The sequence below is a fragment of the Microcaecilia unicolor genome, chromosome 1 (genome assembly GCF_901765095.1).
Source record: "Microcaecilia unicolor chromosome 1, aMicUni1.1, whole genome shotgun sequence".
Lineage (NCBI taxonomy): Eukaryota > Metazoa > Chordata > Amphibia > Gymnophiona > Siphonopidae > Microcaecilia > Microcaecilia unicolor.
The window spans coordinates 41,080,234-41,202,129 of record NC_044031.1 but is presented as its reverse complement, the minus strand read 5'-3'; the positions used below and the strand labels follow the sequence as shown (position 1 = coordinate 41,202,129).

The 121,896-nt window shown below is 44.6% G+C and overlaps 2 protein-coding genes across 3 annotated transcripts; one reads left to right on the top strand and one right to left on the bottom strand.

The window, feature by feature from the left end:
* Positions 1-3,883: 3,883 nt before the first annotated feature.
* On the bottom strand, positions 3,884-26,517 carry LOC115465554 (retinoic acid receptor responder protein 2-like). The gene is made up of 4 exons (XM_030196107.1): positions 26,296-26,517; positions 18,517-18,621; positions 11,221-11,319; positions 3,884-4,088 (listed from the first exon to the last, which is right to left on the bottom strand). Exons 1-4 carry the CDS (start codon positions 26,479-26,481, stop codon positions 3,987-3,989), a joined length of 492 nt encoding a protein of 163 aa, XP_030051967.1. The 5' UTR covers positions 26,482-26,517; the 3' UTR covers positions 3,884-3,986.
* A 15,599-nt stretch (positions 26,518-42,116) lies between these two features.
* LOC115465546 lies at positions 42,117-113,856 on the top strand. Of its 2 annotated transcripts, XM_030196086.1 has the most exons (7): positions 42,118-42,355; positions 60,402-60,533; positions 64,328-64,495; positions 72,780-72,944; positions 82,279-82,428; positions 106,354-106,494; positions 113,730-113,856. In XM_030196086.1, the coding sequence occupies exons 1-7, from the start codon at positions 42,242-42,244 to the stop codon at positions 113,751-113,753; spliced, it is 894 nt and encodes a 297-aa protein (XP_030051946.1). In that variant the 5' UTR covers positions 42,118-42,241; the 3' UTR covers positions 113,754-113,856. The 2 variants fall into 2 exon arrangements, with proteins under 2 accessions (XP_030051955.1, XP_030051946.1); XM_030196095.1 differs by lacking the exon at positions 82,279-82,428 and having other exon boundaries at positions 42,117-42,355.
* Positions 113,857-121,896: the final 8,040 nt, after the last annotated feature.

Here is a 121,896-nt window from a genome sequence, read left to right as displayed (position 1 = left end):
CCACAAATCTTCTGTTTTTTTTCATAAGCTGAACTTTTCTGATAAATGCACTTAAACAGTCCCAAACATTGCTTTTCTTAGCTACAAGTTCACTTGAATGCAGATCAGTGCTGCTTGGTAATTAATTGACAAATGGTACTGCTGGGGGCGTGTCAAGGGTAGACATGTTCTGTGCTAATTGGTTAGTGCAACTACATGTTGCGAACCAACCAATTACCATGTGGTTAGCACGGGCGCCCTTACCACCTAGAAAATATGCGTCGGTAAGGGCTCATGCACTAATGGTGAAATTAGATGTGGCCATTAATAGGCAAAATGGAAAATGTGGCCATTTTACTACCACACTAAAAGTGGACTCAACAGGTGGGAAATATCTGCGCCGAGGATAGTGCTAGCCATTTTTTAGCGTGTTTTAGTAAGAGGGCCTCAATGAGTTGTATTAAAGGGAAGACTAGACACAAACTATTTGTTGAGCATGTTACAGAAAGGACACAGCTTTTATGATCATAAGGGTTTTTTTTCTTTGTGTTTTGCATAGATTTTTTAGTGCATGGGAAGCACACGCTGATCCCAAAACTACTGTGGATTGCCTGAGCACTCTCCATGGTAGTGCTTTGTAACCTGCTTGGCTCATAATCATCTTTAGCCATTTTAGAGGTCGGTACGCTCATCTGATGATCATACAAATATTATGGGCATCTACATAGTTAGAACATGCTAATTTTTTAGCACACGCTATAAACACTTGTGCACCTTTGTAAGCAGGGCCCTTAACAAGGAGGGAGACAAAGCCGAGACCCGGGACACCCCACATCCAGGATCCCAGCACCAGACACTCCTATATTATGGGCGCATTTTTTTTTTTACATTATAAAAAATCTTTATAAAAACACTCCATAATCTATTTCCTGGTTTAAGGTGCCACAGTATTCAGTTCCAGACTAAAATGCTGTTCTTTCCTCAATAACTGCATCCCGTGGTACTCTTGGGATTGGCGCGTGCCTCCTATGTGCAAAAAATAGATTTTTTAGTGCATGGGAAGCACATGCTGATCCCAAAACTATTGTGAATTGCCTGAGCACTCTCCGTGGTAGTGCTTTGTAACCTGCGGTAAGCATGTGTTAGTGCTTACCGCAGATTTGTAAAAGGGTTCCTTTCAGTTTGTTGACTGTAACTCTTTAATTTCCTAATATAAATTAGACTACAAGGACAGCCAACTGCATAAATCACATTTTTAGTGTTACAGTTTGAAAAATGTGTGAACTGTACTCAGGACCATACCAAGCGAGAGTGGAGAGGAAGTCTATACCATCTATTTGCAAACAAAACACAGCGAAGGTGACAAAAAAAAAAATGAACACTAGATGATGTCCAATGTAAGGAAGCTTTATTCAAAACATCTAGGACTCAACACGAGTCGTGTTTCAGTCTAAAACGGCCTGCCTCAGCATTCTTCCTATTGGTTGTATGAACTTATTTATTTGCTGCTTAGAGGTTAGATGTATAAAACCTTTTGTATTTGGGGGGGGGGGGGGGGGGGGAGCTTGCTTGCCGAGCAAGATGGCCGCATAGATTGAGACCTCTGCCCACCTCCAGCCCTTCTGATCATTTTTATAGCAGGATGCACACTTCTATCAATTAACATGGCTTAGAAGGGAAGAGAAATGGGACTTGATATACCGCCTTTCTGTGGTTTTTGCAACTACATTCAACGTAGTTTACATACATACAGGTACTTATTTGTATCTGGGGCAATGGAGGGTTAAGTGACTTTCCCAGAGTCACAAGGAGCTGCAGTGGGAATTGAACCCAGTTCCCCAGGATCAAAGTCTGTTGCACTAACCACTAGGCTACTCCTCCACTCAACAACCTGCCAGACTTATTAGAGACATCGTTCTCTTCTCCCCCACACCAATTTTGCGGGATGCTAACCTCCTCACTGTCTCTCACATACACTCTCTCTGACACACTCCCTGTCTATCACACTCTATCTCTCTGTCACACACACACAGTCTCACACACACAGACACTCTGTCTCTCACACACTCTCTCTCTCTCACAAACACACACACACACACTGTCTCTGTCTCATTCTCTCTATGACACTCACACTCCATCTCTCACACAAACTCTCTCTCAAACATACACACTCCGAGGAAAACCTTGCTAGCGCCCGTTTCATTTGTGTCAGAAACTGGCCTTTTTTACTAGTATTTTTCTATTTTCAACCATGGGGGGCGTTCCCAGTGGTAATTGGCAGTGTGGGCACATTGGTGCATGCTGCATGGTTACCACACGGGTAGCGCGTGAGCCCTTACTGCTAGGTCAATGGCTGCCGGTAAGGGCTCTGCCTGTAAATAGGCACATGCTAGTTTTAATTTTTGCGCATGCCCATTTCCCAGCCCATTAAAAATTGCCTTTTCCCAGCCGCAGTAAAAAGTTGCCCAGTGTGCGCCTGGAAGATGCGCCTACACTACCACAGGCCACTTTTTACTGCTTCTTTATAAAAGGATCCCTCAGTGTTTTAGAAAATTAAATGTCTGTCAGCCATGCAGCTTGGCTTTTTAAAAACTTTTATTTCTGGGGACTAACATGTTATATTTTTATATTGATTGAATATATCCATAATCAGCTTTATTAAATTATGGTCCTGGTGTACGCATTTTCCCATAAACATTTACTTGCCCACATATGCGTCCTTTCTAAAATGGGCAATTCTATATAGGGCACCCAAAGTTAAGCGCTGGGATGAAGCACGCTAAGCATGAATTCTATAAATGGAGTTCTGTTCAGAACTGTTTTTATAGAATACTAGCTTAAGCCATACCTAATTTTAGACACATGCACTTAGGGACAGAAATGGAAGTATCTTATAACTTCGTGCCTAAATCCTGAAATGCACCTGATCCACCCATGCCCCTCCCTTGGCCATGCCCCCTTGAGAGTTGCGCACAAGTTGAATTAGGAGCACAAAGCAGATGCATGTGTAACCAGTAATTAGTGCCAATAAGCACTTGTTAAGGCCAATTATTGATATTTTTCACTCAATGTGTAATTAAACTCTGGAATTTGTTGTCAGAGAATGTGGTAAAAGAAGTTAGCTTAGCGGGGTTTAAAAAGGTTTGGATAATTTTCTAAAAGCCCATAAGCCATTATTAAGATGGACTTGGGAAAATCCACTGCATATTCTAGATAGGATAAGCAGCTTAAAATCTGTTTTACTGTTCTGGGATCTTGCCAGGTACTTCTGACCTAGATTGGCCACTGTTGGAAACAGGATACTGGACTTGATAGACCTTCAGTCTGTCCTAGTATGGCAACGCTTATGTTCTTATGTACTTATGTAATTTAGCCAATTACTTTACACGCATATCTGTGATTCACACCCAAAACTGGGCACCTAACTTTGGGTGACCTATACAGAATTTGAGGGATACACCACATGTATAACACATAAATGAACACCAGCCTAGAGTAGAAAGAAATAATACAAGCTAGTACATGCTGCAATTATGAACTAGAATACAAATTAAAGGTGTCATTACTAGGAATGTGTATTTGTTTTGAAACCAATTTAAAACCACAATGAAACAGCTTTGGTTTCATTTCACAAGAAACAAAAAATTACAGTGAAATCCAGATTCTTTTTATTATTATTATTTCATTAATAAGAATAGTTCTGGCTATTTCAAAAATGTGTATTAAAAACAAAGCAAAAACAAAAAAAGAAGCCAAATGAAACAAAAATTAACTTCTCCAATTATTACCTAATAATTATTTAAAATGCCAAGAAGATGTGAATTAAAGTTTTATATTGCTTACAACATGAGATCCCTGAAATATATGTAATAGTCACTCAAAGTTGCTACATTTTGATTCAGAATATATTTAAAAGCATTTTAGTTTATTTAAAATATCCAAATTCAATTGCTTAAACCAATGTAATTTTATAAAGACTCATGCAGGGCTGCCATCCAGTAGAGGTATCAATAGTCTGACCGCTTAAGGAAAGAGTATTGACTAATATAGTGGACTGGAATTTTCTCTTTGACTTCTTCACATTTCTTCTGTCTCTGGATAAGTCGCTCCTGAAATAAAGCACAAACAGCAACAAGAAAATTCTGAATCTGGGGGATGCACTTTGATTGCAACACTAATCCAAGGAATGCAGATCTAAGCCCAAAAGCACAAAAGTAGGAAAGGAGAGAGAAAAAGAAAAGGGAAGACACTGACATCAAGGAAAAGAAAAGAGGATGAGAAACATATGTAACATAAAGGCAAGGCTGGCCCAACCTTTGCACCAGAAGAGGCACTGGCTCAGGGTGCCAGTGGTGAAGAGTACCAAAATCCCAGTAAAGCATCTCTCCCGGTCTCTATTCTCTTCCCTCTGCAGGTGGGGGGGGGGGGGGGGGGGGGGGGGGGGGGGGAGGGGAGGGAGGGAGGGATGCTGGACCAGAATTCAGGATTTTGGCACCCCTTATCACTTTGAGGTAGGGAGGACTTGACTTGACTTTGGGCCCTGTTTACTAAGCCGCATTGTTGGCGCGTTAGCGTCTTTAACGTGCATTAACCGTGTATGCGCGTTAACTGCGTGTGCGCCTACAATATCCCTACAGGCACCAACACAGCGCGCATGCTAATGCGCCTTAGTAAATCGGGCCCTTTATTTCTTATTAGTCGCCAATTTTCCCATAACGAGTTCAATGCGACTTACACCAAGAAAAGGAAATATATTCATCTAGAATACCAATAGTATTTAGCACAGCGAATGGTCATTGGAAGTCGTCTGAAGGAATAAGTTCCAACTGACTTTGATTGTTGTTCATTCTGTAACACAAATCTTTTGAATAAGTAGGCTTTTAAAAGTTTATAGTACTAATATATAAAAAAGATGGGTGAGACTATCTGGCCTGCATCAGGAGTCTTGTCACCGTGGGATAGCTCACTTCCTAAATTTAATCATCTAATCCAGAGGGCTTTATCATCCTCTTTCTAGAATGGTACATATGATAGTACTGGAACGTCTGTGCGATCAACTTCTCAAAGTTCTCTCGGGGAACTTATAGTAGCAATTGTAGACTCAGAATGAAGAAAATGCTAAAGCTGGTATAAGCGTCTCTCATCTTTTTTATATATTAGTACTTTATTATTTTAAGTTTAATAAATTTGATTTTATTGACTTTATATTGGAAGCGTCGTCTTCTGATTTTTGTTGAGTCATATTCGCTGTTTTTTGATTGGTGTCTTTCTGCGAAGACTGGTTTCTTCTGTTTTTATTTTTTTTGCATCGGCTTTTAAAAGTTTACAGAACACAACATAGGTGCCCTTTCACAAAGGCCCGTTAGGCTCTATGCCAAAATGAGACTACTGCCAGTCTACCGTGCTCCCCTGGCAGTAATTTCAGATTTGCCACACGCCCATAACACCTGGATGAATTATTTATATATTTGCTCCCACGCACGGCCTTTCCAGCGGTAATTGGCAGTTGGCGTGTGCTGACTGGTCACCGTGTGTGTAGCGCGTGATTCCTTATCGCTAGATCAATGGGTGGCATTAAGGGTTCAGGCTGGTTTTAGGCGCACGCTGGTTTCCGTTTTACTGCATGCCCTTTTTTGCAGACGCGGTAGAAACTGGCCTAGCGCGCACCCAAAACACGCGCCTACACTGCCGCAGGCCACTTTTTGCCGCAGCTTAGTAAAAGGGCCCCACAGTAATTCACTGTTCTTATCTGAATTGGTAGCTCGTTCCAATGCTTTGCTGATAAATAAGGTAAAGTCTGTACATATAGGGACTTGAGTCTGTTGTTTTTGGAGGGGAAGGAAATGACAGATCCAAGAAATGCCCTGCAAGTCTCCTAATTCAAAGTTGAGGCAACAATATCCATTGATTTAGGTATTCAGGAGCAAAAAACAAGACGTAATGACAGGCAGGGGCGTATCTGGAATCCGGCGGTAGGGGGGCCAGAGCCAGAGAGGGGAGGCACATTTTTGCCTCCCTTCCCCCCCCAGCCGCCTCCGCCTCTCTCCACCCCCCTCCCCGCCGTCAACCCTCCCCCGCTGCTTACTTTTGCTGGCGGGGGCCCCCAACCCCCGCCAGCCGAGGTCCGACCCGAAGTCTTCATATTTCGTCTTCCTCCGTGGCCATGCTGCAAGGAAGTAACACTGCAGTGCTAATTAGCTGAATCCAGTTCGGAGTCTGACGTCGCAGCACGTTGTACTGGGAGGGGGAGGGTTGACGGCGGGGAGGGGGGGGCCAGGGCGAAATCTGCGGGGGCCCAGGCCCCTGTGGCCCCACGCAGATACGCCCCTGGTGACAGGTAAGTCATTGTGCAGAGTTTGAAAATCCCTCTTGCCTCAACTGGGAACCAATGCAATGTTATATACTCTTTCAACTTTGAATTTGGAAAAGATTTAGTTTAGCTGCCACATTCTGCCCCGATTGCATCCTACATATAACACATTACAGTAGTCCATTTGTGCTGGGATGAGGCTTTGCAGTAGTCTGAAGTTATCCACATCGAAGCAGTGTCGTATTTGCCTTAGTTTTCCAAGAGCATGGAACACCTTTTCTACTATCATTTGACAATGTTTCTCCATGTGTAGGTTTTTTATCTACCAGAATCCCAAGTATTCTCAATTCAGTTTCAATTTTCAGAGGGTCCCTTTCAAAACTCAGTTGTATATCTGAGGTATCAATATTTGGTGCTGAGACAATTGACAATTTGGTCTTTTCACGGTATAATTTCAGATGTAAGCATTTAGCCCATTTATCTACTAAGGTGAGGCCCAAGGAGAGCAGGATACTGACATCATCTTTCTTAAAAAAGGAAATGTATAGTGTTACGTCATCTGCATAAGAAAAGCTGTTCACTTTCTCCCTTTCTATAAAATAAACTTCAAAGATAGGGGGAGCAGTTATCGGATCTCAAGCGGGGGGGGGGGGGGGGGGGTGCCCATGTAAAAATTGGCTCAGAGCACCACAGTCGCTTGAGCCGGCCCTGCATAAAGGGCAATTTTTTTAAATCCCTTTATGTTTAACAACTACTGATATCCTTGAAGCATTGTTATCATCCTGGTCTTTTTGGTTTGAGGAATCAACTTAGTCACGCTGAAAAGAGGTAGTGGAAGCTAAAAAGTAGGTCCTAATTATACTATTTATAAAATCTAACTTCTTACTCTGAAAAGGAACTCCAGCACACTATCCAGCTTATTTTCGAAAGAGAAAGACGCCCATATTTTGACCCAAATCAGGAGATGGGCACCTTTCTCTCATGGGCGCCCAAATCGGTATAATCGAAAGCCGATTTTGGGCGCCTCCAACTGCACTCTGTCACGGGAATGAACAAAGTTGACGGGGGCATGTCGGAGGCATGGTGAAGGTGGGACTAGGGCGTGTTTATCGGCCGAGGAGAGATGGGCGCGCTCGGCCGATAATGGAAAAAAAGGGCGCCAGAAGCGAGAATTTGGGTCACTTTTTATGACCCTTTTTCGTCACGAACAAGTCCCCAAAAAGTGATGACCACCGGAGGGAATCGGGGATGACCTCCCCTGACTCCCCCAGTGGTCACTAACCCCCTCCCACAAAAAAAAGAACTTTAAAACCTTTTTTTCCCAGCCTGTATGCCAGCCTCAAATGTCATACCCAGCTCCATCACAGCAGTATGCAGGTCCCTGGAGCAGTTGTTAGTGGGTGCAGTGGACTTCAGCCAGGTGGACCCAGGCCCATCCCCCCCTACCTGTTTCACTTGTGCTGGTAAATGGGAGCGCTCCAAACCGCCCCCAAAACCCACTACCCACATCTAGGTGCCCCCCTTCAGCCATAAGTGCTATGGTAATGGTGTAGAGTTGTGGGCAGTGGGTTTTGGGGGGATTTGGGGGACTCAGCACCCAAGGGAAGGGAGCTATGGACTTGGGAGATATTTTACTTTTTTTAAAAATTGTTATAAGTGCCCCCTAGGGTGCCCGGTTGGTGTCCTGGCATGTGAGGGGGACCAGTGCACTACGAATCCTGGCCCCTTCCACAACCAAATGACTTGGATTTGTTCGTTTTTGAGCTGAATGCCTTCGGTTTCCATTATCGCTGAAAACCGACACCGCCCAGCTCAAATCCGCCCAAATGCGATGAATCATCGAACAACGGAGGGCAGGCGCGCGCGGCACCTCCCCCCCCCCCGGCGGCGTGCACCCAGGGCGGACCGCCCCCCCCCCTAGGAACGCCACTGCTGAGGGGGTATATGATTGAATTCTACAAAATCCTGAGTGGTGTAGAATGGGTAAAAGTGAATCGATATTTTACTCTTTGAAAAAAATAAAGACTAGAGGACACTCAATGAAATTACATGGAAATACTTTTAAAACAAATAGGAGGAAATATTTTTTTCACTCAACAAATAGTTAAGCTCGGGAACCTGTTGTCAGAGGATGTGGCTACAGTGGTTAGCATATCTAGATTTTTAAAAAAGGTTTAGAAAAGTCCTTACTCTGCTATTGAGATAGACATGGGGAAGCCACTGCTTGCCCTGGGATTGTTAGCATGGAGTGTTGCTACTATTTGGGATTCTGTCAGGCACTTGTGACCTGGACCTGCCACTCAGGGCCGTGCCTAGGGTCTCCGGCGCACCCCTGCAGTTGCCCCCCCCCAAAAACGATCGCTACACTACCCACCCTGCCCCCCCCGAAAACGATCGCTACACTACTCACCCTCTTCTCCCCAGATCCTTTTCCTTTCTTTTGTTTAAATTTACCTCTGTCTTGCGGCAGCGTAGCGTTAGTGAGAAGGAGGCGGCGCTCCCCCGCCCCAATGTGTCAGTCTTCCCTTTGCTCAGTTCCGCCTTCTTCTGACATCAGAAATGAGGTCAGAAGAAGGCGGGACACTGAGCGAAGGGAAGACTGACACGTCGGGGCAGGGGAGCGCCGCCTCCTTCTCACTAACGCTACGCTGCCTCCGGACAGAGGTAAATTTAAACAAAAAAAAAAAAAAAAAGGAAAAGGATCTGGGGAGAAGAGGGCGAGGTAAGCATGGTGCGGCGGCCTCCTGCCATGCTTACCTCGCTTACCATGTTGGCACGGCCCTGCTGCCACTGTTGGAAACAAGATAGTAAGCTAGATGGACCATTGGTCTGACCTAGTATGGCTATTCTTATGGTCACATTCTGTTTAACTTTTGGAGAGTTATGTTGTTCCCAGACAGATGGACATTCTCAACCACATATATATAATTCTTTCCAACACATTGGGTTGGAAATAATGCAAAAGGAGATCCAAGATGGCATCCTGATCAGACACCCGGTTTCATAGCTCTTATCTTCTGATTTATTGAGAACAACATAGAAACAGCAACAGGAGTTCTTGGGCTTGCATTCTAGAGCTCAATTGTTTGGACTTGTTTTATGTTTTCCTTGTACTTGGGTGGTAAATTTTGAGGATAAGAATTTTTTTATGTTTTTGTGACCCCAAACAGCTACTGGATTTTAATATTTCTAAGGAAGAATTGAGGGTCTTGACATACTTTAGATCTTTCTGCTATGGCTGGCTAGAAACACTGAGTTGTGTTTGATGTTTGAAGTATTTCCTTCTTTCTTTTTCTTCTTTCCTAAGTTTTGGTTCCCAGTTTTTCCTGACATTAGTCCTGAATCTGCCCCCCTTCAACCTCAATTCATGTCCTCTAGTTCTACCGCCTTCCCGTCTCCGAAAAAGGTTCATTTGCAGACAGGAATGGGATCCTGTCCAACCCTACTAAACCCTAAAAGAAAGGAGCAGAAGGTTAATTTGTGTTTCTGCTACAACCAGGGTGCCCATTTTCATCTATACAGGGATGAGGAGTATAACAATCTACTATTTGTTACCATCTTGACTACTAGAGCCACCTGCCAACAACTGGAGGTTAGGAAAACATTAAGTAAATAATAACTAAGCACTGATAAATGTTTAACATCTGTCAATATGAATGCAGATATCCTAAACTGTGTGCTTGAAAGACCCTCACCAACCTGGTGAGTAGGTTTTACCATCTAAGGGAATTAAAGTAACCATTAATTGTATTTTCATCTATGGTGAGAGGAGGAAAGAACTGTAAATAGTTTGTATTAATCAATAATTAAGTATGATTTTGTTTTATTATTATTTACTGTTTGTTGGTTCAGATTTTATTATGTATAATTTTTTTTTCCATGCTTAGATTGTATTAGATATAGCGGGTTAAAAATAAAGTTTTATTATTATTATTACTTGATCAGTGAAGATAAAGTGTACTGTGCCTAAATCACTTAAAGGACAGTAAACTTTGGTTCACACAGAAAGACTGTGTGTGGAGTGAATTACCGAGTAACAGTCTGGTGCAGTTTGCTGTGGCTTCCCCAGATACTACTACTTATCATTTCTATAGCGCTACTAGATGTATGCAGCCCTGTACACTGAACATAAAGAGACAGTCCCTGCTTGACAGAGCTTACAATCTAATTAGGCCAGACAAACAGGACAAATAAGAGATAAGGGAATTACTAAGGTGGGAATGAGAAAACATGGGTACTGAACAAGTGAGTAAGGGTTAGGAGTTAAAAGCAGCATCAAAAAGATGGGTTTTTAGCCTAGATTTGAAGATGGCCAGAAATGGAGCTTGACTTACCAGCCCAGGAAGACTATTCCAGGCATATGGTGCAGCAAGATAAAAGCAACGGAGTCTGGAGTTAGCAGTGGAGGAGAAGGGTGCAGATAAGCGAGATTTACCCAGTGAACAGAGTTCCCGGGAGAAGTGTAGGGAGAGATAAGAGTGGAGAGGTACTGAGGAGCTGCAGAGTGAATGCACTTGTAAATCAATAAGAGGAGTTTGAACTGTATGCAGAAATGGATAGGGAGCCAGTGAAGTGACTTGAGGAGAGGGCTAATATGAGCATAGTGGCACTGGTGGAATCAGTCAGGCAACAGAATTTTGAACATATTGAAGAGGAGAGAGATGGCTAAGTGGGAGATAAATCCTGATCCTGCCCCTGATCCCAAACCAACAAATATGATATGTGCCCTTTCCACCCAGTTTCCCGGGCGTACACCAGGCAGCCGCCTAGGTGAACAAACAAGGGGGTTACATATCAAATATACCAGTCAGCACAATGGCAAGATCATATGTAAATCAAGCATATGAGTGACCTCTTTGCTGCTCACAATGCAATGGTAGTAAACCTATATGGGTGAAACTTCCAGGATAAATAGATCATTTTGAAATTACCTTAGCAGGTTGCCGACTTGGGACACAGTCCATAAAATAAGCTAGAGGTTCCAATATCTGCTCTTCAAATGCAAAACACGCAAGGCAGTGGAGAACCAACTGAGGTAAAGAAACACAAAGATAGTGAATCAGAGTCAGATGTACCCACATATGCTGTGGCACACCGTGAAAAATCACAAATTTCTCTCTGTTTGCCACAAAGATCCTGGGCCAATAGGTTGGCTTGCAATCATATTTAAATCCTGCAAAACCTTACAATGTAGTCATTTGATGTCACGGTTAGTGCTGCTTGTAAATTCTCTTATGCAAACCAGTGTCCAGAATAAGCCTTCCAAATAAATCAAACAAGCCCAATTCCGTCAGTAAAGAAAAATAAAAATAAAAAAATCTCAGTATTGTCCAACGCAAACTATATAGGGAATAAAACACGTGAAGGCCCATGTTAGGTTATTGGGATGGGAATTGAGATGTCCAGGTTGGGTCATGCTTTATTCTTCCTGTACTTTACAAAAGTCTCAGCTGAACATGGAGAATCTTGTAAAATACCTAGAGGACACCAGCAAATACATGGTTATGTGCCAATACATCCAGCGGGAGCAGCAATTTAGAAAAACAGCAAAAAGAAAAACAACATTTTGTACTCTTCAAGTAGTAACAAAGATAGCAGGCCTCAAATCAGGATTGCTATCTGTTAAAGGGGCTGGAGGCGAGATCCATGCACTCTCCCGAATCCTCCCAAAACAAATCTAACCCCCCCAACTCTCCTCCCCCAAATTTGGATATAAACTACCCCACCCACCCACCCACTCAACATCAGGATATGCACACCACCCCCTTGAAACTTCTGATATCAGAGCACACACTCCCACCTCTGTACCAGTGGCGTAGCCAGACAGCCAGTTTTGGGTGGGCCTGAGCCCAAAGTGGGTGGGCACAAAATTTTCTCTGCTCCGCCCTACCTCCACCTCAAAATATAAATACTTTAGCTAATGAGGATCCTCAAGCTCAGCTGAAGACTTTCTCTGAAGGTGGCCAGAACTCTCTTTTACTAAGCTTGGCAGGCAGCAGCAATGAACCTAAGCCACTGATGCCAACACCCCACACATGCTTAGCTGTCGATGGCTCAAGGATGCTGTTGCCAGAGCTTGGTAGAAGGGAGTTCTGGCCGCCTTTGGAGGAGGTCCTTAGCTGGGGATGCCTGGGAATCCTCACCAGCTATACAGCAAGGGTTAGGACTGGTGTTAGACCTGCTTGGGCCCAGGTCAGAAAATAAAGGAGGGCTCCCCTCCCCGATTCCCTCTCCTCTTTGCCTCCCAATTTTCCACCTGCCATTACTATCACACCAACAGAACCTCACCAAACACAGAACAAGGGATCACAAATTAGAAATAAAAATATTTAGACAAAAATTGAAAAGGAACCCCAAGAAGTTAAACATGGCATTACTGCAACACTGGAGACATAAAACATGCATTTCCTTTTCTACAGAACACAATACAAAGACATTTCCTATGCACATTTCCAAAAGCTAACATATTCCATTTAAAACATTCGAAATAAAATGCTTTGTTTCTACCTTTGTTGTCTGGAGATTTTATTTTTCCATCTTGCTGGTTCCAATTTCTCTTTTCTGCTTTCCTCTCTGCCGTCTGCTAATTCTTCTTCAAGCGGCTGTAGTCCATTTGTCTTTTCTCCTCTCTCCTGTCTGTTCCCTCACTATTCCTGCCTCTGACATGTTGGTCATTCCTTTGTAGCTCTTTTCTGCCTCTCTCTCACCCTTCTTTGTCTCCTTTTTACTTTTCAACTACCTATCAAATTTCCATCTTCTTCTTTCACCCACTAGTTCTCCCATTCCCCATCTCTACTTTCTTGCTCTCCCATTCCCCATCTTACTCCTCCCCATCTCTACTTTCTCTTTTTATCTTTAATCTACTTCCCATTGCCATATTTCAACTCTCTGTAATCACTATCTCTCATTCATTTCCTTGCCCTCTCCCACAGGGTTCCACCATTCCCATAATCTTCTCCCTCCGCCCTTCTAACCAGCATGTGATCCCCTCCCCTCCCCACCCCACCCCACCATGGTAGCCTTATATTTTCATGCCTCTTCTCTCTTCATTCCTGTTAAATAGTAATAGTAGTAGTCCTCTCCCCCATGGCCCAGCATTTCCCCCCCTCACCACCTACTGTTACCTCTCCCTCCCTCTCATCCACCCCCATGTCTATCTCCCCCTCTCATTCCCACTGTCCAACATCTCTCTCCCCTTCCCATACAGCATATCTACCTTCCTCCCCTCTACCAGCATGTCTAACATTTCTCCCTTCCCTCCACCCCTATGCCCACCATTTTGCCCTCTTCTCCACCCCTATGTTTAACATTTCTCCCCTCTCACCACCTATCCCCTCTCTATGCAGCATGTCTCCCTCCCCTCCACCTCATATGCAGCCAAGACTTCTCCCTTCCTGACCCCTCCACCCCTTTACTGGATCTCTCCCTTCTTCCCCATGCAGCTTCTCCCCCACCCACTATGCCTCATCATTCCATCTTCCCTCCTCCCTGTGCAGCATCTTTTCTTCCATCTTCTTCCCTCCCCCCCGTGCAGCTGCTGTCCCCGTCTTCCCTCCCCTGTCCAACATCTTTTCCCCATCATCCCTTCCCCCCGTGGCGTGCCGTAACTGTCACCCCATCTTCCCTCACCCTCGCAGGCCCACCCAGCAGTGATTCCAATCACAGGCTCAGCTTCTTCGGCTCGCACACGCTGCCTGCCGGCTGCCGCTCAAATCTCCTTGCAGCTACTAAGCAGCAGCGCTAACCCGGAAGCCTCTCCTCTGAGCTTCCAGGTTAGCGCTGCTGCTTAGTAGCTGCAAGGAGATTTGAGCGGCAGCCGGCAGGCAGCGTGTGCGAGCCGAAGAAGCTGAGCCTGCGATTGGAATCGCTGCTGGGCGGGCCTGCGAGGGTGAGGGTGAGGGAAGATGGGGTGAAAGTTGCGGCATGCCACGGGGGGAAGGGACGATGATGGGGACCGGAGCCTGCGACCATCTGAAATTGCTGTGCTGCTGCTGGGCGGGCCTGACCCCAAATTGGGTGGCGAGCCCGCCCGTGGCTACGCCCCTGCTCTGTACCCCCTGGCTCTTATCAGGGGTTTCCCTAGTGTCTTGCAGGTTGCATGAGCAATGTCCAGACACTCCTCCCTAAAAATGGCATCTCTGATCCTCTAACAGTAGGCGTGCATGCCCTTATTTGGTAGCTTAACCTCTAGTGGTCGTATCCATTAGAATACTGCTAGAGGGTCAGAAGCGATTTTACAATATCAATGTCTCTGGTAACATCTAATCGCAAATAACACAAACCAGGACTAATAGCCACCAACTCAATAAAAGTGCTTATAACAGTTCACACCAGTATCATATAAAGAAATATTTTTTTTTGTATGTAGAGTACCCTCAGATATTTTCCACTATTACTGCAGTCAATAATGCTGCTACAGAGTGGCATAGCATTTCTTTCATCGGGTAACTCTGACAGAATTTTTTAGGGAGCAACACTAATGCAGCCTTAACCCTTGTCCCTGAGGAAAGTGATTGAAACCCGCGGAGTCGGGCGGTTTCAGGGGAAGGTGATTGATGAACATTTCAGCGAGGCAAGATAAGTGCACAGTTTTCACCAAGTATATATTTTTAAGCAAGTAGTGATTTTATAGCACAAAGGTGATTGGGAACCATGAAAAAATGAGCGAGTGTTGCTCCCTAAAAAATTCTGTCAGAGTTACCCGATGAAAGAAATGCTATGCCACTCTGTAGCAACATTATTGACTGCAGTAACAGTGGAAAATATCTGAGGGTACTCTACATACAAAAAAAATATTTCTTTATATGATACTGGTGTGAACTGTTATAAGCACTTTTATTGAGTTGGTAGCTATTAGTCCTGGTTAGAGGGTCAGAAGCAACATTTGGAACACACTTCTCTCTATTTTGGCACTTCATTCGTCAGCACTTCGGATGCTGTATCTTTGGAGGTTTTTGCTCTCACAATTGCATTTTGTCATCTGTGGCTGACTTGACTATGTCTGTATCTCTCGAAACATCAACTACTACATTTGGGTGCTGTAATATATATACAGACTCCTGAGGCAGGCACTATTGCCGAAACATGGTGCCGTGTCGAGTCAATGTTATCCACTTGTGGAATAAAGTAAATATCACTTCTTCCGTCTCCTGGGCTTCATTGGAAGAGTCTTGTTGGTTATGCTACTCCCCCTTCTGACTTGTCTTGTTTGCTTTAGAAATGTCAAGTAGTAGTAGTAGTAGTGGATTTTGTTTCTCTACTCCAGTGAGTGACTTCTACAAACACTGGTGCAAACATGGCAGGAGCATCTGGGGATTACTCCTCCACCCAGAAGACAATAGGGAAACTCCTGGTAAGAGCTAAAGGGTATGGGGGAAGGGGGCATTTGCCCTGATGACAGGAAGCTCAAGGAGATAGGGGAGTTTAAATGTGTGTTGAATGTTTTGTGGAGGGAGTTGAAATGTGTGTCTGGGGAAATCAGGCAGGTAGTTTGATTTGCCTTTGTACCTGCTCTTTTGTTTAGGCCCCAGGCCTAAATTAGCTGTGTCTCTACACAAGTACAAAAGCCGATGGGAATATTTTGGCAAATAGACGTGCGGTCCCAAAAACAGCACAGTTCACTAACACAAATCTAATCGATTCCTTAAAGCATGTGTCAATGTCGACCAAGTTTCACCATCAAGCTGCATCTAGGGAAAATATCTACATGCAGCACACAAACATTTTTTTTAAAAGGGGAAAAAATTACAGCTTTTTGTTCTCCGTTTTAACTTTTGTATTGTTGTTTGGATTTTTTCCTGTGTGGTTTATTTTGGATGATGGTGAATATTGATTTTTTTATTTTTATTTTTTAAGGAATGGATGCTTGCTTTGTTTGATTTTTATTTGTAGGATTTTTCAGAGATACTGGTTTGCAGAAAATATAATTTTAAAAATATGAAATGATTTCTTCATTTTGGCTTTGCAGAAATAAGTAGATTGCAAGCAGACATATGTGATCTAAGCAAAAATGTCATTTTTGAGTTTTTCAGCACTTTCTAAATTTTCATGCATTTAAGGGATTAGTTTGCTACCTATAGAATAATATGCCCATGTGACTGAAGAGTTGCATAATTGGATTTGGACTTAATTTTTTTTGTTTCAAAACTGAAATCCAAGGGGCCTTTTACAAAGCTGCTGTAAAAAGTGGCCTGCGCTGTTTTTAACGCGGGGGTTTCCCAGGCCCTGAGCCCACTTTTAGCACGGTTATAAAATGGCTGCAATTTCTTATTTTCCCGTTAATGGCCTCACGCTAGTTTCCCAATTAGTGCGTGTCCATTACCGCGTGACCTCTTACAGCCACCTAGTTTGTAGGCGGTAAGGGCTCACCAGCTAATCCTATGCTAATTGGCAGTATGTGGCGATTTGCCTGCGCTAACCGCTCCACCCCCAAACGCCCCCTGTGCAGGATTGGTGCACACCAGTCCCAGAACTACCGCAGAATGCCTGAGTGTGTCCCACGGTACTGCCTTTTAGCGTTAGTGCTTACCGCCTCTTAGTAAAAGGACCCCCAAGTAAATTACAAGCAGGCCATACATGCTATTTCCCAGCCCAAGTGAATTTACAACATGAGTTGTATCTGAAGCAATGGACACCACTGTTTCCTCTAAGCTGAGTGGGAGTCCTCCAGCTGCAGTTCTGCCAGTAGAGGGTGCTGTTGCACTTTCTTGTTACTGTTTGTAAATTGAGCTGGTTTACAGCGCTTCTTTAATGCAGGACATTGTTTGATGTGCAGTTTCGGTGCAATCGATGGTTTCTTATTACACAGGATTATTCCTTATTTCTTAGGATTAGACAATTGTATATTGACTCCTGAGGCAGGCCTTATGGCCAAAACACAGCCCATGTTGAGTCATTGAGTCACTGACATTTAAAAAAATCTGCACTGCGCCATTGTTTTGGGACTTTTATTGACACCTTTGCTGTCTGTGTATTGCTTTGTGCTGTTTTACTATCACATTTTCAGTAGTGGACTCCAGGGAACCTGCCTGTCCCTAGCAATCAAACATACAAAACGGCAAGTGACCGACTCACCTGCAAATGCGCAGTACAGACTTCCCTTTCTGTCCCGCCCTCGCGTCAAGACATCATGACGTCAGAGGGCGGAACAGAGAGGGAAACGGAGTCGGACTGTCGGACACCGCCACTGGAGCCTGGAAACGAACATCGCGCGCACCAACCTCCACCCTCCCCCCCAATCCCCGCCGCCGCTCCCGCCCCCCTCCGTACCGAGCCCCCTGCACTGACCTGACAGCGCCTCTCACCTCCGTGTGGAAGCGCTGCAGGCAGCAGCAGAGCGATCTGCTGCTGCCTGTAGCGCTTTCACACGGAGGTGACAGGCGCTGTCAGGTCAGTGCGGGGGGCTCGGCACGGAGGGGGGAGGGAGTGGCGGCGAGGAGGGTAGCTGGACATGGGGGGAGGGCAGGGGAGAGAGGGCATGGTTGCTGGACATGGGGTGAAAGCAGGGCAGAGAGGAGGGTTGCTGGACATGGGGGGAGGGGGAGGCCAAGGGAAAGAGGAGGGTTGCTGGATATGGGGGGGGGGGGGGGAAATCGGTGAATGGGGTGAGGCCAGGGGAGAGAGGAGGGCTGCAATACTCGCCCGTTTTAACGGGCTTAACGGCTAGTTGAAAACATAATATTGAAGCACCCCCCCACCCCCCACTGGCAGCAATGCAGTTGGATATCTCCAGCTCAACTTAGAAGGAGCAGTGAGATTTGTACAAAGCATGGGCGTAATTTGACAGTTTCATTTGGGGGGGGGCAAAGGGAGGGCATAACTCTCTTGATCTCCTTTGAGCCCCTGCCGCCACCACAGCACTGGAGTTTTCCAGTGGAGTCCGGTATGGCCCCCCCCCCCCCCCCCCGTCTTCCAATACCCCGAGCCACCGGCAGGAACAGGAAGTTGAAGGAGAAAGAGGCTTCCGGGGGCAGGTCTAAAGCAGCATGCGTGCTGCTTTCTCACAGAGGCTGCCGGTGGCTCACGGGATTGAAGGATGGGATGGCAGCTCGTTTGGGGGGGAGGGGGCACTGCCCCCCTCCCCCAAACTACACCCATGGTACAAAGTTACAAAGAGTTTGAGTGGAGGAAGCAGGATCTGAACCTTGGCTTTTCAGGTGCTTAACCTGCTGTGCCAGGCACTAGGCTACTTGTTCACTTGCAGGCTAACTTTATCAGCTCTCACTTACCCCTTTTCTCTTGTGGTGACACTGCTCTGTGTTAATATTGTGCTTTCGGCAATTTGTTTGCTTCATGGAAAAAGTAATCCTGACATCCTCCCCTTCATACACAGCCTGAAAATTAGAAAAATCAAAGTCTTCATGAACATTTTGGAAGCAATGTGGGAGTTTTATAACACATTTGGAAGAGTCTGTATGCGTCTACTACTGTTTTTATTCGGAAATAGGGCTATTCAAAAGCATTTATGTGGTTGGTGGTAGTGCCGACCAAATAAATGATTTGGGGGGGGGGGGGGGGAGAGGGGAATTCATGGTACTTCTAGGATAAATTTGGCCATTTTATCTAAAGGATGGCCAAATTTATTCATTTTGGTAAACATGGTGAAAAATCTATACCTTCAGTAGGAAAACTCAGCCACTCGTCATATAACTTATCTGTTGAAGTGCTTATAGGTAAATAACAGCTGAGCTTTAAAACATATATTGGTCAATATTCAAAGTGATTTAAGCGGCCAGGAGAGGTTCCTAGCCAGTTAAATTGCCTCTGTGGGCCTATCCATTGAAATTCAGTGGCACTTAACTGGTTAGTGCAGCTGAATATTAGCACTGTCCGCTAAAATGAAAGCCAGCTATTTTCTGGGCAGGCAGGGGGTGGAGTCGGCACTTAGGCGATTAACCTCTGGAATTCATTGCCAGAGAATGTGGTAAAAGCAGTTAGCTTAGCAGGGTTTAAAAAAGGAAGAAAAGTCCATAAGCCATTAGTAAGATGGACTTGGGAAAATCCACTGTTTATTTCTAGGATAAGCAGCATAAAATCTGTTATAATGTTCTGGGATCTTGCCAGGTACTTGGACCTGGATTGGCCAGTGCTGGAAACAGGATACTGGGCTTATGGACCTTCAGTCTGTTCCAGGATGGCAACACTTATGTCCTTATGGTTTTAACGAGAGAGTAATCCACCTAAGTGGATGAACACAAACTCCCACGTGAAAATAACAGCACAGAAAAAAGAGTGGGAAATGGACCAATGACTCCAGGGAAACGGGAAATGAAATGACAAGGAACCACTTTATTGAATGACTCGACACAAAAAACTGTGTTTCGGCCAAACGGCCTGCCTCAGGAGTCTAAAAACAACAAATATTTAAAAACATAAATAAATATTTGGTAACATAAATTGAAATAAACAACAAAATTAAAAAATGATAATAGGAGATAATGCAACAAAAAGTACCTAACAAATGTATCTAAAATAGAATTATCTAAAGTAAATATATCTAAAGTGAAATGAAATTATAAACATGGAGACATGATATATGCATAGACACTGCAGAATAATAAAATATTAAAAACATGAATAAACATTTAGTGACGTAAATTGAAATAAACAACAAAATTAAAAATGATTGTGGGAAATTATACAACAAAAAAATTCCTAGCAATATGTATCTAAAGTAAAATTATCTAAAGTAAAATGAAATTATAAGCATGAAGGCATGATGTAAACAACGTAGGAATAATAAAATGAAAATATATGGTCTAAAAAAAGAGATGACATGAGATAAAAGGCACATATATATACATGTATAATTATATGTCCATATGAAGGGACTCCATGTGATATAACAGATGAAAAACATACTAATATATTATTATATTATATTGTGGGGTGGTGAGATCAGATCGAATCCTTATGTTAAGTTAATGTGTAAAAATGTAGATCTGCAATTTAAGGCAGAGAGAGTCAAAGGAAAATATATATATATATATATATATATATATATATATATATATATATATATATATATATATATATATGTGCATACATACGCACACATACACACATACACATACATACCCACATACACATACATATTAAATGTCTATGTATTTTTGGACATCACTGTTATTTAGTAATATGACTAAACACAAGGAGTATGAAAAAACAGTGGATAAGAAAAGGAATGAAATAAAGATGTTACTATGAAAAGAAAAACATGCTTATGGTTTTAACTGCATTAACTGGCCATATCGAACCACATAAAAGTCAGTCCAATCTTTATGCAGTGTCGCTAAGGCGCTTAAGTGCTAAATATTGCAGTTAACCCTATAAGAGAGACTGCTACAGGGCCGCCGAGGGGGGGGGCAGGGGGGACAAAATTCCCCGGCCCCGGGCCTCCAAAGGGGGCCCGGCACTGCAGTACCCAGTCTCACCTGCTCGCCCTCAGCTCCGTTGACAGCCCCCCTCCGTCCGCCACTGGGCTGGAGCCCTGCATTCAAATCACAGCGCCTCACCTCCATGTGAAAGCGCAGCAGCAGATCGCCTTCCTTCGGGCCTTCCCTCCCTGTGTCCCGCCCTCGTCTGATGTATTCCTGTTTCCACGAGGGTGGGACACAGGGAGGGAAGGCCTGAAGGGAGGCGATCTGCCGCTGCTGTGCTTTCACAAGGCGGTGAGGAGCTGTGATTTGAATGCAGGGGGCCTGGCCTGGTGGTGGACGGAGGGGGGCTGTTGATGGGGCCGGGAGTGGGCGGGTGGAGACTGGGGACTTCGGCGTGGTGGCCTCGGGGGGGGGGGGGGCGGCAGCGACCTCGGGGAGGGTGGTAACGGGGCCCCGGACCGGCCTTGCCCCAGGCCCGGCCCAGTCTCTCGGTGGCCCTGAACTGCTACAGTACATTAACCTGGATATTTAATGCCATTACCTGGACATGGCCCAGCATTGAATATCCAAGGATAATGCTGGTAGTGGTGAAAATACCGGTCAATGTAATTTTATAACAGGTCACCTATGAGGGGAGGCCAAGTAGGAGCTTTTTTTTTTTTTAAAGAAATAAGGACGCTTAGGTGTCTATGTGCTTTTATAAAATACCAACACAAAACCTGCTGACATCACAGCTACAATGTGGCCATGTACATTTACAGTTGTTAAAATGCATGTGGACTGTGAAAATTTGCGGGAAGACCTTAGGAAATTGGAAGACTGGGCATCCAAATGGCAGATGATATTTAATGTAGACAAATGCAAAGTGATGCGCATTGAGAAATCATAGTTACCTGATGCTAGGGTCCACCTTAGCAGTCAGAACCCAAGAAAAAGATCTAGGTGTCATTGTAGATAATGCATTTAAATCTTCTGCCCAGTGTGCAGTGGTGGCCAAAAAAACAAACAGGATGCTAGGAATTATTAGGAAAGTGATGGTAAAGACTGAAAATACTATACTACCTCTGTATTGCTCCATGGTGCAACCTCACCTTGAGTATTGCGTTCAATTCTGGTCGCTGTATCTCAAAAAAAGATATTGCGGAATTAGAAAAGGTTCAAAGAAGATTGACCAAAATGATAAAGGGGATGGAAGTCCTCTCATATGAGGAAATGCTTAAGAGGTTAGTTAGCACTCATCAGCTTGAAAAAGAAATGGCTTAGGGTGGATATGATTGAGGTCCACAAAATCCTGAGTGGTGTAGAATGGGTAAATTTAAACAAACAATTGCAACTGGCAATAACATACTTCTCTTACAATTTGACATGTCCAGTGCCTTCGACATGGTCAACCATGGAATACTACTACATATCCTGGAATACTTCGGAGTTGGAGATAACGTTCTTAACTGGTTTAGAGGATTCCTGACAACAAGATCATACCAAGTAATAACTGACGCGGTGATATCAGCCCCATGGGTACCAGAATGCGGAGTTCCTCAAGGATCCCCCCTCTCACCAACCCTCTTTAACCTAATGATGATACCACTAGCCAAGCTATTAGACAATCAAAATCTTAACCTATACATATATGCAGATGATATCACGATCTATATCCCGTTCAAACGTGACCTAAAGGAAATCACCAACAAAATCAACCAAAGCTTCCAAATCATGCACTCCTGGGCAGATGCATTTCAGCTAAAACTCAATGCAGAAAAAACAGGTCTTATACTCACCTCACAACACAACACAAATAAATTCACCACCATAACTACCCCAAACTTTTCCCTCCCCGTCTCAAACAACCTGAAAATTCTGGGAGTCACCATCGATCGAAATCTAACACTTGAAAATCACGTGAAGAATACAACGAAGAAAATGTTTCACTCCATGTGGAAACTCCAAAGAGTAAAACCTTTCTTCCCAAGGGCCATCTGTCGCAACCTGGTTCAGTCAATGGTATTAAGTCACCTAGACTATTGCAATGCGATCTATGCTGGTTGTAAAGAAAAGACCATGAAGAAACTTCAAACAGCCCAGAACACTGCAGCCAGACTCATATTTGGAAAAACAAAATATGAAAGTGCAAAACCCCTTAGAAAGAAATTACACTGGCTCCCACTCAAAGAACGCATCACGTTCAAGATCTGCACGATTGTTCATAAAATCATCTACGGGGATGCCCCGACCTACATGCTAGACCTCGTGGACCTGCCACTCAGAAATGCTAAACGATCTTCCCGCACCTTTCTCAACCTTCACTTCCCCAGCTGTAAAGGATTAAAATACAAACTAGCACACGCGACCAGCTTTTCCTACATGAGTACGCAGATGTGGAATGCACTACCAACTCACTTGAAAACGATAAACGAGCTAAATAACTTCCGCAAAGCTCTGAAAACCTATCTCTTTAATAAGGCCTTCCACGAAAACACATAATTAACCATAACACAACACCTAAACACCTTTATTCAGAATGTTTTACTCTACAAATGCTTGACCAGATCCTCCTGTTCTCTTGAATTTCTTTTGTAACACCAGTTGTATTACTTACCCTGTTATAACAGATCTTTGTAAGCCACATTGAGCCTGCAAATAGGTGGGAAAATGTGGGTTACAAGTGCATGTAAATGGCCTGTCCAAGGCTAACTGGGCATTTCAGACTTACCTAGAAGAGAGGAGGAAGAGCAGGGGTATGACAGGCATAGCAGTGGCGTAGCCAAGGGTGGGCTCGGGTGGGCCCAGGCCCACCCACTTTTGGGCTCAAGCCCACCCAGTATCAGCACACCTATGATGTGGCTGGCAGGGATCCCCAAGCTCCACCAGCCGAAAACTCCCAACAACTATCCCTCCTGCATACCTTGTAAACAGATCTTCACCTGCAGCGAGTCAGAGGGAAGGCTGTGGGGCCAACATAAGCAGTGTGTATTAGTTGCTGCTCGCTGCCAGTGAAAATCAGCTATTTAAAAGGTATGCAGGGGAGGGGGATATTTGAGAGACCATTTGGCATGCAGGCGAGAGAAGGAGAGACCAAATCACTTGTGGGACAAGGCGGAGTTCTGCCCACCCATCTTGGGCCCAGGCCCATCCAAAATTGGGTGTCTGGCTACGCCCCTGAGGCATAGTCAATTGTTTCAAATTTATAAACAGTGCACAGAAGTCAAGCAGAAAAGAATTCTAGAATAAGGTGTCATGATATGAGGCTACAGCGAAGGAGACAAAGAGGTAAGGTTATAAAAATAAATGAAGAGAATGTCTTGTAAAAAATTGGATCTATGAGAACCTGCGGTGAATGTTACAAGTATGATACATAAACACTTTGCCTACCTTCTGATGATCTGACCTTTACTTGAAATAATCTGGGTGAACAATTTGTTAATTTGATTGAGTTGAATTCTTTCACGTACAATAGTGTTTTAAGAATCAGTTTCCAGTGACAGAGACGCCACATAATGCTAAATGGATAATGTGTCTGATTAACTTTATATCTGCCATTTGTGCAGTCTCAACCTGTCCAGTGGCTGAGTATTGCCACTACACAGATAAGTTTTTGGCCCAGCCCCAAAATGCCCCTAACACTGCCTCCTCATGAGCATCTACAATTTCGGTTTTGTAGCTACCGACCACAGAAGGGCTTTAAAATATTGGTCACTGTTTGTTCACTGCAAGAGCAGGGGATGCAAAAAACAAGAAGATTCATATGTAATCCTGGTCCCGCTCGCTTGATTCACAGGCACCAGCTAAGCTTCTCGGGTCAGAACCCCGGGCCCAGGATATACAAACAGAGTTCAGATGTTGAGTGGGACGCAAGTCAGGGCCAGGCTAAAATCACGGTAGGCTGTGGGGTTATCTCCCTCTGGGCACTCAAGTCCACGCTCATTCAATAATAACTAGCAGTCGTTGAGTTAAACTTCAACTGGTTTTACTTAAGAACAACTTAAAACCAGTCCAGACTTACAAATTGATTTGTACAGTCAGGGTATATAACAGTTCCAGATCAGCTTCAGACACAGTCTCCTTTCATTGCCAAATATACGCAAGTAATCATTGTACATCAACAGCATGGTTTTTCTTTTACTTCTCACCAGAAGCGTAGCCAGGTTTTGATGTCAGGGGGAGCAGACATTTTGTACAATAGGCGCTGATGCGAGGCTGAAGGGCTGAGACGCATAGGTGCCGTTTCATCCAAAATCTGTTTGGGGGAGCAGCTGCTCCCCCTTGCACCCCACCTAGCTATGCCTCTGCTTCTGACCCATCCTGGGTCAGGATTCCCCTCCGAACACCCATTAAATGTCTTGCCAGAAATGAGGCTCCTCCGCTCCCACTTCTCCCCAGGGTGTCTTTTCCCCCGGGCACTCATTCTCGTTCCCAAGTCAGGAACTCCCCACAGGCACCCTCTGCCCTGTGGCAGGGGCTCCATCCACTGTATATTGCAGAAGTCCTCCTTTTTGTGTCCAGGTCAGGACTTCCCCCTCGGTGCTTTGGTCTCAGCAGGGGTGGGCAACCAAAGACCTTGATTTTACAGACACAATCCCTTTTATCACTTCCTGGCCCTGCCCAAATGGGCTGGACCTTCCCAAATCCACCCATCAGGCTGGCAATCCCAACCCTTGTTGCCTTGGTGACCTCCCTGAAATCCTCCCACTGCCCTAGAGCAGGGGCATTTTTCAAGGGGGGGAGTCACACATACAAAGCCTGGGATAAGCAGAATGAATCCTTAGTTGCAGGGGAGAGAAAGTAAAACTATAAATTAAGTAAGGGAAGGAAGAGATTTTGGATTTAGGTTAAGCCTTTTCCAGTAGTTCAAGGCAGGGGCAGACTGACCATTTGGTCAACCAGGCAGTGCCCGAGGGCCCAGAGGCTCTACCAGGATCCTCACCGCACACTACAGCCCTCCCCAGTCCTACCTTTAAAGGTGAGCCACTGCTGATCTAGTGGCTTCTGTGGGGGGGGGGGGGGGGGGCGACGACTTGTTCTTTCCTGCCTGTTGTGCTGTTGCTATGGTGGCTGAGGCTCCCTGAGGAAGTCTCGCAAGACTGTCGAGACCCCATCAGACTACCACGGGAAGTCTTAGCCGCCATTTTGAAAACACGGTGGCTTCAGCAAGAGGGGGAATAGCGGTAGTGCAGCAGGCAGGAAAGAACATGTCCACACCCCACAGAGACCACTAGACCACCAGCAGCATGGTGATAGGTGGTGTGTGGGCAGCAGCCGGGTGGGGGGGCCCAGACCATTCTCAGTTCACCCCTGGTTCAAGGTGAGTTAGATTCAGAATATTCATTATGGGTATTTTCCTGTCCCCAGAGGCATGAGACGAGGTGGGGGGGGGGGGGGGGTGTTAAGTGACTTGCAGTACACCATACAGAGTGTCAGTGAGATTTGAACCTTAGATTGCAGCCTCCTGCTCTAACCATTAGGCTACTTTTCAGCAATATTGTGACATAATGGGAAAATTGGCAGAGTAGATTGGCCATATGCTCATTATCTGCTACAGTAATTTTTTCTAGTCTTAGAACACAGGTATAGATAGAATTCCTGTAACATTTAGCTAGAAACATAGCCGTTAGATATTTTCGGTATACATACGGTTGCATTCTTAAGTCTGATGGAAAGTATTTTGTAGGCATACAGACGCATGCCTGTGTTGAAAGTCTCCACTGCGGCGTCCAATGCATTCCGTTCCCGGGTAGAGAGTTCATTGGCTTGGATCCGGCTACTTTGGCCTGGCAGAGCTACTGTGCTAAGCCAGAGAGCTAGGAGCAATTTCTTCATTTTCCTTGCTGTTCTCTAATGAACAGAGCTAATGCAAAGTCCGAATTTTGTTGGTAGTAGTGAAAAATTAACTTTAGGACTAGAAATGCCAGGAAAAAAAGGAGTTTGCATGATGTCGTGCTGGATCGATAACCTGAAAAGGACTGAATATAGAAACGGAGAAAAATGGAGGCAAAGACCACATGGCCTACCCAGTCTGCCCATCCATGCCATCAACTTTCCTTTTCTATACCTTAGAGATCCTATGTACTTGTCCCAGTCTGTCTTGAATTCAGAATCAGTCTTCGTCTCCACCATCTCCACCTGGAGACCATTCCATAAATTTACCACCCTTTCTGTGAAGAAGTATTTCTTCAGGTTACTCCTGAGTCTGTCCCCTTTCACCTTCATCCTATGTCCCTCTCATTCCAGAGCTTCTTTTCAATTGTAAGAGACTCACTTCACAGATGTATTTAAATGTCTTTATCGTATCTCCTTTCCAGGACCAACCAAGGCAAGATGGGAAAGCACCAGAAATGCATGCAGCGGAGGTAGTGCATTCAAATTTCTCTCATGAATATTCATTGTGGGTGTCCTGAAAACCTGACTGGCTGGGGTGCCTCCAGGACCAGGTTTGGGAACCACTGGTTTAAACCATTTTAAGGCTGCCCTAAAAACTCACTTTTGTCAATTAGCCTATGGAGACATCATCGGGTCCATAACTGATGATAGGTGATGAATGTATCGAATGTAATCATACAGTATATTTGTTTAGTGAGTTCTTTTAAGTGTTGGCATCAGGGGCGTATCTGCGTGGGGCCTCAGGGGCCTGGGCCCCCGCAGATTTTGCCCTGGGCCCCCCTACCGCCATCAACCCTCCCCCGCTGCCGTTGCTTACTTTTGCTGGCAGGGGACCCCAACCCCCGCCAGCCGAGGTCCGCTTCCACCTGCCGCTGCCTTAAAAACTACTTCTTCAGCCGGCGGGGGATCCCAAACCCCCGCCAGCCGCCCCGAGGTGTTTAAAATTCATCTTCGGCCTCCATGGCCGTGCTGCTGTTGATAGGCGCTGTTGAATCCACTTCGGAGTCTGACGTCGTTGTTTGGGGTTTGGGGTCCCCCGCCGGCTGAAGAAGTAGTTTTTAAGGCAGCGGCAGGTGGAAGCGGACCTCGGCTGGCGGGGGTTGGGGCCCCCCGCCAGCAAAGGTAAGCAACAGCAGCGGGGGAGGGTTGGCGGCGGGAGGGGGTGGAGAGAGTCATTGGTGGCGGTGGGGGCTCTGAGAATGGGGGGGGGGGTCGGTGGTGGCGGCGGCGGGGGGGGGCTAAAATGTGCCCCCTCCCTCTGGCTCTGGCCCCCCCTACCGCCGGAGTCCAGATACGCCCCTGGTTGGCATGATTGATCTTGATATGTATTGTGACAAGGCAAGCCCCAGAGATTCCCCAGTGAAGCAGTTGAGCCCAGAACTACGGTCCCAGAAGTCCTTGTAAGAATGAGAGAAGAGAGTAGTCCTAAAAATATGGAATGGATTCCCAGCCCCAGCAGGGAGAGCAATGGCGCGAGGCAGGGTGAGCCTGTTATTCCCCTTCCCCACTAGAGGGAGAGGGAAGGATGAAGCTCAGTTTCCTCACCATCAGTATATAATTCCCCCCAGCTGTGAGAAGGGAAGAGCAGATTTCCAGGAGGCTCTCAGTCACAAGGAGAGATGAATAGAGAGACAGATTCCATGGAGTATGAGGAGGAAGGAAGTAGCCTGCCACTAGAGCTGCCCGAGGGAGAGGAGCCAGCTACCATGGAGTGGGAGAATTCAGAGGTTGCCCTGCCTAGTACTGAAGGCAGTGGAGGAGGCCATAATGGGTGTGGTACTGAGAGGTGAGAAACTGCCAACCCTGCTCCTTGCAGGGTTCCCTCTGTGCTGTGAAAAGGCAGGTGATTTGTGGTATTGGTTTGATGTGCAAAGACTGTCCATGAAGATTTGTTCTGAACTGTTGTGCTATATTGGAAGTGTGCTGAACTCTTACTAAACCCTTCTGAAGGAGGGGGCAGGGAAAGCTAATGCCCTAATAGAAGACCTGAGGTCTTGAGGAGCTGAACGTTTGCTGAGGGATTTTGGGACCTGGGCTGTACCTTTTTTTCTTTGGATGATTATCTTATGAGGACTGTACCGTTTTCTTTTGAAGACTATATTAAGAGGGCTGCACCTTTTGTTTTGAAGAATATATTATGATTTTTGGTATGAAATTGCCTTGATAATAAAATACTTTGGCCCTGAGTCCCAGTATCAGCAGCATTCTGTCCTGGAACCCTGGGAGCCCCGCAGGCTTGCTGGCTCCACCCAAGAGGAAGAAACAGACCCCCACCCCCCCTTTTACAGAATGTATCTTTCCTATTTTTATTGGAGTCCTATTCTACTTTTATTATTAAGAGGTATGTTTACTAAGGTGCTTTAGCGTTTTTAATGCGCCTGAAAATTTAAGGGGCGTTAAATGCTAATGCGCCTATACATTTCTATGTTATACTAACAATCCAGGTTTTAAATTTTCCTAATTATCGGTTAATGCGTAACGTTGAGATGTTAGAAAAACAATACACCCCTGTTCGTCATAATTTAACTAAAGTGCAGAAAACTGCACTATATAATTTGAAACAAGATGAATCTATAATTATAACTCGAGCAGACAAAGGGGGTGCAGTTGTTGTACAAGATGTTGGTCAGTATATGCAGGAAGCGTTATCTCAATTGTTAGATGCCGCCTCGTATAAATTACTAACTTCTGATCCGACTAATGAGTATGTGCAACAAGTGGCAACCATGTTAGAAACAGCTAGAGATCATAATATTATTTCAACGAAAGAATATAAATATTTATTACGTAAAAAACCTAATGTGCCGAATATTTATTTTCTACCAAAAATTCACAAATCGGTTATGAATCCACCGGGGAGACCCATTGTATCACGTGTAGGGTCCCTGTTTGAGCCTTTATCTCAATTTTTGGAGTATCATTTACATTCACAGATGACACGTATACAATCTTATGTTAAAGACTCTAGTGATATGTTGGAATTTTTGAATGGGACACATTTCCCGCCTGCTCAGCAGATCATTTTGTTAACATTAGATGTGACATCCCTTTATACGAGTATTCCACAGAAGGCTTGTTTACGTATTATAGAACATGCTTTAAGACAGCAAGATCTTGCTCAATCTAAGATTCAGCTTTTATTACAAATGGCCATGTTTGTTATAGAAAAAAATTATTTTTGATTTATGGACCAATTTTATTTACAGGTGAAAGGAGTTGCCATGGGGGCCACGGTTGCCCCGGTGGTTGCCTGTTTATACATGGCTTGGTTTGAATCTTTATATGTAGATACTTTTGCACACAATAAGCCTCATTTAGTTACGTGGAAAAGGTATATTGATGATGTTTTTATTATATGGTCAGGAAACGAAAATGAGTTACAGACTTTTGTGGAATATTTAAATGAATGTGATACTAATATTCGATTCGTGGTACAATCTAAAGGGTTAAAAGTGCAGTTTTTGGATATAGACATACAGATTGTGGATGGTCAATTCACCACAGGTGTATTTAGGAAAAATACAGATAAAAATGCTATTCTTCATTTCAATAGTCATCATCCGAGGAAATTGAAAGAAAGTATCCCGATAGGTCAGTTTTTAAGAATTAAACGGCTTTGCTCTAGTCCCGTGGAATTTAATCAACAAGCAATTTCCATGGCAGATAGATTTCAAAAACGGGGTTACCCGCAGTATGCGATTAAGACAGCTCATAAAAGAGCAAAATATGCACAAAGATGCTGGTTGAACAGTGGGGCATCCTCTGTGAATGAAACTACCCCTCAGGTTAACTGTATTCTCCCTTATTACAAGCAAACACGAGCTATACAAGATATTATTCTTAAACACTGGTCGGTGTTATCTCTTCATCAAAGTTTGCAGATTAAACCTAGGTTTGCTTGTGGTAGAGATAAAAATATAGGTGAAATTCTATCGAAGAAAAAGTTTTATCAAGTAAATAGTCATCAAGTTGTGGGGGGACACACTAACTGTAAATCTTGTGTATATTGTAAATTTGCATTATGTACAACTCAAATATGGGTGCATTCCTTGAATAGGTATTTTGAGTTGCGATCCTACACAGATTGCAATTCCTATAATGTGGTTTATGCCATATGCTGCCCTTGTCAGCTATGGTATATAGGGGAAACCACCAGGAAAATTAAATTACGTATCGCTCAACATTTGAGTAATATTCGATTACAGAAAAGAGATACTCCTTTAGTTAGCCATTGGCTTGCATGTAATCATTCAGTTAACGATTTGAGATTTGTGGTCATTAATTGTCTGCAAGAAGGGTATGGCAACGTGGAAAGAGAACTTATTCGTAGGGAACAGCGATATATCTTTAATTGGAGGACGGTTCACCCATATGGTCTTAATAAGGAAGTTGATTGGGCATTATTAATGTCCGTATAAGAATAGGAGTTCCACATAAAGTTAGATCATTCAATCTGACATGCTGTTGGATATCATCAGGACGGAAGTTCCTGTTTTTGTGCTTGGTGTCGAAATGTGGCTGGTAAGAAATTTAAGAATACATGTTTTATAATATGTTTGGGTATTTAGGTTAAGTGTAGTGATGTTGTATATTTATATGTAGGATCTCCTGAAGAAGGTGTAATGAAACACGGCCTGTGTTGAGATCTGTGGACAATTGTGGTTAAGTGTGAGATTCTCACACTGGAGTAAGAAGAACTTGATAGAAGATCTGGTTCGGTGCGGAATCATTGGTTTCTAAGGACACTGACTTTTCAAGAGGATATTGGAAAATTTCCTTTATCAACGGACATATTACTGACACTCGTTTTTGGATTATACGTGTGAATATACAAACATCTCTTTATTTGGAAGGACAACAAAAAGATAAGTCAACTGACCATGAGTATGTTGTATAAATTTACAGGATATGTAAAAAAATCTTTAGAGTGCCAGAGTTGTTAAATACTTTACTCCAGTGGTGTGTTTAATCTCCATTAATTAAGTAGGTATTTGAATTGAATAAAGTTATGCTTTGTGGTATAATGGTAATGTTTTAATATGGATGTGTAAGTTTAGGTTATAATACAGAGATTATACATTTCTATGGGCACGTTAGCATTTAATGGGTGTAAACCATTTATGCGCGTTAAAAACGCTAACATGCCCATAGCACTGCTTAGTAAACATAGGCGTTATTTTTATATTTTTTTGTAAACCACTGAGACTTGCGTGCATATTAAATCTCACAATAGACATAAACATAATTTTTACCTATGGATTTTGCAGTCATTTTCAAAGCAAATATTTTCTTTATTTATTTATTCGTTACATTTGTACCCCACATTTTCCCACCTATTTGCAGGCTCAATGTGGCTTAATAGTACCGTAAGGCTTTCGCCAAGTCCGGTAAGAACAAATACAATATGGTGTTGATGTAGAATGAGATTCATGTGTTATAGACACATTTGGGAATTATGGAGAGGAAGAGTTATGATATGTCCAAGTACGAGCTTAGGTTTACTTGTGTAGCAGGGTTCAGGCATTTAAGTTGGGTCTGTAGGGTATGCCTTATTGGATAGGTTGGTTTTTAGTAATTTCTGGAAGTTTAGGTGGTCGTATATAGTTTTCTCAGCTTTTGGTAGTGCGTTCCATAGTTGTGTGCTTATATAGGAGAAGTTGGCTGCATAGGTTGATTTGTATTTGAGTCCTTTGCAGTTAGGGTAGTGGAGGTTTAGGTATGTTCTTGTTGATCCGGTTGTGTTCCTGGTTGGTAGGTCTATGAGATCTGTCATGTATCCCGGGGCTTTGCCATAGATAATTTTATGGACCATGGTGCAGATTTTGAAGGCAATACGTTCTTTGATTGAGAGCCAATGCAGTTTTTCTCGGAGGGGTTTGGCACTTTCGAAGTGCGTTTTTTCACATATAAGCCTGGCTGCTGTGTTTTGGGTGGTCTGTAGTTTCTTTGAGTTGATGTTTGCATCCTGCATAGATACCATTGCAGTAATCTGCATGGCTTAGTACCATTGATTGTATCAAGTTATGAAATGTTTCTCTCGGGAAGAATGGTTTCAGGCGTTTGAGCTTCCACATTGCGTGGAACATTTTCTTTGTTGTTGCTTTCACTTGGCTCTTGAGTGTGAGGTTACGGTAGATTGTAACGCCGAGGATTTTCAGGTTGTCTGAGATAGGGAGGATGTGATCTGGGGTGTTTGTTTGTGGGTTTGTTCACGTTATATTGGGATGAGAGGATGAGACTGTGTGTTTTTTCCGTTTTGAGTTCATGATGTTCAAGCTTAGATTGATTTCGTTGGCAATTTCTGTCGGGTCGCGTTTGTAAGGAATATATATTATGACATTGTCAGATGAAAGGGTTAAGGCCTTGACTGTATAAGGACTTGTGTATGTTCGTTTTTAAAACTGCCAAAACAAAATGTTCTTCCTTTTTGTGCAGGTACTTTTTTCAAGCAAATATATGCGTTGTGATACCAACCCAAATCCCTCCTTAGCAGTATTCCCACTAATGGCAATTAAATATATGCATGTTTGGGCCATTATTGTAGAAACATAGCCACATGTAAATACTGACATTTGCATATCTATATCACATACATGCAGAGCTTTCAAGGGGGCCAGCGTTTTCAGACGGAGATTTCAGGCACGACCCCATCTCGCCCCAGCACACCTGCACCAGCAGTCATTTTCTCTTCCAATGGCAGCAGGAGACGCCTTCTGAAAACGTCATCTCCTGCTACCAAGGGACAGCTCTTATCGCGAGACTGGTCCCATGACAGCAGGTGATGACGTTTTATTAAGGCGTCTTCTGCTGCCGCTGAAAGGGGAAGATGCTTTCCAGCGAGCATGCAGGACATAAAAACATAAGAATAGCCATACGGGGTCAGACCAGTGGTCCATCTAGCTCAGTATCCTGTTTCTAACAGTGGCCAAGCCAGGTCATAAGTATCTGGCATAAACCCAAATAGTAGCAACATTCCATGCTACCAATCCCAAGGCAAGCAGTGGCTTCCCCCATGTCTGTCTCAATAGCAGACTATGGACTTTTCCTCCAAGAACTTGTCCAAACCTTTTTTAAACCCAGATACGCTAACCGCTGTTACTACGTCCTCCTTCAGCGAGTGCCAAAGCTTAACTATTTGTTGAGTGAAAAAATAATTCCTCCTATTTGTTTTAAAAGTATTTCCATGCAACTTCCTTGAGTGTCTCCTAGTCTTTGTACTTTTGGAACAAGTAAAATTTTGATTCACTTCTACTCGTTCTACACCACTCAGGATTTTGTAGACCTCAATTATATCTCCCCTCATCCGTCTCTTTTCCAAGCTTAAGAGCCCTAACCTCTCTAGCCTTTCCTCGTATGAAAGCGGGAAACTTGGCAGATCTGTACATGTGTAAATGATGATTTCAAAAAGCTGCTGGAGACAATATTAACTGGAACAGTTCCTACCCGGAGAAGTTCTTCTCACCCAGTCCATACCCAGATTTTCAGAGGCATTATCCATTTAATGGTGCTGGAAATCTGGATGGATTGTCTTGGCACTTTCCAGGTGGTGCTTGGACAGTCCTTGAGAGGAGCTAGTGATGGTATTTAGCCCACACACTGAGTAACTATTTAGATAAAGTTAGGGCAGCAAAAAGGCTATGCTATCTGGGTACCAGGTTGAATGTTGTTGGTACTTGTGTAATGCAAGCTGGGTCTTGGGCAGTCAGAATGGGCCGAGGCGTTTGCCTATGAGTCTGTACATGACTTTATTTCGGGGCATGGACCAGAATTCTCCAGGAGGCTGAAGAGGCTGGATTTCACTCACTCACTGCTCATTCCTTTCAATAAATGCAAACCACACAGCTGGATGTGTTCTGAACCAAGAATAAGCTCTTACTTAAAGTCTTTTAGTAAATTCAATGCAGGGGCAATATTGGCAAAGGTAGTATTCCAGCAACAGGCAAAAACACTCCGCAGAAAAGACACAAACAGCAGAGGTGGTCCAGAGAAGGAGAAGACGTTCATGGATTGGCCACGTGCAGTTTTATTGTATAATGACCCAACTTGGCCAAGTTTCGATACATGCTGCCTTCATCAGGAGTCAATAATCTCTTCGAAACCGTTATGCATAACGGTCATTTGTAGCCAATGGAAATCTGTTGAAGCTAGCAGTTTGACAAGGAGTGTGTTTTTATTTGCCATTTGCTAACCTGCGTTTTGAAGAGATTACTGACCCCTGATGAAGGCAGCGTGTTGAAACTTGGCCAAGTTGGGTCATTATACAATAAAATTGCATGTGGCAATCCATCAGGGCCGTGCCGATGCGGTAAGCGAGGTAAGCGCCGCAGGGGGGCGCCCACCTCTGGAGGGCGCCGCCGCGGTGCTTACCCTCGCCCCGCCGAGGACTTTAAATCTTTTGGCACCAGAGAGGGGGGTGCCGCCGCTCCCGCTGCTCTTCATCCTGGCACCCCCCCTCCCGCACCAGCCCTTTAAATTTATTTGCCGAGCGAGCGCAGCACCTCGTGTGCAAGTAAAAGAAGCGGATCCGATCATCTCATTGGGCCTTCCCTCACTGTCCCGCCCTCCTCTGACGCAACTTCCTATTTCCTCTAGGGCGGGACAGTGAAGGAAGGCCCAATGAGATGATCGGATTCGCTTCTTTTACTTGCACACGAGGTGCTGCGCTCGTTATCGCGTCGGCAATTTCTTTTTAAAGACGGGTGGCAGGGAGAAGACGAGGCAGGGTGAGGGTGGGGGACAGGTGGGGTGACCGTGAAGGTGGGGGAGGACTCGGATAGCAGAAGGGACTGGGTGGGAGACAGATGGGGTGAGGGGGACTCGGATGGGCAGAAGGGACTGGGTGGGAGACAGATGGGGTGAGGGTGGGGGGGGCACTTGGATAGCAGAAGGGACTGGGTGGGAGACAGATGGGAGAAGGGGCATGGAGCTGGAACTGGGGTCTGAAAAGTGAGCAGGAGGGAGAATGGGGTCATGCCTGGGGCAGGGGTGGATGGGAGAATCAATGGATCTGGAACTAGGGGCAGCCGCAGGTGGGAACTGGGAGCCGAAAAGAGGGGGCAGTGAGAGAGGGGGGATAGATCCTGGATGGAATGGGGAGTGAGAGGGAGGGCAGACCCTGAATGGATGGGAGGGCAGAGAGGCATGGATGGGAGGGCAGGGCCCAGGGAGAGGACAAATTGCTGGAAGGGGAGGGGAGAGAGGATTGCTGGCTATGGATGGAGGAGGGAAGGGCAGAGAGGGACAAGGATGGACATGGGGGCCCAGGGAGAGGACAAATTGCTGGAAATGGAGGGGAGGGGAGAGAGGAGGATTGCTGGCTATGGATGGAGGAGGGAAGGGCAGAGAGGGACCAGAATGGACATGGATGGGAGGGCAGGACCCAGGGAGAGAGGAGAAATTGCTGGAAATGGATATAGAGCAAGAAATGAAGAAGAAAGGAGAAAAGTAAAGAAATAAATGGAAAGGAAGCCCTGGAAATGGAGTTAAGAGGACAGATAGCAGCAGAATCAGATACTGGACCAGCATGATTGAAAAAAGAAAGTCACCAGACAACAAAGGTAGAAAAAAATTATTTTATTTTCATTTTAGCGTTTGGAATATGTCCACTTTGAGAATTTACATCTGCTATCTTATTTTGCAATGTATAGCAATTTGTTTCTAAGAATATTGCTGACAATTCCTTTCAGTATGGCAAGTGGTGAGCGATCATTTTCATGGGGGTGGGGGGGGGGTGATCATTTTCACAGGGGGGGGGGGGGCGCCAACTGATAGTCTGCAGGGGGGCGCCAGAGACCCTAGGCACGGCCCTGCAATCCATGATCATCTTCTCCTTCTCTGGACCACCTCTGCTGTTTGTTGCTGTTTGTGTCTTTTCTGCGGAGCGTTTTCTCCTGTTTGTTTTGTGTTGATCTCTGTGGAGTTGGGTCGAGGCAGTATTACAGCATAGTTTCTCCAATTATGTACAAGTATATGTTTATCGCTCCAGTATAAGGACTGTGAAGTTTTTTTTTACCCCGTCCAATGTCACTCCAGTCTACATATGGTAATGCTGTCTGCTGTACTTAATAGCAGCCAATGTAACAGATACACTTACAATTGTGGTGATCTCAGTGGTATGATGGGACTGGTAGTTGACTGGTCCCTAAAAACTTCTCAGGAAGTGGGAGGTTAAATGCCAGTTCAGAAGCTGAGGCTTGAAGGTTTGGAGGCTGCAGGTATTCCTTGGCCCAGGCAAATCAAGTAGCTGTAGCTCCTACCAAATGATGGCCTAATGGTAAATTACAGAGTAGACACAGTTTCCCTTTCTCCATGATAAGAGAGTGAGATGGTTACCCCACTTCCATACATCCACACAGTAGAGGTCAGAGATCTCGTTACACATCTGGTTCCTGTCTGTCTTTTAACTGGTATAGCTGGAACATATAGACTGATAAAATATGGCAACAGGAGTTAGAAAATAACGGGGCTAATTTAATGAAAATTGTACATGAGGTCAGAAAGATGCATGAATATAATTTCAGCTAGGGTAGGAGTAGATAAATAAGTCCTTCTGCAGTGTGTATAGCCTGTGTTACTCCTCATATTTGTGTGACTAGCAAGTTAGTGAAGTCTTCCATTAAAAGTTTGGGAGAGGAGCCAAGCTGTGCGACACCTACTTTCCTTCACGAATATTAACATTACAGATGAAGGTGAAAGGGGACAGACTCGGAAGTAACCTGAAGAAATACTTCTTTATGGAAAGGGTAGTGAATTTGTGGAATGGCCTCCCGGTAGAAGTGGTGGAGACGAAAACAGTATTTGAGGTGAAGAGAGCATGGGATAAGTGCATAGGATCTGTAAGGGAGTGAAAGGGAGAGTAGATGGCATGGATGGGCAGACTGGATAGGCCATATGGTCTTTATCTGCCTACATTTTTCTGTGTACCTATAATTTAGGCATGAGAGCTGAAGTTAGAACTGAACCTGGGTCCCATGGTTTGCAGTCCACTACACTGACCACAAAGCTACTCCTCAGACCTGCTTTCCCCTTTGCTTGGAATGCTGTTAATGCCTGATGCTGTCATAGGACCTGGTATTTCTTTCTGGTTTCATTTTCAAGGAACAGGGAGGAGGAATAGCAACCACTGGGGGATTCATGAGCAGGTCATACCTTAATCCCTTCAGTGGTCAGCTGCTCAATCAGAGCACTTTCCTGTACCCTGGATGTGAATGAAACAGGTCTAAATAAAAAAAAAATCTTTCTTTTTACACTTGGACGTTTCTTCCCGTTCAATTATCACTGTTGGCCAACTTAATTTTGGACCTCCCTAGTCCCACCCAAAACATGCCACAATACGCCCCTTGCTATTTGGATGAACTGCAGTATAGGACGTCCAAATTCTGCCATTCCAAAATCACAATTTGGATGCTTTTGGCATGTGGATTTTTTTTTTTGCCATTTTGATATGTCCACGTGTTTTGAAAATAAGAGGAAGTATCAACCACCAAAGTGGAGGAATGAGGATCACTACACACACAACTGGTCAAGCCATGGAGTGATGTGGTCAACAGTAGTTGTAGTCAGTTTATTTCATAAAATGACGTTTTTTTAATGAAATAAACTGAATACTACTACTACCGTCTTCCTGGTGTGTTTAGAAGTGTCCTGTTGACCCCATTACCCCGTTCTTTGAAAATGAGCCCCATAGCCACCTGTCTTTACAAAATACCGCAGAAGCAAAAAGTAGGGAGGAGTAGCCTAGTGGTTAGCGCAGTGGACTTTGATCCTGGGGAACTGAGTTCGATCCCACTGCTGGGCAAGTCACTTAACCCTCCATTGCCCCTGGTACAAAATAAGTACCTGAATATATGTTGTGATAAACACAGGACTGCCCTACCCTGAGGAGGCCGCAGAGGGCACTGTTCTAGGGAAAGACTGGAAAATGCCCTGATCTGGTTCCTAGAGGGAGCCAAAAGGGAATACACCAGTGTAATGACTGGAAGGGACAGCTAGGGGGTGCTCATAGTATAGGACCTGCCCTTCCCTGTAGAGACCACCAGGGGGAACTCTCAGAATAGGAGCTGGAAATGTAGAGAGAGTTCTGGTCCTGGGCCTAAAGAGTTGGGGAGGATAATTAGCCACCCTATAAAGAGCACCCTCCAAGAAGAGAAGGGAGAGAGGAGATGGGGAACCTGAAGCCAGTTGGAGGAGATTCCTGGAAGATGGGAGAGAAGGATCCCTCTAAAAGCCCAGAAGGTACTGACCTGGTAGGCCTTGTGGTAGAAATTAAACTGTGTATTATTGGAAGTTGAAATATATGCAGGAAAGGAGATTCTTGGAAGTGAGAGAGAAGGAGTCCTCTACAACCCAAGAAGGTGCTGACCTGGGATACCTTTTGGGGTAGAAATGAAACTGTGTATTATTGAAAGTGGAATGATATGCTGGAAACTGTGTCCACACCCAGGAACCGGACGCTAACAAAGAGTTATTGTTAATTTGCATCTGTGTGGAGTGAATTTGCATATGGCTGAAAGCTGAGAAACCTGAGTTATATTCCAAAGAAGGGTGACCAGGGGGCTCATCAGAGGAACCGGTAAGGTGGCCTGTTACCAGGGGATACAGCTGGGAGGCAGGTCCACAAACGGGTGTTAATGAAGAGGTCACCCCGAGTGAAAAAGGAGCCCCAAACATAGAGACCAGATTTACAGGAGTCACATAGGAGCTTTGTTTTCGGGTTGTTTCCCAAAGCAAAGTGCTAGCAAACCTTGGCTGAGGATGGGGAAAGCTGAACAGGAGCCACAAGAGGGCCCTCAGCACATGAGAGACTCCTGGGGGTTTACAATGTAAACCGCTTTGAATGTAGTTGCAAAAACCTCAGAAAGGCAGTATATCAAGTCCCATGTCCCTTTCCCTTCTCATACACAGGAGGAGACATAATGATGAAAATGAAGTCTTTATTGCAAGAAAACAGAAATGGCTCAACACAGTAGCCATGTTTTGGCACACCAAGCACCTTCCTCAGGAGTCTACAAAATATACAATTTTCAAAACGTACAATAAAAATAAATAGTAATAACCATGAAAAATATATTAAAAAAAAAATATATATATATTATGTAAAAACATGTACATATATATAAAAGATATCACATGTAAATAATCAATAAATCTATGTATATATGTAAAATGAAAATATATAGCACATGTATAATTAATGTAAACATATAAAAAAATATATATATAAGTATAAGAAGTATTTGAAACGTATATATGTATAGAAATATATTAAAAACAATGTGCAAAATACCAACACAAACCCTGCAGAAGTCACACCTAGATTGAAGTCGCAGACATTATGCCTGCTCGAGAGCAGGTGTAAGTGTACACACGTACAATACAGGTAATTACACTTACTGTACAAAATATGTGCATAAATCATGAATCTACCCATGCTCTGCCCAAACTCTGCTTCTGAGTGCACCTAATAGGTGTATGCCGAATTCCACCACATGTATATTTAGACACGACCTCATTTTATAACAGTCCACTTATACATATAAATCAGCATTTCACAAGAAAAAATGCTTTAGGCATGGCCACCGAGAGACAAAGCTGGACCCGGGACAAACACCCCCCAGGCCCACCTCCCCTCCGGGTCCACACCCCCCTCCGGGTCTGCCATGCTTACTTGTCCTGCTCCTGTCTCTGTGCGCAGCAAAATTCCCCAGGGCCCGACGCTAGCATGGCTCTCCTGTTTCTGTGCACGGCAGCGCCACAGAATTTGTTTTCCTCAAAAGTGGGTGAAGACGTGAGAGGTCAAACATTGACCTCTTCAATGTACCTCTTGACCGACTTCTGCTAACTATGCATGTCTGGCCTGCATCATTTATACACCTTCTGCCAAAATAGGTAGTACTAAAGGGCATCACTCATTAGTGAGTGGTGGTTAACAAAATTAGCAATTGTTATGTTACTAATAAGTACTACATGTATGCACTAACAGGCCATATATTTATTATCCTGGGTTGTACTTATGGAAATCACAATAATGTAATGCTGTAAAAGGTGCAACACAATATGCTTTGTAATTCGACAGAGAATCTGATTGCTGAGTGAGTCCCTGTCTCTCAGCGCTGATACAATAAACACTTTCTTATAACTGGTTATTTAATTCTCTGCCAGTGTTGGTGGATGGGAAATCTGGAGACTTTGAATTGGACTGTTTCAGATTACCCAGGGATACCGGTTACCACTTGGCTCCAGGCATAGGAGCCAACTTTTCAAAATGATTGGGGGTGCTAAGCCCAGTGGAAATAACACTTCCTTGGCCACATACAAGGAATGTTCTCGTTATTGGGGGTGCTCAAGGACCCACAGAGTCGGCTCCTCTGGCTCCAGGTAAGAAAATTTATTCTTGCTACGGTGCTCTGTATGGCTGGGTTTTCTCTGTGGTCCCTTTAATGCCTCATGATCTCTCACTTTTCTTCCCTCCTGCTACTACAAAGCCAATATAGCATTATAGAAACTTAGAAAGTGGTTCACTTCACTGAATAATTTGGCCAAATATTTAGCTCTCAGGGTTGATTTTGGGGATGCCCTTCTTTCCAGTTTCAAGGATCCTTGAACCCCCCCCCCCCCCCCCTCTGAGTGATGCCTCTTTCCTGGTTGAGGGGCTCCTGGACCTGTCCCATCAGTTCCTTTATAGAACGCTCCTACCAGTGACCCTGGTATAGAATCGCCATGTTAGCGTTTCAAGCCTAATGGTTGCTAATGGCTTTGAAAGCAGTCAGTTCCTTTACACCAATCCTTTGGTGCTAAGGAAAAGCTGCAAAGCACAGATAGGAGTGGAGGAGTGGCCTAGTGGTTAGGGTGGTGGACTTTGGTCCTGGGGAACTGAGGAACTGAGTTTGATTCCCACCTCAGGCACAGGCAGCTCCTTGTGACTCTGGGCAAGTCACTTAACCCTCCATTGCCCCATGTAAGCCGCATTGAGCCTGCCATGAGTGGGAAAGCGCGGGGTACAAATGTAACAAAAAAATAGATACTATTGGAGATTCTACATGGAATGCTGCTATTCCACTAGCAACATTCCATGTAGAAGGCTGCGCAGGCTTCTGTTTCTGTGAGTCTGACGTCCTGCACGTATGTGCAGGACGTCAGACTCACAGAAACAGAAGCCTGCGCGGCCACATTGGTGATCTGCAAGGGCCGACTTCTACATGGAATGTTGCTAGTGGAATAGCAACATTCCATGTAGAATCTTCAATAGTAGCAACAGTGGCCTAGTGGTTAGGGTGGTGGACTTTGGTCCTGAGGAACTGAGTTCGATTCCCACTTCAGGCACAGGCAGCTCCTTGTGACTCTGGGCAAGTCACTTAACCCTCCATTGCCCCATGTAAGCCGCATTGAGCCTGCCATGAGTGGGAAAGTGCGGGGTACAAATGTAACAAAAATTTAAAAAAAATACTGCTTCTAATGACATACGTACAGTCCAATGAAAAATTCATTTCATATGTCTTTGGTGGCCTCTATTTGCAGTCCTGAAGGCGGAGAATAAAAGCACCAATGCGTTCCCAGGGTCATGTGGGGTATCAGTGCTCTCTATGCTGTTCACCTTCAGAGAGTGAGAGAAAGAGAGTTTGTTTCGTTCGGAGCTGATCTCGAGGCCTCTGTGTAACTCTTGCTGACCTGTCAGCTTCTGGATCTGCTGCGATTCCTAAAAATGAAGCTCTCACTGCTGCTCAGTGTTGTCGCTTTCTTTGTCTTGATGGTGGCGGTGGTCGCCACGGCTTTCCCCAGCTCGCGAGACCCCAGAGAGGCTTCAGCAGGCAAACAGGTTTGTGTTTCTGGGAATTTGGAAAGGGAGATGGAACAAGGAGATTGCAGAATGAAAGCATACAACTGATAAGCCTCGTAAACACTGACCTTTTACCCCTGGGTCTCCTTGATGTTTGTTTTCTAAAATTTGAACTTGAGTTTTCACAAAACGGACAGGCAGAGAACCAAAGATGTGGGGTAACTGTATCAAGACTTTGATTATAATCCGGGGGAGAAAAAACCCTTCAGAACTGGTCTGTCTTTCCTTTTCTTCAAATCTAAGCTAAAAGCCCACCTTTTTGATGCTGCTTTTAACTCCTAACCCTTATTTTATCATCCTCACCTTAATATTCCCTTATATCTTGTTTGTCCTGTTTGTCTGGCCTAATTAGATTGTAAACTCTGTCGAGCACGGACTGACTCTTCATGTTCAAGTGTACAGCGCTGCGTACGTCTAGTAGCGCTATAGAAATGATAAGTACTAGTAGTAGTAAAGTGCTAATGGATGTCGAGCAGGGAGGCTACAGGGCCTATATTATATTTGTGAATGTTCTTTAGAGCAGTGCCTGATAAACTATCTCATGCATATTCATTGAGGATATCCAGAAAACCACAAAGGTTGAGCATGTCCCACAGAGTGATTTGACAGCTTGGCCCTAAAGCCTTTTCTCTCATCTGTGGTAACGCGGGGTGAAAAATAAGACTACAGGACGCTAACGGTAATCAGTCACAGAAGCTGTCTTATAATGTTTGTAAATGCCCTAAGACCAGGGTATTCAGAGTGACGACTGCTGCAGGAACCATAATTTGTCATTCCTGAGCACTGGAAATGATGTCAGCAGAAATAAGATTTAGAAATAAGTGGGGGGGGGGGGGGGGGAGGGGAGTTTATAAATTGACGCAAATGCAAGCGCAGGTGTGCGCTTAACATGCATACATGCCAGCACGCTGCTTAAACGCTCTTCTGCAAATGCCGGTATTTGCAAGGGGGGGTGTAAGCAGGGGCGGAACCTGGGTGTTATAGAGGGGGAGGGGCTCCTACTTATGCACGTTAATTATAGAATACTGTAAGTTACGCGAGTACCTGCTGTATTTAAGTGCATGTTCTTGCACCAGCCGTATGGCTGGCATAAGAGATTGTGTGTAAATGTTTGGTGTGTTAATACCTGGTTACACTAGTATTTTATTTATTTGTTACATTTATATCCCACATTTTCCCACCTATTTGTAGGCTCAATGTGGCTTACATAGTACCGGAGAGGCGTTACAGACTCCAGTGTAAACAAATACAAAGTGATGTTGTGGTAAGATAAAGTTCATGTGGCACAGCCACACTAGGGAATCGTACAACTGAAGAGTTGTGTTATGTCCATTGCGTTCTTTAGTTTTGTTGTGTTGCAGAGATCAGGCATTTATGTTGGATTGGTAGGGTATACCTTTTTAAACAGGTTAGTTTTTAGTGTTTTACGGAAGTTTAGGTGGTCATTCGTAGTTTTCAAGGCTTTTGGTAATGCGTTCCACAGTTGTGTGCTTAAGTAGGAAAAACTGGACGCGTAAGTTGATTTGTATTTGAGTCCTTTGCAGCTTGGGTAGTGCAGATTTAGGTACGTTCGTGTTGATTCGGATGTGTTTCTAGTTGGTAGGTCGATCAAGTCTGTCATGTATCCCAGAGCTTCACCGTAGATAATTTTGTGAACCAGAGTGCAGATTTTGAAAGCAATGCGTTCTTTGATTAGGAGCCAGTGTAGTTTTTCGCGAAGGGGTTTTGCACTTTCAAATCGCATTTTTTCCGAAGATAAGCCTAGCTGCCATGTTTTGAGCGGTCTGAAGTTTCTTTAAGGTTTGTTCTTTGCATCCCGCATAAATTCCATTGCAATAGTCTACATGGCTTAGTATTCTACAAAGGAACATAAGTTCCTACAGTCCACTACCGAGTGGGCTCCTACCACCTGCCCTCTGGATGCCTAATTCTAGGTGCCTCCGATTCCAGAAGCTCCTTTGCCTCTTCCTGTTTCACCCTCTCTCTTCCATATCTTCACCTTGTGCTTCTCTCTTGCTTTGTCCCTTGCCATTCCTTTTGCCTATTTGCAAGGGATTACCCCATAAAAATCTATAGCAGAGCTGGCGCTGAAGACGGCTAAGGGGGAGAGTCCTTGAGACAGCCCATTTTATGGGTGAAACATGCATGTCGGACACCGTTAACCCCCAGTCTGACACATTTAAGAGATGAGTATCTATTAATTGAAGTAGTAAAAATAATGTATACAATACAACATAGTAGGGTAATGGAGTGAACCGATGAAGAGGTGGGTGCTGGATCCATTACTGTCTTCAGTATTTAGTAATGAGCACAGCTGAGGTCACTATTAGTTTGGTTAAAACATACAGGAGGGTATGAACTTGGATTGTTTATAAACGGAAGAATTGGGAACCTAGGATAGAATACTGTGGTTCCACAAGTAAATATTTATGAGAATTGCCAGTGTGATCGGTAGTATTCCTTTTGCCTATGTCATCATTTCGCAAACTGTGCGCTGCAGCACCGTGGTGCACCGCAGCGAACTCTCTGGGGTGCCGCCGAAAATCCTGACCTCTCTCCTCCACCTGAACCACTACTGTAGACAGCAGCGTAGCAGCGGCAGGAAAACAGCAACAACAACAACAAAATAAAAAGCAAGTGCGGGGCTGCAGCAGCCTTCGAGTATGTGCTGTCAGTTCTGCCAGTCCTCTGCCCCCAAAACTGGAAGTTGGCGTCAGCGAGGGCAGAGGACCGGCAGAGTCGACAGCGCATGCCTGAAGGCTGCTGTGGCCCCGCACTTGTGTTTTTTTTTTTTTTTTTGCGGCCACTGGGGACAGGGATCAGGCTGTGTTCGGGACTCGCAGAGACGACTGCCAAGGAGGTTGGATGAAAACAGGAGACAGAATGAAGTCAAAAAGTTGAAGCCAATAGGTCAGGCTCTGTTTCCCTTCCCATTCAAAAAAAAAAAAAAAGCAAGCAAATTTGTGAACTGCTGCGTTCGAGTTGTCACTTTTTATTGTTGGTAGCATTTTTTATTTGATCTGACATTTATTTTTAAACACACTGGCTTGTGCAGCAGACAGATGTACAAAGAGGAAGTATAATAACAGAAGAACTTTTCATGGGTAGAGTAGTAATCTATATATATAAAAGGCAACCCCAACGTTCTGAAGCCTCCACGGAAGTTGAGGCGCCCGAGATATCCGGTGTGCCCTGAAGTGTCTGCACCGCCCTCGCGTCAAAACGTCATGATGCGTCAAAACGTCATGACGTCGAGGGCGGAGCTATTGACACTCGAGGGCCGAAACGGCCCACAGCGAACAAGGCAAGTAGCTTCGAGGGACGAAGGGAGGGGGCCCCTTGCTAGCGCCCGTTTCATTCTGCTCGGAAACGGGCATTTTTTTCCTAGTCTGTTATAAATTGTAATCAGTGTGTCATTTGGAGGGGCTGGTTATAGGGACACCCTAGCACTGTTACATTTGTGCAGAGAAAAAGAGGGAGACCTATGTGACCAGAGGGGGGGGGGATGGAGACCTGTGTGACTGGGGGGGGGGGGGGCGAAGATCGGGGTGGGTGCCATGAAAAATTGCTCAGACACGAAGGGTGTCATGAACTGAAAAGGTTTGGGAACCACTGGCCTATGTTGAATCAAATTCACTCTGGGTGAATCTTCGTCTCATTACCTCTTTTCTTTTTTTTGTTACATTTGTACCCTGTGCTTTCCCACTCATGGCAGGCTCAATGCGGCTTACATGGGGCAATGGAGGGTTAAGTGACTTGCCCAGAGTCACAAGGAGCTGCCTGTGCCTGAAGTGGGAATCGAACTCAGTTCCTCAGGACCAAAGTCTACCACCCTAACCACTTGGCCACTCCTCCATTACCACTAGGCCACTCCTCCACTGTTGCTACTATTTGAGATTCTACATGGAATGTTGCTATTCCACTAGCAACATTCCATGTAGAAGTCGGCCCTTGCAGATCACCAATGTGGCCGCGCAGGCTTCTGTTTCTGTGAGTCTGACGTCCTGCACGTATGTGCAGGACGTCAGACTCACAGAAACAGAAGCCTGCGCAGCCTTCTACATGGAATGTTGCTAGTGGAATAGCAGCATTCCATGTAGAATCTCCAATAGTATCTATTTTTTTGTTACATTTGTACCCCGCGCTTTCCCACTCATGGCAGGCTCAATGCGGCTTACATGGGGCAATGGAGGGTTAAGTGACTTGCCCAGAGTCACAAGGAGCTGCCTGTGCCTGAAGTGGGAATCAAACCCAGTTCCCCAGGACCAAAGTCCACCACCCTAACCACTAGGCCACTCCTCCATGGGCATGTTTACTAAATCCAATAAGAATTTAACATCCAAAATTAACATGCAGTAAGTGCAATAGCAGTGTGGTAGTGTTGTGTTCCCCTGCAGTTACTATGCAGACAATTTCCCTACCAGACATGAATGTCAAGTGGATTAACGTATTTATTTATAAGTGTATCCATGCTAACTGTACATTTAACAGTTTACATGTGCTAATCGCCATAAGTCAACTGTCCACACCCAGTCTCTGCCCCATCCTGCTTAGCACAGGATTTTTACCACGCTGCCTGTTTTAGCGTGTAGTAACCCTTAATGTGGGCCTGCACTAATAGTTACTGATAAACATGCCACTCAGTCTTCTGCCTGTAACTGCTCTGCACCTGTGCATCTTTCCTTGATTTCTGAAGTCCTCTGTTTTATTAATGAGCCCTCACTCACTTTTACTATTTGCATGTTATGCCATTCTTCTTTTGCGCTGTGCTCCCTTCCCCATCCCTGGCTTTGTTCCAATTTCCTCTTCCTGAGTTGTTATTTCTCCTCCTTGCAGACATGCTAAAAACTGAGGCCCAGATGCACAAAACTTTAACGACCCTTTTAACGAAGAAATTTTCAACCGCAGCATGCACTAAAGGCCATTTTCCGACGACGCTAGCAGCTAACGAAAACAGAATGCAAACGAGTCACTTCCAATTGAAATGTGAACAATTCGCAATGCACTAACCATACCGACGATTGCAACGAATCATTTACCGTGATATATTTAACGTGAAGTCAGACCTGTCGTTAAGGCCTGAGCTGTCATACAGACACTGCTCCCCGCTTCTCCCTGCAGCATAAAAATCCAAGCTGGCATGTTTGAAAATAAAAAAAAACCCACACAAACACGTAGCTCCCTGCTTCCCCCTGCATAAAATTGAAAAAAAAAAACCCCAAAAAGCAAAAAAGGATCGGGAGGGGGCAAAGGCGCTAGTCAGGAGCGTCCTTTATGGATGCCCTTGCACCCCCCCCCCCCCCCCACCCGCCCGAGTACTAAACTGCCTACCTTCATATCTATCCTTTAGAAAGGTTTTTGAAAAGTTTTTTATTTGAAAATTAACACTCTGCTCTCCTGAAGCCAATTTCCTGGTCCCCCTCCCTTCCTCTGTTTCCCCCAGGCCGGGGGGGGGGGGGGGGGGGGCAGGTCTCTCTGCTGAGCTAAAGGGGATCACAGTGAAAGAGGTCTTTTGTTAGAAAGGGGGGTTCATGAAGGATGTCCTTTTTGGAGTCTTGAGGAGGACGTCTTCAACTGCACTCTCCTGCTAGGATCACAGAGCTAAATGCTCGCACGTCCTGATCCCCCCCCTCGCACGCCCCCGTCTGACGTAAGCAACCTACGTAGGTGTAATACGTAGGTTGCTTACGTCAGACGGGGGCGTGCCCAGGTCAGGGAAGGAGAGACATCCTGAAGACTCACGTCGATTAGCTGTTCTGCGTGCCCGTGCAGCGCCTTCACACAGAGGTGAGAGGTGCTGCGTGGGCCCGGTAAGGCGGTGGGGGGGCCCGGTGGAAGGGGGGAGCGGCGGCGATGACCTCAGGGGGGCGGGGCACGGGGGTGGAGGATGGCGGGAGGCAGAGCTGAGGGAGAAACAGAGAGGAAGGGAGGGGGGCCGGGGCTGCTACAGTTTTGATTTTTGTTTTAATTTTTTATTTAATACAGGGAGAAGCGGGGAGCAGCGGCGACCTCGGGCGGGGGTGGAGGGGGCAAGGCCGTCCTTACAGGACGCTCATGACGAGCGCCTTTGCCCTCTCCCGATCCTTTTTTGCTTTATGCAGGGGGAAGCAGGGAGCCACGTGTTTGTGTTTTGAGTTTTTGTTTTGACGTTTGTGGCATGCGCAGAGCAGCCAGCATAACAATTGGCTGCTCTGTGCATGCTTTAGGGGCCGATTACCGATGGGGATTAATGCATTGTACTTTACAATACCACACCGAACATGTGCGACTTGTTTTTTTGGTGCATTCTTCGTTTTTTAAAATTCGTTAAGGACTTTTACATTTTAGATTTTTTTACGTTTGGTTGATGCATCTGGGCCTGAGTCCTTAAAGCTGCTTTAATTTAAAAATGTAAATTTATTTTTCTCGTACTGGTAATATTGGTCCATGTAGCTCAGTATCCTGCTTCCAGCAGTGGACAATCCAAGTTGCAAGTAACTGGTAGAAACCCAAATAATAGCAACATTTCATGCTACCAATCACAGGGCAACAACTGGCTTCCCCCGTCTATCTTAATAGCAAAGTATGGACTTTTCCTCCAGGAACTTATCCAAACCTTTTTTAAACCCAGATACGCTAACCGCTGTTACCACATCCTCTGGCAAAGAGTTCCAGAGTTTAACTATTCTTTGAGTGAAAAAATATTTGCTATTTGTTTGAAAAGTATTTCCATGTAATTTCATTGAGTGTCCTCCTAGTCTTTGTACTTTTTGAAAGTGTGAAAAATCGATTCACTTTTACCCGTTCTATACCACTCAGGATTTTATAGACCTCAATCATATCCCCTCTCACCTGTCTCTTTTCCAAGCTGAAGAGCCCTAATCACTTTAGCCTTTCCTCATATTGGAGGAGTTCCATCCCCTTTATCATTTTGGTCGCTTTTCTTTGAACCTTTTCTAATTCCGCTATGTCCTTTTTGAGATACAACAACCAGAATTGAACGTAATACTCAAGGCAAAGTCACACCATGGAGTGAAAGAGGCATTATAGCAGTGGCGTAGCTACGTGGGGCCTGAGGGGGCCGGGGAACCCGCCCCCGCCGCCGCCTACCTTTACTTTTGCTGGCGGGGGATCCCACTCCCCGCCAGCCGACGTCTTCTCAGTCCTTCCTGCTCTTCAATTTGTTTGCTGACGTCCTGCACGTAATTGTACGTGCAGGACGTCAGACTCAGAGAACAGTTCAACGTGCAGGACGTCAGCAAACAAATTGAAGAGCAGGAAGCGACTGAGAAGAAGACGTCGGCTGGCAGGGAGTGGGATCCCCCGCCAGCAAAAGTAAAGGTAGGCTGCAGCGGTGGCGGGTTCGCGGCGGCAATGTCGGCGGTGGGCTAAAATGTGCCCCCTCCCCCCGGGCTCTGGACCCCTCACCCACGGAAGGCTGGCTACGCCCCTGCATTATAGTATTCTTGGTCTTATTTACCGTCCATTTCCTAATAATTCCTAGCATTCTGTTTGCTTTTTTGGCCTGCCACCGCACAATGAGCAGAAGATTTCAGCATATTGTCTAAACATTTTTTAAACTCAGATACACTAACTGCTTTTAACACATACTCCGGCAAAGAGTTCCAGTGCCCTAGTACCTTAAGAAGTTTTAATTAAATAACTCTATAATATTGAGATGCAGACAGTAGTCCAGCAGCGAGAGGGGTGCTATCCAGTCTTTTGCATTGAGTGTCACATGTATGATTATCTCCCATTTGGTGAGATGTCATATGTGTGTGCTCGATGCAAAGAAAGGGATCTCAGCATTGTTGTTGATGATACGTTGAAACCCTCTGCTCAGTGTGCTGCGGCGGCTAAGAAAGCAAATAGAATTTTAAGTATTATTAGGAAAGGAATGGAAAACAAAAGTGAGGACGTTATAATGCCTTTGTATCGCTCCATGGTAGAGAGCTGCACTGCTTCCGTCCCTGCGGGAATCCCGCAGGGACGGAGGCAGTTCCTGCGGGGTTCCCGCGGGGATGGAACCAGTTCTGTGGGCTTCCCGTGGAAGTGTAAGCTGCACCTGCACCAGCCTCTCATCAACCGAATACCAATTTATTTGAGTGCTGTCTCCTCCTCCTCCTCCTCTTCTTCCTTGCTTTAACAGCATAAATGTGGAAAGTCTTCCATTAAGGAGGTGGTAGAGTCACAAATGATGACGGAATTCAAAAAGGCGTGGGATGAACACAGAGGATCTCTAATTAGAAAATGGAAGTTATATAAAAGCTAACCTTAAATGGCTGCATGTGTGTGGATGTGTCAAGTGACGCTTAGATGGCGACTCTGGCTGTGATGAACTAGGGCTGATACCTGGCAGACTTGTATGGTCTGTGTCTCATACATGGCAATCTGGTGTAGGATGGGCTGGAAAGGGCTTAGACAGCAACTTCAGTGGCTGGAACATGAGGACAGTGCTGGACAGACTTTTACGGTCTGTGTCCCACAAATGAGAACATGAATAGGCTGGAGTGGGCTTCGATGGCAACTCCAGCAGTTGGAACATAAGGATGGGGCCAGATAGACTTCTGTGGTCTTTGTTCCAGAAACACGAAAGAAAGACCATAATCAAGTATATAATATCACACTCGTTGATTTAATGATGAATTGATCATGAGTGTGACTATTGGGCAGAGTGGATGGACCGTTCAGGTCTATTTGCTGTCACTTACTATGTTACTATTAATCCTCTTTGCTCCCAGGCTGGTGCATAGACCTGAACTCTGACACAGGCACGAGAATCAGATGTCACCTGACCTACTGGCGCGGGCATGTGGCGGCCTCTCAGCACCCACTGCCAGTGGATCAGAGACAAATCTTACATGTGCACACCAGAGTGTTCCAAGTTCCAACTTCTGTTCCTTCCTTGCCTACAGTGCTGTGGCTCAAATCCAGAAAGAGACTGAGGGAGCTGACTGGAACTTTCTTTTATGTACTTTTAAATTCTTACGGGGATGGGTGGGGATGGTTTAAATTTTTGCGGGGATGGGTGGGGATGGGTAAGATTCCAGTGGGGATGGGTGGGGACGGGTAAGATTCCAGCAGGGACGGGCGGGGATGGGTAAGATTTCTGTCCCCGTGCAACTCTCTACTCCATGGTACGACTGCGCCATTAATATTGTGTTCAATTCTGATCGCCGCATCTAAAAAAATATATATAACAGAATTAGAAAAGGTACAGAGAAGGGCGACGAAATGATAAAACGGATGGGATGGCTTCCCTATGAGGAAAGGCTGAAACATCTAGGGCTCTTCAGCTTGGAGAAAAGTCGGCTGAGGGGAGATATGATAGAGGTCTATAAAATAATGAGTGGAATGGAATGGGTAGACACGAATCGTTTACTCTCTCCAAAATTACTAGGACTAGGGGGCATCGATGAAGCTACAAAGTAGTAAATTTAAAACGAATCTGAAAAATTTTTTTTTCACTCAACAAGTAATTAAACTCTGAAATTCGTTGCCAGAGAATGTGGTAAAGGTGGTTAGCTTAGCGGGGTTTAAAAAAGGTCTGGACAGCTCCTAAAGGAAAAGTCCACAGACCATTATTAAATTGACTTGGGAAAAATCCACTGCTTATTTCTGGGATAAGCAGCATAAAGTGTATTGAACTTTTTCGGGATCTTGCCAGGTACACTGGGCTTGCTGGACCTTTGGTCTGTCCCAGTGTGGCAATATTGATGTACTTATGTACTCATGCTACATTCTGCTCCAGTTTAGAAGTGCCCGCTCTGGTGTTTGGTACATCAGATACGGGGTTTTTTCTTTCAGATGCTATAGAACGCAGAGAAGTTCTACTTGTGCAGTATACAGGGACTCCTAAGGCAGGCCCTCATGGCCGAAACACGATTTGTGTCAAGTCCATTGCATATATTTTTGAATAAAACTTCTGAAGTGAACTCTTTGAGTCCGTTGGACATTTTTTTCTACATCATCTTTTTTTTTTTTTGTTACATTTGTACCCTGCACTTTCCCTCTCATAGCAGGTTCAATGCAGCTTACATATTATATACAGGTACTTATTTGTACCTGGGGCAATGGAGGGTTAAGTGACTTGCCCAGAGTCATAAGGAGCTGCCTGTACCTGCAGTGGGAATTGAACCCAGTTCCCCAGGACCAAAGTCCACCACGCTAACAACTAGGCCACTCCTCTACTCTTTTGTGTCACCTTCTCTGTGTTTGCCTGTTTTGCATTGACCTGTGTGGAGGTTTTTCTGTTCTTCTGTGCTTGTCGATTCCACAACCATCACCAGTCATAAAAACCTCCCCTACTCATATACACTATTTTTATATAGTTCCAGAACTTCCCTAACATTACAAATCTCCATAATTCTTCAAATTTATCAGTTCTCGTTACTTCCTCCGTGTTTCTTATATTGACAGCGCAATTCACTATTGAAACAGCAACTTAACTGAAGTGGCATTAGCTTGCTCAACAGGGCCACTCCGTTTCACTTCACAGCTTCCTCAGGAGCCGCCAATCCATTGCTGCTATCTGCCCAATGTGCTGTTATCGCTTAGTGCATAACCTCGTTTATCTTCCGGCCAGCAACAGGAGCGAGTTACAAGCACTAATACATGTTCAGAATCTTGGAGGTTTGTAATATCGGGGAAGTCATGGAACCATATAAAAATTGCGTAAAAGATTAGGACAGGTTTTTTTTTTAATGACTGATGATGGTTGTGCTCAGATCTGCAATTGTTTGTAGGAATATCTGAGCTTCTGAAGTCTCTTCCTCCCCCTCGAACATATCCATTAGTGAAAGAGATATAAAATAATTTACATAGGACACTTACCCCCTTGTTTACAAAGCGGTGCGGCATTGCCAAAACAGCCCATTCAAAGTGAATGGGCTGTGTTGGCAGTACTGCACCGCCAGCCGCTAGTGCGGCTTTGTCAACATGGCTCTTATAGTGGTGTAAGTTAGGTATCTAACACTGAATTATCAATATTATGCATCTAACTTACTTCCTCTGACATGGAGGAGTGGCCTAGTGGTTAGGGTGGTGGACTTTGATCCTGGGGAACTGAAGAACTGAGTTTGATTCCCACATCAGGCACAGGCAGCTCCTTGTAACTCTGGGCAAGTCACTTAACCCTCCATTGCCCCATGTAAGCCGCATTGAGCCTGCCATGAGTAGGAAAGCACGGGGTACAAATGTAATAAAATAGATACTATTGGAGATTCTACATGGAATGTTGCTATTCCACTAGCAACATTCCATGTAGAAGGCTGCGCAGGCTTCTGCTTCTGTGAGTCTGACGTCCTGCACGTATGTGCATGACGTCAGACTCATAGAAACAGAAGCCTGCGCGGCCACGTTGGTGATCTGCAAGGGCTGACTTCTACATGGATTGTTGCTACTATTGGAGATTCTACATGGAATGTTGCTATTCCACTAGCAACATTCCATGTAGAAGGCTGCGCAGGCTTCTGCTTCTGTGAGTCTGACGTCCTGCACGTATGTGCATGACGTCAGACTCATAGAAACAGAAGCCTGCGCGGCCACGTTGGTGATCTGCAAGGGCTGACTTCTACATGGATTGTTGCTACTATTGGAGATTCTACATGGAATGTTGCTATTCCACTAGCAACATTCCATGAAGAAGGCTGCGCAGGCTTCTGCTTCTGTGAGTCTGACATCCTGCACGTATGTGCAGGACGTCAGACTCATAGAAACAGAAGCCTGCGCGGCCACATTGGTGATCTGCAAGGGCCGACTTCTACATGGAATGTTGCTAGTGGAATAGCAACATTCCATGTAGAATCTCCAATAGTAGCAACAGTGGAGGAGTGGCCTAGTGGTTAGGGTGGTGGACTTTGGTCCTGAGGAACTGAGTTCGATTCCCACTTCAGGCACAGGCAGCTCCTTGTGACTCTGGGCAAGTCACTTAACCCTCCAAAGCCGCATTGAGCCTGCCATGAGTGGGAAAACGCGGGGTACAAATGTAACAAAAAAAAAAAATAAGGACATAAGAATATCCATACTGGGTCAGACCAATGGTCCATCTAGCCCAGTATCCTGCTTCCAACAGCATCCAATCCAGGTCAGAAGTACTTGGCAGAAACCCAAATAGGAATGTTTTTTTTTTTAATTTTAAAATTTATTTTTGTTTTAACTATTATTTATTTATTTAAACATTTATATTATGCAGCAATCCAAAGTTCTTGGCAGATCACAATCATACAGTCACAATGCATAAAATAAGAAAATCACAAACATTACCATCAAAATAATAACATGCATTCCATTGCTGGAACCTATCTGCCAACGACGTGCTGTCTCTTCCTTCAACCTTCTACCCTTTCAAATGCTTGCATAAATAAGAGAGTTTTCAGTTCTCTTTTAAACTCTTTCAAATTCTGTATCTTTCGGATCGTCACAGGCAACTTGTCCAACATGAGGGTCCAGCTGTATAAAAAATAGAATTCCTTAATTCATCTGCATTGATACCATGATAGGTCAGGATGGTACATCCATAATTAATTGATCAGCAGACACTAAAGATCGTCTCAGCTGGTATTTGTAGTTTCATACCTAAGGCCTTTGATGCTTGACCTGTACTTATCTTAAAGACAGTACATATAATCTTACATTGGATCCTCTGCCCGATAGGGAGCCAATGCAGCCTTTTCAGAACTGAACAGATATGGTCATAGCGATTGCTCTCTGTCAAGTCTCTGGCAACTGAGTTCTGGGCTGCCTACAATACTTTAACTTGAGTTTTCTGTATTCCCAATAACAAACCACTGCTTATTTCTAGGATAAGCACCATAAAATGTATTCTACTATTTTGGGATCTTGCCAGGTACTTGTGACTACTACTACTACTATTTAGCATTTTTATAGCGCTACAAGGCATATGCAGCGCTGCACAAACATAGAAGTAAGACAGTCCCTGCTTAAAGAGCTTACAATCTAATAGACAAAAAAATAAAGTAAGCAAAATCAAATCAATTAATGTGTACAGGAAGGAGGAGAGGAGGGTAGGTGGAGGCGAGTGGTTACAAGTGGTTACGAGTCAAAAGGAATGTTAAAGAGGTGGGCTTTGAATCTAGATTTAAAGGTGGCCAAGGATGGGGCAAGACGTAGGGGCTCAGGAAGTTTATTCCAGGTGTAGGGTGCAGCGAGACAGAAGGCGCGAAGACTGGAGTTGGCAGTAGTGGAGAAGGGAACAGATAAGAAGGATTTATCCATGGAGCAGAGTGCACAGGAAGGGATGTAGGGAAGGACAAGTGTGGAGAGATACTGGGGAGCAGCAGAGTGAGTACATTTATAGGTTAGTAGAAGAAGTTTGAACAGGATGCAAAAACGGATAGGGAGCCAGTGAAGTGAGGAGAGGGGTAGTATGAGTAAAGCGACCCTAGCGGAAGACGAGACGGGCAGCAGAGTTTTGAACCGACTGGAGAGGGGAGAGGTGACTAAGTGGGAGGCCAGCAAGAAGCAGATTGCAGTAGTCTAAACGAGAGGTGACAAGGGTGTGGATGAGGGTTTTGGTAGAGTGCTCGGAAAGAAAGGGGCAGATTTTACGGATGTTGTAAAGAAAGAAACGACAGATCTTGGCGATCTGCTGGATATGAGCAGAGAAGGAGAGAGAAGAGTCAAAGATGACCCCAAGGTTTCGAGCTGAGGAGACAGGGAGAATGAGAGAGCTATCAACAGAAATAGAAAACGGGGGGAGCGGGGAGGTGGGTTTGGGGGGAAAAATGAGAAGCTCGGTTTTGGTCATGTTTAATTTCAGGTGGCATTGAGACATCCAGACAGCAATGTCAGACAAGCACGCTGAAACTTCCGTCTGTCCTAGCATGGCAAATGCTTTTGTTCTTATGTTCTTAAACCATTACAGTAGTCAAAGCATGGTGATATATAACATTGCACCACTGTTTGAAAATTATAAGGCTTAAGAAGATCTTTTAAATACCTAACTAATCTCATTTTATAGAACACTTCCTTTCAAATTTTATGTATCTGATCTTCCATTGTCAGACCTGAATCCACCATCACTCCTAGATCAGCGCTGCATGCGTCTGGTAGCGCTATACAAATGCTAATAATAATAATAATAACATCTGAACTATTAGAATGTTTTCATTACCAAAAGGAAATCCGGATGGTATATCTGATGAGTCATATGTTGACAATAGCAAAATCTTGGTCTTATTTATAATCAGTTTTTCATGATTTGCTTTCATCCAGCATTGAATAGAATGCGTAGTCAAACTTAGATGATCAAAAGTCACTTGTACTAAATGAGAGAACTGCAACAAAAACTGTATATCGTCCGCATACAATCTAAATTGAATGTAAAAACAATTTAACAGTTGACCCACAAGGACAATAAAAAGATATTAAACAAAACTGCTGATAAACAAAACCACTGTGGAACACCCATCTTACAATGAATAAAATTCGAAATGTCATTTCCCTGAGAGACACAAAATTGCCTATATTCAAGGAGCGACTTAAACCAATCCGAGCGGAGGAGTAGCCTCGTGGTTAGTGCAGTGCACTTTGATCCTGGGGAACTCTGGGCAAGTCACTTAACCCTCCATTGCCCCTGGTACAAAAATAAGTACCTGAATATATGTTAACCGCTTTGAATGTAGTTGCAAAAACCTCAGAAAGGCGGTATATCAAGTCCCATTTCCCTTTCCCTATTGGAGATTCTAGATGGAATGTTGCTACTATTTGAGATTCTACATGGAATTTTGCTATTCCAGTAGCAACATTCCATATAGAAGCCTGCCCTTGCAGATCAGCCGCGCAGGCTTCTGTTTCTGTGAGTCTGACGTGCAGGACGTCAGACTCACAGAAACAGAAGCCTGCGCGGCCACATTGCTGATCTGCAAGGGCTGACTTCTACATGGAATGTTGCTAGTGGAGGAGTAGCCTAGTGGTTAGTACAGTGGACTCTGATCCTGGGGAACTGGGTTCAATTCCCACTGCAGCTCCTTGTGACTCTGGGCAAGTCACTTAACCCTCCATTGCCCCTGGTACAAAATAAGTACCTGAATATATGTAAACTGTTGTAGTTGCAAAAACCTCAGAAAGGCAGTATATCAAGTCCCATTTCCCCTTTACCTACAATTCCAATTGATTGCAATCTATTAAGTAAAATACCATGATTAAGTGTATCAAAAGATGCTGAAATGTCTAAAATAACTAACAGAAAGCATTGGCCTGTACTAAAACCAGCCCGCCCAGTGTACAGTGGCGGCCAAAAAAGCAAACAGGATGCAAAATAAGACAAGAATATTATAATGTTTGTTTGTTACATTTGTACCCCACATTTTCCCACCTATTTGCAGGCTCAATGTGGCTTACATAGTGCCGTAATGGCGTTCGCCAAGTCGGTTGATAACAAATACAAGGTTACATTGTGGTCGCAAGAGGTAGGTGTGTATCAGGCAACATGAGGGTCGAGGGGAGTGAGGATTGTATATTGTCCAGTACGATCATTGGTTATGCTGTGTTGCTGGGTGTGGGGATTTTGTATCACTCCATGGTGTAACCTCATCTTGAGTATTACATGCAGTTCTGGTCGCCGTATCTCAAAAAAGATATAGTGGAATTAGAAAAGGTTCAAAGAAGAGCAACCAAAATGATAAAGGGGGAAGGAACTGCTTCCATATCGGAAAAAGCTAAAGAGGTTAGGGCTGTTCAGCTTGGAAAAGAGACAACTGAGGAGGGATATGATTGAGGTCTATAAAATCCTGAGTGGTGTGGCATGGGTAGTTTTTCACTCTTTCAAAAAATGCAAAGACCGAGGGCCACTCAATGAAATTACATGGAAATCCTTCTTTTAAAACAAATTGGAGGAAATATTTTTTCACTCCTGCTGTAGCCCGATTTGCCACACGCCAACATGGCAGTAGCCCTACCTCCCTTTAGTAAAAAGGCTCCTTAGTGACGGAACCAAAAACTGAAATGTTTTTTGCCCTAAATGTGGATGCAGCCCCTGCACTAATCTTGTTTACAATGCATTTTTGTTTTCTACTAACTACTACTAATAATCATTTCAATGGCGCTACTAGATGTACGCGGTGCTGTACATGTTATAGGCAGGTACTTTGTCTGCCCCTAGAGGGCTCACAATCTTTTGTACTTGGGGCCATGGACGGTTAAGTGACTTGCCCAAGGTCACAATGAGTTGCAGTGGGAATTGAACCCAGGTTGCCAGGATCAAAGCCCGCTGCACTAACCATTAGGCTACTTCTCCGCTCCAGTGCTGCCTGGATACTGCTGGGTGAGCACCTCCTAAATGGGTGGCAGTAATGGCTATCCTGGCAAATGACGGCGTGGCAAGTGGTTCACTTACCACAGGGCTATTTCCCTTTTTAAAAAAAAAAACCCAAGAAAACCTTTTACCTGCTGCGGTAAAAGGGGGCCTTGGCGTGCAGTGAATCCACACGCTGACACTACCGCAGACCCCCCTTTTACCGCAGCTTGGTAAAAGGGGTCTTAAGTTACCGCATCATTTGGCTCGCAGTTCTTCTGTTGTGGAGATTACAACTGCTGCAGAATACCAGAGCTAGCACTGAGAATATCTGACAGAGAGAGCACCTCCAGAGCTCAGGCTTCTGCACTGGTTGCTGATACCTGCTTGGTTTCAATTGAAAGAGCTTAGCTTTCAGAGCTTTAAAAAACGGAAACCTGCTTATTGGGTAGAGAAACAGAACTGGTTTCAGATCAATAGACTGCTCAGATCAAGCCAGGGGGACATATTAAAAGTGAACGTAGATAAGGAACAGGATTGCTATAATAGCTCCTTTGAGCTGGAACTCCATGACTATCCGCATTAGGAAGGCGACCAATGTACATGGTGTACGGGAAGAACATGAAAACATAGCTGTTCCCAGTGTATTAAGATGGTAGCTCCCAGAAACTCATTATAGAATGGATATGGGAATAATGGAAGTAATAGTCAGTTTTTTATGATTTAGCATTTTTTTGTCCTTTTTGCTTTTCCTTTTATTTATTTTTTATGTTATTTTAATTTATTGATCATCTGCTTTTAGTTTAGAAGGTTTTTAATGCTCCAGGAAGCAATTTTGTCTTTATAATGATTTTCTTATATCTCTTTTCCTTTCTCCTTCCAGTTTTTTTTTTTTTTTCAAGAACGGGGCAAAAAGTTTTTTCTTGTTACTATTTGCTTAGTATTTCCTGGCGTTAATGATCAAATTATGCTCCTGTACCTAAGGCAGAATCTTTGATTTTTTTTTGTTCCTTTTCCTTTGTAAATCTACAGCTAATAAAAATAAAATTTAAAAAGAAGGCTTTCTTTTTGTATGAGTTCAGTATGCAATATAGCACTTGTTAACTGCTATTTCTCCTGAAAAAGGTCCAGCACGGTGTACAGAAATACTAATATCCAGCAAAACAATTAAAGCATTACAAGCATTAATATCAAATCTCTTAAAAAGGTCTGATCAATACACCAAACATTATAAAATTATAAACATAGATCTGATAACAAATCTCATCAGACAGCAGTATATTAAAAAAAATAAGCGTAAATCAAGAACAAATACAGAGCTGATAGTCACAGGAAACCCCAGTTTAGAGATTTAACTTTAGTTCTGCAGCACAGCTTAGCCAGTTCAAATAAAGAATAAAGAGCTGATAGTCACAGGAAACAACTTTAAAACTTGAACATTCTGCCACAGCCTACAGCATTAACAGATAGTCTCTAGAAGACACAGCAAGGCCTAGTTTAGTCTTCATCTTGGAAGCCCAGACCAGATATATTCCACAAAGATGAAAAAAAAAGAGAAAATGACAGCCAGCATGTTTGAAAGGTGAAGTGAAGTGAAGGAGGCTACTTTAGTCAACAGAATGTCCTTCAAAGAATGGAACAAAGACCCAAATGAAAAAAATAAGAAGCAACATAAGCACTGGCAAGTCAGAACTGCCTCAAAATATAGGTGATGGCTCAGATTTAGCTGACAAACCTTCATGGGTGGGTCTGTGCTGAGATGAACATTAATCTTCTGCTGTCTTCCTGCAGCCTACGCAAGACAAGCCCACCCTAAGGAGAAGGGACCCGAAAAGGAAAGGCAAGCTGAGCCAGTCATCCCGACACGGGAAGAATTATTTTGGTCAGCGGTATAGCCTTGGCCATGGAGGCGTAGCATTCCTGGTAAGAAACGGGGAAAGGATGGGGATTGAAGGAGGGTGTGAAGAGCAGTAAGAAAAATAAGATCACAGCGTGAGGAAACCAGATAACCTAAGATCCCACACCTGGAGGGACACAGGTACTATAAATGCCAAATACAAAATGCACTAAAAGCCCAATTTTACTTCATACTCCATAACATGGCTGCAAGTTTTTCAAACAAGTAAAAAGCTATCTGGGTAGTGTATTTTGGAGACTGGAGAAATTTGTGGTCCACTGAAGATTACATCAAATAATCAAAGGGACCTTTTACTAAAATGCGCTGGAAAATGGCCTGTGGTAGTGTAGACCCGTGTTACGGATGCGTGCAGATCCATTTTTCAGCGCACCTGTAAAAATGGCTTTTAAAAATTTTGACCGAAAATGGATGTGCGGCAAAATGAAAATTGACACGCGTCCATTTTGGATCTGAGACCTTACCGCCAGCCATTGACTTAGCGGTAAGGTCTCACGCGTTAACCGGGTGGTAATGGTCTACGTGCCCCAAATGCCTTTTACCACTCGGTTGCGCCGTGCACCAGAAAATAAAAATTCTTTTCTGGTGCACGTAGGGGACGCGTGTCAAAAATGAAATTACCACCTGGGCCACACAGTAGCCAGGCGGTAAAGTGACTAGGGGGCCCTTTTACTATGCAGCTGTTGGAATCTATTTCTGCAAAAGAGGAACTTAAGGTTATTGAATAAATGCCTCAGCGTTATGGGTTCTGCTGTTGTTTCTATTTCTTTATTTCTTGATCTTGGATCTACATTTTTCCTCGTATTGTGCTGTGAATTGATATCGTTTAGCTTTCTATTTTGTTGTATTTCCTTATATTGTGATTTTTCTTATATCATTGATTCTTTGAAGTGATTATAAATCTTAAATTTGTGAAAAATAAAAAAGATCTTCTAATATTCTCGGGAAGATCATTCCATATTTTTGTGGCTTCATAAGAAAAGGTGGAAATAAAAATCCATTTATACCTAACTCATTTCCCAACTGGGAAATATTATAGCATCCAGGGTGTTCCAAGGAATGCCCTCAGACCACAGAGACCTGCACGGGAATGGGGTTTGCGGGAATCCCACGGGGACGGAAGCATTTCTGTGGGGATCCCGTGGGGACGGAAGCAGTTCCTGTGGGGTTCCCATGGGGACGGAAGCAGTTCCTGTGGGGACGGAAGCAGTTCCTGTGGGGTCCCCGTGGGGACAGAAGCAGTGCCTGTGGGGTTCTTGTGAAGCGTATGCTGCACTTGCACCAACCTTTCACCTACTAAGTACCAAGTTCTTTGAGTGCTGTCTTCTCCTCCTCCTCCTCCTCCTCCTTCTCCTTGTTTTAACAGCACAGATGTGGAAAGTCTCCATTAAGGAGGTGGTAGAGATACAAATGGAGATGAAACTCAAAAAGGCATGGGGTGAACACAGAGGATCTCTAATTAGAAAATGGAAGTTATAAAAAACCTAAAAAATGGCTGCATGTGTGTGGATGTGTCACATGACACTTACATGGTGACTCTGGCTGTGATGAACTAGGGCCAATACCAGGAGACCTGTACGGTCTGTGTCTTATATATGGCAATCTGGTTTAGGATGAGCTGGAAAGGGTTTAGACAGCAACTTTAGTGGCTGGAAAATGAGGACAGAGCTGGACAGACTTTTATGGCCTGTGTCCCGCAAATGAGTGAATAGGCTGGAGTGGGCTTTGAGGGCAACTCCAGCTGTTGGAACATAAGGATAGGGCCAGGCGGACTCCTATGGTCTATGTCCCGGAAACGCCACAGAAAGACCATAATCAAGTATATAATATCACATTCATTGTTGATTTAATCATGAATTGATAATGATTGTGACTATTGGGCAGACTGGATGGACTGATCCGGCTTTTATCTGCTGTCGTTTACTATGTTACTATTAATCCTCTCTGCTCCTGGGCTGATGTGCAGACCTCAGCTCTGACATAGGCACGAGCATCAGATGCCACCTGACCTACTGGCGTGTGCATGTGGTGATCTCTTAGCACACAGTGCCAGTGAATCAGAGAAGTCTTACATGTGCGCACCAGAGTGTTCCAACTTCCGTTCCTTCCTTGCTGCAGTGCTGCAGCTCAGACCCAGAGACTGAGAGAGCCAAAAGGCATTTTTTTTAATGCACCATTAAATTCTTGTGGGACTGGGTGAGGACAGGTTAAATTCTTGCGGGGACGGGCGAAGCTCCTGCCATATTGAAACATTTTGGGGCCGATATTGAGCTGGTGGGAGGCAGCCTGCATAAGTGCCATGGTTGGCACTGACCCTGAATATTCAATACCGGGCTGTTTCCAGTGACCGGCATTGAACATTTGGGAGGGTTTTTTTGCCGGTGCTAACTTAACCGGCTAAGCGAATATGCAGCACTGGTCAGTTAAGTTAATAGCAGGTAAAGATAGGATTGTTATTTATGCAATCAAATTTGCCCACTAAACTTAGCTGGTCAGCGCTGAATGTAGCTAGTTATTGCATTATATAGCTGGGTAAATGTCAGCGCTGATTGCAAATATTCAGCAGAGATAACTGGTTACCTCGTGCTGAATATTCGCTGTTAGGTGCCAAAACACTATTTAACCGGCTATTTCTGGCCAGTTAATAGCTTTCAATATCAGGGGTTTAAGTATCAGGCCCTAAATTCCTTAAACTCTCAGGCATATTTTCGAAAGTGATCGCCGGCCATCTTCCGACATAAATCAGGAGATGGCTGGCGATCTCTCAAAAGCGGTGAAATCCGTATAATCGAAAGCGGCTTTTTTGACACCATCGCCGCTTTCCCGTCGCTGCGCTGTTGAAAGTTCAAGAGGGCGTGTCGGTAGCATAGCGAAGGCGGGACATGGATGGGCATGGGCGTGGCTACCAGATGGCCGGCTTTCACGGATAATGGAAAAAAAAAGCAGCGTTAAGCAGTATTTTGCCGGGTTTACTTGGTCCTTTTATTTTCACAACTAAGCCTCAAAAAGGTGCCCCAACTGACCAAATGACCACCAGAGGGCATGGGGGATGACCTCCCCATACTCCCCCAGTGGTCACCAACCCCCTCCCACACTAAAAAAATAAAAATAAAAACCTTTTTTTACCAGCCTGTATGCCAGCCTCAAATGTCATACCCAGCTCCCTGACAGCAGTATGCAAGTCCCTGGAGCAGTTTTTAATGGGTGCAGTGCACTTCAGGCAGGCAGACCCAGGTCCACCCCCCCCCCCACCTGTTACACTTGTGGTGGTAAGTGTTGAGCCCTCCAAACCCCCCCAAAACCCACTGTACCCACATGTAGGTGCCCCCCTTCACCCATAAGGGCTATGGTTGTGGGGAGTGGGTTTTGGGGGGATTTGGGGGGCTCAGCACCCAAGGTAAGGGAGCTATGCACCTGGGAGGTATTTGTATATTTTTTTTAAAAATTTTTAGAAGTGCCCCCTAGAGTGCCCGGTTGCTGTCCTGGCATGTCAGGGGGACCAGTGCACTACAAATGCTGGCTCCTCCCACGACCAAATGCCTTGGATTTCGCTGGGTTTAAGATCGCCTTGATAGAATAGGCTCCTATCAGGTGCCCTCTGTGAGTGGAAATGAGAGGTCTGGGAAACACTCCACAAAAAGTGAGAGGTGAACAGTGTCAGCTGGGGAACTAGAAAGATTCAAGAAAGCAGTGAACTTTTCCAGAGCTAGTCTAGATAAAAAAAAGAAAGATAAGATTAGCAAGAAACAGTTTATATAACATGCATTTGTGTTCTATATTTTCCCTTTCACATCTGAACAAGACGAAAGGAGAAATTGAGGTTATGCGACCATCTGAAGCCGACTTATCACCCACTGCACCCACGGATGAGAGAGATCGCTGCCTTGGCTGCTGTGATGTTAATGCCACTGACTTCTCAGAATTGCAGGGAACAGAGCGAGGAGATGGAAACTGGATCATCACCCAGACCGTAAGGAAAACTCGTGCATTAAATGGGGATAACATCAGTATTTAGATGACGTGGTATAACCGGTACGCAGCAGTCAAGGTTGGTTGGCCAAAGCAAAGTTACAGACAGGTAGAATTAAGGCTGCACTGTTGATATTATGTTGAATGCAGCAGTTGTTGAGATAAGGTAGCAGGATGTACAATGAGGTAAGCATACTAGATTGGATTGGATTGGATGTATTATTTTTAACCCGCCCTTGTTCAGGGTTGCTAACAAAAGTACATACATAAAATCACATAAAAAACAAATACAAAACAAATTCTTCATAATATACAATCAAAAGAAAATGATAAAGAAAAAAAAATAATGATGTCCAAGCCTTTAAGTAAGCAAAGAAGTAACATCAGCAGGTACATAATATGCCAAGCATAGCAAATGTGCTTTCAATTGGTGTTTGAATGATTGTACATGTCACTCAATTTTAAGATGACTAACTTGGCAAATTATTCCACACTATTGGCCCTGCTATTGAGAAGGTTCCTCTTCTAGTTAAGTCCAAGCGTAATCGATTTTAAAATAGGCATTACAAGATCACAAAACATTAGTGATCGTAACTGAAGAGATGGAAAATATTTTTGGACTGCATGTTTCAGATACATAGAAGATTCCTGATAGAAAACTTTTTGCAATGACAAAAGTAACTTAAATTTTATACGGTAAGAAATTGGTGACTACTTCAATCTTTTCAAGTATACAATAATATGTTCAAACTTTGGCAGATACTACTACTACTATTTAACATTTCTAAAGCGCTACTAAGGTTACGCAGCGCTGTACAAGTTAACATAGAAGGACAGTCCCTGCTCAAAGAGCTTACAACCTAATGGACAAATGTAGGGGCAGTCAAATTGGGGCAGTCTAGATTTCCTGAAAGGTATAAAGGTTAGGTGCCAAAGGCAACATTGAAGAGGTGGGCTTTGAGCAAGGATTTGAAGATGGGTAGGGAGGGGGCTAGGCGTAGGGGCTCAGGAAGTTGATTCCATGCATAGGGTAAGGCAAGGATCAAACAACAAGCGTACTGCTGAGTTTTGGACCATTTGTATAGATTTAATACTAGCGATAGATAAACCCAAATAGGCTATGTTGCAATAATCAATACCACTCAGAACAATGGCTTCAACAACTCGTAGAAGACCCATTCTTGGTAAAAGTCTCCGCAATTTGCTCAATAGATGAAGCTTAAAGAGCTGCAAATCAATTGAACCTAAAACTAGAAAGAGAATTGAAAATCAAACAATAACCCCAGGCTTCGCATCTGGGTACCTACTTTCACAAAGACTCCTGACAGTAATACAGTCTCAGGAAAAGGAGACAATGAATTTCCACTAACATAAAGCAATTCTCTTTTATTGACACTGAGCTTCAAATGATTCCATACCAACCACTCAAGCAAAGCATCAAAAATAGTCTGTAATTTACATACCACATCTGAAATAGAATCAGTTGTTGAGAAAAGAACTGGATGTCGTCAGCATATAGGTGATATGATACCTTCAAAGACTGAAACAACCAACGTAATGGGGCCGAGTAGATATTAAACAATATGGCAGATAATGCCGAACCCTGCGGGACTCCTGTTCGCAGGGTGTGCAGCATTGAAGTCTCATTTCTAAGACATAACCACCTGTTGTCTTTCACTCAAAAAAGATTCAAACCATGACAAAGCAGTACCTTCTGTCCCACATGCATTTAGATGTTTCAGTATGAGATATCCAGGAAGGCAAAGATATAATTTTGTCATCCATCAAGACCTAATCTTTCATCAATTGTAGCTGCTGCAAGGAGTTCATACTATGAACCCTCCTAAAACCATATTGATGCTCATCTAAGATTGAGTTTCTTATCAAAAAATCATCTAACTGTTTGTAAAGAGCCCGCTCTAGTGCTGTAGCAAGCAATGGCAGTGACAAAATATCTTCCTATCCTTCATCACTAACTGCACTGTAGCTATCTTCAGCTCTTAAGGAACAAAAGCTTCTTACAAAAACAAATTCACAATATGAGCTAAACATGTCATATTATATCTTAACAAAAAAGGGGAACAAACATCTTCTATTGCACCAGTTGGCCAACATTTCTGCAGGTAATTCTGAACTTGCATCGTTGTTACCTCTAAGAAATCACCCCAACATCCCCCTGCCTTTGCTTCAATCAGATCACACTCTCTATCCACAATACTAGGAAAAGTCTCAACTGTTTGCTGTATTTTTTGTACAAAATAGTCCAAATGCACATCAGGTGAGAAGGGTGATTCCAAAGACCCCAACCCTCTGTCATCAGTCAAAGACTGCACTACTGAGAACAATTCCTTAGGTCAATTTAAAGACTCTACAATTCGCTGCTGATAGTACCTCTCCCTCTCATTAGAGACTGCTATAATAAACGTATGTAACTTTAACAAATAATAATCTTTTACATCTTGATCTCTAGACTTACACCATTCCTTTTCCGCTTGCCTCAACTGTTGACACACAGTCCTCAATCTTGGGGGTACCCAAGACCCTACATTTCCTCCTTCTGTCTTCACAATCACGTTATGCTTTGTGGCTACCATATCCAAAGCCATATTAAAGAATCATTTCAATACATTACAATATCATCTCTTCCCAAATATAATATCTCCTCCAAAGATGAATTCCACACTTCCCACGAAGAAGCAGGTTCAATCCATGGTTTGATAAACTTAACATAAGAACTAGAAGTCTGACTCAATTTCTCTAATGGCAATGTGAACAAAACTAAAGAACGATCAGACCATGGAACTGAAATAACAGAAGTCTAAACTCCACCAACCCACTGAGATGGTGGCAAAAACAATAAATCTAACATATGACCTGCTTGATGCGTTACTTGATCTACAACTTGCTCTAAAGATAATGGCACAAGAGCATCGCTCAATTCATTTGATAAATCCATCTCCGGAATCACTGGGACATTAAAATCTCCCAACACCACCAGGCTAGACCACTCTACAGGGAGGGAAACTAAAAGAGCTATTAGTGAGGAACAGTCCCCACTACAATATCGTGGTGGACAATGCACTAAACAAAATGAAAAATTTCTCCCTTTCATTAATAAAACATCGGCACCATCGCAATCCTTATTAAAAAGCTTTACCAATCCAAGCTCTGCTCGGTATAGTGAAAAAACAAACCCTCCTTCCATCCCTACATCCCCTTGCCCATTTAAAACCTGCAGGACAAGTTAGCCAAAACTATATCAGAAGAATACAACCTAAAACATCTAGACTATGATGACAAATTAACTCTTTGACTAAATCTGTTTTATTTTTCAACGATCTTAAATTAATCATTCCCACACGCAACCGCTCAGATGAAACTAAAACTTTTTCATCTTGCAGTGGTATCAGTGTTAAACACCTATCCCTGTTATCCCATTGTCTCCTCCCCCTAGGATTCAGTGGGCCATACCTATCCATCCCTTGAATTACTGAAATTTTACACATGTTCAAACAAAATCAAAATGCCCATAAGGATATAATACTTTCCAGTCTAGTTGATACTCTTCTACAATCTGCCCACAGTTCACCCAAAGGCACGCCCTAAAGAGCTCATTAGTCATGCTCCTTTGTCGGCGTGACTGCATCGGCATGACCCCTTCGGTATGCAGCGCCTCCGGCATGCAACCAGAGATCAAACTACATTAGATAGGTATATTGCAGTGGCATATCCAATCAAGGTCAATTTACGCACCCCATGTCAGTCCCTCCCTTCTCTCTCCTGCCGCATCTCTCCTTTCCTTTCCTGGCCCAACCAGTTCCCTCCCTCAACCCACTCCCCCCATGCCTTAAAATCACTTCTAGTCTTTGCTCAGGCAGAAGCAGCAGCACTCAGGTTGCCTGAGGCCTGCAAGGAGCTTTCTTTCTGAACCATCCCACCCCTTCTGACAAAAGTTCCTGTTTTCTGAAGGGTGGGACAGTTCAGAGAGAAATCCCCGATGCAGGCCACAGGCAGCCTATGAGTGATTCTAAGATATGTTGGCGGAGAGGAGTGGGGGGAAGGAAGGAATTGCCAGATCTTTGTGGGGCCGGGAAGGGAAAGGAGAGATGCAGTGGGAGGGAGATTGGAGAAAAATACAGATGCACCCCCTGTCGAAAATTCCTGGCTACTCTATTGGCATATTGAGATTCAAAGTTGCAGTAGGCAGGTACATAGGAGATCAAACTGTAGTAAACAGGTAAACTGAGATTCATAGCTGCAAGTAGGCAGGCACAGAGGAGATCAAACTGCAGTAGGCAGGTACACTGAGTTTCAGAGCTGCAGAAAGAACACAGTAGTAAAGGTACAATAAGTATCAGTAAATTTACTGTGCAAAATAGTTCAAGGTCAAGGGAAGGCAAATAGTGAAATATCTGCAGCCACTTCCACAGCATAATTGTACAAAAATGCTTCCCTTACCCCAGATATGATGCTAGACTAACGTACCAGGATCTGCACTTTTTCCTAGAGCCAAATTACATAAACATACCGTTGATCGTTTTGTCTTTCTAGCCCTGCTCAGTTTTTCTGCAGAAATATTTAATGAAGTGGCCCTGACCATCTCCATAGCAATATGATGCAAAGTATCACCTCTCTTTGAGCAAGTAATCTATTCTTTTGAAGCTGGGGATACGTGGAGGGGCATAATCGAACGGGGACGACCATCTCTAAGGACGTCCCGGAGAAGGGGTAGGGAAACCGCTATTATCGAAACAAGATGGGCATCCATCTTTCGTTTCGATAATATGGTCGGGGACGCCCAAATCTCAACATTTAGGTCGACCTTAGAGATGGTTGACCTAAATGTTGAGATGGTCGACCTTAGAAATGTTCATCCCCAGTTTTCGGCGATAATGGAAACCGAGGACGCCCAGCTCAAAAACGACCAAATCCAAGGCATTTGGTTGTGGAAGGAGCCAGCATTCGTAGTTCACTGGTCCCCCTCACATGCCAGGACACCAACCGGGCACCCTAGGGGGCACTGCAGTGCACTTCACAAATTGCTCCCAGGTGCATAGCTCCCTTACCTTGTGTGCTGAGCTCCCCAACACCCCCCCCCAAAACCCACTCCCCACAACTGTACACCACTACCATAGCCCTAAGGGGGGCACCTACATGTGGGTACAGTGGGTTTCGGGTGGGTTTTGAAGGGCTCACATTTACCAGCACAAGTGTAACAGGTAGGGGGGGATGGGTCTGGGTCGCCTGCCGGAAGTGCACTGCACCCACTAAAACTGCTCCAGGGACCTGCATACTGCTGTAATGGAGCTGGGTATGACATTTGAGGCTGGCATAGAGACTGGCAAAAAATATATTTTTTTTTTTAGGGTGGGAGGGGGTTGGTGACAATTGGAGGAGTAAGGGGAGGTCATCCCCGATTCCCTACGGTGGTCTTCTGGTCAGTTTGGGCACCTTTTTGGGGAAAATGAACCAAGTAAAGTCAACCAAATGCTCGTCAGGGACGCCCTTCTTTTTTCCATTATTGGCCGAAGATGCCCATCTCTTAAGCACACCCAAGTCCTGCCTTTGCTACACCTCCGACACGCCCCGTGAATTTTGCCTATCCTGGCTGACAGGATAGGCATGGACAGGGGGAATTGTATATGTGTAAATAGCCTCTATAAATACACCTGAGGAGGACAGCGGCAAAGGTATTCCCTTTTGGGAATAACAGAATTCTGGGATCAAGTTGTATTGGAGTTGCTAAGTGACTGAGCTGAGAAGAAAGTTATAAAGTCTGCCCGTTGCAATGGTTATAATAAAAGTTGTTTGTTTCAAGACTCTTGGAATGCTGTGTAGTTCCTGGACCGAAGAGCTGAGTGGAACCTGAAGTGAGAATCTGGCCTCCCAAACAGTGGCGTAGCCAAGGGTGGGCCTGGATGGGCCCAGGCCCACCCACTTTGGGCTCAGGCCCACCCAGTAGCAGCACACCTATAATGTGGCTGGCAGGGATCCCCAAGCCCCACCAGCCGAAAACTCCCAACAACTGTCCCTCCTGCATACCTTGTAAATAGCAGATCTTCGTCTGCAGCGACTGATATACGTACTATTCGCACCAGCCCCACAGCCTTCCCTCTGATGTATTCCCACCTATGCAGAAACAGGAAGTTGCGTCAGAGGGAAGGCTGTGGGTCCAACATGAGCAGTGTGTATTAGTTGCTGCATGTGAGGGAGGGAGGATGTTTGAGAGACCAAATGGCATGCAGGCAAGAGAGGGAGTGACCAAATCACTTGTGGGACAGGGCAAAGTCCTGCCCACCCATCTTGGGCACAGGCCCACCCAGAATTGGGTGTCTGGCTACGCCGCTGCTCCCAAACCTCCAAATTGCATTTCCGGACCATTGACTTGCCCTTAGCTCGACTGAAGGCAAACAAACTTATATGTGTGATGAGAGTGGCCCAAATGTGAGTGGAGACTGAGAAGTTTGTTTTATTTATTTATTTGTTACATTTGTACCCCACATTTTCCCACCTATTTGCAGGCTCAATGTGGCTTACATAGTACCGTGAGGCGTTAGCCACCTCCGGTGATGAAACAAATACAAAGTGATGTTATTGTTGAAAGAGGTTCATGTGTTAGACACATTAGGAAATTGTAGAGAAGAAGAGTTATATAGTGTTCTTTACGGGCTTTTGATTTGTTGTGTTGCTGGGTTCAGGCACTTAAGTTGGGTCAGTAGGGTATGCCTTTTCGAACAGGTTGGTCTTTACTGATTTCCAGAAGTTAAGGTGGTTGTACGTTGCTTTTATGGCTTTCGGCAGTGCATTCCACAGTTGCATGCTTATATAGGAGAAGCTGGATCCGTAAATTGATTTGTACTTGAGTCCTTTGGAGCTAGGGTAGTAAAGATTTAAGTATGTTCGTGATGGTTCGATTGTGTTTCTGGTTGGCAGGTCTATAAGGTCGGTCATATATCCCGGGGCTTCGCCGTAGATAATTTTGTGGACCAGGGTGCAGATTTTGAAAGTGATACGTTTTGTGTTACCCAGGGCCAGAGCTAGCACACGGGTGAGACCCGGGTTACATATTTAACAGTATTCAAAGAAGAAGAAGAAAAACAAATTAAATTGAATAAAAGAGTGATTGACCTAGGATAATAAGATGAGAAATTGACGGTTAAATGAGAAAGTGAAGTCCAAAAGAAGGATCACCTGAATGAGTCAGCTTGAGGACAGAGAAGAGTCCTAATTGTGATGGAAGGCAGTTTTGGGCCTTGGAAATTGGATTTTAGGATGAACACTGAGACCTATGAGTGTTGCACAACATGGCTATATTTAGTTATTTAGCTGCTTTTCAAGTACATAAGTACATAAGTACATAAGTAGTGCCATACTGGGAAAGACCAAAGGTCCATCTAGCCCAGCATCCTGTCACCGACAGTGGCCAATCCAGGTCAAGGGCACCTGGCACGCTCCCCAAACGTAAAAACATTCCAGACAAGTTATACCTAAAAATGAGGAATTTTTCCAGTCCATTTAATAGCGGTCTATGGACTTGTCCTTTAGGAATCTATCTAACCCCTTTTTAAACTCCGTCAAGCTAACCGCCCGTACCACGTTCTCCGGCAATGAATTCCAGAGTCTAATTACACGTTGGGTGAAGAAAAATTTTCTCCGATTCGTTTTAAATTTAAAGGCATTTAAAGAGCATGCTTGGGTGGGAGAGAAAACTAAGCACCTATGTTCTAATTTTTTAAGTTAAATGTAGATTCTCCCATGGAGCCCAGCCACAAAAAAATAACAAGGAGAAAAACATAGTACTGTTATACAGAGAAACTTACTGGGGGGTTTTAACGGCCTACATTTCCTAGGCATGGAAGATACTACTACTACTTATCATTTCTATAGTGCTACTAGATATATGCAGCGCTGTACACTGAACATAAAGAGACCAGTCCCTGCTCGACAGAGCTTACAATCTAATTAGGCCAGACAAACAGGACAAATAAGAGATAAGGGAATTACTAAGGTGGGAATGATAAAATATGGGTACTGAACAAGTGACTAAGGGTTAGGAGTTAAAAGCAGCATCAAAAAGGTGGGCTTTTAGCAGTCAATAAGAGGAGTTTGAACTATATGCAGAACTGGATAGGGAGCCAGTGAAGTGACTTGAGGAGAGAGCTAATATGAGCATAGCGACACTGGCGGAATATAAGTTGTACAGCTGAATTTTGAACAAATTGAAGACGGTTATCAGCTCATAGATCAAGCCTCATTCTCTCTTTCTTTCTCTCTCTCTCTGATAGAATAAAAATGCAACATTTATGACAGGAGTGAATGTTCCAGAACTGGTGGGAGAAGAACCCTTCTACACTGATGATCATTGTCTGGACTGTTGTGTTGTCGTTACTGTGGCTCCCGGCCCAGAACCTGAGAAAGATGGAGGGACTCCAGGGCCGTCTGCTGTGAATGTAAGTGAATTGTGAAAATAAACGCAGCTCTGTACACCTGAATTCCACCCTTTTACCTTTTTTCCACTAGCGATGTGTAGAGCTCCTTTAAAGAAGGGTTGCCACCAGATTCAGCTATCAAATTAAAGAATCTCCAGGTTTGTCAGATCAGTTCGATGAAACTTTATAAAAGCAGAAAAAAAAATGTTAGCGACAGATCTTCGGGAAACCCAAAGCTGACCTGGGGGATTCTGCCAGGTATGCATGTTGAAGCAAGTGGGGGGAAAATATGACAGATTCTCCTAGCCAGTTTTGTAATAATCTATGCTTTCTTTTAAACTTGAACTGGGCTGGTAACTCCTTTATTCATGTTTGCACAACCCATATTTTCACCATAGGGCCTCTTTAAGATGATGAGACAGACTTACTAATAGAAGCAGAATTTTACGCACCGTGTGGGAATTTGCATGCGCAATTTTTTAGGGATGAACAGCCAGAAAATGATCATTTGGTGCTAAATTCTGCACATGGCGCTGGAAAATTGGTGCCCAAAAAAAATTTAGCAGTAATCGCTATTCTATAAATGGCGCTCCGAATTGAGTTCCATTTATAGAATAGCGCTTGGAGACGGGATCCGTGACTACTTTTAGACACGACCATATACACCAACTGAACCTGCTGTAAATCCTCATCTTTAAATTTAGTGTGGATCCCCCTTATTCTATAATAACTACTACTACTATTTAGCATTTCTATAGCGCTACAAGGCGTACGCAGCGCTGCACAAACATAGAAATAATAACATGTATAAATTGCAGGAATGCCCCTGATCCACCCATGGCCGTTCGCCCTTTTCTGATCCGCATGTAAATTTACACGCGTAGATTGTAATTAATGACTTAGCACTGATTGCTAGAGCCCAATTATCGGCACTAATTGGCTCGTTATTCAATTAAATTATGCGCAAATCGGGCATGTGCCCGAATTTGCGCACCCAATGTAAAGCACCATTTATAGAATCTGGGGGGGGGGGGGGGGGGGGGGGTTGTGTCATTTCTCATGTCATTTATAAGAATTTTTGTTTTGTTGAGATTTTTCTAGCCATTTTGTCAGTTTCTGATAATCATACACACTGTGTGGAAAGAGGGCGCATTATTTCGGAAAGAGAGCGCACGCTTTCCATTGTTCCTTCCAAGCTGAGCGGGAGTCTGCCAACTGCACTGCCTGCCAGTGGATGATGGTGTGGAACTGGCAGGTTCTCTGGAGTTCTGCATAGCTTGTCTGTCTCTCACTCAGGGGCGTATCTGGACTTTGCCGGTAGGGGGGGTCCAGAGCCGAGGTGAGGGGGCATATTTTAGCCCCCCCCCCCCCCGCCGCTGCCACCCCCCCCCCCCGGCGCCGCCCCTCCTTGGCCCGCCCCATGACCGTCTTGACCACCGCCGACCCTCCGCCCGCTGTCGCCTACCTTTGCTGGCGGGGGATCCCAACCCCCGCCAGCCGAAGCCATCTTCCTTCATTGTTTCTTCTTTCTGAGTCTGACTCTGACGTCCTGTACGTTGTGTACGTGCAGGACGTCAGAGTCAGACTCAGAAAGAAGAATCAAACAGCGAAGGAAGACTGCTTCGGCTGGCGGGGGTTGGGGTCCCCCACCAGCAAAGGTAGGCGACGGCAGGTTGGCAGTGGGAGGGGGGGTTGCAAGGGCCATCGTAGGGGGGTCCAGGGCCAAATCTACGGGGGCCCTGGCCCCCGTGGCCCCATTACAGATACGCCCCTGCTCTCACTATTGAAGCTCTGCAGGACTCCAGAGAACCTGCCAGTTCCTAGTGATTTGAAAATACAGTGTTGAAGCACCATCATCCACTGGCAGGCAGTGCAGTTGGCAGACTCCCGCTCAGCTTAGAGGGAAGAGGGGGGAGAGGATAGAGTTAATGAAAGACTGGAGAATAAGAGGAAGGGGCATAGGGGAGAACTATAGTGAGAGAAAGATGAAATGCTGTAGGTAGACAAAGTAAAAAAAAAAAAAAGGGAAATTAAAGGCTGGATAGTAAGAATAGACAAAAAGGCAGAAAATAATTTCCATTAAAGAAAACTGAAAGAAAAAGGAGGAGAGAGAAAAATGACAAATGGACAGGAAACCCTGGCAAGAGAGTTAAGAGAAAACGAAGAAAAGCAGAAATCGGAGACTAGGGCCAACACAATTATAAAAAATTGCCAAACAACAAAGGTGGAAAAAAATAATTATTTTTAAAATTTAGGATAAAGTAATATGGCAGCTGTGTTTTAAAAGATTAAAAAATACAAATAAAACACAAAATGGAAAATATGGTGATTCCTTTATATCGGACTAATTGTAATGCATTTTTGACTAGCTTTCAGAGACCAACTCTTCCTTCCTCTCAGGTCAGGAGAGGATACCATGTCAGTAGTATACTGTCCCGTCCTGACCTATCACCGGGCTGCTGCGGTAGCCTGGCGGTACTTCCTTCTTAGCGAGCAGTAAGCTCGTTTTGGGCTTACCGCCGCTTCTTAAAAGGGCCCCTATGTTACTCTGCTGCTATGACTGAGGGGGCAATTGTGTTGATTTCTCTGGACTCCCTGTCTGGCTGCTGCAATAGGTATAAATGTCTGGAATACAGATCTTCTAGGAATAATCACTGCATTTATACATATAGGTGGTGAAAAGTAGACTTTACATGTGTAAGTGCCGGTACTTGCATGAAGAAGCTACCTAGTGATGCTGCTCTTTTTGTAAATGTGTCATTTTTTACAGAACAGCTGCTTCCGTTGCACACATAGGTAAACATTTACACACGTAAAGGGAAATACACATGTAACCAAACATGTAACATTTAACCAAATGATTACCCCTATAACATTCTGTGACCACGAGTTATGTAGCCCAACATTGTGCGGTGCAAAGAGAAGCTACGAGAATGGTATGGGATTTGCGTTACAAGACGTATGAGAAGAGACTTGCTGACCTGAACATGTATACTCTGGAGAAAAGGAGAAACAGGGGTGATATGATACAGATGTTAAAATATCTGAAAGGTATTAATCCAAAACGAACCTTTTCCGGAGATGGGAAGGCGGTAGAACTAGAGGACATGAAATGAGATTGAAGGGGGGCAGACTCAAGAAAAATGTCAGGAAGTATTTTTTCACAGAGAGAGTGGTGGATGCTTGGAATGCCCTCCCGCGGGAGGTGGTGGAAATGAAAACGGTAACGGAATTCAAACATGCGTGTGATAAACATAAAGGAATCCTGTTCCGAGGGAATGGATCCTCAGAAGCTTAGCCGAGATTGGGTGGCAGAGCCGGTGGTGGGAGGGGGGGCTGGTTGGGAGGCAGGGATTGTGCTGGGCAGACTTATACGGTCTGTGCCCTGAAAAGGACAGGTACAAATCAAGGTAAGGTATAGACAAGAAGTAGCACATATGAGTTTATCTTGTTGGGCAGACTGGATGGACCGTGCAGGTCTTTTTCTGCCATAATCTACTATGTATGTTCCATGTAACAATACTGTTAACTATAATGCTTTCCATGTAATAACATTGATCTTTGTATCTTCACTGTTGTACTGTAAGCCACATTGACCTGAAAACATGTTCAGATAATTTGGGGTATAAATATGAATAAATGGAAATACAAATGTATACATACGTACAGGGTGAGGCAAAAAACAAGTAACCCCGTAGCGTTTTTTGCTGTTCTTCAGCAACCACTTGGAATTTCAGCTTGAAATTTTACAACTTTATTTGTTGTTACTATCTACATTCACGTTTAGAGTAGAATGGGATTATCTTTAAACATGATAAAGTTACAGACTTTTTATTGTGACCCCCCCAGCGATTTTTGTGCGTTCGTAAATGTTTGCACTGTAAAACTACCATTTTTTGAAAAAAAAGCTGGGGTACCAGCTTATTGTTAATGAAGTCACAGTGACAGTAATACACACAGGCTTATTTTGGAAAGAGAAGGACACCCATCTTTTGACACAAATCGGGAGATGGGCATCCTTCGCACAGGGTCACCCAAATCAGCATAATTGAAAGCCGATTTTGGGTATCCTCAACTGCTTTCCGTCGCGGGGACGACCAAATTTCACAGGGACATGTCAGAAACATAGCGAAGGCGGGGCTGGGGCGTGCTTAACACATGGGCGTCCTCGGCCGATAATGGAAAAAAGAAGGGCGTCCCTAACGAACACTTGGCCAACTTTACTTGGTCCTTTTTTTTAATGACCAAGCCTCAAAAATGTGCCCTAAATGACCAGATGACCACCGGATGGAATTGGGGATGACGTCCCCCTACTCCCCCAGTGGTCACTAACCCTCTCCCACCCTAAAAAAAATTTTTTAAATATTTTTTCCAGCCTCTATGCCAGCCCAAATATCATACCCAGCTCCATGACAGCAGTATGCAGGTCCCTGGAGCAGTTTTAGTGGGTACTGCAGTGCACCTCGGGCAGGCGGACCCAGGCCCATCCCCCCTTACCTGTTAAACTTATGGTGGTAAATGTGAGCCCTCCAAAACCCACCACAAACCGACTGTACCCACATCTAGGTGCTCCCCTTCATCCCTAAGGGCTATGGTAGTGGTGTACAGTTTTGGGGAAGGGGTTGGGGGGCTCAGCTCACAAGGTAAGGGAGCTGTGCACCTGGGAGTTTTTTCTGAAGACCATTGCAGTGCCCCTAGGGTGCCCGGTTGGTGTCCTGGCATGTGAGGGGGACCAGTGCACTATGAATGCTGGCTCCTCCCATGACCAAATGCCTTGGATTTGGTCGTTTCTGAGTTGGACATCCTCGGTTTCCATTATCACCGAAAATCAGTGACAACCATCTCTAAGGTCAACCTAAATGTTGAGATTTGGACGTCCCTGACCGTATTATCGAAACAAAAGATGGCTGTCCATCTTGTTTCGATAATATGGGTTTCCCCACCCCTTCACAGGGACGTCCTGTGAGGATGCCCTCAGGAAAACTTGGGTGCCCCTTTTGATTATGCCCCTCACAGTGACACCCAAAGTCACAAGCAATTGCCCAACTCAAGGAAGTGCTATAGATGATCTGGGACAGCCTGCAGAAGGACCGATCGATCGACAAGGCTGTTAAGAACTTCCCAAAGCAGCTGAAGGCCAATGTTAAAGCTGAGGGTGGACACTTTGAGCTTTCAAAGTGACTGTAAAATTCTGACACATTGTTAATTGTATCATTTGAATAATGTTATTTTACTGAGTTTTAGCTCGAACATTGTTAATGCGCAAAAAATCACTAGGTGGTAATGCTAAAATGTCAGTATCACCAACATAACTTGAGATATTTAATAGTAATACGTAAATATGATGACTAAATAAGTGGGCTACTTTTTTTGCCCCACCCTGTATATTCATTCATTCATTCATTCATTCATTCATTCATTCATTCATTCATTTATTATTTTTGATCTCTTTTTTTTTTTTTTTTTTTTTTTTTACAAAGAGCACTGTATTCAGTGTGTCTTTTGTACAATAAGCAGGAAATTGTGAACATCCTTACCTGGATGCAGTGGCGTTCCTAGGGGGGCGGACACCCGGGGCGGTGCAGCACCCCCCCCCCCCCCGATGCAGCGCGGACCCCCCCGCGAAAGAGCCCCCCCCGGGTGCATGCCGCTGGGGGGGGGTGCCGCAGCGCGCGCCTGCTGTGAGTTTACTAACTTTGCTTGTTTGCTGCAGCTCCCTCTGCCCCGGAACAGGAAGTAACCTGTTCTGGGGCAGAGGGAGCTGCAGCGACCGAGAGAAGTTAGCGAACTCTCGCAGCAGGCGCGCGCCGTGGCACCCCCCCAGCGGCGTGCACCCGGGGCGGACCGCCCCCACCACCCCCCCCCCTTGGTACGCCACTGCCTGGATGGTCCATTGCCAACCAAGATGCCCTATGCAAAATGGCGCTTGCATTTTCTCAAAACATGCAATTAGTGAGATATAGAAGATGGATGAATTTGCTGCTCAAAGTATGCTGAGCTGACATTGATCAGGTAGTCCATATGGAAGAGCATAAGAACTTAAGAAGTAAGCGTTGCCGTACTGGGTCAGACCAAGAGTCCGTCTAGCCCAACAGTAGCCAGTCCCAGTAGCCCTGGCAGAGTCCCAAAAAGTGGCAAGATTCCATGCTATTGAATCCCAATGATAAGCAGTGGCTTTCCCCAGCGTGTTTCATCTATTAAAAGTCATTATCATCAACGTATCCTTTCTTCTATTCTCTCTCCTATGGCAAAATGAGTCCAAGTATGTGTGTCTGAAGTCTAAATATACCACTATGGCAACAAGTGCATTAGGAAAATGCTTCAGCTCCAAAGAATGGACCGCCGAAGGTTTTCCCTTTAGGAATCCTCCCAAAGGAGCAGTGGCGTACCAAGGGGGGGCGGTGGGGGCGGTCCGCCCCGGGTGCACGCCGCTGGGGGGTGCTGCGGCACGCGCCTGTCAGCTGAGTTCGCTAACTTTGCTAACTTCTCTCGTTCGCTGCAGCTCCCTCTGGCCCGGAACAGGTTACTTCCTGTTCCGGCCGGGGCAGAGGGAGCTGCAGCGAAGTTAGCGAACTCAGCTGACAGGTGCGCGCCGCGGCACCCCCCCCCCCAGTGGCGTGCACCCAGGGGGGGGTGTCATTTTGCCGGGGGGGGGGCCCGTGCTGCACCCGAGGGGGGCGCATCGGCGATCCGCCCCGGGTGTCATGCAGGCTAGGAACGCCACTGCAAAGGAGAACTATCATGGCAGTCAAAAAGCATATATGTCTGTAACAATGGCTTCATCAACTTTTATTTATTTATTTATTGGGATTTATGAAGAGATTCACCCAAGAGGGTGTACAGCAGGTAGTTTAACATAAAACTTACAATGTTGTTAACAGCATAGCAATTGTAAAAATGATCAAATATAAACATAAACGCAATAAATGAGGTAAACTTGAAAACAGCAAATTGAAACCTAATAATAGGACTACCATGAAACAGTATCAAAAATATACACATTTAACAGCACTGAAATTCAAATAACAGATATAATATGATGTCAGCATAATACTAATGAAACATCTAATAAGCACGATTAGAATATTCAAATAACATAGATATGATGCTAATGCTTTTTTTACAATACAGCTTACCATATAGCTGAGGGACCAAATGCAAATATATAGATGGGGACAAGATGGGTGGTGCAGAGTCAGTTGGGATAAATAGATGGGTGGCTAAACTCAAGGCAAGTTCTTTGTACAGTTAAACAAGATATAAAGGAACTGATCTAATTTACAGTGTGTGTAGTGCAGAGTGATGTATAGTTAATCACCCTTTCCCTTATTCTATATAGCGCGCCTAGATCTCCGCGCAAAACTCAAAGTGCATTCCATAACAATGGGCATAACCGAATTGGTTAACAAGCCAATCAGCGCTGTTAATTGGATGTTAACAAGCAATTATAAGCACTAATTAGAACTTATGCATAGAACTAGCTAAGCGCATTCTATAACATGGTCTGCGTAAATTCTAATGTGCATTCTCAAAAAGGGGGTTTGGAATGGGTGAGTCATGGGTGTTCCAAAAATTAACGCGCAAGGTTATAGAATATACCTGCTCCATGCCTAACTTAGGCACTGGTATTTACACCCCAGTTTTACTTGGTGTAATTGCTCGCAACGAAATGTAGTCGCATGGATGGGCAATAAGCATATTCTATAAACTGCACAGAAATGTTATAGAATGTGCTTAGACGGAAATTTTTTCCGTGCGGATTTTCTAGGCACCATATATAGGCTTGGGGGAAGAGCCAGGTTTTCACTTGCTTCCTGAAGTAGAGGTAGCCTCAAGTTAGACATAGCCCCTCTGGGAATAAATTCCAGAGCATCGGGGCTACTCCTGAGAAGGCTCACTGGTGGGTATCGCATTGTACAATTTCTTTTGATGAGGATCAGTGCGTGTTTTCTAGCAAAAAAGGTGCCGGTACTCAAATGCTAGGTCACCCTTCAGGGGTGGGGTGATCACTGAAGGACCCACTCCACAATAGCCAGGCCTTCTGCAACCAGCCGCAGAATTGGCATGTAGGGCCTGAGCTCTTTCATTAAAACCTGGGGTCCATGGGTCAATTTTAGCAGACAGTGGAAAAGGTGCCGGTACTCAGTACCTCCAAGTACCCCCTCAAAAAAAGCCCTGATGAGGATACAGGTAGTGATGCTCCTTGAGAAGACCTTAGAGGTCTCAAAGGCATGTAAAGGCTTAACTTATTCTTTAAGTACTCTTGCCCTGTTTTAAATTTAGCCCTGTAATGTACTAGTAGCCAGTGTAATTTTTGCAAGAAGGGTGTGATGTGGTCACACTGCTTGCAGCCTTCTATCAGTCGTGCTGCAGCATTCTGAATTAGTTAGACATGATGCAAACTCTTTTTGGTTTGACCACTATACAGGACAGTACAGTAGTCTAGTTGTGATGTTATCATGGCGTGGACCACTGTGGTCAGACTTATCACTATATGGAGAGAGATTTTATAGCTACTTCAGGTGAAAGAGCCAATTTTTAAAGGTTATTTGAATTTGCGGGCTCAGAGTGAGTGATGAGTCTAGCAGTATCCCAAGATTCTTGACCTGTGATTTTAAGGGGAGTTCATACTTCCCAAAAGTATTTTGAAGTCAGGTATTTGTCCATTTGTGTTAGGTACCCAAAGAATCTCTGTTTTGCTTGGGTTCAGACAAAGTTTGTTGTTGTTTGCCCATTCCTGAGTTGCAGGCAGTCAGTTTACTCAGTGCTGTGGGTAGATCTGTTTCAGTGGGTATAAGTATTTGCACATCATCAGCATAAATGTAGAATTTTGTGTCCATTGACCTAAGCAGCTCACCCAGAGTCTTGAGGTAGATATTGAATAAAATGGGACACAGTATGGATCCATGTGGCACCCCACAGTTCAGTGCTTATGGTAATGATGTGCTGTTGCTGTACAGAACTATGTGACAAATAGGATTTGAACCATGTAAATACTATGCCACTGATACCTGTTTTTGCCAGTCTAGTAAGCATGGTACTATAATCCACAACGTTGAAGGCTGCTGAGAAATCCAGCAACACTAGTATCAAGGCAGATCCCCTGTCACGGTTTCTGTGCAGATCATCAAGAAGGGACACAAGAACTGCGGCAAATGAAATCATGTCATTGCTAGATGGTGGTTGAAGCTAGGTGCCTGCTGTTCCTGGTAGCATGATGCTAACAGAAATGGCATTGAGACCATTGCCAAATGTCTTTGTGCTTAGGCAAACCATAAACTGCTTCTTCTGTGGAGTAGAACACTATGAAGCCATCGTGAAACCAACATTGACCTTCTGCTGTCTTCCTGCACAGGCTCAGCTCCCATCTGAGACGAAAGAGGGCACCATAAATCAGCCAAGGCAAAAGCCTTCCCATTTCCATCTTGACTATGAATACGTTTGGGGGACCTCTTCAGAGAGTTCGAGCGAAGAAGTCAGAGCTTCAGCGCGAAATCGTGCAAGGGTAATGCAAGACTTATTTATTTTCATCTGCAAGATAAAGTTAAAAATGAAAATACCTGTTATTATAATCTTCCTGGCTGTTAGAAGCAGTATAACCTAATCCTTCCAGTGAAATGTGGCTTATAGAAATACTTACTTTGCCTGAATGTAACTTGCCTTTAGCGCGGATTTGGAAAATCCAGTCAAGAAATCTAAAATTCAGATTGAAGCTATAATAGAAGACTTGAGGCTCAAGAAGGAATCTTTTCGTAGCTGCCTGCCTTCTTCTAGATCACCACAAACATCCATCATTTGAAGACTGTGCTGCTTGATAGATTTGCATCTTCTTGTGGGATGATACAGAATCGATCATCCATAAAGGTTGAAGATTTCTGCAAAAAGTTGACGGAGCAAAGAGAACAAGCCAATCAGCATTTTTAACAGCCCTTAATAAGCAATAATGAGCATTAATTGGCAATACTTTAAATTTACGTCCACAACTCGCTAAGCTTATTCTGTAACGCACAGCACCTAAATTCTAATGTGCAGAGCCAAAAAGGGGTGTGGCTATGGGTGGGGAAATGAGCGTTTCATGGGAATTCCAAAATTTACATGCACTTTTATAGAATATGGCCCTCTGCGTCTAAATCTACATACCGATATTTATGCCATGTTTTCCTTGGTGTAAATGGATGTGCATAGTTCTAGGCGATGGGATTTCAATTAGGCATATTTTATATACCGTGCCTACATGTAGGTGGTGCTTATAGAATATGCTTAGGTGGAAATTTATTTTGCACAGATTTTCCAGGTGCCATATATAGAATCTAGTCCTTAGCGCTTATATATTTTTTCAGCATCCAAATTTGAGCATTATTTACAGAATCTAATCTAATATACTTCCTAAATAAAAAATAAAGTTTTAAGATGGGGGCGTGACCAAGATGGCGCCGACACGCTGAGAGGAGTGCGGCTGTTTAGGAGGGCTTGCTGAAGATTTTTGAATTGAATTGATTACCGCTGCCGCCATGCCTCATACTAAAAGGGGATTGTAAGGTCCTTACCGCTTTCAGCCCTTGCGTCTTCCCTGAAGCAGCAAACCCTCGACAGCTTCGCACTCCGGTGCCCACGGACTATAACCGGGGGAAGTTCCGCTGTGTGTGCCGAGGGAGGAACCTCGGCACCCCTGGATCATGAAACAACATTATCCCCCCCCCTCTGAAGCCGAGATACCACCATGTCCTGCCGAGTCGTGAGTGGAGATGACGGGTCCAAAGAATGCGGAAGGCGCTGGAATTGGGTCCTGTGGTAGCGGCTGCTCATCAGGGCGGCCGGCAGTGGAAGCAGAGACCTTGGATAAGAAGGGTGTATTGAACCCTACCTTGGTGGTAACCCTTGATGCCCTCTAGCAGGAAATTGAGAAACTGAACTTTTCTGTTACAAAATGAACTCAGGAAACAACAACAACACTAGTTTCAATGGTGGAGCAGCTTTCCAAATCGATGGATAAATCAAAGCAGAACTTCAATGATCAGGTACTAAAATATCAAACTCATGTTGTGACCATTAAGGACAATGTTTCAGCAGTTATAAAAGATAATTCGCTTATACGTCAAAAAATAGAACAAATTGAAAATTATAACAGATGTCTAAATATGAGGATATTGAACTTCCCAAGGCCTGTTGGAATTCTTCCTTTAGGCCGGGCACCGGGCATATGACAAAGTTAAGAGGGAATAGGCTTAGGAGTAACCTAAGGAAGTATTATTTCACAGAAAGGGTGGTGGAGGCGTGGAATGGCCTCCCGGTGGAGGTGGTGGAGTCGAGGACTGTTCCAGAATTTAAAAAGGCATGAGATAAGCATGTGGGATCACTTAGGAACAGGTAGAATTGGGGGTTACAGAGGATGGGTAGACTGGATGGGTCATATGGTCTTTATCTGCCGTCATGTTTCTATGTTTCTAGAACTAATTAAAAACAATACCTTATTGAAAATCTGAAAATTTCAGCTCAAAATATTCCTCCTATAAATAAGATATTCTTTCTTCTGGAAAAGAAGAGACAAGTAGGTTCTTATGAAGAAATGGAACAGGTCCAGGAAGAGGAGAAATTGGATGATTTAAGAAATATTTCCTTGATTTTGGAGGACTCATTATCAGAAGTAACAAAAAGGGCCACATTATTGGTATCGTTCATATTTGAACAAGACTTTAATGTCATTTTGAAGTTATACTTTAAGAATGTTAACCAAAAATTTTGTGGTCAAAAATTAAGGATATTCCCAGATGTCACTACATCTACTCAAGACAAACGGAAAAGTTTCTTAGATATGAGAGATGAAACAAAATTGTTGGGGGCTACTTTCTTTTTAGCTTACCCTTGTAAATGCATAGTTGGGAATCAAATATGTTTTTTTTTTCTACCAGATCAGCTTGGGGCTTTTATAGACCTGAAGAGGGTATCAGGGGAATTAACAACTGTTAAATAGGCTGTATGATTTAACGTAGGGCGGGCTGGGCCTTTCCTTGTTTATTATATTCCACTTTGATTTCCTTAAATGTTTTGGTCACTTCCCAAGCTTGTGGTCTAAGGAAGGGTTAAATACGAAACAAAAATGAAGTCAAAAAGTTTTTTTCTTATTTTTTTCTATGTATGTGAAGACATTGAATTTGTATTATTTCCCTGTGTTGCATGTAACAAGTTATTACTTGTGTAATATAAGTAAAGCAATAAAAATAAAATAAAACAAAAAAAAAAGTTTTAAACTGTTTCCTAAATAGAAAACATTTTTGGACACGCTGATTGAAGAAGGATGAGAATTCTAAACTAGAGCAACTTGACGCACTTAAAGGTGATTTGAGGAATAGCCAATGGTTAAAGCAGGCAGCTAAAAGCCAGCACAGACTTCCAGAGGTTGTTGGTTCAAATCCCACTGCAGTGTTTTGTGGCATGAAATACTCTTGAAGGTGGAATTTCTGTCCCTCCTTTTTTAGCTTATGTTATGTTTTTTTTAGTTTTTATAATCTTTTTTTATGATGTAATTGTATTTATTTATTTATTTCTATCTATCTATATCTAGATAGATAGATCTATACTGGTGTCAATAAAGGTGTTTTTCCTGGATTTTCACCCATGTGGGATCTTCTTATAAAATTCTCCCGGAGCTGCTACTTGTGTTGTCATCTCTACTTGTTATGATATTCTTGGATTTCCGTAGAGGTGTTTTTCTTGTTGTTGTTTGCCATGGAATGGTGCTACTATTTGTGTTTCTGCCAGGTACTTGTGACCTGGATACTGGGCTAGATGAACCATTGGTCTGACCCAGTACATATGTTCTTATGTATATAACAGTTTACAAGATTTGATCTTCCTCACAGTGGGAAAACCAAGGAGCATCTAATATCTAGTAGTATACGATGCATGATCTTTTACTAAGTGAAAGAATTTCAGGAGCACTGCCATAAAGTGATTTAAAAATTAGGGTACAAAGCTTGAACTGAACTCTTGCTTCAATAGGCATCCTCCAAATTAGGTCTGAACTATCTAAGGCTACTCCAACAGAGGAAAATAGCCCAACCCACAGTTCAGCCTTAATCGCCGGAGATCCCACAACCCAAGGACTCAAAACTGACCAAAAATGGGAATCTTTTCAACCACTAACAGCTGAGGATGGAAGATCAATATTATTGAAATGCTCCCGAGCCAACCGCTCCCTGGATCAATGCCAAAACACCTACTCAAATCCATCCCTATGGAAGCAGTAAACTGGTTACTCCATGATCTCAATGAGCTGTTAGAAACTGGCTCTCTCCCTCCTGATATGGACAAAATTGTTCTCACTCCACTACTGAAGAGATCTGGGCTAGACATAACATCGCCTGCAAACTACCATCCAGTGGCAAGCATACCCCTTTTTGCTAGAGCATTTAATAAAACTGTTTTCAAATAAATTCCAATGATGAAGATATTTGCCTACATTCTCTATGCCTAAATTCTGGCCTGGTCTCCGTATCTCAAAAAAGATATAGTAGAATTGGAAAAGGTACAGCGAAGGGCGACGAAAATGATAGTGGGGATGGGACGACTTTCCTATGAATAGAGGCTGAGAAGGCTAGGGCTTTTCAGCTTGGAGAAGAGACGGCTGAGGGGAGATATGATAGAAGTGTATAAAATAATGAGTGGAATGGATCGGGTGGATGTGAAGCGACTGTTCACGCTATCCAAAAATACTAGGACTAGAGGGCATGAGTTGAAGCTACAGTGTGGTAAATTTAAAACGAATCGGAGAAATTTTTCTTCACCCAACGTGTAATTAGACTCTGGAATTCGTTGCCGGAGAACGTGGTACGGGCGGTTAGCTTGACGGAGTTTAAAAAGGGGTTAGATAGATTCCTAAAGGACAAGTCCATAGACCGCTATTAAATGGACTTGGAAAAATTCCGCATTTTTAGGTATAACTTGTCTGGAATGTTTTTACGTTTGGGGAGCGTGCCAGGTGCCCTTGACCTGGATTGGCCACTGTCGGTGACAGGATGCTGGGCTAGATGGACCTTTGGTCTTTCCCAGTATGGCACTACTTATGTACTTATGTACTTATGATGTGTAGAGTTTCACAGCATACAAATGTTTCGCTGAGTTAAGGGGATGTACTTTGGGCAGTATTAGGAAACTGCACATACATTGCCGTTTCAAATGCATATCCAGTGGAACGCCGACTATCCTTGGCAGAGGTCAGTCCAGATAAAGGAAAATCCGGATGATTGGACAAACCTTTTAGAAAAGATTGGCCTTACCTTTTGAAAAGAGCACACGTTTTCAACAATAAAGGGGGAAAAAATACCAAATACCAAACCAATACAGCACTGTATTTGTCATACATACACTATTGTATTTCTATTTTAAAAAGGAAGTAATTCTTAATTGCTTCAGTGCTGATTTTCATTTCTCTGCTGCAGGATCACGGAGTCTCTTCAGACAAAGGAACTGGGTCACACTGTTTTCTTTCTGCTTTTCCAGCCAAGCCATAGCCATATTTAGACATTCAAAGGCTTCTACATTTACCTGGTGATCGTCATCAGTTTCTGATTCCTCGTGTTCCTTGTCTTGTACTGATTCCACAATTTCATAATCTGCTATGATCTGATGCCATGGATCATTAATGTCACTGTATATCCATTCGCTGACATTCTCTACATCACAATCGCAGCCAGGAACCTGTAGAACATCCTTAGCAAAAATTTTAAGAACATCATCTTCTCCTTCTGTGTCTTTTTTTTTTTTTGTTACATTTGTACCCTGCGCTTTCCCACTCATGGCAGGCTCAATGCGGCTTACATGGGGCAATGGAGGGTTAAGTGACTTGCCCAGAGTCACAAGGAGCTGCCTGTGCCTGAAGTGGGAATTGAACTCAGTTCCCCAGGACCAAAGTCCACCATCCTAACCACTAGGCCACTCCTCCACTGTTGCTAATATACATGGAATGTGGCTATTCCACTAGCAACATTCCATGTAGAAGTAGGCCCTTGCAGATCACCAATGTGGCCGCGCAGGCTTCTGCTTCTGTGAGTCGTGCAGGACGTCAGACTCACAGAAACAGAAGCCTGCGCAGCCGCGTTGCTGATCTGCAGGGGCAGGCTTCTACATGGAATGTTGCTAGTGGAATAGCAACATTAACATTCCATGTAGCATCTCAAATAGTAGCAACAGAATCTCAATAGTAGCAACATTCCATGTAGAATTTCAAATAGGGAAAGGGAACTGGGACTTCATATGCTGCCTTTCTGTGGGGTTTACATAGTATATACAGGTACTTATTTGTCCTGGGGCCATGGAGGGTTAAGTGACTTGGCCAGAGTCACAAGGAGCTGCCTGTGCCTGAAGTGGGAATCGAACTCAGTTCCCCAGGACCAAAGTCCACCACCCTAACCACTAGGCCACTCCGCCACTCTGATTTTTTAGAATAATGTTCCACGCACTTTTTAGGGTTTGGTTTTTAACTAAATTCCAAGAGTCAGCAACCAGGTATGAACAGTCTTTTATATTCAGTTCTTTTAAAAGTTGTATCATAGTCAGTGGGAAAGTAGGGTTAAAGGATGAATCTTCCAACACTGGACATTTTTACACTAGTGGGTTCTCAAAGATGACATTTAGTGGAAACAGCTAAGACCTGACACAGGACCATGTTTCAGCTTTAAAAAGCCTGCCTCAGGGGTCGGGTCTTAGTTGCTTCCAACAAAAGTTTTTTTTTTTTTGAGAACCTACTAGTGTATGAGTGTCCATTGTTGGAAGATTCATCCTTCAACCTTACTTCCCCACTGACTGTGTGTATTTCCTAAGGGTCCTTGTTGTTCCTCCACCTCGATGATTACTCTGTTGTATAAATTGGATCTTGTCACATTCATCATCAATTATCAGCCAATAGAATTTTTTGTTACAATTCTGTCCTGTAAAGTCATTTCAAGGAAACGATAACTCCTTGATCCATTGGCTGCATTACAGATGTCACATATGGAGACAGTAAAAGTACTTTGAATCGACCTTCCTCTCACTCTAAGCTTTCAGCCGAAGGATGTGACGACGCATTGTCCAACAATAAAATGACATTTCCATCTTTTCCTGTACGAAAGTTGAAATCTTTTCACTTCTGGTATGAAGCAATTGTCGTACCAGTGGAGGAAAACTTCGCAATTCATCCAAGCTTTTTTTTTGGCTTCTGTATAACGGCGGTAGCTTACGTACATGTTTGAAAGCATGAGGGTTTTTAAATTTACCAATTAGCAATAACTACAATGTTGCGTTTCCCCCCACCAACAGTGTGACGTGTTCTTTGGATGACTTGAAAGCAGGAGCTGTTTGCTCCTTAAGACTAATGAGAGATTTAGTGGGAAGTAAATTCCAATTCAGACCTCTTTTGTCTGCATTATAAACGTAATGTCGTTAAATTGTACAAGAAAGTCATTACTGCTGGTAAATTTGCGGAATGGTTTTCACCATGAATTTCAATCTGCCTATTTTGGTGGTGGTGGTTTAAATTTTGAAACCATCCAGTGAACTTCTCCACAATGTCTGTTTTGTTAATGACTGAAAAACCCTTTTTCGCTTTGACAGCATTTTGACTTTCTTGTTGTCAGAAAGAAACAAAGCACTGTACTGTAGAAACCTTTCCACATGGGAATTGGGAGGAAAAGGAAAGGGCAGGGCTTTCCTCTGCCATATCCTCGCTCTTGCTGATTTCATTTCCTGAGAGGGAAGCCTTCAGGACCCAGTGCAGGTCACGAGGAAGAATCAGCCACTGGGAGCCTCTGAGTTACAATGGGAAGGATTCAGAGAGGGGTCAGATCCCGGACCATCGGTGGAGGAGAGAGAGGAGTGATGCACTGCTGCTGGGTGGGCCTGTGCAGTAGCATAGCCAAACCCAGTATTTTGCATGGGCCCAAAGGTAACTTAGACAGGCCCTTCCACACCATACCACACTCCCCACCTCCCCCCCTGGAGATCTAAAAAAAATATAGGGTTTTTTTCACCTACCTCATCAACATCTATCTCTCCTTCTCTGCAGCATCTCGCCATCTGCCCACCCATCGCTGAACCCCATCCCTCCCCGGTGTGCCTTTCAGGTGTCCCTGGCGCCTGCAGTAATCCATTATTGCTGCCTGTTCTGGCTCCGCAGGCTTCCATTGGCCAGATCCCACCAGACAGGAAACAGGAAATTACATCAGCAAGGGCAGGACCCAGATGATGGAAGCTTGCAGGGCTGGCGCAGGCAACAGTAATGGATCACTGCAGGTGCCTGGGATGCTTGTAAAGTACACCGTGGAAGGACGGGGTTCAGCGACGGGAGGGCAGATGTCAGGGTGCCATGGAGGAGAGATGTTGATGAGGGGTTCCGCCGCTGGGTGGGCCTGAGCCAAGAATGGGTGGGGCTGTGCCCATCCAGACCCACCTGTAGCTATGCCACTGGGCCTGTGTCCACTCAGGCCCACCCGTGGCTATACTACAGTATTTCAACAGCACACACTTTTCATCAAATCCTGTACATAATATTCATTCTGTACTGTCTTTTTCTTTAACAGGTTGTTAAAAAAAACCCAGCTTCTGGTTTCCAGGATACAGTAAAGTGTACAGTTTTTGTTTCAAATTTAAACACAGTAAACTCCAGCACCAGTACAGATGTCTGGACATCTGGATAATCAGAGTTTAGATCATTGGCATTTCACAGCCAATTTTAGCCTGCTCACAAAGCAGGTGCAAAGAAAGTCATATCCAAGGACAATTTTCAAAGATGAAATTTTTCCTTTGAAAACACACCACACCACCTCTACATTTTGCACAAGTGGGTTGTTTGAAAGTGAAGATTCATGTGATACATTTAACAGCCAGATTAGGAGCCCTTTTACCAAACTTACCGCAGTTTGAAATGGCATACCTCGGGGTACACTGAGGCGTCTCACGGTACTGTGGACATGTGCCTGCGCTACCGGCATGCTAAAAAACGTTTTATAAAACTTTTGCGGTGGGAACGTGTCTGGGGGCAGAGAGTGGGTGTATCTACGCTAATCAGTTAGCGCAGCTACATTACCGTGTGCTAACTGATTAGCACAAGATTAGCGCATGAGCATTTACTGCCTACAAAATAGGTGGCAGTAAGGGCTTATGTGCTTGTTTTTGTTAACGGCTGCACGCTAATGGTAACATAAGCGCATGAGAATCCTCTTCACTGTGAGTACAAATAGTAAATGCACCCTTATGAAATACATGCACATTCCTGAATCTCCACTACCCCAGTTGCAAAGGACTTAAATATAAATCAACATATGCATCCAGCTTTTCCTACATTAGCACGCAACTATGGAACGCACTACCAAATGCCATAAAAACAACGCACGACCTAACAATCTTCCGAAAATTACTAAAATCCAACCTGTTCAAAAAGACATACCACAATGATCCATCCTAAATACCAGACAATGAAACTGTAGGTGGTTATAAATATATTTTGTAAGAGGCCAATTCCTACCTATGTACTCGCTTATGTCTAGGGGGCGTGGCCTCTGCCCAACATTAGCTGCATGGAAAATAACGGACAGACCAATGGAATATATTAGTTTATTTATACAGCGTTATATACAAAAATATAGAAAACTCTTCTCAGCTTATAGCATCAGCAATTCCTGATTGCATGCACAATGATACCAAAAATATAGAGAATAACTATGATTATCCTATTGGCTAAAATCTGTAATGACAGATAAACACAATACCAAGATCCTAATGATTACCACACAAATCTTATACTAGGCTAACAGCAACTAGAGATCATAAATCCTGACGTCACACATCTGATGGGTCCGAGCACAGACTAATTATCTAACCCAGCCTGAAGGAAGTAAACTATGATCTCACCGTCCCGGTTTCCAGATCAGATTCCTTCCAATGCCTCAGCCGAAGGTCTCAGCGAGGTCCCACAAGCTCAGGTGATGCACTTGTCTTGATCAGCCACAGATGATACAGACTCAGTATAGATCCTGTAGACAGCTGTACCCTGGGGAAAAGCTTTGCCAGGTATTATCAGTAAGTCTCTCAGGTGGTCTTCTGTTCTTCTGTTCTTCTCTCTTCTCGGTTCTTCAGGAACTAACCTCTTTCTGTTCCCGCTTCTCAGATCAATCAGTTTTCTGGGAGCCAATCAGAAATAATCCCACCATGTACTCCCAGCATCTGTATGAAGCTTCCTTTGTCCGTCTTATCTCGTAAGCTCTCTCTCACTCTCTCTCCCTCAGGGACATGCATTCTCCCCCGATACAGAGTGACCTTGGAGGTGGTGCAGGCTTCAGTAAATCTATTACAAGCTGAAATTCTGACTTCTGCACAGTTGGTAGTCAGACATATAGGTGAAAGGTTGCAGCGTCCATTTTGGCTGTAAAGGTGCTCTCATATGCACACAGGGTGGGTGAGATCACAGCAAATACTCCTACAGATTCCCCCCCTTGGAGATGGAAATTACTGCAAAGGAGTAAAGGCCTTCTCCAACCTAACTACAAAAATAAGCCAGACAGTTCAGTCAGGATTCAGGTACAAACTTCATGGTCAAAACTACAAAAAGTTTCAAAGTAAATCTCCACTAATGCAAACTAACACTCTTCAAACAGTTCAATTAAGCAAAATAATGTTCACAAGGAAATCACAAATGCTAATACAGCAAAATACTGAATAATAGAACACGCATGTGCAGTTAGTTAAAAGTCTTAACACATGAAAATTAATCAAACAAATCATGAACCATAATCACATAGATCATGAAAATCACATCATGCAAAGCAAAGCATAATAGTACAGAAAAGTGAAAACGGAATAAATTGTTGGCAAAACTCTGGTTAGAGGTAACTACATAAAGTCTTGCAATCTCATCGCCGTAGGTGACAAAGTGTTTACGCGATAGCGTAAATGACGAAGGTCTCTCCAAAACACTACAGCACACAGGAGCATGATGACCCACGAGATGGTCAAAAGTGGAATGACAACGTGAGTGGACATGTGGAACTGGGTGACATCAGATGAACGACGTTTGTAATCTGCAACCTCGAGAGTCTCATGGTCAACAGATAATTCAACAGTGTGAGAGTCTTTGGACTGTAAAAATGGTATAAGGTCCATAGCAAAGTCAATAGGATGTCCACGAAATACATCAAGCACTTCCAATTCAGAAACAACCGGGTCTGTGTCAAGATAAAACAGGGAAACTCCTCCTACATGGGCAACAGCATACTTAGGTACAGCGATCACACAAACATTGCAAGGAAGAGTGTAACGGTTGATTACATCATGCTTCTGAAAGGTGACAGTAAGTTCAGTACTAGGTGTGCTAACTAACCATACCGTATCCAGTACAGCTACAGTGGTATCAGAAAAATCGTCATATTTTGATACGGTAACCTTACACTTCTCTTGGACATTCTCTGTGGACAAGCCACAAAGAGCTTCTGTTGTGTCTTTCAGGAAAGGTTTACCAGGGCATAGCCAATTAACATCTTTAGTTTTGTGGCACAGGTCTAAGTTAGGGACCAAATAATGTTGCGGAGCATCCTGTTGGTAAGCAATATACTTAGGTGTATCAACATTAAGGTACAAATTCTCATGCCAGGTACCTACATTTACAACTTGTTTAAGCTGGTATACATTCTCAGGCATAATAAATGGCAAATTAAGGATGAAGGCAATTTCCATACGCTCCATATCCAAATAAAGGGGAAAGGCAGTACCTAAATGAAATGCGATTTGAATTTGAAAAGGTTCAATAGACAAACGGGTAACTTTGGCAAAGGCATCTTTAACAACATCAGATGGTATCAGGTACGTTGGTATCTGTCCCTGCATTAGCTTACTAACACTAGTATCTACTTCCCTAAATAAATCCTGGATAAGGTCCTTAACAGGTTGTATAAACACACGGTCTTCATTCATGGTACCTTTAATTGTCAACAAATCAGCTGTGTTAGCACTAATTTTATGTGTATGTAAATTCACAAGAGTGACCGTATCAGCAATAGTTTTACCTTGGGCAACCAGTTGGCTCTGTTGGACTACCAATCTGGTCTCAATTGCTTTCAAGTCTGCTTGGATGGCTTGTATATTGGCCTGCAGCTTTTGGACAGAAACTACGTTGGCAACAGACATGGAAATACCAAAAAGTGAACCAATGGCCGAAAAAATCAAACCACCGGCAAGACCCAGAAAACGCTTAGATCTGGACCTGGAATTATAAGGTTGCATAGGTTGTACCATGACTTTGTCCAGTTGATGCAAAATGTTCTTCACTTGTGCACGGGCATTTTGCATATAATTGAAAAACCAGGCATGGGTAACAGCAGTCAGAGATAAGTTACTCATATTGAAATGTTTCAGTAGTACATGCATTGGGTCAAGGGACACAACTACTTTCTGTGGAACAATCTGGGACTGGGTAATCAGGAAGCCAGGGGTATCTTGCAGAACAACTCCAGACATGGGACCAGGTTCGATCATCTTGGACCACGATCCCAGCAGCACGGAGATCAAGAACACGATCATCAGGGTTCTTTTCTGCATCTGTAAGGTACAAAGAAAACAGACTATGCTGTTGGGGTGTTAGTACAGTTCGTTTCATCAACACATACGTCTGGAACCAAATGACTGGGATGACGTGGTCTCAACTGATTGATGTGGACCCATTTAAGGGTGTCTTCACCCTTAGTATTTTTCTTGAGGCAAATTTGGTAAGCCACAGGTGAAGCTTTTTCCACTATGGGGAATGGACCACGCCAACTAGGCAGAAACTTCCTTTCTTTAACCTTGTTTCTGGCAAAATTGAAGTAGAATACCTTGTCGCCAATTTGGTATTCTTTAGAGGTAGTCCCTTGATCATAATAGGCTTTTCTACCTCTAGCGCTACTTTCCAAGTTTTTCTGAGCAAAGGCAAAGGCACTTTGCAAATGCTTACGCAAATGGGTGACATATTCATGAGTGGAGGTAGCACTGGACAAGTTCACATCATTAGTCCTGTACAACAAATGAATTGGTAATGTCATTTCCCTACCTGTCATCATCTCAAAAGGAGACACTCCGGTGGAACGGTGGGGTGTGGAACGAATCGCCATAAGGACCAATGGTAGGACAATGTCCCAATTCTTACCTGAGGATGACACATACTTCTTCAGAATGGTCACGATGGTGCGATTAGCTCTTTCCACCTGTCCCGAAGATTGAGGTCGGTAAGCTATGTGCAACTTACTCTTTACTCCAAGCATCTTCCACATCTGTTGAATCACCTCTGCCGTGAACTGAGAACCTTGGTCTGAATCCACTCGCATAGGCAAACCCCACCGGCTGAACACATGATTCAGTAGTAAGGTAGCCGTGGTTTCTGCCGTGCAGTTGGGTGCAGGCAGACACTCCACCCACTTGGTGAACATGCAGGTGACAGTAAGCAAGTACTTGTTACCACGAGTGGATCGAACTACAGGACCAACCCAATCAATCTGGATATCCGACCAGGGCATGGTGATACCCTTCTTCCTAAGTGGTGCTCGGTGAGATGGTGAAGATGGCTGGAAACGACAACAGGTCAAACACCCTCGCGTGTACAACTGTACATCCTGTCGCATGTGAGGCCAATAAGCTACTTGCTTTAGGGTCTCATAGGTGATATTCTCCCCTCGATGTCCAGCACATGGTTCGTCATGGGCATGCTGCAACATAATGCCTCGATATTCTTTAGGCACCACCCATTGCTCAATGCCATGCTTACTCGTCCGAATAAGCAGGTCTTTGTGAAGTTTGAACTTCTCTCGGGAGGCATAGAGGATCCTCATTTCCTCCTCTTGCTTGTCTTTTTCCGTCAGGGGACAGTCTTGCGGATTCCATATGGACTCATAAAATCTCCCGATCACCGGGTCGGATTTCTGTGCCATGACAAGATCAAAGGATGGGACTTCACTGCACCACTGGACCACCGGCGTGTCGTTGGACTGCTTCGCCTGTCGTCGGGTGACAGCCTGGACAGTCGCAGTCTCCACATCTGGGGGTCGCCATAATTCTCCTGTAAGCGCACCCTCCTTGGCCAGGTGATCGGCCAAGTCGTTTCCCCGTTTGTCGGGACTGTCAACTTTTGCATGACCCTTGACCTTCTTCCAATAGATGGTCATGTCATGGTCCTTTACCAGTTGATCTAAAATCCGGATCAAGTTTCCATGTTGTACTGGCTTCCCTTTGGAATTTAACATATTTTTCTGCTTCCAGATGGGCAAATGGGACACAAAATTCTGTCTCACATAGTCCGAATCCGTACATATGACCAACTGTCGGACTCCTTTCTGAATTGCAGACTGTACCGCCACCAGAGCTGCCACAATCTCAGTGTACTGATTAGTTCGCGAGCCCAAGCTGTGCTTCAAGGTCTCTTCAAGATTGGTTGGATCCCATACCACTCCTACTCCTGCAACCAATTCCTTGACTGTATCGCGACGGTAAGCACAACCATCTACATAGACCTTAGGCATGGTAGCACAAGTCTGTTCATCATACAGATGGTGTCGATGAGGTTCTTTCTCTAGCGGGGGAACATCTGCTTCGGGAATACCTGCAATGGAATCCTGTTCTGCACAATCATGTAGGTCAGCCATACCTTGGGCTACTGCGTTACGATGTTTCTGAGCATACCTTACCTCCAGAGGCCAGCCTTGAAGAGCCAATGTCCAGGAGACTATTTTGCTGTTTGACACTCGACCGGTCTTAATTCGGTCACTACCCAAGAAACTGATGGGCTGGTGGCAAGTCTCCACAATTAGCTTCTCACCTTGGATGTAACTTCTGAAGTGTTGCAAAGCCCAAACGGTAGACAGGAGCGCTTTCTCACAGTCGGAATACTTCCTCTCCACATCCGTTAGTCCTTTACTGGCATACGCCACTACCCTCTTATCCGTGTCATACTTCTGATATAGGACAGCACTCATAGAGTGTTGGGAATATCCCAAGTCCACGTAGAACTCACGACCTCCCTCGGGGTATGCGAGGCATGGGAAGCAGCTAAGCTTGTCTTTCAGCTCCTGCATAGCAGATTTCTGTTCTGGCCCCCAGACCCAAGGTGTATCTTTCTTCAACAACTTGACCAACGGTCGGGTGATCTCCGCATACTCATCTATGAACTGTCTGGAGTAGTTGCAAATTCCTAGAAAGGAACGAAGTTCAGTGATATTGGTGGGCTGTTTCAACTGTTGTAAAGACTGCACTCGCTTCTTCTGGGGTCGCAGACCCTCAGCAGAAATTTCATACCCTAAGTAATTCAGTGATTTCCTGCACCATTGTCCTTTGGCAAGAGTCAGTTTAGCTCCAGCATCTGCCAACTGTGTGAAGACATGCTCCATCTCCTCCAGGTGTTCCTGAAAGGTAGGACTCTTGATCAGAATGTCATCCACATAGACCACTGTTCCTCGAGCTTCAGCATCTGGTAGGGCTTTGTGTAGGAAAATGTTGAATTCAGCAGGTGAATTGAGAAACCCAAAGGGAGTTCTGTTCCATGTATACTGTTTCTTCCCAAAGGTGAAGGCCAGTTTATACTGATCATGTGGATGTACAGGTACGGTCCAAAATCCTGATGCCAAATCCAGGCTGGTGAAATACTTAGCCCCCCTGATGGTTGCAAGGTTCTGATCCAGTGGAGCCATAGGCCACCGGGACAAGGGTACTCGCTTATTCAACTGACGATAATCCAGAGCGATTCTCCAGCTGTTATTCTTTTTCAAGATGGGCCACAGAGGGGAGTTGTACGTGCTGTTGCATTGTCTGATGATACCCCTGGTCTCCAAAGTGTTGAGAATCTCTTGTACAGACTCATAGGAAGCCAATGGAATCTTATACTGACGCACAAAGACAGGCTTGCTACCAGGTTCCGTAGGCACTCTGGTGACATGTAGGTTCGTAAGTCCACAGTCATACGAATCTACAGCAAAAAGGTCCTTGTAATTGTACAACAACTGAGTCAACTTCCTCTTCTCTGTGTGAGTAGTACAAGCATCAGCCTGTTCCACTTGCTCTTTCACCATAGCATCAAACTCTGAGAAAGGTTGGTTGGATGAAATTTCCACCTGTTCTTCAATGTCCTCCTGCAAGGTTGAGGTTTCCACAGAATTCACCCTTCGAGGCTTCTGAGGTACACTACTACTACTACTACTATTTAGCATTTCTATAGCGCTACAAGGCGTACGCAGCGCTGCACAAACATAGAAGAAAGACAGTCCCTGCTCAAAGAGCTTACAATCTAATAGACAAAAAAAAAAAAAAAAAAAAAAAAAGCAAGCAAATCAAATCAGTTAATGTGTACAGGAAGAAGGAGAGGAGGGTAGGTGGAGGCGAGTGGTTACAAGTGGTTATGAGTCAAAAAGCAATGTTAAATAGGTGGGCTTTCAGTCTAGATTTAAAGGTATCTTACTAGTCTAGATTTAAAGACATTTCCCTGGACAGAAACAAGAAGTCATCTTCCACCTGTACCTGAGCACACGTCGCATCATAGGGCCAAACAAACTCGAGAGATATGAGGCCCCTGGGAGAGGTAAACCAACTGTCAGTCGTCTCCCCCCCCTGGCAGGTGTCCCAAGAAGAAGGCAGCCTGCCAAGGATAGGCAAACTTACCTCGACATCATGGAAGGACTGGCCAACCAGAAAGCCAAAAGGATCTCCAGCAGATAGCTCAACTTCAGCAGACTGTGGATTGGTGACCAACAGGTATAAGGTGGTACCGGTGACCTCCAAACATGGCAGAACACCAATTGCCAATCCAAGGTCTCGAAAGTGGGCATGTGGGCTAAAGAACACTACATCATCCAGCAGACGTTGTCCTTGGGCGAGGCGAAGCTTGAGGGAAAAATCCCGAACTCTGCCTGGAATGGTTACATCCTTGTCACAGACTACCTCACAGACCTGGGGAATGGTCTGTCCAGACTTCAAACAAACAGCCGTAGGTTCAAGTTCCACTGGTTTGTTCTGCATTCTACTCCACAGGACAAGATTCACCAGGTCCACATAAACTCCCAGTCGTGCAAGGCAATCTGACCCCAAACATAAGGGTTCCCTCAAGCCCCGGACAATAGAGAAGTGGTGTGTGAATATCTTCTTTCCCACAGTCAAGGGAAGGCCACATATTCCGTCGAGCGGCTTGGAGCCTTGTCCCGGTACCTGTACCGAAGTAGAGGAACATCTGCTGAAGGGAAGTTGTACAGACTTACGAATTTGGCTGTACAACGAGTCACTGATGTAGGAGAGATCACTAGTGAACAGTAAAGTAGCTTGAAGCAATTGGGTGTTAGCCACCTGAACTGGTATGGTGAATTCATCACCTTTCTGGGTGATGACAGTCACCTTGCAAGGATGAGCAAAATCAGGAGCAGAGATAGGAGATGAGATTTCAAGTGATACGGGAGACCCAGTATCTGTTAAGTCATCCGTCTTGGCTGAGTCCTGTGAAACAATCTCTAGTTGGTCCGCTTGTTGCACCAGCTCTTCATGCTTCTGACCCCCTTTTGGTGCATCTGTCAACGGAGGCTCCCGCATGGGCGGATCCGCGGAACACCGGAGATCAGTCCGCAGGGGAGTGTCCTGTAGCTCCACAGAGTTGGCATCACTGACTGTACGCCAGTATCTCCCTCGCACATATTTAAGGGGTCGAGTGACTTTAGACCAGATCGTTTCCTCGTCATAATCCAAAACAGGCCGAAATCTCTTCAAAAGGTCATTTCCAATCAGAAATTCTTCACCCTCACTGGTAGTGATGATGGCTGGGTGCCTGACGGTCATCTGTCCAAGCTGTAAAGATAGCCAAACCTGTCCCACAGTTCCAATACTTTGATTGCCATAGGCCACCAGGGACAAGTCGCACGGTGTGACACGCAGCACATCCTGACCCCCCCCTAGAGATGCCTCTAGTTTCTGAAACAGGCCCTGGGTGACCAAGGTCACCTCTGATGCTGTACCCAGGAGACCTTCACAGGAAAGTACTTGTTGAATTACCAACTCCACGGTATATCTGTAACCTTTAGATATCAGCTTACCTAGAAAATACCTGACTTCCTGGGATGAGTCTTTTGAAAGAGGCCCTTCCGGGTTCGAGGGCTGAGACGCAGCATGGTTCACGGGGGACTCCTCACTGATGGGCGACAACGCATCCACGTGGACAGTGGGGACGCTTGCGGTAACAGGTTTTGTGGCCACGTCTAGTCATGCTTGTTCTTCCTCCGAAGAGGATGGCTGTTCCACCTCAACAGATTTAACACTAAGCCCCGGAGGGGTCGGCGGTCTAGAAGACTGGTCCTTCTGCTTCTGGAATTTGACCTTTTTATGAGATGGTGGTGTCTTAGGTACATTGCTAGACTCCGCGATTGAACATCTTGCCATCAATTGGTCCAGCTGAGCTTGCATAGCGCGGATCTTCTCTGCATTCCACTTCTTTTGATTAAACCGCTTCTTTTTAGGGTGTTGCTGTCCCTCCTGTGCAATAGGGGGCGCTGCATCCCGTGGCAGGGCCTGAGAGCCCGGCGGCGTAGTTGGTCTCGGCGCTTTGTTTTCCAGAGAAAGCGTGGAAGTGACCGCACAAACAGCGGGTGTTATTACCCTGTTGCGACTCTTGGATGTCGGTTTAGGAGTCTCTGCGATTGGCTTGGCGCGGCAGATTTCAAAAATTCCTTCAGCCTGCTTTAGAAGGCTGGAATAGGGTTCTGCGTTTTTTCCTGCCAAGGGAATCTTTATCGGATCAGGCAGACCCTGTATAAAAAGTTCCCTGAAATCACCAAATTCAAGATCTTTAGAATCAGGCGGGCCCCCCCCCTGGTAAAATGCACGCTTCAAGCGATGGGCCCACTCCCGCGGACTCTCCTCCGGATTACAACTAATAGTATACGCTGCACGCTTAGCTTCCAGAGAGTTGGCAAAGAGACCGTAGCGCTTCGCTAAGGCTTGCTCCACTGACCGTAAATCAGGGTTATCGGACATGATCAAATCTAGAACTTCATGGCACTCGGTACTAAAGGTCCATTTGAGGAGGGCTCTGATATCATTCTCAGAAGAGACGTGCATGGTTTGCAGGAGTTCATGCACTGCCTTAAGATGGGTTTCTATGGATACCAAGGCAGACTCTTTAAAAGGCGCTATTACGGTGCGTAGCATCTTTATAACATATGCCTGCCTCTCCATAGACATTCCTTTCTTGGGTTCCGGCTTGACATGCCGCTGATCACTACCAGGTGTAGAGAACCTCGGGGCAGGTGCGTTGCTAAAACTGGGTGGATCTGCCGAAGGCTGAGGCCCTGAGCTAGGCACCTGACCAAGTGAGCTGATGATTTCAGCAGGCAGTCCCTGGGCCCGTGCCCCCAATGGGTGTGGCACTGTCTCGGGTCTGCTGCTTCGTTCACCAGCCACTATGGGGCTGAATTGTACAGAGGGGCGGGAAAGAGCCGGAGCCATGCCCCCAGTGGGTGTGTTTAACTCGGGTCCCTCCCGGCTCACGTAACGGTTCATTTCGGGAGCTGGGCTTGGGTGACCCACAGCAAAACTGTCGGGGAACTCTAAGGTATACGGTACTTCTTCCTGCGCCATTTGCGTAAGCTCTTGCTGCATTGTGGAAATCTTTACAGTGCACTCATCTAATGCTTTAGACAATGAATCTCTGTCCTTCACTGTACATTCTAATTGTAGTGAGACTGTCTCCTGCTTTTCTTTTAACTCCGCCAACTCTAGCTTGGCTGCGTGCCAATCTTGAAACACAGACACAGATTGTTCTTGAGTGGCCACTAGCTCCCTGCGCAACTCACTCTGAACACCTTCTGAGACCTGTTTTAGCTCCCGATTTAATGTCTGCAACTTATCTGTTTCCCTAATCTGGTTGTGTAATGCATCAGTCAACCGAGAAAATTTCTCTTGCAACGAATCAAAAGACTCGAGGTACTGGGCAATTTCTTGCTTTAATGTGGAATTAAGTGCTTCACAATCAGTTAGGTCACACTGCAAAGTTTTACACTTATCATACAGTGTCTGGCACTCCGTACAAATCTCTTCAGAGGAGTCAGGTGGGGCGGGGCTTACATTGGTCCCTGCTAAAGCAGATTTGGCAGTGTCTAAATCAACTCGTAATGCAGCTAACTCACTGTCTCGCTCCTGGACAGTTTCCCTAGTCTGGGACAAATCTAACTGCAACTCTGCTATGCGATCTGTTAGAGGTACAGATATCTGTCTTATCTCATTCATCAAAGAGTCTTTAACTGCCAAAAGAGACACGCCCAGTTCACAAAGCATCCATTGTGACAAATGCTGTTTCTCTTTTATAATTGTATTTAAAACCGTAGCATATGCTTCTGAGCTATTCGGTGACCTGCTACCAAATAAAGCACGTACAGACTCTACTGTAGGAGGAGCTGGTTTCGCCTTACTATGAGAGAGTGGCAGTAATATTTTAAGCACGCCCCTCTCCTGTTCACTAAGAAGAATTTCAGGCAATGTGCCAACAGTGCCGGTCGCCATGTTAAAGACTAAACACACCCTGTTTTCCTTCCTTACAGAGAGTTTAGAGAAACCGTTTTTTTTTCTCTTTTGGAACTCAGAGTAATAAATCTGTCAACCAATTACAGCAATAAAACACAGCTGTATAAACAAAGTCTGCCGTCAGCTAGGTTAACTGCAGTTCGTGCAAAAAGAAACAGAGAGTCAAAACAGCTTTCTGAAAAGACCCAGAAAACGTTTTAACTTGTTATTCCTGCACCAACCATCCCGGACGAGAGCCCCAATTTGTAGGTGGTTATAAATATATTTTGTAAGAGGCCAATTCCTACCTATGTACTCGCTTATGTCTAGGGGGCGTGGCCTCTGCCCAACATTAGCTGCATGGAAAATAACGGACAGACCAATGGAATATATTAGTTTATTTATACAGCGTTATATACAAAAATATAGAAAACTCTTCTCAGCTTATAGCATCAGCAATTCCTGATTGCATGCACAATGATACCAAAAATATAGAGAATAACTATGATTATCCTATTGGCTAAAATCTGTAATGACAGATAAACACAATACCAAGATCCTAATGATTACCACACAAATCTTATACTAGGCTAACAGCAACTAGAGATCATAAATCCTGACGTCACACATCTGATGGGTCCGAGCACAGACTAATTATCTAACCCAGCCTGAAGGAAGTAAACTATGATCTCACCGTCCCGGTTTCCAGATCAGATTCCTTCCAATGCCTCAGCCGAAGGTCTCAGCGAGGTCCCACAAGCTCAGGTGATGCACTTGTCTTGATCAGCCACAGATGATACAGACTCAGTATAGATCCTGTAGACAGCTGTACCCTGGGGAAAAGCTTTGCCAGGTATTATCAGTAAGTCTCTCAGGTGGTCTTCTGTTCTTCTGTTCTTCTCTCTTCTCGGTTCTTCAGGAACTAACCTCTTTCTGTTCCCGCTTCTCAGATCAATCAGTTTTCTGGGAGCCAATCAGAAATAATCCCACCATGTACTCCCAGCATCTGTATGAAGCTTCCTTTGTCCGTCTTATCTCGTAAGCTCTCTCTCACTCTCTCTCCCTCAGGGACATGCATTCTCCCCCGATACAGAGTGACCTTGGAGGTGGTGCAGGCTTCAGTAAATCTATTACAAGCTGAAATTCTGACTTCTGCACAGTTGGTAGTCAGACATATAGGTGAAAGGTTGCAGCGTCCATTTTGGCTGTAAAGGTGCTCTCATATGCACACAGGGTGGGTGAGATCACAGCAAATACTCCTACAAAACTCTTCCAGAACTAGACAAAACCGAACTCTCTATACCTGACTTCTTCAGTCACTAACGAACGTTAACGCACTACCACCTTATTTCTCACGCCGGAAATGAACTGATTATCTAATTTACTCTATAATTTACTCTACCATTTATGAACTTAATTCAATACCACTTTGTATTTCTCATTCCGGAAATGACGATCGCCACTATGGCATACTGTAAGCCACATTGAGCCTGGGACAATGTGGGCTACAAATGCAACAAATAAATAAATGCGTTATGCATCAAAAAATTTTAAGGGAGGAAAAAGCCTCAACGGACTCCCAACTAGCTTCACTGCTTTAATGATAGCGGCATTCTCGCTGTCATCATTGACTGAAAAAACCTCCCAATGTACACAGCTGACAATTCAGCAATACAACACTTCCAAACGAAAAGCAAACACTTCAAGTGTTGAAGTTCCTTATGCAGTGGCGTAGCCAAGGGTGGGCCCAGGCCCATCCAGTAGCAGCACACCTATGATGTGGCTGGCAGGGATCCCCAAGCCTGACCAGCCGAAAACTCCCAACAACTGTCCCTCCTGCATGCCATGTAAATAGCAGATCTTCACCTGCAGTGAGCAGCAAGTCACTTAACCCTCCATTGCCCCACGTAAGCCGCATTGAGCCTGCCATGAGTGGGAAAGCGCGGGGTACAAATGTAACAAAAACAAAAAAATAAAAAAAATAAACTGATACATACTTCTCGCACCAGCCCCACAGCCTTCCCTCTGATGTATTCCCCGAAACAGGAAGTTGCATCAGAGGGAAGGTTGTGAGGTCAACATGAGCAGTGTGTATTAGTTGCTGCTCGCTGCCGGTGAAAATCTGCTTTTTAAAAGGTATGCGGGGGGTGGGGGGGGATGTTTGAGAGATCATATGGCATGCAGGCGATAGAGGGAGAGACCAAATTGCGGGACAAGGCAGAGTTCTGCCCACCCATCTTGTGCCCAGGCCCACCCAAAATTGGGTGTCTGGCTATGCTCCTGTCCTTATGTAGCTGTTCCACGGCACTTTAAGTTAAGTGTTTGCTTTTCGTTTGGAAGTGTTGTATTCAGTGGTGTAGCTACGTAGGGCCAGGGGGGCCTGGGCCCCCATAGATTTGGCCCTGGACCCCCCTGCCGTCGACCCTCTCGACCCCCCCTCCCGCCGCCAACCCGCCGCCACAGTCATCGCCTACCTTTGCTGGCGGGGGACTCCAACCCCCGCCAGCCACGGTCCTCTGTCTTTTCCCGTGTAAGGCTTCATTCTTCTGAGTCTGACGTACTGCAAAGAAGAACGAAGCCTTACGCGGGAAAAGACAGAGGACCGCGGCTGGCGGGGGTTGGGGTCCCCCGCCAGCAAAGGTAGGCGATGACTGCGGCAGTGGGGGAGGGTTGGCGGCGGGAGGGGGGATCAAGAGGGTCGTTGGTGGGGGGGGGGGGTCAAAGTTGGTGGTGGTGGCGGCGGTGGGGGGGGGTGTCAGCAATGGCAGCGGGGGGGGGGGGGGGGTTGGCGGCGCCAGGGGGGCTAAAATGTGCCCCCTCACCTCGGGCTCTGGACCCCCCTCCTGCCGAAGTCTGGCTACACCCCTGGTTGGATTGCTGAATTGTGAGCTGTGTACATTGGGAGTGTTTTCCAGCCAGTGATAACAGCGAGAACTCCGCTATCATTAAAGCAGTGATGCTTGTTGGAAGTCTGTGGAGGCTTTTTCCTTCCTTAAAAAGTTTTGATGCACTTATAGGGTCTTCTACAAAGGTACGCTAGCGTTTTAACACGTGCCAGTCATTAGTGCGAGCAAAACACTAGAGACACCCATAGGAATATATGGGCATCTGTAGCGTTTAGCGCATGCTTACTTTTAGCACACTCTAAAAACACTAGTGCATCTTTGTAAAAGGACCCCTTCCTATTTATACTCACAGTGAAGAGGATTCTTATCTACATAAGAACATAAGTAATGCCATACTGGGAAAAGACCAAAGGCGCATCAAGCCCAGCATCCTGTCAAGGGCACCTGATTTCTCTATTGCGATTGTTTGAATTCTCATACTAAGCCCAATATTTTGAGTAGTGAACACAAGTGCATGACCGTTTTCCAGCCACTGCAAAAAGTGGCCTTACACTGCGGAAAAAACCTGCATAAGGGTGCACTATGACTACTTTTTGCCGAAGCTTAAAAGGACCCCTTAGTTTGGTAACGAAATGATTATGTCATAACCACACTCTGTAAGCCACTTTGAGCCTACAAATAGGTGGGAAAAGGTGGGATACAAATGCAATAAATAAATAAATAAATAAAATTAGACCTCTTGAAGGGCGTCTTTTACTAAGGCACGCTCACGTTTTCATCGCGTGCTAAAATTGTGGGCGCGCTAAACGTTAGAGATGCCCATAGGAATGCATTGGCGTCTGTAACGTTTAGCGCGCCCACAATGTTAGCATGCGCCGAAAATGTGAGCGCGCCTTAGTAAAAGACCCTGTAAGGTTGCTGAGGACAGGGGTTCAAACCCAGTGGATTGAGTTGAGGAATGAAAGAAAGGCATTGGAAAAGCCCAGTTCAATGAGCCATCGATTTTTCTTTGGGCGCAATTTCTGCATATGAAATGAACGCTAACCCTTTGCCCCTCCATCTCCCAGGACACTGCTGTTGACGGGACCCCTATACAGAAGGTCACCAAAAAACAGCCCTCGCAGGCAGGAGGAATGAGAGCGCATCCGAGTTCCTCCGTGAGCAGCTCAAGTGAAGAAATTTTGGCTGCCTTGCTGTTTGGCAAAAGGGTAAGAAAGCACAACAAGCTGACAACACCCAAACAAAGCTGACTAGGACCTTCATATTCATAGTGGACTCTTTAACTGCTTTTAAAAAAAATTTCAAACCAGTTTTAAGAAATAGGTAAAAAGTGGGATGTTTGACCACGGAAATACAAATCCTGGAGACAATATCATAAAAACTTCTTTATTGAAAAAAAGACTCGACACAACTGTTGTGTTTCGGCCTACAGGCCTGCATCAGGAGTCTCCCGCTATGACGTAGCGTATATGAATCTGAAACGCCTGAAACACGATTTGGTCCGTGTGACGAACCAAATGTAAAGTGATTGGCTATATCACAAAAGTGGTCTTGAAAAAGACCTTTCGTGGTAAGCTTGTCTGTAGCGGGTCACTAGGAGCACAGCATGGAACGTTGTGTCGAGTCTTTTTTTCAATAAAGAAGTTTTTATGATATTGTCTCCAGGATTTGTATTTCTGTGGTCAAACATCCCACTTTTTACCTATTTCTGTGTTTTCCCATGGGGCGTTCGAGTTCTCCGCTTGATTGCGGATTTTTTAAAACCAGTTTTAAGGCCTGGGTAAAAGCCTTGTGCCATTTATGTATATTGTAGCTGTTAGCAAGATGCACACACAAGTCCAAACTTTTGCCGCATAATGTCAGTCATTGATTGCTAGTAACCAATTATTGGTGCTAAGTGGTTTGTTAACCAATGTAGAGGGGCATAATCGAATGGGGGTGGCCATCTCCAAGGCCGGCCCCGTAAAACGGCATACCCGACCTTATTATCGAAACAAGATGGCCGGCCATCTTTTGTTTCGATAATACGGTCGGGGATGGTCAAATCTCAACATTTGGGCCGGCGTTAGAGATGGCCGCCATTGGTTTCCGGCGATAATGGAAATTAATGGCGGCCATCTCAAACCCGGCCAAATCCAATGCATTTGGTCGTGGGAGGAGCCAGCATTTGTAATGCACTGGTCTCCCTCACATGCCAGGACACCAACCGGGCACCCTAGGGGGCACTGCAGTGGACTTCAGAAAAAGCTCCCAGGTACATAGCTCCCTTACCTTGTGTGCTGAGCCCCTCAACCCCCCCCCCAAACCCCACTGCCCACAACTGTGCACCACTACCATAGCCCTTACGGGTGAATGGGGGGCACCTAGATGTGGGTACAGTGGCTTTCTGGTGGGTTTTGGAGAGCTCCCATTTACTACCACAAATGTAACAGGTAGGGGGCGATGAACCTGGGTCCGCCTGCCTGAAGTGCACTGCAGTACCCACTAAAAACTGCTCCAGGGACCTGCATAGTGCTGTCATGGAGCTGGGTATGACATTTGAGGCTGGCATAGAGGCTGGCAAAAAAATGTATAAAATTTGGAGGGGGGGGGGGGAATGGGAAGGGGATTGGTGACCACTGGGGGAGTAAGGGGAGGTGATCCCCGATTCCCTCCGGTGGTCATCTAGTCATTTGGGGCACTTTTTTGAGGCTTGGTCCTAAAAATATATGGGCCAAGTAAAGCCGGCCAAATGCTCGTCAGAGCCGGCCTTCTTTTTTCTATTATGGGCCGAAGCCGGCCATCTCTTAACCACGCCCCCGTCCCGCCTTCAGTACCCTGCCGACACGCCCCCTTTAACTTTGGCCGGCCCTGCGATGGAAAGCAGTTGAAGCTGGCCAAAATCGGCTTTCGATTATACCGATTTGGCCGGCCTTCTCCTTCGAAAATAAGCAGGTTAGTCACTCACGCATCGCAGAATAACACAATTTTATGCGTGGAAATTTATGCGCCATTTATAGAACATGGAGGATAGCATATAAATGCAAGGGGGCGTGAACAGGGGGAGGTTCATGGGTGGGGCATGGCTGTGTCAAATGTCTACATGCGGAAGGTTACAGAACACTTGCAATTATGTATTTATTTTATTTATTAGGATTTATTTACCGTCTTTTTGAAGGAATTCACTCAAGGTGGTGTACAGTAAAAATAGATCAAACATGAGCAACAGACAGTTACAGCAGTAAAAATATTCAAAAACAATACAAAGTATGGCACAGTTTACTTCTTACAATGTTAACACAATATGTAATAGACCATTTTAATTGACAGTGTGGGGTATAATCAAAGGTGGAATATATAGATAGGTAAGAGAGTAAGAGGAGTTAGAAAATAAGGCGACTAATTTAAAGAAAGGTGCACATGAGGTCAGAGGGATGATTAAATGTTATCTCAGCTAGGGTAGGAGTGGATGAACATGTCCTGCTGCAGTATGTGAAGCCTGTGTCACTTCTTGTGCGTTTGAGAGACTGAGAAGGTAGTTACTTCTTCCATTAAAGGCCTGGTTGAAGAGCCAAGCCTTCACCTGCTTCCTGAAATAGAGATAGTCTCCTGTTAAGTGGAGCCTTTCAGGCAATGCATTCCAGAGTGTGGGGGCTACTCTGGAGAAGTCTCGTTTGTGGGTATCACATCGTGTAATGTCTTTTGGAGAGGGTGTGATAGTCTTTGAGAGGACCTTAGTGTTATTGGAGGTGTGTAGAGGATCATCCTATTCTTCAGGTAGTCGGGGCCATTTCCTTTCTGGGCCTTGAAGATCAGACATAGACATGTGCTAAAGTGTAATTTTTACTTCTTGCTTGGCCCAAAATTTTTATGCAGCAGGGGTAGGTATCCAGTCAAACTTTAAAGACTCAACGCTGGATATACTTTTGAATAATTTCTAGTAATTCAGCAAGCACTATCATGACTTGTCGTCTTACTCATGAGACCTCAGCAGCGACTCGTTTCGCAAGAGCTAACTTGCTCTTGATTCACCTGCCTCTTCATCGGTCAGCAAACTTTCTCTATTTAATTGGTATTTCGGGAATGTTTTTAATATGTTTTGAAAAAGTAAAATGTAACCTCATATTTGTTCTGTCCTCTGACAGCCTCGCACTAGTGTATAACATGATCCTAAAATGTGTGTAATGCTTTTACTGTTGTTCTCAGTTCTAAGGATTATCATTGCTGCACTTTCTCACTGCAAAGATACATGAGCAATGCACGGTGGGTAATGTAGTTCACAGGCAGTGCAACCGCACTTGCTTGGCTGTGTGAAAACTGGTACGTGATGTCAATTCAGGAGATGGATACAGAGAGCAGGAATGCCTCAGCCATGCAGTCAGCTTCAGAATGTTGGAGGTGCATTGTATTATATAGGATATGGTCAAAATGCTTCTTTTCTCTTTGAACTGCCCTAGGGAATTGTATGAAGTGGCCAAATCTTTGACTAGAAAACCCTATTTTTATGCAGATCATATTGCAACCATGTTTAAGTTTACATTCTTAAGTGATTAGAGTCTGCTATGACTTGTACAGTCCCTGCGCATTAGGATCGTTTTAATATTCAATAGCAATATTATCAATCCCCACTAAAACATGCCAACACATGTATTATTTCATATGTGTTTTTTCATTAAATAAAGCTAGAAAGAAAAAGCCTCAGAGTCACAGTCAGACTATAGAATGAAACTTGCTGACGTCAAGAATAATCACTTCATTGGCTGAAGAAGCCTTCCATAAAAACACCAAAATGAAATTTACATCAAGTGGGTGTAAAAGAATTTCACTTATCTGTGATCAAAGTTGAAAATTATCTCCTCTCTCTCAAATCTTTGAGATTTTTAAAAATTATAATCCTGAATGGTCCCACTGATGGTGGGAAGCTGCATCAGAGATTCTGGACCATCATAATTAAATCTCTAATCCGCACCTAATTATAACTCGGGTCACAAATGCAGAAAAAAGTACCACAAGTTTACCTGCTCAATTACTGTGCGGTATTTGCACACTTCCTTGCCCGAATGGCACTGGGCAAACTTGCTCCAGGCGGCGGTGGTGGGTGCTCCACACTTGAGACTTTCTAGTCGCACTTGCACTTCGGCACACACTTGACTTCCGAATCGATGGCTCACCTCCGAGGCTCCGACCATGCTCCAGCTCCTTTTCCCTTCCTGCTCAATGACTCCCTCCCGCCCTCGTGGAAACAGGAAATACCATCAGAAGGAGGCGGGGACATTGAGCGGGAAGGCGGAAGGGAAAAGCTGGGGTGAGCCGTCCGTCGTGCCTGCTGCTGCTGTGCTGCAACTGGTGTCTGTCTGTGTCGGGGCGGGCCGTCGCTGCAAGTTCTGCACTCTCGTTGTCCTGCTGGGACTGGGAGGCGGGAGCTGACGGCGGGCTGTGGGCACCGGTGGCGGGAGGCAGCGGAGTGAATCGGCGCGAGCATGATGCGGTCCGAGTGAGCGGGGGTCGGAGGGAGAGGCAGAGTTGAGGCATGCCGCGCGGGGCCCCCTTAAGCGCGGGGCCCTATGCGGCCACCTCGGTCGCCTCTGCTTAAGACCGGCGCTGTCTAGACTGCCCCAATTGACTGTCTGCACATGTTGTCCTTTAGATTGTAAGCTCCTTTGAGCAGGGACTGTCCTTCTTTGTTAAATTGTACAGCGCTGCGTATCCCTAGTAGCGCTTTAGAAATGTTAAGTAGTAGTAGTAGCAGTAGTGAATGTTAGCACAAAGTCTCAAGGGCCCTGGGAGGTTATTCCACATTATGGCAGTGGCGTAGCTACGTGGGGCCTGGGGGGGCCTGGGACCCGTAAATTCGGCCCTGGCCCCCTGCTGACGACCCTCTTGAACCCCCTCCCGTCACCAACCCTCCCCCGTCGTCACCCCCCGCCCCGCCGCCACATCAGGTACCTTGTTTGCTGGCGGGGGTCCCCAAGCCCCGCCAGCCGAAGAGTCTTCTTCAGCGCCGGAGTTAGTAGACTCCGGCGCCTTCATTCAACGAAGTTTGTTGTGTGATCAGCTGTTTCTGACGCCTTACGTCCTCCACGGGGCTAAATGCATGGAGCAGGACGTAAGGCGTCAGAAACAGCTGATCACACAACGAACTTCGTTGAACGAAGGTGCCGGAGTCTACTAACTCCGGCGCTGAAGAAGACTCTTCGGCTGGCGGGGTTTGGGGACCCCCGCCAGCAAACAAGGTACCTGATGCGGCGGTGGGGCGGGCGGCGGCAGGGGAGGGTTGGTGGAGGGAGGGGGGGTTCAAGAGGGTCATCGGCAGGGGGGTCCAAAGTGGTGCGGCAAGCAGGTGGGCGTGGGGGGGTCGACGGCCGGGAGAAGGCAGCTAAACAGTGCCCCCCACCTCGGGCTCTGGTCCCCTCTCCTGGCGCGGTCTGGCTACGCCCCTGGCTTGTTAGTCTCACTCACACACACAAGGATTGACTCGGGCTGCACATGTTTATGCACTCCTACCCTAGCTGATAATATATTTAACCATCTCTCTGACCTCACGTGTAACTTTCTTCATATCAATCTCCTTACGTTCTAATTCTTCCTACTTTCTTACTCATCTATATGTGACAACTTTGCCTTACCCTTCACTACCAATTATAATGTTCTAGTACATCTTGTGTTGTCATTGCAAGTAGTATACCATGCCATACTTTGTATTGTTCGAATATTTTTACTGCTCTAATTGCCTCCTGTTCATGTTTGATCTATTCTTACTGTACACCGTCTTGAGTGAATTCCTTCAAAAAGGCGGTAAATAAATCCAAATAAATAAATACAATTTTCTAAAATACATATATAAATTCTGCCTCTGCCCGCATTTTTTCCAGACTCTTCCACTGAATACACCTATTTAACAATATGCCGATTTGCACCATGCAGACGTTTAAGTGTGACTTAATTTTACAAGAGACCTTTTAAATGCATAAATCGGAGTTTTTTTGGGGGGGAGGGAGATTCTATATATGGCGACTAGAAAATCCATGCGGAAAACATTTCCGCCTAAACGTATTCTGTAAGCAGCGCCTAGATTTAGGCACGGTATATAGCATATGCTTAGTTGACACCCCAGTGCCTAAATCTATGCTCCTCCATTTACACCAATGAAGACATAGCATAAATCCTGGCATGTAGATTACATCACAGAGGGCCATATTCTATAACGGTGCATGTAAATTTTGGAAAGCCCACAATATGCCCATAACCAGGCCTTTGTGCATTAAAATTTAGATGCTGTGCATTGCAGAATAAGGGGGTCTTTACAAAGTGTCAGCAAGCCCAACGCAGGCTTACCAATTGCTAAACGCACGACCTGGCAGCCTTCTGGAAATTACTAAAGACCAACCAGTTCAAAAACACTGACCATAATGATCCTTCATAAATGACTTGACATCAAAACTCTACCAGAACCAGACAAAATCGAACTCTCTATACCTGTTTGCTTCAATCAGTTTGTCACTAATAAACGTTAATGCACTACCCCCTTATCTCTCATGCCTGAAATGAACTGTTTATCTAACTTACTTTATAATTTATTTCAACATTTATGAACTTTAAAGGTAATACTACTTTGTATTTCTCCTCCGGAGATGGCGTTCGCCATTATGGCATAATGTAAGCCACATTGAGCCTGGGAAAATGTGGGATACAAATGCAACAAATAAATAAATAAATTGGGACTACCGCCAGCCCAACGCAGCTGCCGTCAGTAGTTTTGCCCTGAGCATGCGCCATTTCCGGGGGGAAAAAAACCTCTGGAAATGGCTGGCGGGGCGGTAACCCAGCGGTAATCGGGCATCATTGCGCGCTGCCAGGTTACAGCGGGAGCCCTTATCGCCACCTCAGTGGGTGGTGGTAAGGGCTCCCTGCCGCATGGCGACTCGGCAAGAGTTCTCTTACCGCATGGCCATGTTTATCTGGGAGCTTTTTACCCGCTGCAGTAAAAAGGGCCCTGGCATGTGGAAAAAATGGCCCCCACCGCTAGAGCAGGGTCTTTTCCCCTGCAGCTTGGTAAAAGGACTGTTTAGCGATTTGTGCGTAAATTTTAATTATTGTCCATTAGTGCTCATTATTGTGCTTGTTAAGTGTTGTTAGCAATGCTGATTGCTTGTTAAGCGAATTAAGTTACGCACGTTGTTATAGAATACTCTTGGATTTCAGAGCAGAACGCTAAGCACGCTATATAGAATCTGGGGATTTATGTGAAATAAAGTTTTAGAAAATGACCCTCTTAAGGAACCGTAAGGCCCATCCTATGTACCCAGTTTATGTCTTTTTGACGTTTTGGAGACACGGTTCATCTCTGGCGTTTTCTTCACTTCTTCATGACTGGTGATCCTGGTTCTTACAGTCCCTGTTAGATCAGAAAGCACAGGCAGTCCTAATAGAAGAAATATTAACCTGCAGCTTTCTCTTTGCCCAGGACAAACTGTCAAGGAGAGAATGAGGCGAGTTGTGGATGCATCCATCAGGCTGACACAGTGAAGAAGAGCAGCAGAGAGAATGGAGACAGTAGAAAAAAAGAATAAATGGATGATTTTATCCCAGAATTTTCCTTGAGAATTTGTTTTCATTTGAGTTGGGATTTTGTTTCCCAGTCTTGACTTTTGGCCTTAATAGTCCTTCCTAAACTCAGAGTTAATGTGATGAATTAGGGGTCCTTTTACAAAGGCGCGTTGAAAAATGGCTTGTGGTTATGTAGATGCGGGTTTGGGCGCTCCAATCCATTTTTCAGCGCACCTGTAAAAAAGGCCTCTTTTTTTTTTCCCTGAAAATGGATGTGCAGCAAAATCAAAATTGCTGTGCGTCCATTTTGAGTCTGAGACCTTACCGCCAGCCATAGACCTAGCAGTAAAGAATTTGGGTGGTAATGACCTGCACGCACCCGCTACACGTGCCAGAAAATAAAAAAATATTTTTCAGACGCGCACCAAAATTGAATTTACCATAAGGGCCACACAGTAACCGGGCAGTAACTCCAATTTGGCTCACGTTGGGCACGCATAGGTACCTTCGTGGCTTAGTAAAAGGGCTCCTTAATTAGCAGCAGACAAACATCTTTTGACCCTTCCTATCAACTCCGTGCCTTCCCCTTAGCAGCATCCTCTGTATCTGCCTCAAAAAACTTGGATGTCTGTCACCATTTTGGTTACTGTCACATCTGCTGATTGTGCTAATCAATGCAAAGACTGAAGAGATGTCCTGTATAGGTTTGAAAGACGATCCCTGTTTCATACTGCTTAAAGGGTAAGAAGTCCTTTTAGCAAGCCACACTAAAAAGTGGCTGGCGTATTTTTAGCCTGTGGGTTTCCCATGCGCTCTGACCACTTTTTAGCGTGGCTATAAAATGGCTGAATTTCTATTTTTTTTTCCATTAATGGTCATGTGCTAATTTCCAAAATAGCATGCAGCCATTACCGCCTGAGCGCCTTGGGCGCCCCTTTCGATTATGCCCCTCTATGGACTTTTTCTCCAAAAACGTGTCCAAATCTTTTTTAAACCCAGATACGCTAACCACTGTTACCACATCCTCTGGCAACAAGTTCCAGAGCTTAACTATTCATTGAGTGAAAAAATATTTCCTCGTATTTGTTTTAAAAGTATTTCCATGTAACTTCATCGAGTTTCCCTAGTCTTTGTACTTTTTGAAAGAGAAAAGGTTGATTTCGCTTTTACCCGTTCTACACTACTCAGGGTTTTGTAGACCTCTATCAAAACTCCTCTCAGCTTTCTTTTTTCCAAGCTGAAGAGCCCGAACCTCTTAAGCCTTTCCTCATATGAGAGAAGTTCCATCCCCTTTATCATTTTCGTCGCTTTTCTTTGAACCTTTTCTAATTCTGCTATATCTTTTTTGAGATATAGCAACCAGAACTGAACAGAATACTCAAGGTGAGATCGCACCATGGAGCATTATAATATTCTTTGTCTTATTTCCATCCTTCTCCTAATAATTCCTGGCATCCTGTTTGCTTTTATGACTGCCGCCATACACTGGGCAGAAGATTTCAGTGTGTTGTCTACAAAGACACCTAGGTCTTTTTCTTGGGTGCTGACTCCCAAGGTAGACCCTAGCATCAGGTAACTATGATTTGGATTGTTCTTCCCAATATGCATCACTTTGCATTTGTCCACATTAAATTTCATCTGCGATTTGGATGCCCAATCTTCCAATTTCCTAAGGTCTCCCTGTAAATTTTCACAGCATGTGCTTTGGATAACTTTGAATAGTTTTGTGTCATCTGCAAATGTAATCTCCTCACTTGATCTGATTTCCAGATCATTTATAAATATGTTAAATAGCACCTGTCCCAGTACAGATCTGTGGGGCACTCCACTATTCACCCTCCTCCTTTGAGAGAAATGACCATTTAACCCTGCCCTCTGTTTTCTGTCCCATAACCAGTTCCTAATCCACAACAGAACGTTGCCTCCTATCCCATGACTCTTTAATTTTCTCAGGAGTCGGTCATGAGGTTCTTTGTGAAAAGCTTTCTGAAAATCTAGATACACTACATCAACCGGCTCACTATTATCCACATGCTTTATTCATGCCTTCAAAAAATGAAGCAAATTGATGAGGCAAGACATTTTTATTAGTTTTGAATTTGAAAGAAAAATTAGGGGGCCCTTTTAGTAAGCCGTGTAGGCACATACGAGTGTCCTACATGTGTCAATTTTGAACTACCGCCTGGCTATTCATTTTTGACATGTCCGCTATGTGCGCCAGAAAATATTTTTTATTTTCTGGCTCATGGCGGTAACTGGGCGTTAATCGGCATTGTACATACGCTGACGGTTAACGTGTCAGACCTTACTGCTAAGTCAATGTGTCGCAGTAAGGTCTCATGCCCAAAATGGACGCACACCAATTTTCATTTGCTTTTTGCAGGTGTGCTGAAAAATGGACCTGCCTGCGTCCAATACATGCGTCTACACCAGCGCAGGCCATTTTTCGGCGCACCTTAGTAAAAGGACCCCTAGATAAGCTCACATTGCATTTGCATTATTAACACTATATATTGGACACTTTGTACATATTTATGGAGCATATTTATTTATTTGTTGCCTTTGTATCCTACCTTTTCCCACATATTTGTAGGCTCAATGTGGCTTACATAGTACCGGAAAGTGATATTGTGGGAGGATAGAGTTCCTGTGGTAAAGTCACGTTCATGGAAGTGTGCAGCGGAGGAAATGGATTATGTCCATTCCATACTTTAATTTTGTTGTGTCGCAGAGATCAGGCATTTAGGTTGGATCGGCAGGGTATGCCTTTTTGAATAGGTTAGTTCAAAAAGGCATACCCTTGACATATGGATGTCTCAAAAGCCCGAGATGAACGTCTATCTGCTTGAAATGTCCAACATCTGAATTTGCAAAGGGGGGGTCTAGGGAGGGCCTGAAATCTGGATGCCCAACAGTGATTACCGAAGAGGAAGAAATGTCCATGTCTGAAAAGGACATCCTTATTTAGACCTGTTTCAGGAACATCCATGTTACAGAAAGGTGCTCTGGAGGGATTAAGACATGATATCTCCTTAATCCCCCCCATTGGTTGCTGTCCCCCTCCCTCTCCCATGAAAGTGAAACTGAAAGTGGATACCAAGCCTATGACAGCTTCACCCAGGTTCAAATCCCACTTCAACTTAAATTGTGAGCCCTCCAGAAACAGAAAAATACCTACTGTACCTAAATACACCTGAAGCCTGATGGCTATTGAAGTGGTGTACATTCAGGTATAGTATTTTTCTGTTCCTGGAGTGCTCATAATTTCAAAAAACAAAGAGTTAAAGTGGGATTTGAACCTAGGTCTGGTTTACAGTCCACTGCTCTAGCCACTAGGCTGACTCTCTGCACTACAAGGTGAGGCAAAAAATACAGTAACCTCATACAGTTTTTTGCTGTTCTCTCAGCAACCGCTTGGAATTTCAATGTGAAATGTTACAGCTGTATTTGTTGTTACTTTCTACATTTATGCGCTGAGTGGAATGAAATTACGTTTAAACACGGCAAAGTTACAGACTTTTTATCATCACCATCCAGTGATATTTTGTACATTCAACAATATTTGCACTGTAAAACTACCATTATTTGAAAAAAATAAGGGAACCAGTTACTGTTAATGACATCACAGTGACATAGACTTTTATCTGGAGAGCAGTGTTGGAGGCCTATCACAAGCTCCATCCAAGTAGGGTTACCATACGACCGGATTTACCCGGACATGTCCTCTTTTTGAGGACTTGTCCGGACGGATTTTGCCAGCCTGCCCGTTTACCCAGATTTCTGGACAAACGGGCTGGCGGGAGCGGAGGCGGGCGCGGGACTCCCTTCCCCATCCCTTACGCTACTATCCCTGGTGGTCTAGAGGTACCTCTTCGCTCTACGGGGCAGGAAAGAAAGAGCCCCCTCTTTCCTGCCCAGAGCGCTGCTACTAGCTGCCCTGCTGCATCCTGTGTGAGTCCGGCTCTCAGCGTTTCAAAATGGCCGCCGAGAGTTGAAGTCTCACGAGGCTGCTTCAACTCTCGGCGGCCATTTTGAAACGCCGAGAGCCGGACTCACACAGGATGCAGCAGGGCAGCTAGCAGCAGCAGCGCTCCGGGCAGGAAAGAGGGTGCTCTTTCTTTCCTGCCCTGAGCGAAGAGGTACCTCTAGACCACCAGGGATAGTAGTGTAAGGGGAGGGGAGGTGACAGGGGGGAGGGAAGGTGATGGGGGGAAGAGGGGGTGACCGGGGGCGGGGTGATAGCATGAGAGGGGCGAGGGCGTGAAAGGGGCGGGATGAGGGCGTGAAATGGGCAGGGCGAGGGCGTGAAATGGGGCAGGGCAAGTGTCTTCTTTTTATGAGGACAAAAAATGGTAACCCTACATCCAAGGCCACAAACAATCTCCAAACTTAAGGAAGTGCTGCATCGATCGACAAGGCTGTTAAATTCCCAAAGTGACTGAAGGCCTGTGTTAAAGCTGGGGGTGGGCACTTTGAGTATTCACAGTGACTGCAAAATTCTGATGCATTGTTAATTGTATAGTTTAAATGACTTTATTGTGTTTTAGCTTGAACAATCGTTATGTAGTAACACTAAAATGTCATTAGCATCAACATAGCTTAAGATAATTAAATGTTGTTTAATAGTAATACTTAAGTACGATGACTAAATAAGTATGTAAAGTTTCTTGTTGAAATTCATAGCAGTTGCTGAGAAAATGGCAAAAAAACTCTAGGGGGTTACTTTTTTTTTGCCGCACCTTGTACATGGACATCCGTGTGCCATTTTCTAAGAATACTGCTCTAGAGACATCCATGTCCCTTGTTTACACCTGTTCAAATTCAGTTTGCAAAATGGATGTTCAGGTTATATCCTGTTCGAAAACACATCTGAGATGGACATCCATTTGGGATATTCTGACTTGGTCGTCCTTTTGAAAATGCCCTTCACATATGAAAGGCATATGGCCTGAAACTGAGACAGCAGCTAAAAATTGACTTTGGGTAAAGCCAGAATCACTGAAGTGAAGGTAGTAGGGCAATATGTAAGACATTGATTTCACAAGCTCATAAGAACTGAGACTTACCCCCTCACATTTAATAACAATTTTTTAGTGTTATTTAATAGGACATTTTTTTGAATTAGTTGTAATTGTATGTTCTTTTTTTGGTGGTGGGGGGGGGGGGGGAGGGTGTTGATTTATACTGGTAATATCTAGGAATGGGGACCCAGAATGTTCTTTCTGCTGCCTTAGGGAAAGACATTGTAGTGGCCTTCTATATAAGCCTAAGAGAAAAGCTAGATTCCCCCCCCCCCCCCCCCCGCAACGTGAACACACATTCCTATCTCCCTAAGTGTGCGCCTGGCATCCTTGCGATTTGTATGAAAAAAAATAGAAGATAAAAATGACTTGCCATGATTCCCTGATTCACCATCCAGACTTGCCAAGTCTCCCTCCCGCTTTCACGGGTCATTTCCTGCTGAGAAATCAGGATCTCCCGCTGAGTGGCCTCCCATCCAGCGATAGTAGGAAGTGCCTTCATACAGCACCATTTCCTGCTACCACTGATCCCATACCCCACGGCAGCAGGAGATGATGTTTTATGAAGGCGTTTCCTGCTGCCGCTGGATGGGGAGACCATTCTTATAGATACTGGCCGTGAATCAGCTGTGCTGGGGTGGAGAAATGGGTGGAGGAGTTGAGTGGAGCAATAGGTGGGGTGGGTGGGGCAGAGTTGGAGTGGACTGGGGGCAGACCCTAAATCTCCCGCTGAGTGGATCGTCCCCTTAGCAGCTGTGCTAATCACTAGTTCACTCTGTTCAAAGCAAGTGTAACATAGTAACATAGTAGATGACAGCAGAAAAAGACCTGCATGGTCCATCCAGTCTGCCCAACAAGATAAACTCATATGTGTATACCTTACCTTGATTTGTGCCTGCCTTTTTCAGGGCACAGACCGTATAAGTCTGCCCAGCACTATCCCCGCCTCCCAACCACCAGCCCTGCCTCCCACCACCAGCTCTGCCACCCAATTTCGGCTAAGCTTGGGTGTGTTCACAGATGCCCCCTCCCCCCCCCATGATAACTCCCAACCTGCTACTGCCACCCTGCAGTTTTCCCTATGCTACTTCTGGAGAGGTAAAATGTCGGGGGAAAGCCATAATGAACACTTTATAACTCTTTTCTTCTCTACGATTCTCCTAAGGTGTCTGTAAGACATGAACCTCTTTGATAATAACATCACTTTGTATCTGTTTCATCACCGGAGGCGACTAACGCCTCACGGTACTATGTAAGCCATATTGAGCCTGCAAATAGGTGGGGAAATGTGGGGTACAAATGTAACAAATAATAATAATAATGAACAAAGATCTTTGCGAGGAAAGGGAAGCTGAGAAAGAGGGAATGAGACTGTTTGGGGTGAGTCAAAAAAAGAGGTAAATTGGGGGCCCATGATAGAAGCTCACAAATGTATATTAGCCCAATATAGGGTTCCTTTTACTAAGGTACGCTGAAAAATGGCCTGCGGTAGTGTAGACGCGTGTTTTGGGCGCATGCAGAATTATTTTTTAGCGCACGTATAAAAAATGCTTTTTTTCCCCCTGAAAATGAAAATTACCGCGTGTCCATTTTGGGTCTGAGACCTTACCGCAAGCCCTTGACCTAGCGGTAAGGTCTCATGCGGTAACCGGGCGGTAATGTTCTACACAGGCCAGAAAATAAAAAAAGATTTTTCAGACGTGCGCAGAAGACGGGCGCCAAAATTGAAATTACCGCAAGGGCCACACCGTAACCGGGCAGTAGCTCCAATCTGACAAGCGTTGGGCGTGCATAGGCACCTGTGCGGCTTAGTAAAAGGGCCCCACAGTATTATTCTGGCCCTGCCCGTAGAACAGTGGCACCCTAAATTTAAACAGTAGAATCCATCTTTTGAAATCTGTTGTCAGGGATGTGTAACGGTTTCATGTACTATTACACTTGATTTCAATTTCATATTCTTTCCAAACCAACAGCGTATTTGGCTAGCACAGTATTCTTGCTGCCCCCTCCTTCCAATCAAAGACACAGAAACCCCAGGAACAGATAGAAAAAGTTCCATTAGCCATGTTCCTTTTTTTTCACCACTTTTTTATTGGTAACTAGTAAAAAAGCCCTGTTTCTGATGCAAATGAAACGGGGGCTAGCAAGGTTTTCTTCAGAGTGTGCATGTGGGAGTGTGTGTGTCCCTGCCCTCTGCCCTCTCTCCCTTCCCCTGTGCTGTCTGTCCCCTCCCCCCTCTGAGTAGAGTCCTTCAGTGTTAAGTTTCCTGCTGTGCTGTGTTTATGTTACAGAGATAGTGAGGGCTTCTGCCCTCTCTCCCCACCCCCCTCTGAGTCCTTCACTGTTACAGAGAGAGCGATTTGATTTCGTGCTTTGCTGTGTTTTCCTTCACTGTTTGTGTTACAGAGAGAGCAAGGGCGGGGCAGACACTCATGGGGAAACCGGATCTCTCTCCCCCTTCACACTTCCGGCTGGAGGCTTCATTTAGAACGTTGGTGGTGCCTTTTATATATAGAGATTTTTGAATTTGGTCTTTTTCTTGTGTTTTCATATTGCTCATTGCACAGCTATAAAATTATCCGGTTATGTGAGCTTTCATTTTCACTACTCTAGTAATAGGTTTCCAGTTATCCACTTATTTAAATGGCTGTAAATTTACCCTTCCAGTGAGATCTGTTTAGTTATGAAGGTTGCATATCCGTGTTTACTGAATTTGTACTTTTGCCATTATTTCTTTGTTTGGACTTTGGTGCTTTAGTCACCTTCTGAACTTGTGTTACCTGAAAGTCAAACAAACATGGCTCAAAATAAAAAGAAAAGTCAATAAGAGAAAAAATGCCCGAGACAGACCACGGAATGTGTGTTGACAAGGCTTAGAGAAAAGCACACAGAGTACACTGCATCAAACATAGAAACAGACAGCAGATAAAGACCACACGTCCTATCCAGTCTGCCCATCTACTATCCCTTCCTCTCCCTTAGAGATCCTACGTGCTTGTTCCAAGCTTTCTTGAATTCAGGTACAGTCTTTGTCTCCACCAACTCCACCAGGAAGTTGTTCTA

Bases quoted from the DNA above. Each gene is read 5' to 3' on its own strand.
- LOC115465554 (XM_030196107.1), bottom strand. From the start codon at position 26,481: ATGAAGAAATTGCTCCTAGCTCTCTGGCTTAGCACAGTAGCTCTGCCA. The intron at 18,622-26,295 runs GTATGTATACCG...TCTAATTTTCAG, and splicing joins TCAGACTTAAGAATGCAACC to GCTGTGTATGAAGGGGAGGA. The intron at 4,089-11,220 runs GTAATTTCAAAA...GCTTTATTTCAG, and splicing joins CAAGTCGGCAACCTGCTAAG to GAGCGACTTATCCAGAGACA.
- LOC115465546 (XM_030196086.1), top strand. From the start codon at position 42,242: ATGAAGCTCTCACTGCTGCTCAGTGTTGTCGCTTTCTTTGTCTTGATG. The intron at 82,429-106,353 runs GTAATGCAAGAC...TCCATCTCCCAG, and splicing joins CAGCGCGAAATCGTGCAAGG to GACACTGCTGTTGACGGGAC. The intron at 106,495-113,729 runs GTAAGAAAGCAC...CTCTTTGCCCAG, and splicing joins CCTTGCTGTTTGGCAAAAGG to GACAAACTGTCAAGGAGAGA.